The sequence below is a fragment of the Mytilus californianus genome, unplaced genomic scaffold (genome assembly GCF_021869535.1).
Source record: "Mytilus californianus isolate M0D057914Y unplaced genomic scaffold, xbMytCali1.0.p SCAF_18, whole genome shotgun sequence".
NCBI lineage: Eukaryota > Metazoa > Mollusca > Bivalvia > Mytilida > Mytilidae > Mytilus > Mytilus californianus.
Window position 1 is genome coordinate 5162875 of NW_026262666.1, and position 121896 is coordinate 5284770.

A 121896-nucleotide genomic window follows, 5' to 3' on the forward strand; every position below is an offset into this window, starting at 1 on the left:
GACCAGTATTTGGATTATTAACATTTGACGTACGAATATTTTGCGAAAACTTTGAAGATTCACGGCCAAGCCATTTTACTGATAATCCATTTCTTCGAAAGCCGTAGCTGAGAGTTCAGGACAGTCATCAAACTTCTGAAACCTAGAAAGTATTAAATCTTTCTTTAATAAAAACTTAGTCAAGTTGGACACTACAGACTGATCATGTTTTGGTGGCAGTGGTGGCTGAGTAACTTCAAAATCAGCTGCACATGGATTTAATGGGTTTTTTTTGTTGAATTTCTGGTTTGATATCTTCAGCCATCGATCGATCCAAATTATCGACTTCAAACCTCGGCAAATTCTTTGGTGTAGGATTCATGTTAAACTGGTTCCGAGGTGCCTAGCATGCGAACTGAAATTATCTTGTTCGGAATAACTTGTGGAACGTTGTTATTCTTGTCTTGAGTTTTGAGTTGTTCTACTTCTTTAAATTTATCGTTCACATATTTTTCTGTTAGTGTCATTTTCACTTTTTCTAACGGTTCTTTGTCTTCTTGTAACGACAACGATCTTTTATCGCTCCTGACCTCTGTGACAGCGGTCTCTGTCTGTGGTTTAAGCAGTGCTAAATCCGCATCATCTTTAGCTTGTTCACGATCCCTTAAAGCCTTAAGACTGTGTTTCTAATTCACTTCATCTTGCTTTTTGCTTAATTAATTTTGTTTTTTGTTCGGCATGTTGTAACTTTGTTCGCTGAACTTCTGCTTTTACACGTTTCTTAGCTATAACTGAGCTTGAAATTGACCCACTTTTACCACTATTGTTCGAACAGACAGACTGCACAGGAGCTACTGACATTGTTTCAGCAGCAGCTAATTTCAATGTCTTAATTTGTTGTATTGTACTGTTTATTATTTCAGTGCACTTTTTAAACGCCGTCTTAAAAGTGGATAATGTTTCATTACTGTCTCCATTATTTTTCCGTGTCAAAAACTGAACATAATTATTTGAGTTTTCATAATGTTTGTCATGGGACTTCAAAATGTTTTTCACTAGTTTGCGTACAGGTTTTAACTCCTTCGAGCAATCTGTAAATTCTTCTATTAAATTTTCAACAGTTATCCTCGACCCGTCAATTTGCTTAAGGTACTTTACCTTGTGTGATTCGTAAAGTTCTTGACCTTTCTCTGTCATCTTATGTTCATGTGTCGTCTTAGACGGAAGTGGTTGTGATTGTGCCATTTCATAAAATTGTTAGTAGGAACCACATGTCTGCATATTAATCTGTATTAAACTTTACAATCTTCTTACTGTTCTGCCTCAGCACATAGTATAACCATAAAACACAAACAGGTCTAGTCATTTATTCCGAAAACCATGAAATAATAATGAGTTTTACATATGTGTGCTGTCATATTGGTAAAAAGCTACAAAAAATAAACACAAAAACCTTCTAACTAATCATACACATGTGTGCAAAAATCATAAAATGATATGTCTTGGTATGTGAGATTACCTGAGTGCTCATTTATTCCTAATTTTTTTACAAGACACTCGTAGTAGTACGATTTACATACAAAGACAACATTATTTGAAGCTTTGTCCGCAGGAACAACAACATATTTATCATGAAGTGATGATAGACATTTCACAGCCTCTTTGTCTCTGAAAACGGACTTTGGTCGATCATTCACACTGTTTTTCACCTTATGAATGCGACGTTTTATCAGAGACCTGATTGTTTTGACACATTTTGACAAAGTGTCCAGTTCAACTTCTTCTCGTTTAGCCCATGCTCTGGCGTAGTCCTCAATGGAATCCATAATTATTTTGAAGTTATGGTTCCAATTGATGTGTTGGGGTTCTCTAAACTTAGGACCATGAGAAATCACCTTTCGGAGCAGTATTTTTTTCACCTTCTTCTATTCATTTTGCTCTTGACCTTATTTGAGCTCCTTTAGTTTATTCAAGGTATAATTGATCTAAATGGTCGGTTATATTATTTATCTGTGAAAGTAAATCAGAATTAGTATTGCTCTCACTTTGATCTAATTTAATATTAAGCTTATTAAGGTCTTCTTCATGAGTTTGAATTTTATATCTTTTTTGTTTTGCTAAACTGCTATCCCGAACTTCAGCTTTAAAGTTATCCCACAATATACCTAAATTTTTTGCAGTTTTTCCCTTTTTGTCATAATGTTTTACTAGTTTTTCTATATTACTTATTATTATCCTTTCCCTTTGTTTATTTTATTAAATTATTAACTATTTGTGATTTACAATCTTTACTTACAAGGAAGAAGTCAATTCTAGTTGCTTCTTACCCTAATTTTCTACGCCAAGTATATTTAATTTGTGTGGGGTTTTATCTCTTCATATATCTATAAATTTGAAACATTTTATGAGCGTTTTTAGCCCGTGAACTGGTTTGTCAAATTTTTTTTTTTTGTTCTTTTATTTTTTGTATCATTAATTGTTGGAATGTCTGCTCTGCCTCAGTGCATAGTATAATCATAAGCCACAAACAGGTATAATCATTTATTCCGAAAAACCATGAAATAATAATGAGTTCTACATATGCGTCCTGTGATATTGGTAAAAAGCTACAAAAAACAAACACAAAAACCTTAGCTAACTCATCATACTCATGACTGCAACAATCATAAAACTAACAGCTCAAATCCATGTATCAAAATGAATGTTCAATCAGATTAATCAAAAGTTATAGCACCAAATGGCTTTCCATACATTTGTAAAACAACACTGACAAAATTAACAATAATCATATTTCACTTTTGGTTGATATACAAATACACAAAATTTATCTTGATGTGAAAACATATTAACTTTCATCATACAATCATAAAAACCTATGAAATATAAACTTACATTGTGAGTCGGCGTAGTTTATGATACTTTTAAAGTATAAAAAATCTAACACTCAAAAAATTTCGGGGAAACGTATGAAAAATCGATAGTCCTTTTTAACAATAAAAAATCAACACTGGTAACAGTACAATGTCATTAAAATCTCCTCCTATTATAATGTGTCCTAAACTATGCTCTTGAGTCCAGTCTTTTACTTTTATAAAGAAAGCGTTTCTTTTCTTCTTCTTTTTTTTTTGCTATATTTGTTGCATATATGTTTATAAGAGAATAGACATTATCTCCTAATTCAACATTAATTAATAGATAACGTCCCTCCTGATCTTTATATTCATTTATAATATCATATCTTGTATGTTTTGAAAACGAAATAGCTACACCTCTTGACCCGCTTCTACCCCAAATATGAAAAATTTCTCTTGGATTTAAATCATTTATACTTTTGGTGAAATGCGTTTCTTGCATCATCAAAATTTGGCATTTTTGGTGTTTGCACCACTCAAATATTTTTTTTCTTTTTTCAGATTGCATAAACCATGAGTGTTTACAGAACATATGTGAAGTGGTTTAGTAGCCATTTGTTTGAAAAGGCTAGTTTATTTACTTTGTGATTACCTTTCTTTATTTGTTTGTTCTTTCCGATTATTTTATTTATTCTGGTACGGTACCTTTCATTAATTGTTAACTTCAATGTTAATATTGTGATCAATTAATACTGAAACAACTTTCTACTCGAATCATTCGATCAAAAGAACGTCTTTGTCCTAGTCGAGAAGAAATAATTCATGAAGGCTTGAACTTACATCGGTTTTGCGACGAATTTGCCCTTTCGATCTATTTGAGAGCTAAAAAGTTTAATGATGTAATTATTAATTCACGTAACTGACATTTCAGTGGTCCGTATTCAATGCAATTAAGTAACTATTATTTTTATATATCAGTTTGAGTATTGATTATCTATCATATCATATCATATCATATCTTGCATGGTTTAGTCTCATTCATTCTATGATAGTTAGGCATATTCAATTATATATATGTCTGCCTTGTTGTACTTTTTCATCAAGTTGTCATTTAAACCTTTTTTCTATGTATTATCACACAGGCAATACACGGGTTATATCCTCACATATCTGCGTAATTTATTAAGACGTGCATAGTTGTAAATTTATACCATCAGTAAATCTAAATGACTAGCAAAATTCATATGAGAAGCTGCAGTATCTAAACACTTTTCAATGTTTGTCAATTTGTTAAAAAAAAACAATATTGTCAGTATATTATTATTATGACAAACGAAATACTTGTCGATATTTCTTAATCTTAATACTAAAAAAGTTCTGCATTGTTGACCAGTAACATCTTTACTATTTCTATATTATTAGAATGACAAGCAATGCGCAATGGAGATGTTCCATCATCTATACACTTATTAATGTCCGCATTATTGTCGAGTAATATCTTTACTATATCTATACGATTATTCTGACAAGCAATATATAAAGGAGATGCTTCGTTATTATCACACTTATTAATGTCTGCCTTGTTGTCCAGTAATATCTTTACTATCTCTATATGATTGTTCTGACAAGCAAAATATAAAGGAGATGCTCCATCATCTGTACACTTATAAATGTCTGCCTTGTTGTCCAGTAATATCTTTACTATCTCTATATGATTGTTCTCACAAGCAACATGCAAAGGACATGCTCCATCATCCGTACACACATTAGTGTCTGCCTTGTTATGCAGTAATAGTTTAACTACTTTTATATGATTATTAAGACAAGCTCTATACAAAGGAGATTCTGTATTATCTGCATACTTATTAATATCGGCATTGTTATCCAGTAATATCTTAACTATCTCTATATTATTCAAATGACAAGCGACATACAGCGGAAAGGTTCCATCACAATTAGACTTATTAATGCATGCATTGTTGTCAAGTAATAACTCTACTATCTGTATATGATTATACTGACAAGCAATATATAAAGGAGATACTTCGTTTTCATCACACTTATTAATGTCTGCATTATTGTCCAGTAATACCTTTAAAATCTCGATATGATTATTCTGACAAGCAATATATAAAGGGGATGCATCATGATCTTCACACTTATCAATGTCTGCATTGTTGTAAAGTAAAACTTTTACTATCTCTGTATGTTTATTCCGACAAGCAACATGCAATGGGGATGCTCCATCTTCATCACACGTATTAAAGTCTGCTTTGTTGTCAAGTAATACTTTTACAATCTCCGTATTACCTAAGTAACAAGATATAAACAAAGGAGATGCTCCAACGTTTGTACACTTATTTATGTCTGCCATGTTATCCAGTAGTACATTTACAATCTCTAAATGATTTTCCTGACACGCTACATACAATGGAAAATTACCACCATCCTTACACTTATTAATGTCTGCCTTGTTGTCTAGTAATACCTTTACAATCTCTATATGATTATTCTGACAAGCAACAAACAAAGGAGATGATTCATCAGTCATACACTTATTAATGTCTGCATGTTTATCCAGTAACACCTTTACTATCTCTATATGGTTCCAGTAACAAGCAATATACAGAGGAGATTCTCCATTATCTCTACACTTATTAATGTCTACCTTGTTGTCCAGTAATATCTTTGCCATCTCTATAAGATTATTCTGACACGCAATATACAAAAGAGGGGCTCCTCTATCACACTGATTTATTTCTGCACCGTTTTCCAATAACAACTTTGCTATTTCTGTAAAATTATGGAAACAAGCAAAACTCAAAGGAAATCCCCCATTTATTCTAGAATTATTAATGTCTGGCTTGTAATCGAGTAATATCTTTACTAGCTCTATATAATTATACTGACAAGCAATGTCTAAAGGCGATTCTCCTCCAACTGCACACTTGTTAATGTCTGCTTCGTTTTCCAATAATAACTTAACTATTTCTGCAGAATTATTATGACATGCAGTATGCAAAGGAGTTACTTGAAAATGTTCCAAGTCTGAACATTTATTAACGTCTGCCTTGTTAGCCAGTAATACTTTAACTATGGCAGTATTGTTTGTTTGACAGGCAACTAACAACGGAAATGCTCCATCGGCTGCACAATCATTTACGTTTGCCTTGTTATGCAGTAATATCCTAACTATCTCTGACTGACCTGTTTGTGATGATACGATCAAAGGATTATGACCATAGACATTACACTTGTTAACATCAACATTATGATAAATACACCATTGTATCAATGGAATATCATTATATTGACTACATCGTGCCAGTACAGTGTCTTTGAATATAGCATCACATGTATGCGCTAATTTTCTCTGGAATGAAATATCAAGAGTTTTCAAGTAACGAAGGAATCTCTCTCTGAATTCTGATATTTTCATATTGATATTTTCAAAGACTAACGAAACTTCACCTTCAGACCAGTCTTCAATCATTCTTTGTATGTACAACTGATGATGATTAGGTGGTACACTTGTGACAAACTGATCTATATTATCTTTTCTTTCTAACAAAAATCTTTGTGAAATAACAAAGATGCCTGCATTCCTGATTATACACTCGATAATTGTTTTTCCAAAATAGAAAACTAAGAAGTCAAATATTTTATCATGTTTAGATTTGTATACACCATGCTCTCTCTTTATTAAAGAATGTTCTAGTGACTTCAGTTCTTCTAGTAGGACAAGTGGTGATGTTCCTCTGTCCAGTCTACACGCCTGACATGTGTTATCTATTTTTGTTTTTATGCTTGTATTAGTATGCTCTGTGAACCATTCTTCCTTCAATGTGTTGTCGAACATAACACACAAAGCCAAAGCACAATATTTTCCATAGTGTCCTTTCTTAAGCAATTTGTCAATCTCTCCTTCATAAACAGAAAATGGAGTCTGGAAGAAATCTTTAATATCTAATTCCGGATTATCCTTGTATAATTTACAGAGAAGTGGAAAGCAATCATATAACTCACAGTACTTGATAATCTCTGATGATTTTGTTTCCAGATATAATTCTGCAATTTTCATCCTCTCTTTTTGTGTTAAACACAAATCTTTTGATAGCAGGTCGCATACACATTCTCTAAAAATTGATAAAGTTTCAAATTTGCCATCCTGAAACACTTGTAATCGGCATGCCACAATAATTGACACGCTACATACAATGGAAAATTACCACCATCCTTACACTTATTAATGTCTGCCTTGTTGTCTAGTAATACCTTTACAATCTCTATATGATTATTCTGACAAGCAACAAACAAAGGAGATGATTCATCAGTCATACACTTATTAATGTCTGCATGTTTATCCAGTAACACCTTTACTATCTCTATATGGTTCCAGTAACAAGCAATATACAGAGGAGATTCTCCATTATCTCTACACTTATTAATGTCTACCTTGTTGTCCAGTAATATCTTTGCCATCTCTATAAGATTATTCTGACACGCAATATACAAAAGAGGGGCTCCTCTATCACACTGATTTATTTCTGCACCGTTTTCCAATAACAACTTTGCTATTTCTGTAAAATTATGGAAACAAGCAAAACTCAAAGGAAATCCCCCATTTATTCTAGAATTATTAATGTCTGGCTTGTAATCGAGTAATATCTTTACTAGCTCTATATAATTATACTGACAAGCAATGTCTAAAGGCGATTCTCCTCCAACTGCACACTTGTTAATGTCTGCTTCGTTTTCCAATAATAACTTAACTATTTCTGCAGAATTATTATGACATGCAGTATGCAAAGGAGTTACTTGAAAATGTTCCAAGTCTGAACATTTATTAACGTCTGCCTTGTTAGCCAGTAATACTTTAACTATGGCAGTATTGTTTGTTTGACAGGCAACTAACAACGGAAATGCTCCATCGGCTGCACAATCATTTACGTTTGCCTTGTTATGCAGTAATATCCTAACTATCTCTGACTGACCTGTTTGTGATGATACGATCAAAGGATTATGACCATAGACATTACACTTGTTAACATCAACATTATGATAAATACACCATTGTATCAATGGAATATCATTATATTGACTACATCGTGCCAGTACAGTGTCTTTGAATATAGCATCACATGTATGCGCTAATTTTCTCTGGAATGAAATATCAAGAGTTTTCAAGTAACGAAGGAATCTCTCTCTGAATTCTGATATTTTCATATTGATATTTTCAAAGACTAACGAAACTTCACCTTCAGACCAGTCTTCAATCATTCTTTGTATGTACAACTGATGATGATTAGGTGGTACACTTGTGACAAACTGATCTATATTATCTTTTCTTTCTAACAAAAATCTTTGTGAAATAACAAAGATGCCTGCATTCCTGATTATACACTCGATAATTGTTTTTCCAAAATAGAAAACTAAGAAGTCAAATATTTTATCATGTTTAGATTTGTATACACCATGCTCTCTCTTTATTAAAGAATGTTCTAGTGACTTCAGTTCTTCTAGTAGGACAAGTGGTGATGTTCCTCTGTCCAGTCTACACGCCTGACATGTGTTATCTATTTTTGTTTTTATGCTTGTATTAGTATGCTCTGTGAACCATTCTTCCTTCAATGTGTTGTCGAACATAACACACAAAGCCAAAGCACAATATTTTCCATAGTGTCCTTTCTTAAGCAATTTGTCAATCTCTCCTTCATAAACAGAAAATGGAGTCTGGAAGAAATCTTTAATATCTAATTCCGGATTATCCTTGTATAATTTACAGAGAAGTGGAAAGCAATCATATAACTCACAGTACTTGATAATCTCTGATGATTTTGTTTCCAGATATAATTCTGCAATTTTCATCCTCTCTTTTTGTGTTAAACACAAATCTTTTGATAGCAGGTCGCATACACATTCTCTAAAAATTGATAAAGTTTCAAATTTGCCATCCTGAAACACTTGTAATCGGCATGCCACAATAATTTTCATTAGTTTATTCTGAATGTTAAATTCGATTCGTTTCAGGACTGTTTCCCAATTGTTCAGGTCCGTCTGGTTGATGGAATAAGTTCCACAAAAATCATCAATGACAAATAAAGTTTTCACATTTGGATTGTAAAAGTTAACAATGTCATGTGGATTTGTTACTAGTAGTATATCATACCCTTCAGTTGCCATTTTTAATGCCACATGTTGAAGAATAGCTGTCTTCCCAACACCAGAACTAGCAGTAATAGTTACACAACTTTTATCCAAAATACAATCCAATATATGTTTAGCAGCTCTAGTCTCAACAAATTTATTTGTTTTCCATGATTTCAATGTCTGAATGAATTGCACTGAAATATATAAATATGATCAAGTACTTCTATGCCATTTTTAGCTTTAAATCAGTGGTTATATGGACTGGTGATTGTAGACTTACTAAACGGACAGAACCATGGCCAAAAGTTACATTCGATGATGTCACCATCGACGAATATTGGACAGGGTTACAAGCGGATTGTGGCAATTATTTTAGAATATCAAAATATCATGAACTGATAAAATCATTTCCAAAAGTTGAAGATGATCATATAATAATCTAAACTTTGCTAAAGTACCAATATTTAGCTTCCTTGCTGACAATTTTATTGTGAGATAATATTTTCATTTATGATACGTTTTATAAGATATACATGAAAAGCGGTCGTTATAAGGAATTAAAAAGTCTATATTGACTTTTATCGTAGAGTTGATCAGGTTGTGTATGGCTTTCCTTGGTGGATTAGTGGGTTGTTAAAAATGCATAACTTAACAGCAGGCAAACTAGAATTCTTCAAAAGAAAAAAAGAAGACATTAGTCATACTACTATTTGCCATGAAAATTTGGGCTTGCATGAAATCGTATTATGAGGCTGTACAATGTATACGACATAACCACCAACTGCAGACACCTGATTTCCTTTGTATTTTGCATCACAGACTGACCGCTTTCTTCATTACTCTGTCTGGTACATTATATAATTAATATGCAGGGTCAGATACAGTTACATCTCTGTTTTTTTATATATCTATTCTGAGGACTAGCAGCTCCAAACTCACAATAATTTATTTTGAACCCTAGATGTATCAATGTTCCATATCCTTGTCATCATCTTCGTTTCTCTTTTGTTGTAATACTTAGTCAATGTATAAATAAGAAGATGTGGTATAAGTGTAAATGGGACAACTATCAATCCAAGTCACAATGTGTAAAAAAAACAATTATAGGTCTTCAACATAGAGCAGGTTCATTTCATACTTGTTATTTCAATTGTACCTTTTATGATTGGTCAGAGGTTCATAACATAATGGCTCTTACCTTTTATGTTCCAAGGTACTGTTGTCCTGTCCAACGTTTTTGTCCGTAACACTTTACATTCTTCAAGCATGTTACGGCCACCTAGTCGTCCGACAGCCTGTTAACACAAATTGCAGCTTTATGTTACTCTAGTCGTATATGTTAATTCAAATAAATCTTTCACTCGTCAAGCATATGTTTTTCGATTTTTCAACCAATCAAAATCTTCAAACATAAAACTTTACAAAAGTATGCGCCCATTTGACTCATTGTCTTCCTCTCAAATGTCATATTGAGTGACCCGAACCAGTTAGCCAGAATCAAAACATAATTTACAAAAACGTTTTAAGATAAAAAAAAAAAAAAAAAGATTAAGAAGATGTTCTTATAATAATACACATTCGTATTGGGTTTGAAGCCGATGTGACCCATATACATGATAAACTATCTTAGATAAAAAAACAAAAAACTTAACTTGATGCAAAACAGACGAATGGACAACCCATGGATGGACAGATCAGACTTATTATGTTGAAGCTGAACATAGGTGTTTTTAATGTTATGACAACTTTTTCTTAATATCAAAAGATTCGATAGAAAATAGTGCTGAATAAGTTATCAAACAAATCAATTATTCATACCTCAACAATATCATCCCATTCTGTGCTGAAATTTGAATTGTCCATCTTCCCATCTTTATTGTGTGATAATTCGTTCCTATAGAGTCTTATCCTCGCCAAGTCAGCTGCTGTTTTAGTGTCTGTTTGTAACGGTAATTTATCGTAATGAATCAATTTAGTAAGACTTGTAAGTAATGTTACCATCAAAGTCACATCAAACTTGTTTGAAACTGGGTAATCTATAAATAAGTTTAGAAATTATTAGAAAACTAAGGTTCAAAATCCCGCAGGCAAAGATGACTTTATGAGGATTTGAATTTCCTTTCAGATTTCTTTCGTCATTTAAGCTCTTCGTGAATGTCAGGGCATCTAAAGTTCCTGGTGAAGTTAAATCAGAAAAGTTTTTCGAAGGCACCAAATTTATCAATGTAATTTTCTTCTTTCAACAGAATCAAATTAAACCAATCATATGGGCAAACTATTCCATTGACGGAGACATACTGAAATGTCCTGACAAGTCGTGTGGTTAATTGATTAAGTGCATCTGGACCAAAAAGTAAGAGACAAAATAGTTTCAACCGGACCGAAAGTTTTATGATTATACAGCAAACGAGAGGGATAAGTAGTTAAAAACAACACAGTATAGGTAATTTTCCATTGATTTTATTCGAGTTCGAATAAATTACCCCGGTTTTCCATGTTTGAAGTGAAAATGGTTGATTTTCTAATCTGACTTAGGAAATCTGATAACAGATTCTCACTTTATAATGAATATGTATATTGATTTGGAAGTTGATGTCACCACTATCTATTATTTACTAAAACTTTAACCTGCCTTTCAACAAATTGCAACCACATATGGAAGTCCCTTCTCGCAAATACAAGACAGCATCAGCCCCTCGTCTACCTCTTAAGCACGTTTTGGTTGAGCATACAAAATACTGCAACAATTTGATCATCATGTGTCATTACAGCCTACTGCCAGTAACTGTGATAATTCTTTTAGTACGGTATTAATTGTATAATATGATATTTTTTATTTATGAGGTTGTTTTCAAACCAAGTGTAGAGGTAATTTAATAAGAAATTTTATTTAAAATTATCTTACTGTATCATCTCTAATGAAGTGATCATTAATTTGAACGAATATGTACTAAACGACTCGTTCAAATGTCTTAAAAATTGTAATACTCATGACTGAATTCATGTTTAAAATCTTGAACTCTGGTAGACAGACATCTACGTTTTACAATCATTTTAAACGCGAAATATAGCTATTTGTTTGCCTATTTATCATCTCTTCCACCAAATATAATTGACCTATTGCTTATAGTATTTCAAAAATATATTGAAAATCAAAAATTTAACACTGACCAAAATGAATAATGAAACTGAGGCAAAGGTCTGATGAACCCTGCACGATAGATATGTTTACATTACGACGATTCTATACTTTAAATACTTTAAGCTTAATTGCTTATAGAATCTGAGAAACATACCTTATAAGTATACCATGAAAAGTTAACATTATCAAATGTTGAATTGTAAAAGAAACCTTACGATCATTCATACACCAAATATGTTTGACCTACACAAGTTTTAATGTTTTTATGGTCTTTTATCAGTTTATTTCCTGTTTTTTGTCCATATCATTGAAAACAATCACCGGACGCAATACTTGAATGCTCAGAATGGTTAAAACATTTGTCTCAACCGAATTTGTACTCTCTCATACAAAATATTCCAAATTGTTTTATTTTTTGCATTTTAACTCAAAGTCGAAATAAACTGACAACGGCTTGGCCAAAAAAGAAAAGGACCTTAAGACCAACAACATGAAAAAAAAACACAAATTAAAATTAGAGACTGAGCAACACGAACCTCACCAAAACAGGGGTTGAACTCATGTGCTTCGGAAGAGTAAGCAGATGCTTCTCCACATGTGGCATCGGTCGTGTTGCTCATATAAGTACAACTGCGATGATAAGTCTAATTGGGTAGTTTAAATTTGGGGAAAAGAGGACGGGATTGTTGTTAAAACAATTGGAACATATCCGTCATCATCTATGAAACAGATATTCCATAACGGTTAACCAACTCGAAGGCACGAATGCAACTTCACCACTTTGAACTCTTGGTTTAAATAGAGTCCTTGTGAGCAGCACCCCTCTATCAAGGAACTTTCCACTAAGAGATGTAAGGAGATCTAAGTTTGTTGGCTACTATTTTTTTAATTGCTTCAATAATTATTTTTTACGTTTGTCGTTTGGAGACCACCTACACTAAAATCGTGGTCCTAATATTAGTCTTTCTCAACTTTTCTGCACGACTATTCCAAAAGAAATCAAATAGTGTTAAATTTTCTTTACTTATACAATGTTATATCGGATATTATTCCTATTAAATCAAGATTTATATTATCAGAGTTGTCACAACAGTTAATTGATAGGTCACCATTGCCTATGTATCTATTAGTTTTCAAGATAATCGGCAAAAACACAAAAAATTAGTAAAAATCGTCATTAAATAGCAATAATTCCGATAATGAGTCGACTAAAGAATTCAGAATTTGACTTTTTTGTGGATCTTGCCTTCTTGATCATTTTTGATTTTAAGTTTCTATCTAGCTATTTTAGTTTTCAAAATATAAGGCAAGAACGCAAAAAATTGGTAAAAATCATCATTAAAGAGCTGTTGTTACGTCCGCCTACTAGCGCTCAAATGTAACGTCAATATCATTGACGTTCTTCTTTTGGTTTTCTCGATACATCCATCAAAATAGCAATAAGTGTTTCTTAAGTACATGATATTATACGTCTCATTAAAGTTTCTCTGTTTGTATTATACTTTTCAAATAATATGCAAAAATGAAAAAAAAACCAAGGTGTAAAATTCGTTATTAAGGGCAATAATTCCTATAAGAACCCATCTGACTGTTTTGACGTGAATGGACAAAAGGTCTCAATATTCTGATCTTTTCTACCCATGTCAGACTTTCTCTTTTTATAGCGGTTTTCAAAATAATAGACAAAACTTGCATTTTACCCCTATGTTCTATTTTAGTCATGTCGACCATCTTGGTTATCGAACACATTTTTAAACTGGCCAAGTAGTTTCAAAGGCCAATATTTTTGTAAACGTTAACGCGAGACGACGAAGGATGACGGACGGACGCCAAGTTACGAGAAAATCACACTTGGCCCTGTGAGCTAAAAAAAATGAATAAATACTTTAAAATAACACAAAAAAACAACACGAGATGTGTAAATTTTATCACAATATTACCAATGACATCGAGTATAATATTGTGGATTCATACTTTGTTCAACTCCATGTAAACCGAGAAAAGTTTAGCTCAATAAGAGACTTATATTATTTGATTCGTAAAAACTCAAGAATGGACGTTATAAAATGTGAAAACATTTGTTTCATTGACAAAGATAATAGTAAGGGCAACCTGTTAATCGGCCCAGGTAATGCCTTACCCCGGAATGGGAGGTTAATGAAATTGATTTATTTAAAATATATGCATTTTACCTGACATAAAAACGAAACGAATTTAAATGACCCAAGCCGAGTTTAAATAAATCTTTTGAATATAATCACAATGTATTAATAACAATAAATAAAAAGATTAAGACAATTATGATCAATCTAAAACAAATGAATGCAAAGCAGACGACCCTCGATCATCAGAAATCTGTCTGAACTTGTTTCGTTCCGCGAATGATTTCATAATTTATAGGACTGATATTTGTAAATATTTGTGTATTGATTTTATATGTGAATGTTTTGTGTCTGTGCTTGTGTGTTTAAATCTTATGAGTAACCAAAAAAATATGGAGATCGAATATACACTCATAAAGTGTCATATAAAAAAATGCACACTGTTCAAAATATCTGGTTTACACAAATCTACTGCCGTTTTTCATACATTTCAAATTTATAACGACACACTCGACCTCGAATGAGTCGAACCTCGGATAAGTCGAATACTTTTGTCTGGTCCCTTCGACTTCGACATAACGAGGTTCGACTGTTATTATTATATTCCAATATGATGATATTTTTAAACGACCGAAACCCGACAGTGGCGTGCTTTCACTGGTAGTATTTATCATGCCAATTTGCGAGGGTTTTTATCGGTATTTCTTTCCAAAATTTGTCTTGAATAAAGTTATTTCCATTCAATTAAATATTCTTTAATATTTGTAAAAATAGTATTCTCAAAATGACAAAAAAACACTCATGATTATCGTACGGGCACTCCACAGTAGTTATTAGACTCGACGTTACTGAGTACTCAATAACGTCGCCAAAAACATTCACAAATTTCTCATGAAAATCCAAACTGTCAAAGAAAAGAGCATGACCACTACCACATGATTATTGATTTTCTTTGCAACAGTAGATTCTTTTTTCATTTTTATTTTTCTATCATTTTTTGTTCTAAATCTCTAACCAATAAATTCGAAAATGCTTATAACGTTAAAAATATCTGCAAAATTTTATGATTTTCCCAATATATCCTTTGCATAATATGACTATCAAGCTTTTAATTTCAACAGATTATATCTCTCAAAAACGGTCACCCCGAAAAAAAACTCGTATTTACTTGCATAAATTTAAACTCATTGTGCATATGTAAATTTTAAAACTATTGAGTAGTGACACTCACTTCGACTAAAGACAAGTATTGTTGACATAAATCTTGTGTAATTCTTTTATAACTTACCATTACGTGGAAACAGAAGGTTCCACTGTGACTGGTTGATGATTCTTTTATTTTTGAGGTCATTCAGTTTGTTGGTTTCTTTCGTAATAGATGCATTCAAGCAGGATGGATGAAATTCCTTGTCAAACAAAACTCGTACTGCACGAGGGGAGATATCAAACAGCAACAAATTCATCCTGATATAATTGTCTTGTTCTTCACTAATTGTTGTAATGTATTTTTCACCACTATTCTGAACTGTTTTATCTTCTTCCATTATTCAAATGTACTAATTGTCCTGATAGATATAAAGTTATTTTTCATATCACATAGTATCTAATCTCAAATTAATGAAAATAACCTAGTCTTAGATCCTGCTGATACTTATATTTTGATTATTTTCATAAGTATCCTTAAATCATAATTAAGTTGACTTGAACTCGTTTAATCCTGCTACATTGTTTATGATTTTGTCCTTAGTTAAATGATTGGTTGCTGTCTTCCATAATCTGCATGTGTAGATATTGCAAACGTACGTTTACATTTTAGAAATGTTTGTCCATTTTAGTTACCATTAATGATTATGTTTGCCTACTTTGGTAATTTAGGTATTTATAGTAAGTAATTGTTATATTTGCCTTAGTGTAAATCTTATCTAGCTAATAATTATTTCCTATTTTCTCTCTATCTAATCAAGTAAATGGGTAGAAACACTTAATCAAGGACAGTTCAATATTGATTCAATAGACAGTCCGTCATGTAGATTATCTTGCATTTGTGTCGGCTGCTTACAAAGAGCAAAGGGTTTGACAAACTAAAAATTCAAATGAAATAGTTCATTAGATATAACTAACATAATGTTTAAACATTTTCTTGTCTGCGCATGTGCTTTATGTTTCCAGTCCCTTCAACACATAGAAATTTAAAAGTCTTATTGAATTTTGAAGGAATATTAAAATTTAAGCTTTTTGACGTGAAAAATAGATTGCTTACAGGTCAATTTTCAAACAAAACACAAATAGTTCCTATCTTGTAATTGTTAAACTCCAATATATTGAGATAATGGTGGGCTGTATTTGCGTCTTATCGAATATACTCCTTGCATGTTCTTTTGTGAATAAAATTCTGTGTCGTTCCATAAAGAAGAACTATTCAACTAATTTTCTATAAATGTATCAAAATTAATTTTTGAGTACTCGCCCTGAAATGAGGTATAAAACTGGTATGTGTCTCTTTACCTAAACTCAATTGTACACAAAGAAACTCCAATGAATTAAATATACTCAAAATAAACTCTAATTGCAGTTAAAAGCTTACTCGAGGGCACGTTTAATAAGGCATCAGTCAATATAACATGAACAGGTCCATATATATAACATATTGACCTCGTCAAAAGTCCATAATTGATAAATATTATTTTGTAATGTTTTTGATTCCCTTATATTGAATATGTTGATTTGTACAATGACCAGCTGCTTGTTAAAAGGCTGTGATTTGAATGTAAACCCTGTTACCTTGTACTAGAGAGACACCCAGATTGATTTATAATGTGCTTGTTCACAAGGTTACAGTGGACAGGAAGACATTTCACACTACCCTGATATATTTTTCAGTCTGAGCCACCAAGTCTTTCCTCGAATTCATAAAAGCCGGGTGCTCAACTGCAAAAACCAATTTTTAAGTTTTTTAAATGACCTGGCCACGATTAGAAGCTATAACCTCAAACACTAAGAGAAACACTCATCCTCGAAACCACCGAATATATCTTGAATCGATGTTTTATTTGTATTCCATTTATTTGTTAGTTTTGTTTCCTTAGATATCGCTACGTTCAAGAAGCAAACAAAATAAAAGCACATTTTTTGTTTTGCATTGAGTTCTTCCATGGTAAAATTTATAATTTATAAAGTTTATACATGCTTTAAATTTTTAAAGGAGTAAACAATCAACTTTTATCTTTTCTGTGGTTTTGCTTCCTTTAATTTATAACGTGTTGTTTTAATTTTTTACATAAAATGCATAACTTCTAAAATCTGTTCGTGGAATTTAATAGAACTCGACAGCAACAATTACAATAGATGTATCGAAATAATTTCATTGCAGGCAAATTAACTATTTCGACTTTAGTGTAAAATAACAAAGAAAGTATTAAACATTTTATTTTGTTGGAATGACCAAAACACTAAAACATCATAAAAATTAAAAAAAAATAGAGTTCTTTTCAGTATTTTTTAGTTGTGTAAAGAGACACACCAATAAAACTTTGGCAGTGGCTATTTTGCCGGCACCGGCAAAATAGAAAATATGCTATTTTGCCGGCTCTAGTTAAGCGGAAGCCAATTTTGCCAGTTAAAAACGATTTTGTTTACAGATATGCAATGCAAAGAACTGACTATTATTTCAAAAGGAAATATATTTAAAACATTGCTGATTTTGATGCTATGTGATTGATTTTGTTAGATAGCATATTGTTTTTATCAAATTTATATGCTATGAGATTTTTAACTTTTATTTTTTTTACAACACAGTTAAACAATCTGATAAGTTATTCTTATGTATACTTGTAGCATAAGACTGATCTTAAAACTACATATGTTTTGAAATGATTTCATTGCTTTAAATGGATGCTCAATATTTTTATTTCTATTTCTTTTTACAAATTCTTATTTTCTTTTTACAAATTCTTATTTTCTTTTTACAAATTCTTATTTTCTCTATACAAATTCTTATTTTAACTTTGACTCATCAATGTTTTTAAACCGTATTATATGTATCTCAAATATTGTTACTGATATCTTATTTAACTATATGAGTAATAATTTGATTCTTTTATGTTGACAATAAACATTTTCGTAGTACTTTTTAAAAGTAAATATCAAAATACACTCTTAACAAAGAACCGGCAAAATAAAAAAATCACTATATTGCCGACGCCAGCAATATAGCCATTGCTTTAGAAATTTGCTATTTTGCCGGCTTTAATTAAATTATTTGAATCACACCGGCAAAATAGCATATTTTCTATTTTGCCGATGCAGACAAAATAGCCACTGCCTAAAACTTTTCTATTTTGATCATGAGGTTGTCCCCCTTACAGCATGTATTTACATTTTTCTCTATTCAAAACTGTTAAATAATGTCAGAAATAAAACCATACTTTTGATTGTACTACCTGTCTGTTACTTAAGAGTTTAATGGTATCAACACTTACAATGTCTGGAGTAACTCTGTAATTAAAACTCGGTAATGAAATGGTCTCCCGTTGATATTTTAATCTTCATTGTTCGTTCACTGTAAATAAAGAGAAATAGATCATAAAAAAAAACTTATTTGGAGCCAGAGTTACTATTCAGTTAAAAAAAAAGAGGAATGAGTAAATCTTAAAATAGCATATCTATTCAAGAGGCAGTGTCAGTAAATATCAAGCATTGTCCTCCTTATGACCGGAAAGTGAAAAAAAATCTTTTAATGATTGGTAATTCATGTACATGTTAGTGAAGTTGTTTCCATTGAAACGGGTAATGAATATGTTGAAAAATAGGAATTGTTACAGTATCAAATTGTATTTTGATATAAAGTACAAATAATATGCTTATTGCTAAGACTGAATGAATGTAAAATAGTGTTCATATTGATTAATAGCCAACATTATTTGTTTATTTGTTGTTTATTATATAAAATGGTCCTTTTTAATTTGAAATTAAATTTTTCTTGTCTTCTGTGAGATGATAAAACTCAAAAACGCAACACAGTCATGGGCTTATTTGATATGTTCTCCAAAATTGATGATTTGGACTAATAAGTTCAAAAAAAATTGGTAGCTAGTTTCTAGAAAAGACATAATTTGATTCAGAACATAGTAAAAAAAGTGCAGGTTCTAAAGTAAATTATCTCCCCTGATGGAAATTTTTAATATGAGATAAACAAAATTCACATGAAGTTGACCTCAAAGCAGACGGGTTTTCGTTTCTCCATTTGAAGAAATATTTATGTAGAACAAGAGAACGATACATGACAGCAAACAATGCATAAAAGTGTCTATAAAATTCATATTTACACTGTCCCTCTGTGTATAACTATAACTGATAAAAACGTTTATCAAAAGATCGAAACTGATGATCATGTAATTCATGCTCATAATGATGGGGAAAACTTTCCCTTAGTGTAAGATTTGGATATCAGATTGTGGTTATCAGCAAACTATTTGTTAATTTTGGCAGATTTTGTAATCTCATTTACAAAGCAGCCCAAATAACATCGTACAATTAACTGATAACTTATGTCATATAAAAGAAGTAACTTTTGAAGAAGAAATAATGCATTTTATTTGAAAAGAGTATGTTATTAAAAAAAAATCGCAAAATAGTTATGATCATGTTTTGCTTCAACCAAGCTAAGACCAAGCCCACACTTTTTATTCAATGCAAAATTTCTCATATGGAGCAAAAGGACTGAAAATTACAGCCAGAGTTTACCATATTTGCTAAACATGTATACAATAGTACAATGTATATGAGGCAAATACTCTAAAATAGAATTGAGAAGAAAACGGGGAATGTGTCAACGAGACAACAACCCGACAAAAGAGCAGAACACAGCCCGAGGCCACCAATGGGTCTTCAACACTGTAAGAAAATCCCGCACCCGGAGGCGGGCTTCAGCTGGCCCCTAAATACATCATGCTTATTATAACGTTTTGTCTATACTGTTAATAAAATAACATGGCAGGATTATGTCAAGGAGACAGCAACCCAACAACTTGAATTACCAAAAACATTTAGAGGTCATATATATTCTTAAACAATAAAAAGGTTTTCATGTCATGTCTATGATACAAATAGGGGGGGTATTTTTTCTGGTCTGTCTGTTTATTAGTTTGTGTATGTATAAGTTTTTCCGTCCCATATCAGTTTTAAGTTTATTGGTTAAAGGAGTTCACCACCAAGTTGTGCATTGCGTAGTTCACATGTTTATTATAGTTTGAACTAAATGTTATAATTTGTACCAAATAAGAATGTTTACCCCAATATCCCTCTTATAGCACGTATAGTATAGTAGATGCTTGGGATGGTGTTCTATGGACACAGATTCCTTTTATATATGTTAAAATCTAAATTGTCCTTAGTTAAAATAAAAATGAGATTGTTATTGAACAAAACTATTGTAAATAACTGTTCTTAATATAAAGATAAAAAACTCAGATTGTTTTATCTAGGTAACAACTATAAAATAAGGAGATATGATATGATTGCCAATGAGACATGTCCAAATGAAATGAACCAGATTTAAGCAACTGGAAGTCACTTAATATGACCTTCAACAATAAGCAAAACCCAATACTGTATAGTCCGCTATAAAAGGCTGTGAGAACAAATGTAAAACAAATTTTACAAAAAAAGCTAACAGACCCATTTAAAGGTATTCAAAACCACATCTTATAAATATTATCTGTGAAATTTGTTATTTGAAATATACGAGCAAATGTATTTAGTGTAATGTTTTAATACATTTTTGTAATTTATTGAATTTTTCTTTAAATATGAGGTGTAATTCGTAATGAGCTAAGTGCAAGACTTTTTTTAATTAAATTATTTTTTGGGAGTTTCCCATAGTATTAACCAAACTTCCTTATAACGCATTTACATTATTGATACCTGTATGTGTATTTACAGGCGAGTCTCAATTCGTTTGCAGTTTCGTTACTTCAACAGTGCAGCATTGTGGTTTTATTGAATATTAAAAGACCTGGTCGAGTCGGGTTCTTCCCCTACCATGTTGTAAAGATCCACTGGACTCACATCTTCAAAAATATTCAATAAGTCGTAGAAGCGTTCACAGTGAAAGTTCATTACTGAAGATAAGATCTGGTCGTTTTGAAGAAGATGGTGATACGCTAATATTGGTCCTAAACACAGTTACTGGTAAATTTTATTTGAAGAATAACAATACTGTTCCCGAATTTTTTTAACTAGTAGTATATAATTATGTTACACTCAGAACCACTAATTCTTTTCCTCATCTGATATATATTTATTGTCCCCAAGCGTTGCGGGGATGCATATAAATTATGTGGGTCTGTGTGTCTGTTCGTCCGTCCGTCCAGTCTTGAAAGGGCTTTAACAATTCTTGCCATATTTTTATCAAATTTATCTCAAAGATTTATATCCGCATTGTCTTTTTAAAAAGAAAGTCATGTTCTTTGGAAATAATAATTATATTGGAATATGCATTGTAAATGCTGTGTCATATACAACTATTGCCAGATTTGTATCAAATTTATATCAAAAGTTTAAAATTAGCAATGTATCTGACAAATTTCAAAATCAGTGCCAATCAACATTTTTTAAAAGAGTTGTCCCAGGGAAATATTAACATTTCTCAAACATATTTATAAAAAGTTTTAAAGAACCAAAATGAATATATTTTTTTTATTATTGCCCTTAGACAGAAAAAAAATATGTGCAATGGCGGAGATATTGTAACTGTTATCTCATCAGTGATTGTCACAGTCTGTGTTCTGCATCTTGAGCCCTTGTCTATCAGAATAACCACTATTTTCCTGCAGTTGCAACTGCTGAAAATATCAATTACCACATTCCTAATAAGATTTGTGCAATAGATCACCTGTATTAGAATTGTAGGTGTGCTCGTTCATACATTTTTTTACTAGATACATGACATTAGGAAACTGTCAGAAAAATAAATACTATGCGGTATGTGCTTTGCTCATTGTTGAAGGCCGTACGGTGACCTATAGTTGTTAGTTTCTGGTTCATTTGGTCTCTTGTGAAGAGTTGTCTCATTGGCAATCATACCACATCTTCTTTTTTATATATCCATTGAAGATTAGGGGGAGCAATATTACATTACATTACTGTATTTTATTGAGTCTAAACATGATTTGTCCTTAGAAAAAAACAGTCAACCCACCCTAATATGAATATGATATGCTTAAAAACTATGATAACTATTGTTTTTCAATTCTTTTTTAAAGGTTTGCTCTTCTTATTGTTACATGTAAGAGGCCAAATAAGCTGTGTTCGATAGGATAAAAATGTACAAAAAGTAAGAGCAACTTGAAAGGAACGATCACGAAGGAGCAGTTTATTTTCCCTAAAGAAGTACCATCATGTTCTACTTGGAATTCGATCAGGTTTGCTTATCTTATTTTCTTCAAATTTCCAGCCCACCCGGATCAAATGTTCATGTGAGCTAATACCGATACTTGGATGTCTGGATCTTGTTATTTTGCCCGTGAACTTTTTGGAAAAATGTCTTTTTTGAAACCATATCATTGGAAGAATTTGAATGGAACTTATTCTGAAATATCCTTATGGTATCTTGTTTATAGCGTGCACTGTTTTCATTGACAAACATATCCACCATTGCTATATAAATGTGGAGAATCATCAGAAAAATCAATAGAAATAAATTAAAATTCTAACATGATCAAATGAAAAACAATTTTTATTTTATTTTAATATCTGACATTCATTTTTGATGTAGATGTCATTTCGGTCCTGATACAGACATAACTTTTGTTTTTAGAGAATGTGTCAAAAACAAATATAGGTTACAAATTTAACACTGTAATTAGATCTTTGAATATTGTTTTATTGGTATTAATATTGATTTTGTTATCAGTAAATTAAAAGCAAACAAAATATTATTGTTATATACATATGCACATTCATGGATCTACAATCTGTCGGTACCTGTATCTTGGCATTGCACAAGGTCATGTTTTCTCTGACTGTTTACGACGTCTTTACACTAAATCCACTTGATGTTGGATGTGTAATGATTGATAATTTAGTCTTAGATGCATAGTTTTTTTATTACTTGTTATTGGCTTTGAACTATCCGTCAGTAACTGCGAGTACTCTCAGATCTGTACTTAGTGTCTTTTTGTTGTTGGGATGTACAAGTATCCGGCCACGTGCACTCTGTGTTTTTGTTAGTTGTGTTTCTATTTGTATCCATCTGATGAGTTAAGAAATTTTCAACTGATTGTTATAGTTCGTTCTTATGTTGTACCGTTACACCACTGTCCCAGGTTAGGGGGAGGGTTGGGATCCCGCTAACATGTTTAATCCCGCCACATTCTGTATGTATGTGCCTGTCACAAGTCAGGAGCCTTTAATTCAGTGGTTGTCGTTTGTTGATGTGTTACATATTTGTTTTTCGTTCATTTTTTTGTACATAAATTAGTTTTCTCGTTTGAATTGTTCTACATTTGTCATTTCGGGGCCTTTTATAGGTGACTATGCGGTATGGGCTTTGCTCATTGTTGAAGGCCGTACGGTGACCTAAATTTGTTAATTTCTGTGTCATTTGGTCTTCTTTTTTATATAGACAAATGTATCTAGAGGACAACATACAATTTCATCAATATTCAAGTGAATAAACACTATGTCAGGCCATAAATTGTCCCGAGAATAAATTTGACACGAATCACCCAATTCTCCATAGAAGGAAAAACATAAAAGAAATGACAAGCAAAAACTACTGACAATGGTCCTAACTTCGGACATGCATATGGAAAAAGTGCATATCTAAAAAAGTATAAAAAAAAAACCTCAAACCATTCACTTTTTGTTATTATAATCCAAATAAGCCAAGGAGCAAGGAAGTAATTTACAGGCCCTGAGTTGTAAATCTGTCGCATGAGCATTCTATTTTTAAAAGAAATGTTATGATAAATGCTTTTTGGTTAAAATCTAAATTATTGACACGTTGACTTTCAATTTTACAATCATGTGTTCCAGATGCAGAAAAGAACTTGTGCAAAGAACGACAGACAAGTACAAAAGATTTGAACCACATGTAAGTAAAAACAAGGACAAGAATATTTGCTTATGTTCTATTCCAAACAAAAAAGAATGTTCTGTGCTTTTTTGTTCATAATCAGTACAGTAACTCATTATTCATGTGTGCAAGTAGAAATCACCCAAAAAATCTTGCCTTGCTTTTGATTGGAAGCAACATAAATATCAATTTATATTTATGAATTGATATTTATGTTGCAAGAGTCAATAGGTGTGCTTCTTCGTACATTTTTCTACTGGATAAGGTCATAATGGAACTTTTTTCAATTCTTGTACACAGAAAAATATACAATGGAACACTTACTGAAATACATTTATACCGTCTATGCAACTAATGATAGGTTCATTTAACTGATTATTGCAGTAGGGCTTTGAAATAAATTTTCAAATTTATAGCTGGCATATATTAAAGATTGGAAATCAAAATTTGGTTTAGGTTGTATTTCACCATGTAAAAAAACTGACTCTTGAAAAAGTGAGAGTGTAAAATGGTAAGGTCTATTTCAAGGGAGGGTGGATTGTTAGGCATTTTTTAATGGCCACCACCAATACAATTGCAGTTTACTTTGCATAAATAACCACACAATTGGAAATTCGTGACATGCCCCACCCATACACAAATATTTCAAGTGTCTTTCAACCCCAACCCCTTTGAGTTTGTCAACGTAGTGTGGAATGTCTCCCTCAAGATTATTATTTTGTTAACTAGCATGTTAAAAATCTAGTTAATGGTGTCAGTCTGGTACAAAACAGGGTTCATATCATATTATGTTAAAAGCCTGTTTTCGTCTTGACATGCATGAACTATTTGCCACTGGACATTAAACATTAATCCATCATCATCTTGATTTGTTTCTGACTATATTCTTAGTCAAATACAACATGTTTGCTGACAATCCAAATACTTTAAAGTTATATCTATTGTATTTTATAATAACAAAAAAAACTGTGGTAAGCAGGAATAGGAGATGAAATGTATTTTTGTACCAAATATAATTACAGGCAAAAAGATCAATTTCCTTACGAACAACAGACAAAGGTTTCTCTACCTTTTATTATGAGTACATTTGGTTTTTTCAATTTTCATTAATCCCTTAGGAAGGCATTACATCTTTAAAGGCATTATCATTATTATGGACTAAACAAGGTACAAATGTAATGTCGTTATATTTAGAATTAAATTATAAGGAATGACTATAATATTTTTTCAATCTATGAAAAAATAACATCAAAAAAATATTACAGTTATTCCTTATAATTTAATTCTGAATTCCATTATTCAGGAGTAAATCATGAAAAAACGTTGATGACGTTACGGTCGCATGACACAATTATGTCTATGAGCTGATAGACAAAAAAAATCAGACAAGCAGAAGACGTGTTACATCAAACATTAAATAATATTCCAGTATGTGTAATGTAGAATACTTCTAAACAGTAACTTGATAAAGGAGAATTATTCAGCTCTTTTATTACATACATTGTAAGCTGTGTTCTGTGTTAATATGTTTATTTATTTACGTCCTGTCTATCCACCAATTTTCTGCATAAGAAAACACATGTATCGAGTCAGGAACATGACAGTTGTTTTCCATTCGTTTGATGTGTTTGAACTTTTTTGGATATTGCCATTTGATAAGCGACTTTCCATTTTGGATTTTCCTTGGTGGTCGATAACTTTGTTATTTTACTTTTTGTAATGATTTGTATCAACACATGTGATTGGTATGTGATATTGTTTAGTTTACAATTATCTCCAAATGATGATGATAGAAGTTTTAACGACCTTGACAGCCCTCGCACGGTCGGATCTCCAAATAAAAAAAAATTGTTTGTTAAAATAATTACTTTAAAAATGATCGTTCACATAAGGTGTTACTGATATTTGTAATGTTGCATTTTGATCAGTTACTTAATATTGATTTTGGTACAGATACTTATATTTTTTAGTAAAACGTACTTTATTACTTATATATATATTAATACTGAAGCTAACTGCCTATATACATCCATATATGATGATAAGAGTTGTAGTTTGTAGAATGTATGCATTGTGTCTTATTGTTGCAGGGTATTTATTTGAGATTGCCTCATAAAACCATAGAACCGTACTCAAATGTATTTACCAAAATAAAGAATCTACACTTAGAAATGTCAAGTGCAACGGACTAAAACTAGAATAAAATAAAGGCTACGTTTCCATAAACCAAAGTCCGTTTTTATGCTTACTTCATGTTTGACATTATTTGTAAACATGAACAATATTTCTTTAAAATATGATTTTGAATAATTGCCTTTCGCTTTTTCTGTTTTCAAAACTTGAAACCGATAGATGTTTGTAAATAAGATATACTGGTATCTTTGTGAACTAAAAAGGGCAATGCAGTTGACCTATATTGAGGGTTGTTCATAACAAATGAAAGAAATGTCAGTTTTAAATTTTAAGGCCAAGCTTCCGCTATCTATAGATACATAAATAAACTGTGTTCCAGATCAAATCTTTTTTTGGATTTTTATAAGCATTCTTTTTATTTCGTTTCTGTAGATGTAGAAATTAACTAAGTAGGGTAAAATCTTTGAGATTTCCCTTGTTAGCTAACAGTTGTGTTGTTTTGCTTGATAAGGACAATAGAGATCTACTCAACCATATATGATTTATTAAACAGTGCTACTGAGTTGACAGTATCCAATGTCATACAGGTGCTAGTTAATTTTAACATCTTCTGCTGTGAAGAAAATATTGCCAATCAAAATCAATAAAAGATAACATTTTTCTGAGATACAAAATGCATTTAGCTTTTATATATCTAGTCGATGCTAGGCCATTAAAACTTTTCCAACTGCACAAGTTTGTCTGGTCTCAAGGTACTTTTTACGTGTATAACATTAATTATCTGTCCATTTGTTATGAAGAACTTTAAAGGTTTGAATATCTGAAAAACACTTTATTATATAAAAAAAAATATTTTAAATTTTGATAGTAACTACTAATATATATAAAATAAAAAGTGCTAGGACACTACAAACGTCAGCTACTGGTGATCTAATTAACCCTAAAGGTTCATCATAACAAATGGACAAAAAATGCCGTGTTCACACCTCAAAAACTACTTTGATTACAGTAAAGCATAACCAGTTGGTAAAGTTTTAAGGCCTAGCATCCACTTAAAATATTAAAATTAAATGCATTTTGTGTTTCAGAACGATCAAAACTTTTTTTCAAATTTTGATTGGCATTTTTATTTCGTTCTTGCAGAATGAGTTAAAACTAAATTAAGTTGGTTAAATTCTTTGAGATGATCCCCCTCGTATTAAACTGTATTGGTATTGTACTGATTGATGTTAACAACATGAACAATAGTAGGATCATATCTATCTTAAAAAGAATAGGTGTTTTAACAGTGGGACTGGGTGGATAGTATCAACAAAGTTCAGGTGCAAGTTTATTTTATGCATGTACCATCTTCTGCAGTGACGGAAAAATGCTTACCCAAATTCAAAAAAGATTTTATCTTTCTGAAACATAATATGGATCTTGTAGATACAAGACCTTAAATGTCCTAACTGCACTGGCTTGCCTGTACTCAGAGTAGATTTTGGGATTTAAAGGCAGTCATTTTTGTCATTTTGTCATGATGAACCATATAATTACACACGTTAAAGATAGTATTTTTTTGTAATTTTTAGAGAAACAAACATTGACAAGGATCCTCTCAAACTGTACTTACTTTTCTTGTATGTGTTCAAAAAAATTATCATCTGTGAAATTTAAATACAATGGAAATAACTTGAAATGAACAAACTAAATGTTTAAAACCGATGACCTGTGCTTTATAAAAGAGTATGAACATTAAATGAATAAATAACCGAATTACACCGTCAAGAATTATATGCAACGTATATTTACCATTTCTGACAACAACATTATACTTTCCATACAATCTTTACATTGTTTTGTTCTGTATTACTATAACTTTAAATATGAATACATAGTCTTTTTTGTTATTTAATGTTTACTTATTCAGGGTTATATCTCGTCTATATACCAGCTTTGATAAGTGTTTGGTATGACTAAAATTTTTCACTTCTTCGTACTATGAACAACATAGTTATTTATTTACTTTGTATAAGATATTTCCTTTCTCCATTTTAACGGTATACCTTACTACAAAATTATTTTCATTTACCTATATTTTTGTATTAGGCGGCTTTTTGTTCAAGGTTATTGTTGTTTTTTTTTTAAATTGTTTAATATCTCACAGCGGTATACTATTGTTACCTTTATTTTTTCACCCCTTATTTTATCGATTTTATATTTACATTGTACCATAGATCAAATTTATTCGTTCAGTGTATGTTCACTTGTGTTAATATGTCTTTTGATTGAGTTAAGTCATTTCAATTGATATTTTATAGTGTGTCTTTCTATGTTGTGATGTTATACTACTGTTTTAGATAAGGGTGAAGGTTGGTTCCTATTAAAACGTTTAAAACAGCTGCATTTGTTTGCACTTGTCCTAAGTCAGGTTTCTGACGTTCGATAGTTGTCGTTTGTTGATGTGGTTTATAAGTGTTTCTCGTTTCTCGTTTTTTTATATATAGATTAGACCGTTGGTTTTCCCGTTTTAATGGGTTTATACTAGTCATGTTGGGGCCCTTTATAGCTTGCTATTCGGTGTGAGCCAAGGCTCTGTGTTGAAGACCGTACTTTGACCTTTAATGGTTATACTTTTACAAATTGTGACTTGGATGGAGAGTTGTCTCATTGGCACTCATACAACATCTTCTTATATCTATTTATGTTAGTTCAGTGATTTAAAGGTACATTAAATCCAGTTTGTGAATAAATTAAACACTTAATTCTAAAGATGACCTATATCACATAGTGTCAAGGTTTATGTTTACAAAACATTTCTAGCCAGAGCTGATTTGATTTTACAATATTTATTCAGCTATAAAATATAGATTTAAAAAAGTTCAAATTTAGCTTAATATCAAGGTAAAAGTGATACTATTAAAATGATAAAACTTTCAATATATTACATTTGGATTAAGGCTACAATCTAATAATCGAATGACTTTATAAATGGGATTGGTCTTAAAACAAATGATAACAACAGCTGATCAATAATATCGGAGAAAATGCTGTCTATTATTAATTTCATCTGTCTGTTTTCTCAAATGTAAAATTTGGTATTGTACGAAGGAATAAATGGTTCAATCACTTATCATGAGATGAGTCATTTGTTAAAGATAGATATTTTGTTTGTTTTTTAGGGGGCGATTTTGATGGACATTTGTATGGTGTATAAATTAACTAAGTTGGTTAAAACCTTTGAGACGACCCCCTCATGTAACACTTTTTGAACTGTATTGATTAATGTGAACAATAGAATGACAATAGATATCTTCATAGCAATAGGTGACTGTAGTAGTGTGTCTGAATAGGTGGTATCAATAGAAATAAGGTGTTTGTTTATTTTCCCATCTTCTGCAGGTTTGTCTGTATTCAGAGTAATTTTACAAGGTGTAAATAGTATTTTTGCCCATTTGTTTAGATGGAACTTAGACTTACACTTTAAAAAGATAAAAAAAAGATTTTTTTTAAAGAGAAACAATAACTGAAAAGAGTTCTCATACTTATTTACTTTTCCTGTCTGTGTTCACTTTGAAAGACATTATTTATCAATGCATATCAATTTTACGTGTATCACACACACTAACTGTTTAACGAATGAAGGTTGAAATAAAACCATCCAGGTGAGCTTTATAAACGTGTATGAATTTAAAAGAACAAATATTCGAATTTCGCCGTCAAAAATTGTATGCCTTTTATATTAACCATTTCTCATACTACTGAAGACAGTCCATACAATCTTTACATTTTGTTTTCTGTATTATAATGACTTTAAATTTGAGTATGTCGTCTTTACGTTAATTCAAGGAATTAAAGGTGCATCATTTCAATAGATAAAGCACTTAATTCTAAAGATGACCTATATAACATTATGTCAAGATATTTTTTTTACAAAACAAATCTATCGTGAGCTGATGTTTTTTTTTAATATTTATTCAGCTATAAAATAATATTAAAAAATGGTTTCAATTTGGCTTTATATCATGGTAAAAGTGATATTATTAAAAAGATAAAACTTCCAATGTGGTAGATTTGGATTAAGGCTGCAGTCTAATAATCGAATGACTTTATAAAAGAGATTGTTTTTAAATAAATGATAATAAAATTCATATCGGAGAAAATACTGTCGGTTTTATTTTCAGTTATTTATCAGATACACAATTTGGTATTATACAAAGGAATAAATGGTTCAATCACTTGTCAAAACTATACCCTTCACATTTTAAACTTATATATATCTTTATTTTTTCGACAAACTATTTACAGTGAAAAGGTACAGAGAACACAACAGAATATAAGGAACAAATCAACATATATCAGAAAGATGTCAGCCCAGATCACACAACCCTTTATTAACATTTTTTATAAAGTAACAGAGTTTCGAAAGTATCGAATTTCTTTCACAGGTCATAAGATCTCCAAATTTAAGTGTATATGGACGTTTTGAAAACTTTTTCTTTGATTAATAAACTTCGAATGTTGGGAAACTTCAAACCAATCCTATTCATAGTATTTGAATATCTCCATTACTATTTAGTATCAAAACATTTCACTAATTTAACATTTTCCGTTTTTGAAATAAGCAAATGTTAACACAATACCAAGTTGCCAAATGTCTCTATTCTATGATGAATCAAGACATTTAGTTCGAAAAGATAATGTTGTTGCACCTTTTCCGACATTTGGAAAAAAGTAAAGTAACAAAAATACTGAACTCCAAGGGAAAGTCCCTAAATCAAATGGAAAAATCAAAAGCTCAAACACATCAAACGAATGGATAACAACTGTCATGTTCCTGACTTGGTACAGGCATTTTCTTATGTAGAAAATGGTGGATTAAACCTGGTTTTATAGCTGGCTAAACTTCTCACTTGTATGACAGTCGCATCAAATTTAATTATTTGACAACGATGTGTGAACAAAACAAACAGACATAATAGGAAAAAATGTCAAAAATAGGGGAACAGCAGTCAACATTAGGTTATAATCTGAATCACTATAAAAACAAACAAATATGTAACAAAGGTGCACAAAAAGGCATATAGACAAAGCACATTAGCAAAAATGAAAGACAAGAATACAAAAATTTACAATAGCACAATAACATAATGACGGGATTTATAAGTACAGAGCCACGTCATGTGTATCAAAGAAACACAAAAAGGCATATAGACAAAGCACATTAGAAAGACAAGAATGCAAAAATAATCATAGAACAATAACACAATGAAAGAGATTTGTCGTGTTTAACTACGGACTGAATACATTAAGTTCAAAAGATCAAATAGAAATTAATAAAACCAACAAATTTAAGTTTATAATGTTAAACTTCATGTCATATTATAATTTAAACAGCAAAAACAAGGCGGAATCCACCTTTCATTTTTATTTTTTCATTAAGGGCTCTTGAGAATATTTATAAAGAGTTTGCATGGAACAAATGTCTATACAAACTACAAAAATGTAATTCATCATTGTACTACTATATCAACTTCCGTTGGCTCGTCACTGATCGCACACTGAACATATACACTTAGATAATAATATTAAAGGTACCAATTAAAATACACCAGATGTGCATTCATTAAATCTGTTATATAATACATGTAACATAAACGGTACCAATTTTTCTGCACCAGATGCGCATTTCGACAATCAATCACTACTGTAACAACAGCCCATGAAAAGGCCGTGAAATGTCTGTGAAATATCACAGGGCCGTGAAAACCCCGTGAAAATACCCCGTGACTTTTGTAAAAAAAATATTTCTAAAGGCCGTGAAAAATATTTGATGTTAGAAAAAGACCGTGAAATTTCAATATCCCGTGAAAAGGCCGTGATAATTTGTCCTTTCATGCTTAATAAAAAATATCACGGCCTTTTCACTGGTTGTTGAAACCAGTGAAAAGGCCGTGATATTTTTTCATGTCAATTTTTTCTTATCCTAATTCAGATTTAAAACATGCCATGTGATTATTGTAATATGGTCTAATTATTTCCACTCACATTTTTCTAAATATCCTATAAATTTTTCATTATAAATATATGTCTGTTTAAATATTATTATATGCAAAACTACTGTACAGGACTGACTTTTAAATGGAACCATTCAATGTTATAATTAATGACTTTGTGCCAATAAATATTTTGTATTTAAAGAAAAGTATTTTGCTTCTCGTCTGTACATTATTATAAACAATGTAAACATTAATTTTAATTGGAACCGAAACATGTAAAACTAGAACTTCCCGGAATATCTGACCGTATCCGGATTCGTGTTTCTTTTAGAGTAATTGTAACATTTCCGCAAGGTTGCAATTGGACAGTAAGGGGAAAGAACTCATTAATCTAATGCAAACATGGCGGCGATCCGGGGAAGATCAAGTTTTGTGTTTACAAAAAGGTTGGTTATGCAGATCGTATGAAGAAGAATGACTTGTTACTTTGCCATAATTTATTTCAGATCATGATCTTTCGGTTTATCTATATGTCTATTATAATCACACGGTGCAAATATGTTAAATCCGACTGCAAAAAAGTTGTGCTATTGAAAAATGTTAAAATTGAAATCCCAAGGTAATGGGGATTTCAACTTTTTCAATTTTCTGGCGTATAAAAGATATACTTTCATATTTTTTAAGTTATAACTTAAAATATAATTGATATATCATTGTTACTTGATATTATATGTTGAAAAAGTAAGATCGGTAAACAAAATAACGAGTTTTCAGTTGCACATGTTGCATGTTGTTATTTTATTGATATGGTAATGCAACACAACGTCAATAATTGTTTACCACCCAGTACATGTCCAACTCTAGAAATAGTCCCTAATTCTGAAAAGGATGTTCAGAAGCAAAAAGTGATTTGCAATTTACAACCATAATGCAATAATTAGTGTTTAACATGCATGATGTACAAAACAATATACATGTTCAGCTTGTATGTTGAGTTATGCAGTGTGTCTGGTAGTTATCTGAAGGTATAATCCATAGCCAAGGTCAGCTGCCTTGGCTATCATATATGTGTCCATCTATCCCAAATTAATATGTACATGTAGGGCCTAGATGTCATTTAGTTGTGTCGTATGGTTGTTGTCTCAGCATACATTGATATATACCCTGGCTGTATCTTTTTTATTCACATTACCACAATAGAAAAGCTCATATATTACATGTATGAGCCCTTTATAGCTTGCTGTTCAGTGTGAGCCAATGCTCCGTGTTGAAGGCCGTACCTTGACATATAATGGTTTACTTTTATAAATTGTAACTTGGATGGAGAGTTGTCTCATTGGCACTCATACCACATCTTCCTATATCTATATATGGCAAAATTGCAATTAATTATTTAATAGAAATGCATTGTACATTCCTCTTCTTAGACAGTCTGCACCAAAATCTTTTCCAACTACTAGTCCGAAGGCAAATATTCAGACATTTTCCTTATGTGTCTAAACAAAGTTTTGCGAAAATGAACTAGTCCAAATAAAATTTTACTAGTCTGGGGCAATGAACTAGTGGCTAACAGTGCAGGCTGCTTCTACATTTACACATACATGTATATATAGTTTGTATATGTACAATGTACATGAACTGCCTCTAGTCCAAATAGTGAAACGGGTAAAAAGTCTGTATTCTATATATTAATTAACCATAAATGTTGCTCCATTGGTGGGGGGGGGGCAAAATCCATCTCTGTAAAATTTCTGATACCTTAAGCCGTTCATGTCTTCCTGTAGAATGTTTACAGTAGAAATGGCATGTTAAAAAGCTGACTAAGTGCTTCTGTCTAGCACAAAGCAGTGTTCATACTCACATTACATAATATGTAAAGTTTGCCATTGAATTTTACAGGGTTGGCAAATTATTATAAACCTGATTTTCTAAGGTTAGGCAATACCCCCAGAAGTTGGTATTTAATACATGTTGTACAGTGTAATGTGGTTGTTGTTTTCTTGACCCATGCTGAATGGGGGACATAGAATATTTTGTACCTTGCGTCCATCTGATGGTAGGTATACATTGTACATTTTTTGGTTTCAGAAGTTATTAAAATTATTATCAAAGTTTAATACCAGCAAGGTCTTGAAACTGTGCTGTCAAATTGTTTTTACAGGAGTTATGCTGCTTGTTAATAGATATTATAGGGAAAATTACATTGTTAGGGATTTTTTGACTACATTTTGTAAGATATTTAATACATAGAAGTATATAAGAACCCAACAAATTTTTCTTAATTAATATATAATTATCCTTGGACAGATAAAATATGTGCGTCAATGGAAACTATCTGTCAATATTGTCATGTTTTATTTAATTTCAATTTTACACAGAACAGTTCAAACATATTGTATTTTCATAATACCATTGCCATATATAAACAGTTTACACAGATAAACCTTGAGTTATTTTAAGAGGAGAAAAAAAATCAATTTCTTCAATTTCTCAAACAATTCCATATACTAAATGCACATAACAAGTATTGTACAGTCTTCACGCTTAACCACAAGTCCTACGGCATTGGCTTGTAAAATTGCTTCCAGACTTATAATATTCTTCTCTACAAGCCAACAGAATCCAACTAATTCTTTCGGGCTTGTGGATTCAAAAGTTAATCGTGAAGGCTGATTGTATAAAATAAGGATATATGTGGTATGATTGCCAATGAAACAACTATCCAACAGAGTTTAAATGACAGGATTAAAGCAACTATAAGTCAACAAATGGTCTTCAATAATGAGTAAAACCCATACCTTATACAAGACCCTGACATAACAGAATGGATCAAAGAACATTATTTGAACAAAAAACTTTTTTTCCAGTTCAAAGAATATTACTGGTAGTGTAATATTTCAATATTTTTTTTTTTATTTACAGATTGTTTGTTCACTGTTGGTCACTTAATGTTAGTGGGAAAAACTGATTGGATAAAGATATTAAACAGTCTTTATAGTATAGGTGAAATAGGTGAATTTTCACAGTAGTAAATTTGTTTGTTCTTTTTGAATAGGGGACATTTCAATAGTAAAATTAAATCGGTATTAATATTTTGCATTGTAATTGGCCACTGTACCATTTGTAGTTAAATTAAAATAAAGTTGTTATGTTTTGATTTTGATAAAACAGTTGACCTTTTACTGCTATAAACTGTTTTATTCTTTATTCCATCTCTCAATTTCAATTTTTGCAGGAGACTCATCTGATTGTGGAAGTTTGTGTAGTGGAAAGAAGGAGTTGCATACAGATGCTTTTTTGAATCATAAGAAATGACTGATATTAATTCATTTCTGCAGTTCCTCATTAGCTTCTTCACAAGTAATAAATTCTGTAAGGAGTTCTATATTCCAATTTAAAGACCTAACTATTTTTTCCATTTGAGTGTATGAAAGCAAATTAATTGAATTCATTCTGAATACTGAGCTTATATAGTTTTATGTACATGTATATGTGACTTTATCTTTATTTGACTTTTTATTTATAAGTTATTTAAACATTAATGATTTTATTCTTTGTATGAGAAGCTATAATCAATCGACTACATATTTTTTTCTCGCCTGCGATGAAAGTCCGGGAAAGTGAGACATGAGGGTTCCTTTTCTGGCGACGATGTCTCTGGCATCAACAATTGTTTTAAAAGTTGTCTGCTTAAGTTAGTAAGTTTGACAGGTATTACTTGTGATAGATCATTGATATATAATATAAAGTTGTATTACTATCAGTACATATCAGTTTGACAACTATTTTGAGGCCCTGTCCCTAGGATATGGTGCAGTGACTTGGATTTAATTAGAGATTTTAAATATTAATAGAAAAACAAAGGATATGGAGTATCCATCCATGACACAAAATCAGTACATGCACAGCAAAAAAACACACAAAAAGCAAAGGCACAGCGCTTTTATTGCTGTTCTTCATCTCAAAGTCACAGTGAGACCTCAACTCGGAGCAAAAACTCTCACTTCACTGCAAGTTTAAGACGGCCCCTAGCTCCGGCTTTAGCGGAATTTTTTGCAAAAATAATTTGGATAGACCACTCAATCAGGCTAAGTCGATAAAGAACATACTGGAAAGTAGTACATTGTACATATTTAAAACAAAAAAGTTTACTGCTTAAGTTAGTTAGATAGGATCTTATTCTGAGACACACATTACAATATATCCAAAAATAAAGTAATTGTCTGATACAGAAGTTTTATATGTTTTAAAGAATAATGCTTTTTGCCTTCTTTGTTTTTATTCCCTTTGAAAATATATCATTTTGTCAAGTTTTAAAAAAATCTGCATCAAGGCTTTGTAATATTGCAAATATTTGACCTGATAACAATTTAGACTGTTGGAATCATCATTGGCATCATAATGATATCAAGTTTGACCTGACACGAGGAAGGCAAGTGTCATAAACTTATGAAACAATAAAATTGAGAATGGAAATGGGGAATATGTCAAAGAGACAACAACCCGACCAAAGAGCAGACAATAACCGAAGGCCACCTATGAAACAAGTTTGTTTTGGATCAAGAAAATACTCAAATTAATACAATAAACAATGTAAACATTGACATATACACACATTAAAAATAGATGATTTATGAGAGAATCCTTTTTTTAAGCTAATTTGGCAAAATTGACTAATTGTGTCTTCATACTCAGTTCATTGTTTGTCGTCTGTAAACCTTTTAGCTCACATCCCCATAAAGCCACTGAACTACTGTATAAACTTTCTTGTTGTCCATTGTAAACTTTTTACCAAACTTGAGGTGAATGGTTCTTATGGTGTCTAGTATAAACTTTGTTGTTTTTTATTCTGGTCATTCTGTACACAGCAAACACTTTTGGATGAGTCTTTAATGAATTATTACCCTTAAATAGTGATTTAATCAATTTTTGCATTTTGGGCAAATTCAATAGTAGTTAAAAAGAGAAACTGTAACCAGCCAAAATGATCAGCAATATGCATGATTTACAAATAAGATATGAGTGCTGAATTAGAATCGGGACTATAATGTAAAAGAGTGGCCATTTTTGAAGATGCAAATAGATCCAAGTGAGTGACACAGACTATTGTCTAGTTAAAAGAGCTTCCCTGAAACTACTGAACCAATTCAAACCAAAGTGACATGATTGATGGTGCTTAGTGGTGTGTAAAATATTGCTTAAATATTCTATGTCAATAAAAGACGAGTTGAAACAAAATAAGATCAGCATTTTAGGCGCATTGAGCCTGTAGTTTACTGTTTTGCTGAGACTGATAACAGCTTCATATCAGGATCAGTGCTGAACTTATATACTTTGTTGTGTCTTTCTAACGAAGTTTTGTTTATCTTTAAAATGTCACAAAGAGTGGGTCATGAACTAAATTGACCACTGTCTCGAGTCACAGGGAGGACTGGGCACTAACAAACATTATTAACCCTGCCAGGTTCTGTATGCGTTTGTCCCATGTCATGGAGGATCAAATTGAGAATGGAAGCGGGGAATGTGTTAAAAGAGACAACAACCCGACCAAAGTGCAGAAAACAGCCCATAGCCACCAATGGGTCTTCAACACAGGTGCTGCTGTATTTCGGTGATTGTCGTTGGTTGCTGGCTTTCATATTTTATTTTCGTTTCTGATTCTGATAGTGTGTTTTCAAAACAAGAATCAAAAGAATTTGTAAAGATTTGGGGCGGTCCAGAATTGCTTGTACGATTTAATGCTAAACAATGATATATTATCCAATTAAAGGGGGCGTACGCATTCTATGCCCTCCACCTTAATCCATACATAATTGGATTGAGGTGAGGGGATGGGTAGACAAGTAGACCCGCCCACCCTTATGGGACTACATGTCTCTTGCATATAGACCGTGTGCCCCACTCCTGATGTTATTTAGTGGTTCTCCCTTTTTTTAAATCCTGGATCAGCACCGGATATGGTATATGAAACATTGGTTGAAGATGAAAACAGGGTAAAATATGATGTAAAGCAATGCATATACATTACTCTTCAAGAGTATTTTGAAAACACACATTGGAACTGGAGCAAATGCATGTAGGGCTGGCCTACATCTGTGGTAACTTCCCTTTTCGTCATCAATACAAATAAGTAGGATTATTTATCCAATGAAAGAAAAATAAATACCTATCGGATCGCTTGCCAACCCGTGTATTAAAAAAAGTAAGATATGAAATAACGTATTAAGGGAAATCATGAATTTATACAAAACATATTCATTCGTATATCTGCATATCCTAGCTTGAGTTTTGTGAAAGGATCACGTACCGAAGTACCACCTACCGAGAGTTCAAATTTTTAAATTCATAATGAGAAAAATTACAATCAGTTAAACTGACAAATTCTTTAATAATAGGAATAAACCATACAGGTAATGAAAACCGTGTGTTAAACTTCAAACACAATACCAATATCAAAGGTTACGGCTACAGCGATTATTAAAAAGAAATAGAAAGGGAGTCATAAAATTTAAATTGCATGAATTATAATATAATAGCCCAATCATTTATGACCTCGGAGTCAATACTTTCTATTTCTGTTTTCTGATATTTTCATTGCTTATTTTACTATTTCTTATATTTTATTTTCTATATACCGTTTTTACTATTAAATGCACCCCCCCCCCCCCCCAAAAAAAACATAAAGAAAAATGAAAATATCACCAAAAACCTTTAAAAAAAAGGATAATGCGCACGTTTCCTGACTAGTGTAAGGTAGAGAAAAAAACAACCGTACATAAAATCATAGCTGTATAAAAAAACATACATCTATGGTAAAATCCAGGATTTGTATAGTGAAATCAAATCCTTGGTAAAATGAAACAGTCAGTCATATACACCGCGGACCAAGTTTAAGATGTACAGGAAGTATTGCAGATTAACGACAAACTATCTGCTATTAATTCGATCACACACAAAAAAAAAAAACAGCAAAAAGCAGAAAAAACAAATTAATTAATAAAAAAAACACTGTCGGTTATGGTTATACTATCTACAACAGTATAATGGAGGAACGATGTGGCGCGTGGTTGTGATTAATACGCCGCCTAGATAAACAAAACTGTGTATTGACCTTTTAGTGATAGAAAAACAGAGTTCAAATATATAAATATTCATATGTTATAACTTATTGTCATACTTCCGTCAAAACTTTTAAACCAATAGCATGACACAAATTATTTTTCGAACAGCTCTGATATTTTCTCATAAATTATAGTCAAATCCAGAGAGGTTCGAACAAAATCTTCCAAGCATAGTATCATTGGTTTCCTTCCCCCTTAATTATATTCCCCTGAATTGGAAATGAAAGACGCCGAAGGTCGATTAATATTTACTCTATAGGTGCAAGACGAGTGACAGCAAGTTTGAGGTAAGTTAAGTTATTAATATTTTATTCTTTTATGCATCATATCACCAAAATGTTGATGACGTTTGTGAGCATTTCCATTGAAGTTGAACTGATTTTCACTGAATTTGCAGAAACCGCGCAAACATGCATGTGATATATTCACTTATATTTGAGTCTGTTGCACTTGATTCCTTTAATTATTTCGGTTAATGTTTTGTAAGACTTACCGGATCCTTTAAATACGATTACGGTTTTGTTTTGTTTATGTATTTGGGGAAAAAGGGGGGTCCTTTTTCCCAACACTGGCCACATAAGAAAAAATGACATTTATGTACAGTACACTACGTAGACATAGACATAGATAATTGGAAATGATTATAATAGCAATAAGTATCTCTGAAATGGAGTTCACTCTGATAATCAGAGGCATAACCCCCTTTGAATGTGTCGGGAGCTATTTAAGTATTTTCTGACTTGGCCGTCGGGACACAGAGTTCAAAAGGGATTAATCAGAGGCGTAGCAGGGAAGTATTTAATATTTGTACGGCAAAATGTCCTTTCTAGAAGGGTTTGTGCCATATCATAAGAATAATTGGTATGGCAATAAGGTGTTTAAAAAATAATTGGTATGGCGAATTTGCCTGCAGTAAAAGTTGCTGCGCCCCTGGCCTCCTGTAAAATAAATAGCTGTGACTCATTACGGCCACTTAATCTAGACAAGTTTGGCTTTAGCCATACATATTGTTACTTCAAAGAAACATTTAAATTTGATAGTCAGTCTTAAAAGTGTCTTTAGTCTATAAAAAAATCTTTAAAAAAATAATATAAGTTGACAATACAGAACTTCGTTAACTAATGATGCCATATATATTGGATAGGGGGCAGATTTTCTGGAAAATGGTATGAAAATATGGGAAAACCTATGCATGTTTCCAAGTGGCTGTTCTGTTTCAATGATGTTTTTTAGTATTTTTCATACCATTTTCACCTCCAGTATGAAAATCTGCCCCCTATTAATTTCAATATGGGGTCATTAACCGTGAAGTCCTGTATTGCATGGAATAATATTGTAGCTGTTTTAAGTACATGTATGTACATAAATGCCAAAAATTAATTTGAATATATAAATAGTTTTTTTTATATACATGTATAATATATGTAATGTTTCTTTATTTATTCTAGGAATGAAGAGCAAAAGGATATAGCAGTCTTTATATAAAATAGTTCAGGAATCCAGTTGGAAAGAAGAGCTTTTCAGTTAAAAGTATTTCCTGGGAATTAACAGGAACTTCTATAAATGTTTTTCTGGAATAGTTATTCAAAAGGGCAGTGAAGTGATGGATTACATTAGACAAATATTGCTGAAGTGGTAAAATCAGACCCAAGAGATGTACAAAATTTCTACAATACATGTTACAGCTGACTTTAGCTACTTAATCACATTGACATGTGTGTGCTTTTATGTTTTCTTTACATAATTACTACGGTTCTATTAAAATTAATTTTTTTATTCTTTGTCACAATTATTACTAAAAAAAATACAGCATTTTAATATGGTTTTTCATAGTCTCACTTGCATTGTACTTAAATAAGTTGTCTGTAGATGTTTACACTAGGATTTCAGGCATTTCACTTCACTTGATTGAAACAGCATTTAAATTTTTTGTTAAACTATGGCCTGAACATGCTGAAAAATACATTTAACATTTTACAGGAGTTGTCACAATCAGTGAATGGCTATTAATCACAGTAGTATATGTACTTTTCACAATAGGCACATAATTTATCACGACTTTTTCACGGTGTACATTTTTGTTTTTCACAGGGTTTCTACGGTCTCTTTACCCAAGTTTTCAGTTGGCACCTTTTCACGGCCTTTTCACGACAAATAAAGGCATATACTGTACTATGTCTACATTTCACGGTCTTTTCACGATGGGCACATAATGCATTATCACGACTTTTTCACGGTGTACATTTTTTTTTTCACAGGGTTTCTACGGTCTTTTCACCCAAGTCATGTGGCACCTCTTCACGGCCTTTTCACAAATTTTTCATAGCCTTTTCACGACAGTCATTCCACGGCATTGTCACGGATAAGTTTCACGGCCCACCGTAAATTAACCGTGACAAACACTGTAAAAATCACAAGCATATATATATAATGGTTTGTGGTTTTGTTTTGTTTTTAGTTGTGTATATTTTGGTTCATTCATATGTTACTAAGGATTTAATGTGTTTTAAAGTGTACAGATACTTTAAATATAATTTATCGGTCTCATCCGAGTGTTCCTAGACAGGAAGGAACTACGAAATGAGAAAAAAAAAACGCTCGTTAAATTTAAATTGTTTTCAACAGTACCATGCAATGTTTAAATCTCAAATTAAAATTGAATTTAAGAAGATAAAAATCTAGATAACAATTTATAACTGAAATTGCATGAGCCAGACAGGATTTATTGACAGGGAAAGTTAATTACTATCCGAAGTAAGGGATCTGTAATATTAGATTACATTAAAAATAAAATTGAGAACGGAAATGGTGAATGTGTCAAAGAGACAACAACCCGACCAAAGAGCAGAAAGCAGCCGAAGACCACCAATGACCCATTAAAGGGAGAAAATCCCGCACCCGGATATGTTTGCAAGGGTGGAAACAACACTAGGCTTCTTTGATCTCAAATCGATCGATATCCAACATTCAATCAACATTGCAGTAACCATATGTATATCACTTCTAAATTGTAAGCAATATGTGATCACCAAAACATAATGTTCAAGTTATTAAAATTTACATAGAAGCGATGAACTATTTCTGTAATTAACATTCAACTATTTCCAGCATGCATTAAATATACATCACTTTTAACCGCGACGATCCAGCTTAAACTTAAATAGTAGTAAATGAAAGTAAATATTCGTTCACGAGTTTACTTATTAGCTGCCTTTGACATAGTTAACGATATGACAGTACTTTGATTCTACTTCCTTTAGTACTCACATCCTGGGTTTTCCTTTTCTTCATTCCGATTGCTACTACGTGAACTTCTTTGGTAGTGAGTTATTCTTTTCAATTCCATTGCAAATATATAGAATACAGACACTTTTGTTGTGATTTATATATTTATTATTCTTATACGGGAAACCATTCTTTTTTTTAGGTCAGTTATATTCTTATCATAAGTCTTCAATAGATGTGCTTTAATTTTTTTCATCTTGGATTGAAAGATATGCAAGTGTTAGGAAAACGTATATTAAAGTCCAGTTAGGTTCCCATGAGTATGAAAGTGTTTATAGTTTAACTTTCAGTTGGTATTTGCAAGAAATATCAAATAATACATCTGTTAGAATCCTTATCGCCAGTTACTTGATTGAAGCACTTCACATTTATAGAAAGCTGTTTTCTATATTTACAAGTTTTTTTATTTATTTATTTACGTGCTCTTGTCTGTGATTGTAATGCGTTATTTTTTAATTTATGATTATCTCTATATATAATTAAAGTGTGTGAATTGATTACTTTAAATAATGATCGTTGACAAAAGGCGTTCTACTGATATTCGTTACATTGCTTGATCAGTTACCGGATAAAGACTTTTGTTCAGATACTTAGAATTTTGTAGTAAAACGTAAATTAATAATTATGGTATATTTCATACTAAAGTTAACTGCTTGGATAAATTATGTACTATTTTATTGATATATATCGTTCTCTTAAATAAACTTAATAACTGCCTTTCACTTTTTTCTTTTTTCAAAACCTAAATCCAATTGATATTTCTGTACATATGCGTCTGAACTAAATAGAGCAATGCAAGTGACTAAAATTTACAGATTTAGTTAACCTTTTTCTTCGGAAACACGCGAAAAACAATCTTGATATTCATATAAAGCCCTTTTGAAAGTGATATTATTCTTCAGCTATTTAAGAATAAATTTTATTGCACGCCAACTTTCTTATTTGACAAATTCAACGGGGCCGAATCGCGAAACCAAACTCCTAACTGTGTATTGCTACCTAATACCTACAGCGCTCGACTTTACATCTACAGCGAAATACCTTACATCTTGAGCGCTAGACTTTATTTCTCCAGCGCTTAGTACTTAACATCTTCAGCTCTTCAGCGCTAGACTTTACATCTCGTTTTCTATGCTTTAAAAACAGCCACTACTATTTAGTATCTGTATAAATAGACCAACAGGACTCGATCATACAAAACTAATGTCAAAACAAGAAACAAGCTATAATGACAAACCCTATACCGAGGGTTCATGCATTTTAGCAGTCGTATCCGATTGATTATAAACTAGGTGGAAGTTTTATTTAACAGAATTGCTCCGGAATATCACAACCGATACCAGACAACTTCAACCTGACATACTTTATTACATACGTGATAGGTTCATTTATATATTGAAATTATTTATTTGCAATGTACATATATTTCATTATTTATTATTTTCCATGTCCAGATAATTGTAGTTTAAAATATATGTAGTGTTGATTTATTACGAAAGTATGGACATAAACAGTAGATTAATACAGGTGATCAATACTTTATATACATGTTTTTATTATTGTGATGTCATATCGACTGTGTAGTTGTGATGTAAGTCTTGTGATGTCATTTCGTATATCTGTGTTATGTAGATCTGGTACAGGAGTTTCATTGGACGATTATGTCACAAGGGATTAATTCTATTTTTTGATTGGTTAGATTTGACCGAGGGAAATTATAAAATTTTGATATTGTTTGAGAGAAAGCACTGGATCATTTTGTCTTGTGTAACTTTCGGAAATTTATTATATTTCTGTGATTATTTATTAGGAAATGTTCATGTTGTCTCTAAGAATAAAGGTATTTATATTTGTATTAATAAATACACTTGATGTTCAAAAAGATTATAAAATTATACAATCAGATGTCCTGTACCATAGTAATGAAATTGTTAACAACATTACTTCATTTTAATATTAATATCTCATAATTTTAATATAATGTATTGAGTGATTTGGATGTTAAATTGCAAACTCTATGAAGTTTCCATACTTAATACTTGACAGTTGTATAAAGTCCCCCCTTTTCGTGTTACTTTTGTAATTTATAGTAACTGGTATTATATTTGTTTTGAATATAAAATAACTATACATCTAAGACATAGTGTGTATTATTTTATTGTCTTATTACGAAGGGTAGTGAGAATTTGTTCAAATATGTATTTTTCAGATTTAAATGTTGAAAGTTGAATCATTGTTACCTGTACGTGTGGTATTATAACCTAAGTCCCATAGACAGGTAATTAAAAGTTTTATGTTATAATGTAACCAATGATTGAATAATGATTGATCTTGATCGTGGTATTTAATCAGTGTTTTATAATGTTTACCTTCTTGAAACTTTCACAGTTTGATAAACGTATTAATATAGAAATACTATTAAATAATTGTTCGAATATTGTATACTGAATATTATAGCAATTTATTATAAAGAATAACCTTCTTTTTATACTTATGTATTTGTGATACTTTGCAATAGCACTTTTATTAATTTACTGTTAATTATCAGGGACTAGATGTACAATTGTCTTTTAATGCATAATGTGATATTATTGTTTAATACATGTGTTTATACATATTATATTGTTAATTGCAGGGTTATATTCTAACCACCTATTAAATATTTCCTGTACGCAAGGGTGTCTAGTTTTTGTGATAAGCCAGTGGCCACCCCTATTACAAGAAGATCTCAACATTGCTCCGGAATATCACAACCGATACCACACAATCTCAACCTGACATACTTTATTACATATTCAGCGTAATAAAGATAAATTCGTAAGAAATAGAAAAAAAAAAGGTTTATATTGGTTAAGAAGAACACTTATATACTGATATATACGTTACGTATTAATGAACTCATTGTCATTTTGTCAAAACCTCACTGAACTGGCCGCACTTACCTGCGGGAGAAGTCATTCCGATGTCATTTCAAATTACACTGGTCCGAGTAATGAAGGAGACAAGCTCTCATTTAATTATCTATGGCATGACATTCTCCTATTTAACAAAATATTTACAGATTGACAATAAATGTATGAAAAGTCGACCTACCCTATCTATATTTTTTTATATTTTGTACCAGAAAAGCTCAACAGGAGGTGCCAGTAAACTTTTTTCTCGCTCAACCATTTGGTTGAGATTTGATGGTTAACAAGGCGTGGGAAAACGCCTTAAAAAAAGTCAGGAATATGGCAGTTGTTTTTCACTTATTCTGGTAATTGATTTTATTTTGTCAGTTTTAATGGACTTCCTCTTTGTGAATTTGCCTTGGAGTTGGCATTTTTTGTTATACTTTTTAACATTTCCCATTCATTCAATAACATTCCTTGCTAGCTAAAGGGATCAACTTATTACTGTTAAAAGATTTTAAAAATCTGACGTGATTATAATTAACTTAAAAAGTGGTAGGGCAATCCGAGAACAAATGTACAAAAATGGCTGTGTTTACATCTCGAAAACATCTATGCGTACAGACAAACCTGCGCAGTTTTAAGTTTTAAAGCCTTGCATTCACCAGTTATTTACTAGTTGAATGCATATTTTGTTTCAAAAAAAAATTTCACCAAATGTAACAATTTTTGCACTGTATTGATTAATGTGAACAATAGAATGACAATTGATATGCTCATATCAATAGGTGATTGTAATAGTGTACCTGAATGGACGGTATCAAAAGAATTTCGGTGTTTGTTTATTTAACCATCTTCTGGGAACAAAATGCTAATCAAAATAAAAAAAAAAGATTTTATCTTTCTGAAACAAAACATGCATTTATATATCTAATGGATGCTAGACCTTGAAATTTTCCCAACTGCACTAGTTTGTCTGTATTTAGAGTAGTTTTCAAGGTGTAAACAGTCATTTTTCTCCATTTGTAATGCACCTTAGAATTACACTTTAAAAAACATTTTGTTAAGAGAAACACGCATTAAAAAGAGTTCTCAAACTGTACTTACTTTTCTTGTCTGTGTTCCATTTGTAATCCGTTATTATCCAATGCATACCAATTGCATTATAGTAGTATACGCACTAATTATCGAACGGGTGAAGGTTGTAAATTAAACCATCGAGGTGTTCTTTATAAACGAGTATGAACTTTAAATGAATAAATATTCGAATTACGACGTCAAAAGTTGTATGCCTTTCATATTAACCATTTTTTATAAATAAATTGTTCTTAGAAACATTACATTACATTGAAGACTTTCCATACACTCTTTAGGTTTTGTTTTATTTCTGTATTACAATGACTTTCAATATGTATATATCAACTTTTATGTACATTAAATCAAGATTTTGAATAAATCAATCTATTTTTAAAGTCGACCTATATAACATGTTGTCAAGGTTTATATCTATCCACAGTTCGTCTACATTTCACAATATCTATTCAGATATAAAGAATAGATGATAAAAGTATTTACAAATACAAAGATACATATCTTTTGCACGCTTTAATGCCTTTTTAGCACATAATACATACAAGTTTGCCAGTCACCATCATAAATTAATTGTGCGATACGATGTGTATGTGCCTCAACTTACTAGCGACATATTATCGTGGTCTTAGATCTTTAGATACCAGTATCGTCGTCTGGACTGTCACTTTTCCAAGTGTGTCCTATTTCCTGCTGTGATATTTTGATGGAATGTGGATTTGCATTGCAATGTATATCAATACACCGGATTTCCAATCTTTGAGTTATTACCTTGATTTGTTGAGATCGATTTACACAAAAAAAAAATAGTAAAAATTATTCGAATTAAATGTATCAATCTATTTCTTTAGTTTATTCTGAAGCTTTGACCCATAATCTAAAATGAAAGACCTAACGAATTACGACGTCAAATATAAATAAACTAATAAGAGATACCAGGTTTAAAATTTTGTACGCCAGAAGCGCGTTTTTCGTCTACATAAGACCCCAAATCAAAAAAATTAAAAAGGCAAAATAAAGTATGAAGTTGAAGAGCATTAAGGACCCAAAATTCTGAAAATTGGAATTAATGTTTGCAATTTCATGTGAAGAAATTATTGTACTTTATATAAACATTGCATTCTATAGAAAACCTTCTTTTTTTAAACAATCTTGACAACAGTTTTTTTTTGTATTATAAATTTTTTTAATATAAACATATCGTTGTGTGAAAGAACAATGAATTAAAGGTATATCTATTCAGATTTTCAAAAATAAATATAAACTTTTTTTTTCTAATTTATCTTAGTAATCAAGTTTCGTGGCCCTAATTGTGACACAGGGTATCTCAACATAAAAATATGGATACAGACGTCAGGATTGTTTTTTAAAACCAACACCAACTTATATATTGAGGGGTTGATGCCAAATAATCTCAGTGAAAATGAGATGTGTCCCAATAAACTGACCTAATCACAAGGTAATTAATTGTTGACGACGATAACTCAGCATCAAATTTTTAGGACATATAATTACGAAAAATGGACATTAAAGTTGACCCAGAAAATGCAAACAAATAAAACAAATAACAATAAAACAAAATAAGGTAAGAAATTCAAACATCTGCAAATCTGAAAAGGGAAGGTCCGGTAAGGGCTTATTTTGGCCTAAAATTTGAAGTACATCTAATGAAAGATTGTTGACATTTTTTAAACACTTCAATGTCGTCTTCAGTTGATTCAATTAGTTTATGTAAGAGATTTCAACTGATTTGGTCCTTCATGACGCTTTAATTCAAGCTTAAATATGAAAAATCTATCAAATATGCTACAAAACGACACTTTTCCGATGATTTTTGTCTAAAATGAAAGTGGCCACATTCATGTTCAGTCTCAACAACATATATTAAGACTGAACACAAGTGCAGCCACTTATATTGTAGACAAAAACCACTGCCTAAAAATAAGCACAAATGCTAAAATTGTGAAGATTTCAGTTAATTTTGCATGAATTAATGCATATGCATTATATTGTCAAAAACAGTCGATATTTATGTAACAAAAGTATTCTTCTTTCCAACAAAATGCTTAAAGTTTACACAATTTTAACAAATTTTTGTAAAATGCTCTATTTAGGGGCCAAAATGGGGTCGTAATGGGCCTACTCCTTTCCCATGTTCCTCGATTTTTTTACTACATACATTGCTTTAAATATGGCAAATGGCACAAACTATATGCCGTTAAAACATAACAACCAGAATATATTTTTTTTTAATTAGTGGTTATATCTTATTTATTTGGGAACACGTTTTTTTAGCATTTTTGTCGATTTTCCATGGGGTAGGAGTGTATATTTCAATTGTGAGAGGAATTATGAACAGCAAAGCTGAAAACCTGATAAGTAAGAAAGCAAATATCCTTGCCTTTCGTTTGATATCATACTTGAAAATGTATTAAACTCTTGCATATTGAAAGAAATTATCAAAAGTATGGTGATGTATTCCCAGTACCTTATATTGGCTATTTTTAGTTTAGCAGCCATATTGCATTTTTTTTCGTGGCTCAATCCATATCAAAAAATGTTATAACAATATGCAAAGTTTAATGCTTTTACCATGAAGTGATCAATTCTGCCTATAAACTGGACTTAGCTAATAGACTAAAAGTTTCTCTCTAATTCTTATTTTAATTGCTTTAAAAATATTTAAAATATATGTATCAATCAACTACAATAAAAAATATGTCTGATTTGAAACATTCAATATTCCAAAATTATATGTCATAAATATAAGTATTTAACAAAAATTCACCTGCAACAGAAAAATTAAATAGATCATTCATTTCTTAAAAATCATAATGGAGCCATAATACTTTTCCTGAAAGGAGGAAACATTTAATTTTTATAAATGAACAGTTCCAATGTCCTCCACGTTGCACATATTTTATCTATCTAAGGTACAAGGGCAATAACTAAAAAAGGCATACTTTTTGTTATTCAAATCTTTTATTAACATCTTATATATATATAATTAGAGAAATGAAGGCTTCAGAGCAAATGCAATGTGATTTCCATTATAATCACTATTTCATCAGAACTTGTTTTATTTTGCAAAGTCAAAGACATTGCTGATATAAACCAATGATATAAGTTTCAAAAAATTCTGGTAAGAATTGACCATTTGAGAGCACTCACAAGGCAATTTTCCATATAATCAATATTTCAACGGGCCATAAATCTTTTAAAAATAATTGATCAGCACTGATTTTTAGACTGTCAAAGACTATGATGATATAAATTTCATAAATACCTGGCAAGAATTAATCACATTAGAGTACTCATAAGGCAATTTTTCATATAATTAATATTTCCAAGGGGCATAACACTTTTATAAATTATTGATCAGCACTGTTTTTCGAACTCGTCAAAGACATTGCTAATATAAACCTATGATATAAATTTCATAAAAACCTTGCAAGAATTGAACAAATAAGACCACTAACGATAAAATTTTCTATATAATTAATGTATCCAAAGGGCATAACTCTTTTAAAAATAATTGATCAGCACTGATTTTCAAACTCGTCCAAGACTTTGATGATATAAACCTATAATATAAGTTTCATAAAAATCTGGCAAGAATTGTACACGTCAGAACGCTAACTAGACCGAATGTGACTCACAAATGTATGACAGACAGGTGGACAAATGGACGCACAGTATTTCTATGTCCCCCGCAACGCCTTGCACAGGGGACAATTAAAACTTGTACTTGTGGTTTGTATACAAGCCACTTGAATTTATAGTAAACCATTACTCGCAAAATGAAAATGCACAAAAAATAATAATAATAATAAATTAATGGCATATAATCAAATTTTAATTGCATTCAAAACGACAGGTTAATCACAAATCAAAGATTTAACCTTCTACAATTACGTCTGGAAAGGTAGGCAACATAGATCTTTGTTATTTTAGTTCTTTTAGAAAAGAGAGAGAGAAGATACCAAAGAGGCATTTGAAAAAAAACAATAAAAAAAGACAACAACATGTCCTAAAATAAGAACAAATAAAGAACAAACAACAATAACAAATTATACATTACATTGTTAACTAAATTCAATTCTTAGTTACATCCATTATATCTATACATTATATTTTTCCTATCCAAAAATAGCATTTCTAATGGACTTTTTATTAATCTATAATAGTTTCAAAATAATCGACAAAACACCCAAACATTGTCATTTAATCAGTTAGTTGGCGTGGTTAAAGTTCCACACAACAACTTAATGGTGGACGGACAGTCTTATCATTTAAATGTAATAACTCCTGTAAGTATTCATCAAATGATTTTGGTCATATTAGCACTACTTTAGAACTAATATTGCTGATAATTTTTTCCAGTTTTTTAGTTTCAAAGCTATCTATTACAGTTGTTTGACAAAATAATCAGTAACAAGCAAATTGGTAAACAAGAGTGCACACGCTGAAATGTCTCGCCTTCTTTACTAATCATTGATATTATGTTGATAGTCCTAAATATAAAGCTTTATTACAACAGTCACATAAACTTAACATTAACCAAGTAAACTAAACATTGACCAATGAACCATGAAAATGAGGTCAAGGTCAGATGACCCATGCTAGGCAGGCATGTACAGCTAACAATTCTTCCATACAACAAATAGAGTTGACCTATTGCTTATAGTTTAAGAAAAACAGACCAAAACACAAAAACTTAACACTGAGCAATGAACCTTGAAAATGAGGTCAAGGTCAAATAAAACCTGCGTGACTGCCAAATAGATCATAAAATATTTCCATACACCAAATATAGTTGAACTATTGCATACAGTATAAGAAAAACAGACCAAAACACAAAAACTTAACTATAACCACTGAACCATGAAAATGAGGTCAAGGTCAGATGACACCTGCCAGTTGGACATGTACACCTTACAGTCTTCCATACACCGAATATACTAGACCTATTGCTTATAGTATCTGAGATATGGACTTGACCACCAAAACTTAACCTTGTTCATTGATCCATGAAATGAGGTCGAGGTCAAGTGAAAACTGTCTGACGGGCATGAGGACCTTGCAAGGTACGCACATACCAAATATAGTTGAACTATTGCACATAGTATTAGAAAAAAAGACCAAAACTCAAAAACTTAACTTTGACCACTGAACCATGAAAATGAGGTCAAGGTCAGATGACACCTGCCCGCTAGACATGTACACCTGACAATCATTCCATACACCAAATATAGTAGACCTATGGCATACAGTATAAGAAAAACAGACCAAAACACAAAAACTTAACTATAACCACTGAACCATGAAAATGAGGTCAAGGTCAGATGACACCTTCCAGTTGGACATGTACACCTTACAGTCCTTCCATACACCGAATATACTAGACCTATTGCTTATAGTATCTGAGATATGGACTTGACCACCAAAACTTAACCTTGTTCATTGATCCATGAAATGAGGTCGAGGTCAAGTGAAAACTGTCTGACGGGCATGAGGACCTTGCAAGGTACGCACATACCAAATAAAGTTGAACTATTGCACATAGTATTAGAAAAAAAGACCAAAACTCAAAAACTTAACTTTGACCACTGAACCATGAAAATGAGGTCAAGGTCAAATGACACCTGCCCGCTAGACATGTACACCTTACAATCATTCCATACACCAAATATAGTAGACCTATGGCATACAGTATAAGAAAAACAGACCAAAACACAAAAACTTAACTATAACCACTGAACCATGAAAATGAGGTCAAGGTCAGATGACACCTGCCAGTTGGACATGTACACCTTACAGTCCTTCCATACACCGAATATACTAGACCTATTGCTTATAGTATCTGAGATATGGACTTGACCACCAAAACTTAACCTTGTTCACTGATCCATGAAATGAGGTCGAGGTCAAGTGAAAACTGTCTGACGGGCATGAGGACCTTGCAAGGTACGCACATACCAAATATAGTTATCCTATTACTTATAATAAGAGAGAATCTAACATTACAAAAAATCTTAACTTTTTTTTCAAGTAGTCACTGAACCATGAAAATGAGGTCAAGGACATTGGACATGTGACTGAAGGAAACTTCGTAACATGAGGCATCCATATACAAAGTATGAAGCATCCAGACCTTCCACCTTCTAAAATATAAAGCTTTTAAGAAGTTAGCTAACGCCGCCGCCGCCGCCGCCGCCGCCGCCGGATCACTATCCCTATGTCGAGCTTTCTGCGACAAAAGTCGCAGGCTCGACAAAAATCATCATTTAAAGGCAATAACTACTACAAGAAGTCATTCAATGGTTTTGGTCTAAAGAATTGTTTAGATTCTATATTGCTAATCACTTTTTAACTTTACAATTTTTTCCTAGGTATGACAATTTGTTATACAAAAGGAAAAAAAGTAGTCAACAATCATCAATTAAGGACAATAATTTCTAAGATAAGTCATCTGATAGTTTTGGTGAATTTAGAAAGTAAGACTATTTTCACATTCTGAACATTTCAGTCGCTCTCATTTTCTCGATCTAAAATGGTTATCAAGATACAAGACAATTCATGCATTCACCCTTGTTTTATTTTTTAACATGTTGATTGAAGGACAAGAATAAACAATAATGTGTCCACAGTACACAGATGCCCCACTCCCACAATCATTTTCTACATTCAGTGGACCGTGAAATTGGGGTCAAAACTCTAAATTGGCACTAAAATTAGAAAGATAATATCATAGGGAACATGTGTACTAAGTTTCAAATTGATTGGACTTCAACTTCATCAAAAGCTACCTTGACCAAAAACTTTAACCTGAAGCGGGACAGACGACAGAACGAACTGATGTACAGACCAAAAAACATAATGACCATAAATGAGGCATAAAAAACACATACATCGTACTAGATTCCTTAAAGATCATATAACCCAAGTCTGGTGAAATTGGTCTGACAACATGTTACAGAGGAAACGATTTTTTTTTTTTTTTAAGTTAAAAGACTACAGAGTCCAAGTGATCGCAGTAGCTCACTATAGAGCCAGGTGAGCAAAAAATAATCACTTTGTACAATATTCAAAAAAGAAAATAAAAGAGACCTAAATATTAAATTTTGACTAGTCATTCAAACAACTTTGGTCAAATCTTTAGACATTATCAAAATGTTAGTCATAATATGATGCTTACAAAAGTATCACAGCAAGTTATTGGATGAAACATCTATTAAAATAGGAAATCAAATAAATAAAAAAAAATGAACAATATAAACAACTATTAATTCAAGTAAAACAGAACTTAGAACAAAACAATACAATATTAGTACTTTAACAAATGGTTCACTTATATTTACATAATATCTGATATCCTTTTTGGTAAATACATATATACATGTCTTTAGTTAGCTGTTATTCTTATGAATACTAAAAAAAATCATTCTCTTTTAAGAACTAGTTTGTTACCAATATTCAGCATGTTCCTATTCTATACTATTCTATAGGAGTTGTAAAATGTATCAATTATTATCAATAGATGAAATATTTAGTAACATGACTATGTTTCCATGTGACACCCTGCCTTGCTTGCTTGCACTATTATCTGATTATGTGAAATCAGTGTTAGTGTTATTTGTCATATATATATTCACAGTTCACCTCACAATTAACAAGTGGACTAAGTTTCAAGCTTATATTTCCAAAGATTCTTGGTAAACTACCTTTACAAAACATTTATCCTGAGACTGTACTTATTTCTCACTATCACATTTCTGTGTTCAGTGAACTGTGTAATTGAGGTCAAAACCATAATATGACACATAATTTTAATAGTTCACAATATAATGAACATGTGTACTACGTTTCATTCTATTGAAGTATCAGAACCTGGAATGTTGTACAAGGTTTTAGTTTTCGATGTTTCATCTTGCATTCAGTTGATGTCAGATTCAATCTGTGATCAAATATTTTCCTTAGATCTGACAAAAAATTGGTTCTCCATTACTAACAGAAAATGTGTTAAAGGATTTATCAAACAGTCCTCCTTAACTCAAATGACTACGCCATTTCAGTATTATTTGAATAAAAGGGACATTTTAAGTAGTTATTCAAACAGTTCAAGATGTTCATAATCCAGAGTTTTTCGAAGAGACAACTTTACTTAAAAAACTATTTAGTACTAATGGATTTTTTGTTGGATATCAGACACTTTTGAATGCAATTGAATATGTTTTATATCACAGTAGGCCTTATCTTGAATAATTTAATATTAAAAAGGGGCTAAAATCTTTAAAATGGTCACTTGATTTACTCAAAAGTAAATTGACTTTTACCAAAATTTGAAAATACCGATTGAAGAATTACATCATACAGAAAAAAAAAAGAATGGTTTTTACAAACCCATGTACAATGTAGTAGTTTTCAATTATATTCTATGTATTTTTGAATTCATGCCTTTAAAACAGAAATGCATTTAAACTGAGATTTTTTATCACCTTTTTAAAACATATAAAGTAACAATACATTTTATATAGAACATCAGCAGATCATTTTTTTCAGATAAGGCTTATACTCTTTTAATATATATTCTACAGTAGAGAAGAAGGCATATATGGGAAGGTTATTGTGAAAGCTTTCCATTACTATTTGTTTACTAAATATGCTATTTCATAGCATTTATAAACTCTCTAAATTTGCTTTTTGATCAGTATGTACTATTTATTCTTATTCTTCCACAAGCAAATTCCATCTAGAACTGGTCTTTATTGTCAATCCCAAAATTATTTGCACTTCCTGTTCATGCAAAAGCATAACCTTGGTTACCACACTGTAAAGCTACCATCAGTCTGTTATGTAACTCAGTCTTTGATTTATATTCTGGTATTTTCAGCATGTTGATACTATAAAAACAATAAAGATTTTTCTTGTGCAATGTAGTTGTGTATTCTCTTATAACATAAAAGTAAAAAAATATATATATAAGATAAATGTGTGCGAAAGAATCCATCTCAAGGATGGCATGCAATGCCAAGAAAATACCTAAACATTTTTATGCTTTATTAGTGGAACATGATGCTATAATGCTTGAAGCAATGCCAACTGAAAGTAGGTTTTTTTTCTAATACATGTAGATTGTGTTATGGTTGGTGGTTTGATAAAATCAGTAAAACAGTCAACTTGTTCATTTACTCTGAGCCTGTTTTCTCTCAAACATTAAAGTGATAACATTATAGTTATAATTTTTTTCCAATGAATCTTAAATATCTGTTAATATTCCTTCTCCATAAGTAAACAGTTGAATGACCTTGGCTATAACTACCCTGTACAAGCCTAAGTGAATAAGAAGACTATTAGGCTGTTAGTTTTCTCATTTGAATTGTTTTACATTTGTGATTTCGGGGTCTTTTATAGCTGACTATGCGGTATGGGCTTTGCTCATTGTTGAAGGCCGTACGGTGAAGTACAGCTGTTAATTTCAGTGTCATTTGGTCTCTTGTGGAGAGTTGTCCCATTGGCAATCATACCATATCTTCTTTTTTATATATACAAAAGAGGAGTGAAATTTCTTACCAAGTACTAGCTGTAGGTAATGTATGTTCTTTATAAGGAACCATAGCAATGGTAAAATGTTGTGGCCCTCCTCCACCAACAAACTTACCAAGTACTAGCTGTAGGTAATGTATGTTCTTTATAAGGAACTATAGCTTTGGTAAAATGTTGTGGCCCTCCTCCACCAAATGCAACAAACTTACCAAGTACTAGCTGTAGATAATGTATGTTCTTTATAAGGAACCATAGCAATGGTAAAATGTTGTGGCCCTCCTCCACCAACAAACTTACCAAGTACTGGCTGTAGGTAATGTATGTGCTTTATAAGGAACTATAGCTATGGTAAAATGTTGTGGCCCTCCTTCACCTAAAAACTTACCAAGTACTGGCTGTAGGTAATGTATGTTCTTTTTAAGGAACTATAGCTATGGTAAAATGTTGTGGCCCTCCTCCACCTAAAAACTTACCAAGTACTAGCTGTAGGTAATGTATGTTCTTTTTAAGGAACTATAGCTATGGTAAAATGTTGTGGCCCTCCTTCACCAACAAACTTACCAAGTACTAGCTGTAGGTAATGTATGTTCTTTATAAGGAACTATAGCTATGGTAAAGTGTTGTGGACCTCCTCCACCAACAAACTTTGCAAAACCTCCAAACGGTACTCGGGAACTGTATTTAAAAATAAAATTGAATAATAATCTTTATTGTCTTAAAGCTTACAAGGAATGAACAAAATACAAATTATATAAAACATATACTGTAGATTCATTTATTTTCTTGGATTAAGAAAAACTTGTATGCTGGTGGATATCTATATTTCGTGGTTTTGTCGAAGTCTAGGTACAGGCTTATGTAGAATATGTAATTGGTTGAACACTTAATTTCGTGATTCACTAGAACTCACAAAATCCATGAAAATTGGTATACAACGAATAATAATGAATCCACAGTATACAACAAATGTTTGAACAATCAGTTCATCAAGAGTCTCTTGTCCTCTCCATTGACTATTTTAAAAAGGAACCTAGAGTTCGTACCTGTTAAAAACTGGTTGGATTTAGCAAATATTATAGATTGTAAGTGAAATTCAAAATTCTGTATTTTGAGAAACCATTTCTGAGAAGTAATTGTTTCTTATACAGTTCCTTCTTTTGCAATGAAAAAAGAAATAGAGCAAAAAATGCATAGTTTAAGAGTTCGAGGATAAACCCATGTAAATCAAACATGAGTTTTGGGTTAAGATATGGATCTTTATTTCATTTGTCAATAACTATTAATCATGTAGATATTATTGGCATCACTAATCACTTATATGTGTTATAGAATGTCTTATTCACTAATTCAAACAGCTAAGAAATATTGAACTGTGACCAAATAATTTTTAAGGTCATGATTGTGTATCAAAAAAAAAAATCTGTATTAAAAAAAAACAATCAATTTATCTTTTTTTTTATATAAATAAGGAGATGTGGTATAATTGCCAATGAGACAATTATCAACCAAAGTTTGAATGAAGTGTAAGCAGTTCTAAGGTTACATTACCTGCCAGTAGTAAACTGAAGCAGCAAAACTCTGTTCTCTTGACTGAAATCTTCAACAATTTCCCAAAACCACTAAAAGTATGAAATATTTATTTAATAAACTGTGATCACAGAGATATGTCTCGCCTTTTTGTAATTTTGATAATGCAAATGTTGAAAAGTCAATAGACCATGACTAAGGGAGGAAGCCAAATATTCTCCATGCAAATGAGATATGCCAATCCTTACACAACTGCATACCAATAATCGTTGACCTACCACTAGTGTTCTCCATAAACTGACCTAATCACAAACTAATACATGTAAACTAAGCAAAAGTTTCAAAGTCAATAGACCTTGACTTAGGGGGCAGGGCCAAATAATCTCCATGGAAATGAGATGTGCCAATGCTTGTACAACTGCATACAAAATATCATTGACCTACCAATTGTGGTTCACCATAAACTAGACCTAATCACAAACTAATACATTGTTGATGCCGACGCAGCCGACGCCGGAAACAGCATACTGATGTCTCGCTTTTTGACCCCGTCAAGGCGAGACAAAAATCAGTATTTATACAAATTTTTTATTTATATAAGGATGTAGGCCTAAAAAACTTTATCATCTAAAATCAGTAGCATCACATCAATTGTCTAAACAAAATATATTGTCTGTTTACCTTGACAATTTCTATTTTAATATCAGAGAAAGAATTAAAGCATTGTATCATTTAATTGACCACATAACCATAATTTTGTTTTAAATATATAATTTTACTAATTTTCTTTTTTAAGTGAACTACTTCAAATATACATAAACTGCTATGCTAAGCGCAGCTGGATATGACTGCAGATGTCCAACCCTGAACAGTTGGAGCAAAAGTAGACACAATATTCAAGCTTGATACAGGTCTGAATTTGGATTGTAATTAAATATTTGACACAATATTATAGGTTTCTGACACAGAATAAATGCAGTCAAAGAACTTGGAATTTGTTATATGATTTGAACTTATATTCAATTGAAGATTTCTTGCTTTTGTGCAATACACTATGCTGTTGCACAATATTGTGACCCCCATATTTTTTCGGAAAATTGACAATTTCTTAAATCTTGAGGGAAAATGAAGAAATTTTCTTTTTAATTTCATAAAATCTTGAGGAAAAAAAATCCCCCCCTCCCGAATTATTTTTTTTTACCCCATAATATTTTTTGGGGGGTTTAGGCAATTACCCCCAAACCTTCTACTTGTGCAATTGAACCTTGTGGTACAATTTCAGAGCAATCAAAATACTTATACACAAGTTATTGTCATGAAACTAGAAAAAATGCTTATTTTGGGCCCCTAATTCCTAAACGGTTGGGATCATCATCCCCAAAAACAATACCAACCTTTCTTTTGTGGTATTGAAACTTATGGTTAAATTTCATAGAGATCCATGCACTTAAACTAAAGTTATTATCCGGAAACCAAATGTGTCTTTAGACGACGACGACGCAGACGACTACATAGACATCATAGCATTATACGAACCAAAAAATTTGTTGTGGTCGTATAACTAGAGGCTCTCAAGAGCCTATGTCGCTCACCTGACTCTACTTTGGTTTTAGAAATCATGTAAAGATAGATAAAAATCATAACAGATACCCAAATAATGATTGAGGCCAAATTTTGATTAATATTGGTCCCGTTATTTAATAAAATATCCTGGTGGCCATCTTGAACAGTAAATCGGCAACAAAGTAGCAACACTTGGTCAGTGTTCATAAGGAACATTCATGCCATGTTTGGTTTCATTCCATTCAGTGGTACTCTAAAAGAAGACATTTGTATGTATTTCCCATAGGGTCCTATGTTAAACTAAGCCCCCCCCCCCCCCCTAGCTGCCATGTTGGATGATGGATCGCCTGCAAAGTAACAACACTTGGTCAGCAACTCATAAGGAACATTCATGCCATGTTTGGTTCAATTCCATTCAGTGGTTCTTTAAAAGAAGACAATTGTATGTATTTCCCATAGGGTCCTATGTTAAACTAAGTCCCCCGCTGTCGGCCATCTTGGATGATGGATCGGCTGCAAAGTAACAACACTTGGTCAACATCTCATAAGGAACATTCATGCCATGTTTGGTTCCATTCCATGTATTGGTTCTCTAAAAGAAGACATTTTTATGTATTTCCCAAAGGGTCCTATGTAAAACTAAGTCCCCTGCTGGCAGCCATCTTGGATGATGGATCGTCTACAAAGTAACAATTCTTGGTCAGCATCTCATAAGGAAGATTCATGCCATGTTTGGTTTCATTCCATTCAGTGGTTCTCTAAAAGAAGACATTTGTATGTATTTCCCATAGGTCCTTTGTTAAACTAAGTCCCCTGCTGTCGCCCATCTTGGATGATGGACCAACTGCAAAGTAACAACACTTGGTCAGCACCTCATAAGGAACATTCATGCCATGTTTGGTTTCATTCCATTCAGTGGTTCTCTAAAAGAAGACATTTGTATGTATTTCCCATAGGGTCCTATGTTAAACTAAGTCCCCCGCTGGCGGCCATCTTGGATGATGGACCGACTGCAAAGTAACAACACTTGGTCAGCATCTCATAAGGAACATTCATGCCATGTTTGGTTCCATTCCATTCAGTGGTTCTCTAAAAGAAGACATTTTTATGTATTTCCCATGGGGTCCTATGTTAAACTAAGTCCCCCGCTGGCGGCCATCTTGGATGATGGATCAGCTACAAAGTAACAACACTTGGTCAGCACCTCATAAGGAACATTCATGCCATGTTTGGTTTCATTCCATTCAGTGGTTCTCTAAAAGAAGACATTTGTATGTATTTCCCATAGGGTCCTATGTTAAACTAAGTCCCCCGCTGGCGGCCATCTTGGATGATGGACCGACTGCAAAGTAACAACACTTGGTCAGCATCTCATAAGGAACATTCATGCCATGTTTAGTTCCATTCCATTCAGTGGTTCTCTAAAAGAAGACATTTTTATGTATTTCCCATAGGGTCCTATGTTAAACTAAGTCCCCCGCTGGCGGCCATCTTGGATGATGGATCGGCTATAAAGTAACAATACTTGGTCAGCACCTCATAAGGAACATTCATGCCATGTTTGGTTTCATTCCATTCAGTGGTTCTCTAAAAGAAGACATTTGTATGTATTTCCCATAGGGTCCTATGTTAAACTAAGTCCCCCGCTGGCGGCCATCTTGGATGATGGACCGACTGCAAAGTAACAACACTTGGTCAGCATCTCATAAGGAACATTCATGCCATGTTTGGTTCCATTCCATTCAGTGGTTCTCTAAAAGAAGACATTTTTATGTATTTCCCATAGGGTCCTATGTTAAACTAAGTCCCCCGCTGGCAGCCATCTTGGATGATGGATCGGCTACAAAGTAACAACACTTGGTCAGCACATCATAAGGAACATTCATGCCATGTTTGGTTTCATTCCATTCAGTGGTTCTCTAAAAGAAGACATTTGTATGTATTTCCCATAGGGTCCTATGTTAAACTAAGTTCCCCGATGGCGGCCATCTTGGATGATGGACTGACTGCAAAGTAACAACACTTGGTCAGCATCTCATAAGGAACATTCATGCCATGTTTGGTCTTATTCCATTCAGTGGTTCTCTAAAAGAAGTCATTTGTATGCATTTCCCATAGGGTCCTATGTTAAACTAAGTCCCCCGCTGGCGGCCATCTTGGATGATGGATCGGCTACAAAGTAACAACACTTGGTGAGCACCTCATAAGGAACATTCATGCCATGTTTGGTTTCATTCCATTCAGTGGTTCTCTAAAAGAAGTCATTTGTATGCATTTCCCATAGGGTCCTATGTTAAACTAAGTCCCCCGCTGGCGGCCATCTTGGATGATGGATCGGCTACAAAGTAACAACACTTGGTCAGCACCTCATAAGGAACATTCATGCCATGTTTGGTTTCATTCCATTCAGTGGTTCTCTAGAAGAAGTTCAAAATGTAAAAAGTTAACGCCGACGACGGACGACGCCGGACGACGACGGACGACGGACGACGGACGCCAAGTGATGAGAAAAGCTCACTTGGCCCTTCGGGCCAGGTGAGCTAAAAATGTGTATTCCAAAGAGCACCTGATCATTTCACACTAACCTGGATAACAGGAGATTGTCTATCATAGCCATTGTATTCTGTATGTTTCTCCCAGTCACTGATATCTATCTCTGGAATACCAGACAACATTAACTCCTAAAATAGTACATAAAAATACAGGAAATCATCTTTTTTAAAATAGAATTTCGTTGCAATTGAAACCAAACTCATTTTTATTATTTTTGTTATAATAAAGCAATATTAAAAAATTATAAAGTACATCTCTTCGGTGACATACAATATATAAGAATACCTCTGTCACAAATTGACAATGATTTATTTACTGAAATGTATTAAATTAATTAATAGTTAGGACTAATTATCTCCCTTTAAAAGTTAGAAAGGTAAATAATTTATTGTATTTAATACTTTCCTAGTTAAATTGGCTGCGAGTAAATAACTGAAATTTTTTATCTACATCTGACTTGCAAGTCATATTAAAAAAAATATAACCTCAGTGTTGTAAATGTGTATGTCTCTAGCCTTTTTCTGTAATAACTGATACTAACCAATTCATACTCATCAAACATTTGTATCAGTGATTGTGGAATGTATTGATGGAAACCAGATAGAAAACTATTTATCTGTGGCTGTATGGCTCTTGTCATTCTTAATTCTGTTACTAACTGAGCATACTCTGTCTGAAATAGAAAATCACAATTCTGTATTAAAGAATTTTAAATTGAGTACCTGTTTAACTCTTGCAAATTGTACTAAACAAAAGGAATCACATCAATCTTGATCTAAATAAAACTCTCTACCTACTTGTTTGTGCTTTTGTCTGTGAGTGTATGACTCTAATCAAATTGTACTAAACAAAAGGAATCACATCAATCTTGATCTAAATAAAACTCTCTACCTACTTGTTTGTGCTTTTGTCTGTGAGTGTATGACTCTAATCAAATTGTACTAAACAAAAGGAATCACATCAATCTTGATCTAACTAAAACTCTCTACCTACTTGTTTGTGCTTTTGTCTGTGAGTGTTTAACTCTTGCAAATTGTACTAAACAAAAGGAATCACATCAATCTTGATCTAAATAAAACTCTCTACCTACTTGTTTGTGCTTTTGTCTGTGAGTGTATGACTCTAATCAAATTGTACTAAACAAAAGGAATCACATCAATCTTGATCTAAATAAAACTCTCTACCTACTTGTTTGTGCTTTTGTCTGTGAGTGTATGACTCTAATCAAATTGTACTAAATAAAAGGAATCACATCAATCTTGATCTAAATAAAACTCTCTACCTACTTGTTTGTGCTTTTGTCTGTGAGTGTATGACTCTAATCAAATTGTACTAAACAAAAGGAATCACATCAATCTTGATCTAAATAAAACTCTCTACCTACTTGTTTGTGCTTTTGTCTGTGTGTGTATGACTCTAATCAAAATAATTATTTTTATTTATGATAAATTTCTTTGAAAGACTAGAAGATCAATGATCAAGTTTATTACATTGGTTGAAATGAATTACATTGATTTCCCAGTGAAATGAAAACTGATAATTTCACATGTGAAATAAACGTGGTTATTTCACTCCTCTGACATCATACAACAATAAGCCTTGTCATGACGTTGGATCAAAACAAATTGTACACTTAAAAGGCTTGTATAGTCTGCAGTTTTATTCTCCAAAATTGAACCTGCCAGACAGAGGTGCGGACTATAAAGTACAATAAGCAAGAAATCAGAGAAAAAATTCAATTTCACGAGGTGGTTTGTTTACGTTCCGCCATGTTTGTTATTGAAATTGTATAGGGCGCTCCTATCATTTTTCAAACTAATAATTTTACCTAATCCATATTACTAAGTTATTTTTATTCAATATCAAATTAATACTGATTAATTTAACTAGAGGCTCTCAAGAGCCTGTGTCGCTCACCTGAATCTTCTTTGGTTTTGGAAATCATGTAAAAATAGATAAAGATCATAACAGATACGCAAATAATGATTGAGGCCAAATTTGGTTTAATATTGGCCCAGTAATTTAATAAAAAATTTGTGGCCATCTTGAACAGTAAATCAGCAAGAAAGTAGCAACACGTCATCAGCACCTCATAAGAAACATTTATGACATGTTTGGTTTCATTCCATTCAGTGGACTTCTCTTAAAGAAGACATTTGTATGTATTTTCCTTAGGGTCCAATGTTAAACTAAATCCCCCACTGGTGGCCATATTGGATGATGGATCAGCATCATAAGGAACAACACTTGGTCAGCACCTTGTAAGGAACATTTATGCCATGATTGGTTGCATTCCATTCAGTGGTTCTCTAAAAGAAGACATTTGTATGTATTTCTGGTAGGGTCCTATGTTAAACTAAGTCCATGCTGGTGGCCATCTTGGATGATGGATCAGCTTTAAAGTAACAACACTTGGTCAGCACCTCATAAGGAACATTCATCCCATGATTGGTTTTATTCCATTCAGTGGTTCTCTTAAAGAAGACATTTGTATGTATTTCCCATAGGGTCCTATGTTAAACTACGTCCCCCGCTGGCGGCCATCTTGGATGATGGATCAGCGTCAAAGTAACAACACTTGGTCAGCACCTCATAAGGAACATTCATGCCATGTTTGGTTCCATTCCATTCAGTGGTTCTCTAGAAGAAGTTCAAACTGTAAAAAGTTAACGACGATGAAGACAGACGACGACAGACGCCAAGTGATGAGAATAGCTAACATGGCCCTTCGGGCCAGGTGAGCTAAAAATTAAACGCTTCATTACAAATTTCTTGTTTCTTTTCGATGCATTGCTTAAAATAAACTGGTATCTGCTTGAATGAACCAATGCAAAAAAAGTAAAAAAGACAACCATAAACCAGCTTACGATGTGTAAACTACAAAACGTAATTGGTTATTATTCGTTCCGTTTCCGTGTTTCATACTGACAAATATGTTTTGTATTAGCTTAAGACCCGTCAAACATTAATGTGATAGATATATTAAACACTGTTTTACATAAGGATGGAACTGTTTTACTTTCAAAGTGGTATTACAGTGATATCTATTATGTACGGATTTCGACTCTCACCATTTTTTTTTTCTTCTTTTACATGTGCTACTCAAACTTCTCGTTTAAACATACACAAGTTATCTAAATTGTTTTTTGTGTGATTTAGACTTATTTTAACAATTGTGAAGTGTTCTAGAATCATTTATAAGCATTTTCAGACTCTGTTTGATGATGAAAAACATGTATATGCAGTTAGAGTGATATGACAATCTTTAAGTTTCATTTAAGTAAGGGATCATAGATTTATTCTTATGAGGAAGCTCCGAGCATGCTCGGAGGATGCTCAGAGCTTTTTCAGTAGGCTCTTCTCTGCAGTTTATGTGAAAATAATTATCATGATCCATTAAGATGTCAATCAAATCTACACCACTTCTATAATAAGGAAAGTAGAGCATTATAGAGGAAGCTCAATTAACACCTGTGTAAACATCTAATCTATTCAAATACATTTTGCCTGAAATTTTACAAAACTATAGAATAGATTAGAAATTCTTCAACAGTACTGTGTAATGCTTGGAAAGAAATCTCATGTCTCCACAAAAAGTGAAAGTCTTTAACAAAAAATATACAATTATTATATTTTTAAAATAATCATTTCTTTTTTTATAATAAAAAAAATTCTCAAATTTTATAATTAGATGATATGATTTAAATATAGTTTATATTATATAATATGCTACATAAAAGTTATCAAGACACAAACAACAGTCAGGGGGCGATACTAAACAAGTTATTTTTTTTAGTTACTTATATTAATAGGTATTTTTTGTTTTTTTAAATTATTTGATATAATCTCAATTGTTATTTTAAATGTCAAAAGTGGACTAAATGTAGTTTTTAAGAATTTTTATATCATTTCATTAAGTAAAATTAAGTATTTATCCAACTTGAGATGAGTATAGAGAGATTACTTCAAAAATAATGACAAAAATATTACTTTTATAAATTATTTTATACATCTTCGAAAAACTAAGCGAAAAACTAAGCACAATTATTTAAGGAACATATGTAATTGTTTTTGATAAATATTTCAAATTATAAATAACTTCAAATCTTAATTAAATCACAAGGTTCCATCCATTTATACTTGTTCATCTCTAAGATTTTGAAGGAAAATGTTATTTTAATAGCCCCAAGAGACCAATCTATGACCAAGAAGTGTGGCATCAGAAAGGCAATTAGTGTTTCAGGAGGATTTAAATAGTTTTATACTGCATGGGGAAAATAACCAGATGTGAAAATTTGTTAAAGCTTGTAAAAACTGTATGAATGGACACCTATAGAAATAATATTAACAGAAGTTACTTATTCATGATATATAAGTAATATTTGAAACAACCTTGTTTTCAATATAACTTGTATAGGTTATTTTGAAAATTACTAGTTTAAGTAATGCCCTTAACTAAACAATGGTATTTATTTTTTATAAAATAGCAAAGTTAGTTTTTTATATAAAATATTTTTGCAATTTTAGGGGACATGGCTACTAAAGCTTGTAAACAGAGAAAAAAAAAGGGGGATAGAATTTGGTTGGTTAATTCTGGTGATGTCTTCTTTCTTATATGCACTGAAAAATTATGTTGTTTTATTACTATAGTACAGGACAAGAAAAAACTTTACTCATGTCAAGTATTTCTTTATTTAAAACATAGATAAATTCTGCACATATTTTTGGAAAAATACCAATTAAACAAAAACTGATAGGGGGAAACAATTTTATATTAGATTTTCATTCAAGTACAGGTCAGGATAAAACTTCACTTCTTTATTTAAAATAAAACCAAATCTGCACAATTATATAAAATGACAATTAAAGTGAGACGTACTAGAGGGAAAACAATGGTGGTATTACCTCCTCAACCTTTCTTAGAGTAGCCATAATTTTTTTTATAAAAAACTAACTTTGCTATTTTATAAAAAAAAAAATTATCATTGTTTTAATAGTTAGGGGCATTACTTAAACAAGTAATTTTCAAAATTACTTATACAAGTTATATTGAAAACAAGGTTGTTTCAAATATTACTTATATATCATGAATAAGTAACTTCTGTTAATATTATTTCTATAGGTGTCCATTCATACAGGTTTTACAAGCTTTAACAAATTTTCACATCTGGTTATTTTCCCCATGCAGTATAAAACTATTTAAATCCTCCTGAAACACTAATTGCCTTTCTGATGCCACACTTCTTGGTCATAGATTGGTCTCTCGGGCTATTAAAATAACATTTTCCTTTAAAATCTCATAGTTTAACAAATATAAATGGATGGAAATTTGTGATTTAATTAAGACTTGAAGTTATTTATAATTTGAAATCTTTATCAAAAACATTTACATATGTTCCTTAAATACATGTAATTGTAAGTATGCTTAGTTTTTCGAAGATGTATAAAATAATTTATAAAAGTAATATTTTTGTCATTATTTTTAAAGTAATCTCTCTATACTCATCTCAAGTTGGATAAATACTTAATTTTACTTAATGAAATGATGAAAAAATTCTTAAAAACTACATTTAGTCCACTTTTGACATTTAAAATAACTATTGAGTTTATATCAAATAATTTAAAAAAACAAAAAATACCTATTAATATATATTAAGTAACTAAAAAAAATAACTTGTTTAGTATCGCCCCCTGACTGTTGTTTGTGTCTTGATAACTTTTATGTAGCATATTATATAATATAAACTATATTTAAATCATATCATCTAATTATAAGATTTGAGAATTTTTTTTATTATAAAAAAAGAAATGATTAATAAATATAATAATTGTATATTTTTTGTTAAATGACTTTCACTTTTTTGTGGAGACTTGAGATTTCTTTCCAAGCATTACACAGTACTGTTGAAGAATTTCTTATCTTTTCTATAATTTGTAAAATGTCATGCAAAATGTATTTGAATAGATCAGTTGTTTACACAGGTGTTAATTGAGCTTCCTCTATAATGCTCAACTTTCCTTATTATAGAAGTGGTGTAGATTTGATTGACATCTTAATGGATTATGATAATTATTTTCACATAAACTGCAGAGAAGAGCCTACTGAAAAAGCTCCAAGCATCCTCCGAGCATGCTCGGAGCTTCCTCATAAGAATAAATCTATGATCCCTAAGTCATACTTTATTATTCTTATTTAAAAGGATTTGACTTATTTTCCATGTTTTAATGCATTACCCTGTCAAAGACTCTCATTTTATTCAGTCAAATTGAATACTGCTAACTTTTTTATGTATATCAATCTGTATTATCCCCAATTAAAGTGATTTGACTTGCCTCAATGTTTTAATTCTTTATCTTGTACAACAGTCCTTTCACATATATAGTCATACCTTAATTATTATATAAAAGCATAGTAAAATATCAATGACTAAGTTTTTATTGTTAATCTATAATACCCTACTACCTCTCCACATTTAATTTTCAATCTGGTATATACCCGAAAAATTTCTTCACACTGATGTCACTACAAAAGGTTTTGTTTTCTCTCTATCATACCTTGTTTTCTTCTGTCACTGTTATATGACTTCCTCCTGGTTTTAATTCTACTTCCTGCATCACACCAAACACATCAGTCTCAACAGAAAATGTCAGATCCAATCCTAAATTGTCAATGTCATGGTCAAGTATCCACTGTAATATAAAGTCATCTTTGGTCAAAAGTCAACAACCTTTACCTGCTCCAGGATATTACACTGCTATTTGAAAATCTCAGTCGAATGTAACAAATGCCATTTCAAAACAATTGTGTGCCTTATTTTAAAGCACCTTTAAAAAGTTAACCCTATAAAAATCAACTCTTAATCTATTGATGCCGATTTTTGTTGTTGAAAACAAACTAATGTTTAAAAAAAGAACTCATCTGAATGCATATAATTTGTTAAGGATGTTCGCTACTCTTGTTTTTGAATTTCTGTCAGATATTTGGAATCCTCTAGTTTTATCCATGTTAGTGCCAATAAAAATTTTTGCCCGCTAGCCCTCACTTTTCTTTTCATAATTTTATCATATATTGTTTAAAAAGCCATTTTTGAAAATCTTATATAATCCTTGTTATTTTTTCCTAGTATTTGAAAGAAAAAAGGTGCCAATGTTATATACATGAAAAATCTAAAGAGAAACATTTCCCGCCAAATTTTCAATGGCTTATATCTCAAAAACAAGCACACGGACCCTTCATTTTTTTCTGTTTTTTTAGTTCCTTTGTGTATATACTACCAATTTATAACAGTCTTATAGAAAGTTTGTTATTTTGAAACAGAGTAGCAAACATCCTTAAGGTTATGAGTGTACACAGGGATTTTCAACTGAAATGGATGGGCATTTTTCAGCACAATTGTCTTCCTTAACAAAATAAAAAAGAAATACGAAATATTTTATTAAAGAAAGCTCAATTATAAACATAAGTCAATAATAGCATAGATACAACAAAGAATAACATTTAAACAATCTCACTAAAATTAATAATAAACAAAATATTGTGTGTTCCAAGGGGAGTAACTCTAGTATATATAGAAATAATTAATCACTGTAGATAACAAAGTCAAGATTAGAAATATTTTAGATGGTCATATTTTTAATAACAGATTTATCCTGAAAATATGAGTGTTTTGAAACCATTATAGAAGTTATCCATTATTACATAAGGAATATTCCATCATAGTATGTACATATGTTTCACTTTATAAATGAAATAGTAAAATTGTTGTAGTCTTCTGTATTCTCATAGAATTTAAAGTGCAAGTATATCTTGGTTCATACGCTAAAATAAGGGCAAAGTTATATTTAAAATCAGATATGCTGAGTGGAATAAATTTAGAACGGAATTTCAAAATTTAAACATTATAGAGACTGAATCATTTTTTCACTTATTCTTTTGATAAGTGTATTAAACGTTGCAAGAGAAAAAACAAAATTCCCATACTGTTCACTCTTTACTGATATGCTTATTTATTAGCAAATTTTGCAAGAAATAGAATATGGTATGTGTCAATTATAGCACATTCTTGAGGGGTCAAAGAGTCAGAAGATATATATGAATAAGACGTAATCACCTGCAGATTTTTAGCGTAGTCAGGATCAATAGATGCCACATCTGTATAATTCACTGGGATACCTACAAATTAAAGGTCATATTATATATATGTAATCATTTCTATTTCCCTTTGAATGCTATTAAAATATTCTGTCTTAAATAGTCAGATATCCTAGAGTTTCAATCTATTGTTATATCAAATTAGACAGTGCAAAAAATATTCAATGGTATGTGAACTTAGGATGCTTGCTTTGCATGATGCGTAATCACTGGATATAAGGTATCAAATTCTTTATGAGTAACACCATGGGTGTTGCATGTGGACCAAAAACTACTTACTCTTTTGGAGCACCTGAGATCAACCCTGCGTTTTTTTAAGGGGGGGTTTGTGTTGCTCAATCTTTAGTTTTCTATTTTTTGTTTTTTTAAATGCACTGTTGTTTGTCTTGTCATTGTTTTTTTGTTTTTGCCATGGCATTGTCAGTTTGTTTTTGACTTATGAGTTTGAATATCCCCCTCTTTTTAAAAAGCAAACTTAAGCAATAAAAAGTCTTCTATACCAAACTGTATTTGGAACAACTTTACAGAAATTTTGATTTTTAAAGCACTACAACTTTGTACTTGATTTGGTCTTCCAACTATTTTCATTCGAGCTTCACTGATGAGACTTATGTAGAATTCTCTGGCATTCAAAATTATAAGTCTGATATCTGTGATGAGTATTTACTTGCATTAAATCAAACTTACCTAGGATATGTTTATAAAATGATCTGGTAAAGTAAACATTGATTAACTGCTTGTGATAAAGACAAAGTCCTAAGATTTGTCCTGCAAATCTAAAGTAGTTAAGGTGGTCTGGATTTATGGCAGAGTTACTGTTTGGCTGGAATGTACTCCCTAAAAAGATATATTCCCATAAAAGGGTAAAAATGTACTCCTTAAAAAGATATTCTCGCAATAAAAGGATGAAAATGTAATTTTGTGCCAAAAAGTACATCTTGAATAAAGTTGTACATGATATATATTGCCAGTTATTAGAATAAACCATTATAATTCATAGAGTATCGTTTAAATAAAAAAAAAATTATTCCTGGTCCCACCAATGTTCCTTTTCAAGTGTACACTAGTCCAATTCCAACATTTTATTCTCCCAATAAAACTTGGGAAATGTATTTCTATACCAAGATCCAAATTTGGCGACAGTAGGTTTGGTGTTAAAAATTATTCCATCTTTGAAATTCTTGTGCTTCTTTCGCAACATTAGATTTATAGATCTGACATTTGATATTTCTGTAAACTTCAAAATTTATTGTCTCTATGACAATACATCTCCTCTTTTCCTCATAAATATTTTTTGAGTGTTCCTGTTGAAAGTAAATCAGATAAAATGCTTCGCTGAGCACAGCCTGATACGACCGCAGAGGTCGAACCCGGAACAGTTGGGGCAAATTTGGACACAATATTCAAGCTTGATACTGTTTGAATTTGGATTTTTATCAAATTTTTGACAATATATAGGTTTCTGACAAAAAATAAATGTGGTCAAATATCTTAAAAATCTATTGCACAATACTTTGCATTTGAAGATTTCTTCTTGAAACTTTACAAAAAATTTGAAATTTGAAAAATTTTGAAAAAAAAAATATGAACCCCTTAAATAAATTGGAAAAAAAATCCCCCCCATAAACTTTTTGAAACTCCCCATTGGAGCAATTATCGGGTATCCCCAAACTCAATCACAGCCTTCCCTTTGTAGAATGGAACCTTATAGTACAATTTAAAGAGATCCATACACTTAAACACAAGTTATTGTCTGGAAACTAGAAAAATGCTTGTTTTTGGCCCTTTTTTTGCCCCTGATTCCTGCATGTTTGGTACAATTACCCCCACAATTCAATCACAGCCTTCCCTTTGTGATGTGGAACTTTGTGTTATAATGTCAGAGAGATCCATACACTTACACACAAGTTATTGTCCAGAAACTACAAAAATGCTTGTTTTAGCCCCTTTTTGGCTCCTTATTCCTAAACTGTTGGTACCATAACCTCAAAATCAATCCCAACCTTCCTTTTGTGGTATTGAACCTTCTTGTAAAATTTCAGAGAGATCCATTCACTTAAACTAAAGTTATTGTCCGGAAACCAAATATGTCTTTGGACGACAACGCAGACGACGACATCATAGCATTATAAAAAAAAACAAAAATTTTTGTGGTCATATAAAAAAGATCTTTGGACATTTTAAATATATAAAGTGTTACTAGTATTTCAATCTTTTTTTTTCAAACCTTCTACCTACAACTTCCAACATCTAACATATTTTACATACCATCTGCTGACTGGGTAAACAAGGCATAATCTGGATTTAGGATTTCTTTAGATAAAACATCAAACCATTCTCTCACTACTCCCTGTCCCTACAATTAATCAAGTAAAATATGTTCAATCTCACATTTTTTTTTTGCATAGAAAACACTTTCATTAATGTATACATGACAGATAAACACATGAACTCGACACAACTACTGATAATAGAATTCCATTATTCCCTGGGGTCTCCTGAAAAAAGAAGTAATTTTTCCCTCTCCAAATAGATTAGGCCCTGTTACGGTCAAAGAAAAAAAGAAAGAGTACAGGAGAGCATTCACATTCATATATGAATTTGGTTCCTTACTTGGGAGAAGAAGAAGAGAGCAAATGTTCAAGTCTAATCCATAACAAATACCTTGCCTTCTTGATTTTGGATCTATGTGGGAAACAATTTACGAGGAATTGAATTAATGTTTGGATTTTCTTCTTCATTCATTTTCATTATGTCAAACAAGAATGTGTCCATAGTACATGAATGCCCCTCGCACTATCATTTTCAATGTTCAAAGGACCGTGAAATTGGGCTCAAAACTCTAATTTGGCATTAAAATTTGAAAGATCATATCATAGGGAACATGTGCACTAAGTTTCAAGTTGATTGGACTTCAACTTCATCAAAAACTATCTCTACCAAAAACTTAAAACTAAAGCGGGACAGACAGACGAACAGACGGATGGATGAACAAACTAACAAACAAACGCAAAAACCAAAAACATAATGCCCCTAGGTGGGGCATACAAATTAGCACACATAAGACTGAATTTCTTGAAAACATTGAATATATTTATTGCATTTAAAGATTTAAGATTTAACATTGAACAAGAATATATGTTTGTAATTTTAAAAGTTACCATAAGCATGATTACTCATCTGATGTAAATATTTATAAACAAATTTAATATCTACAAAATATTTAAAAGAGAAGTACAAAAGATGGATTACAAATTGTTGAAATAATATAAATACCATGCCCTCTTCACCATCAAACTTTAATGCTAGTCCTTTCTTCAATTTATCTGGATTTTCTTTAAGTACCCTGTCACAGCTACTATCAAATATTCTTTCTGTTCATAAAAAAAAAGGTAACCATGGGACCATGCGATTATTATGTTTTATACACAATTCTTACTTTCATTTATTTCAATAAATTTTGTATAAGAAACATGCATTTCCTCATCCTTTAGTTTCGTTCATTCAGAAATTTTGCACAATTTTTATTATTGCAAAAATTGTAAAAAGATAGGTTTAGCAAAAATAACTACTTAAATTCTAATAAAATTATTTGTATGCATCATTAATAAATCTTGCATTTCATTCCATTGTCCAAAAATTGCAATAATAAATGCAATAAAATGCAAGTTTATGTTCTGGTTTTTCATTAGGCTAAATAGAAGCACTTGAAATAAAATTCATTTTCCAATAAATTTAATATACACTACTGTAAACAAACTTATTTTCGCGGATACTTTATTTCGCGTTTCGCCCTTTCTAGTTCACTTCGCAGCAATTTTATTTTGCAATTTTTTAATTTACTTGATGTAGTTAAATAAGGTTAGATCCAAGTTATTCATATATGCGACGATTTAAATTCACATTATTTTTCTACTCGCGAAAGTCGCGAAAATTAGTTGGTTTACAGTATTTCAAAATCTTCATAAAGGAAATGGTTATAATCTTAATTTTCAGTAATAAACACACAATTCTTTTAACAATTATCATGTTCAGATACAGAGAAACCTAATAAAACATTGTAGATTGTTATGTTGTTTTTGAGTCTAAAGTCTGTTGTTCAGAGGTTGTTGTTTGTTGCTGTGGTTCAAAGTGTTTCTTCTTTCTCGTATTTTATATAGATTAGTTTTCCTATTTCAATTGTTTTAAGCTAGTTATTTTGGGGCCCTTTATAACTTGCTGTTTGGTGTGAGCCAAAGCTCTGTGTTGAAGGCTGTACTTTGACCTATAATTATTTTCTTTTTATAAATTTTTACTTGGATGGAGCGTTGTCTCATTGGCACTCAAACCACATCTTATTTATATTGAAGATAGAATAGATATATGTGTAGTACATGTAGTAAAATTTATAATTTTGACAATCATCTTAAATATGCAATTCTACTGCAATCCTATTGAAAGACATTTTACTTAATTTATTAATCAAACTTTGCTTTAAAATCAACATTACAATATTTAGCTATGTATCAGTTTATATCAGAAAATTTAGGAAAACCAGAAAAGGTTAATACAATATTTTTTTTACAAGTTATTAAAAGAATACCCTACCTCTATTTATAATGAGAATGTCCTGGTCAGTAGCTGGGATATGTAACACTTCACTTTGATTTTCATCATCAGATATATTCTGGTAAAACCATTCTCTTCTTTTAATAAAAGGCTGAGGAAAAAATGAGATTATTGTATTGTACAATTATTTACCACGTGACAGGAAGACTTATTGTTTTAGTTTGTTTCCATTCCACATATCTTATTAGGGTTTAAAAATCTCTAGAACATCTTGAAAACCAGATATATGTATATTTTTATAAAAAGTGAAAGTAGAAAGTTAAACATACACTACAGTGCTAAAAGTGAAGATAATTTAATGTTAGGTATGTCAATTGCGGGTTGGAAGTGACAACCTCAAAAGCCATTTTCTCTGTAAATAAGTTGGAGTTGTCTCTCTTTTTGCACAATATGAAAGTTATGAGGTTGGTCATTGACCTAATACTTCACCAGAAGTTTGGAATCGTCTGCTTTGTTTACATTTCGTATAGTTTTGAGAATGGCCCCAAAACATGAGGAACTGTCATTGTCGGAGACAATTACATGTACCAAGACGACATTGCCCTAGTTCATAGAGCCAATTCTATGAAAGTGTATATGGAACAAAATCACATTCATGGTATGGATGGCCAGTACAAAGTCCAAACCTTAATATTATTGAGAATATGTGGCGTAAAATTAAACTTGAACTTTAAAAACAGGCACATAATATCACCGCAATATGTAGCATATGGACAAATATACCCTTAGAATCTATAAGAAAACTTTATGAGTCGATCGCAAGACGTTTGAGGCAAGTAATAAGGGCAAAAGGAAACATCACAAAATATTAGGTGAGTTCATATCATTTTATTAGTAAAATTACAAAGGTTGGAATGTGACAGGTGGCCCGAGAACACAGTTATTTCTTTTAGACAACAAATTCAAATTGAAATAAATTGCTTCGCCGAGCGCAGCTGGATACGACCGCAGAGGTCCAACCCTGAACAGTTGGGGCAAAAATGGACACAATATTCTCACTTGATAGATACAGGTCTGAATTTGGATTATAATTATATATTTGACACATAATAGGTTTCTGACACAGAATAACTGTAAAAGAACTTGAATTGGTTATGTGATTTGAATTTATATTCATTTTTTTGCTTTTGTGCAATACACTATGCTGTTGTGAATTAACCCACTCCCCCCCCCCCCCAAAATTTTTTTAACCCCCCCTTTTTCCAAAAAAAAATTCTTTCCCTCAAGATATGGTCATAATCTCAATTCAAATTTCCAATGCAGTTTGCAACCATAATAACCCATTTAAATACATCATAAAAGTCTTAAAATAAAAAATGACATACATAAAAAAAATAAATTGATAAATTGACACATAATCACCTCAAGACAATACAACATTTCTTTATACCTAATTTAAAAGCAGTGTAAGGGAGGTAATTCAAAATGTTTAAAAATTCAAAAGGTGTTTGAATTACCTCCCTTACACTGCTTTTAAATTATGTTTTGTACTTAATTGTCCATTAACCAGGACACCCTTGTTTTTCCCCCTTTTTTGCCCCTAATTTCTAAACGGTATCAGCCATAACCTTTGTGGTATGGCAACTTGTGGTATAATTTCATAAGAGATCCATACACCATTCCACAAGTTATTGTCTGGAAACTAGAAAAATGCTTATTTGGGCCCCTTTTTGGCCCCTAATTCCTAAACTGTTGGGACCATAACCCCCAAAATCAATCCCAACCTTTCTTTTGAGGTCATAAACCTTGTGTTTAAATTTCATAGATTTCTATTTATTTATACACATGTACTAAAGTTATTGTATAAAAACCAAATGTCTTCGGACGACGATGACGACGACATGATACAATGTACCAATTTTTTGCGGTCGTATAAAAATTGTACCTGCTCTATCTAAAAGCATCAGTGTGGTGTACTACTATTGGGACAAAAAATATCAGAATTGTAGAAAAATCTACCAGTTCTAACTCAAAATATGGACAATTCTATGTTAAGGGAGTCAAAAATTCAGTTTGACAGCTTCAGACATACTAATTTTGACCTTTTTTAACTGGACCAAATCACTATTTAACATAAAGATTCAGCACCCAAGTTTTTTAAACATGTAATTTCATCCCTTTACTTAATATTTCTTGCATAAAATATCAAGAAATAAATTGGGAAGTGTATGAAAAAAATGTGCAAGTTATATACTGTTATATACACTAGGGACTATATTTGTAGACAACGTAAACCAAAGGACGATAACTGAGTCCTCAGACCAGGTACTTGACAACTGTATGTGGCAGCCATCTTGGAATTATCTTTACTTTTGGCACAAGTCTGTAGACCAGATAAATAAAGAAAATACACAGTTTGTTTATAAGTCAACTTGAGTTTGTCTTTGTTTTATATGATGCATTAATTTGTTCTACTGTTGAAACCTTTACTTTTCATTATTTCTTTCACCTCGAACAACACACATTGAAGTCAAATTCTACGTGCCAAGCTTAATTTGTACTTCATTACACTTCAGTGCTTAATTTCTGTATGTAAATTGTTAATTATGTTCCCTTAAAACCACTTATAGTTATAATATAATTCATACCTGCAATTTAATGATATGTATGAACTGAGACATCAATTCTGGACATTCCAATAAGAAATGGAAATGATCAAATATCACAGTGGTATTTCTGTAAATATATAAACTGGAACATCAATTCTGGACATTCCAATAAGAAAAAAGTAAAATAACAAAAGTTCTGAAGGGAATTTCAAATGGTAAAGTCCTTCTAAAATGGCAAAATCAAAAGCTCCAACACAATAAATGAACGGAAAACAACTGTCATATTCCTGACTTGGTGCAGGTATTTTTCCTATGTAGAAAATGGCGGGTTAAACTTGGATTTATAGCTAGTGAAACCTCTCACTTGTATGACAGTCACATAGAATTCCATTATATTGACAACAATGTGTGAACAACACAAGCAGACATAATTGAAATGATCAAACATCACAGTTGTATTTCTGTAAATATAAAATAAGCTGTATCAGATATAAATTGACCTTATGCAAATGAATATCAATACAACTGTTATCTTATTAAGGGTTGAAATTATCTCTATGCAAAGTCTGTAACTGTTTGAAATTGAGTTGATATACATGTAAGAACCCTACTCAACTGTACCTTGTATCATCAGCCCGGAATGTAAAGGAGAAAAAGGTTTTCAAAAATTAAGGTTCCACTCTATAACTAAAATATGACCTTGCTACACATATGCATTGGCATTTTACTATATTTTATTAGTAATAATACATTTCAAATATTAAATGAGGGCATCTGATGCATACGAATAATTTTTCAAGAATTATGAGCAAATATCCTGATCTTTCAGATAGCCAATTATATTAAGAGAGAGGTTGAAAGATACCAAAAGGCATTCAAACTCACAAGTCAAAAATAAACTGACAACCCTATGGCTAAAAAAGAAAAAGGCCAACCGAATAAAATGCTCCTCTGGGCGCAGCTTGATACGACCGCAGAGGTCAAACCCTGAACAGTTGGGGCAAGTATGGACACAACATTCAAGCTTGATACAGCTCTGAATTTGGATTGTGATTAAATATTTGACACAGCATAGGTTTCTGACACAGAATGAATGTGGTCTTAGAACTTAAAAATTTTTAATCTGCCTATTCAAACCATATCATTATTATTTGCTTTTATATCTAAATCAGAAATAACCAACTTAAAATGGAAAATTTTAAAGAAAAAAAAAAGGAAAAAAAGGAAAGAAAAAAAAAATGAAAAAAAAATCCCCCCCCCCCAATTTTTTTAACCCTCTTATGATTCATCACCCCCAAACTCAATCCCAGCCTTCCCTTTGTGGTATGGTACCTTGCAGTACAATTTCAGAGATATCCATACACTTGAACACAAGTTATTGTCTGGAAACTAGAAAAATGATTGTTTTTTGGCCCCAAATTCCTAAACATTTAAGGCAATTACCCCCAAACTCAAACCCAGCTTTCCCTTTGTGATATGGAACCTTATAGTACAATTTCATAAAGATCCATACACTTACACACAAGTTATTGTCCTGAAACTAGAAAAATGCTTGTTTTTTGCCCCTTTTTGGCCCCTAATTCCTAAAATTTTGAGGCAATTACCCCCAAACTCAATCCTAGCCTTCCCTTTGTGGCATGGTACCTTGCAGTACAATTTCAGAGAGATCCATACACTTGAACACAAGTTATTGTCTGGAAACTAGAAAAAATGCTTATTTTTGGTCCCTTTTTGGCCCCTTATTCCTAAACGTTTTGGGCAATTACCCCCAAACTCAATTCCAGCTTTTCCTTTGTGATATGGAACCTTGTAGTACAATTTCAGAAAGATCTATACACTTTCACACAAGTTATTGTCATGAAACTAGAAAAATGCTTGTTTTTTGCCCCTTTTTTGGCCCCCAATTCCTAAAATTTTGAGGCAATTACCCCCAAAATCAATCCCAGCATTCCCTTTGTGATATGGAACCTAGTGGTATAATGTCAAAGAGATCCATACACTAACACACAAGTAATTGTCTGGAATATACAAAAATGCTTATTTTTGGCCCCTTTTTGGCTCTTATTCCTTATCTGTTGGTACCATGACCTCCAAAATCAATCCCAACCTTCCTTTTGTGATATTGAACCTTATGGTAAAATTTCATAGAGATCCATTCACTTAAACTAAAGTTATTGTGCGAAAACCAATGTGTCTTCGGACGACGCAGACGACGCCAACGTCATACCAATATACGACCACAAAAATTTTTTGCGGTCGTATAAAAACAATAGCACACAAAAGTGACAAAACACAGCGTAGAAAACCAAAGACTGAGCAACAAGAACCCCAACAAAAACTAGGGGTGATCCGGAAGGGTAAGCAGCTCCTGCTCCACATGTGACACCCTTCATGTTGTTAATTTTAGTACAAACCCAGTAATAAGTTAAATAATTAGTAAAAATCCTTAATTTTACTGTTTAAATTAATAGCATGTGCTCCATCCATCTTTAAGTATGCAAGAAGTATTCTCATTATGTTAAAGGTATCTTAATGTAAAACAAAAAATATGTGAGTTTACCTCTGAACTAAAGCTTTGAGCACCTTATTATGTTTACAAAAAATATGTGAGTTTACCTCTGAACTAAAGCTTTGAGCACCTTATTATGTTTACAAACAAACTCTATGAATCTTGGAGATGTAATCCTAAAATTAAAATAAAAACATTATAAAACAAATCATAGCATTTTGAAGTAAACAAACAACAAAATGTCATGCATGAAGAAAAAAAATGTTCAACAAAATTTCGACTATAAAACATAATTTCTTCAACAAAAACTTAATAAACATACTTGCCAACAATACAGAAATTACAGTATCTCATTTTTTTCACTAATTTAGATTCAAGCATCACCGAATAGCCTTCTGTAGAGGAACGAAGTGTGTCTGGCATACACAATTTTAACTAATTCAAAACTGGTTTAATAGAGTGAAAATTTAACTTAGTCCCAAAGCTTCTCTTATTTCCTTTTTTCTTTTATTTTTATGTTATTGTTTATATCTTTGTTTGTGTGTTCTTGGTTGGATTGTTATTATACCACATCTCATTATTTTCATATATGTTTGGTCTTGAATAGAATACATAAAAAAAAACAATGGACAACACCAATCCTTTATATTTGACTTTTCCAAAGAATTAGATGTACATACTAATATAATAAGTAACTACACAATGTCCAAAAAGCCTGATTTGGCATGGACAAAAATTAGGGGAAGGTATATTCAGTTTTACTTGTGCACAAACCTTCCACATTTAATCAAGACCAAATCTCGGAAAAATTAACTTAAGTATAAAATGAAAATATATGCACACTCCAGCTGTCAACAGAATGTCTAAATATTATTAGTAAAATAAAAGGATATTTTAACAAAACGATGATAATTTCATCTTAATATTTTATATGTAAATGTTTGGATCTGATTGGGTATGATAAGAACATGTGGTATAAAAATTCTTACTCTGATTGGGTATGACAAGAACATGTAATATAAAATGTCTTACTCTGATTGGGAATGACAAGATCATTTTATACCTGTCAACCTATGAAAATGAAAATGCAGGTCATGACCTGCATTGAAGAATAAAATCTCAGGTCATAAGTGTACAAACTTTTTTCCAGCTGAATTTAAGTATTTAGGGGACATTTTTTTTATATTTGTTTTTATATCTTAAATCAAACAGTTTCCATAAACATGTTCCTATGGTTAAGTATTAACTAAAAATAATTTTAAAACTACTATTGTTGCAATGCACTTAAGATTTTGATAGATTAATGTTTCAAAAAAAGCCATAACCCCTTGTTCTTGATTATAATCTATTCTGACGTCACCAGTCATAAGACACTCAGTGTGCATCTCTCTGTACAGCTTTATTTATTATCTCCAGACTATTTGGTGTTAGAGTATAATAAAAAAAAGTTAAACATTTAAAGGAAGTAGAGATGAAAAAAATAATTTTCAACTATTCATTTTCTAATTGTACTAAGGTAGAAAAATAATGAAAAGTAATATTCTAATATGTGTTTGCATTCAATTTGTTTTAGATTTAATCTTTTTTACAAAAATAAACATAAATTTAAGGAGTATATTTTGAAAGGAGGGACGAAAGATACCAGAGGGACAGTCAAACTCATAGATCGAAAACAAACTGACAACGCCATGGCCAAAAATAAAAAGACAAACACACAAATAATAGTACAGATGACACAACATAGAAAACTAAAGACTTGGCAACACGAACCCCACCAAAAACTGGGGGTGATCTCAGGTGCTCCGGAAGGGTAAGCAGATCCTGCTCCACATGTGGCACCCGTCGTGTTGCTTATGTTATTACAAATCCTGTAAATAGTCTAATTCGGTAGGTCACATTCGTGAAAAGGGAAGGGTATTGTAGTTACGACATAAGGAACATATCCGATATCATCTGTGAAATGGTTATTCCATAACGGTCAACCAACTCGTGATGGCATCCGTAAAATTTACGAAGGAATGATTTCAACTTGAAAGGTGACAAAAAAGGGGAAGTAACTCAAATTTTTTGTGAAACAACTTGGAAATACATGAATTATGACCTAAAGCTAAGGTAATTGGTGTTAATTAACAGTGTGTTTGACACCAAAGCTGTCAAGTGAAGCCATGCACTGAAATGGGTCACTTAAATTGATTTTACACAGCTAGTTGAACTTCTTGTCCAGGAAGAATTACAAATTTGCCGGTATTTCAAAGGAAAATCACTTATGGAATCAGTCTGAAGGATTAAGAATCTGGATGAAAACAGGTCATTTTCGGAATTCCCGGGTTATTTAACCAGCCAGCGGGTATCCCAGGTGACAACTGCAGGATACAGGTCAGTTGACAGGTATGCATGTTATATAAAATGTCTTACTCTAATTGGGTATGACAAGAACATGTGATATAAAAAGTCTTACTCTGATTGGGTATGACAAGAACATGTGATATAAAATGTCTTACTCTGATTGGGTATGACAAGAACATGTGATATAAAATGTCTTACTCTGATTGGGTATGACAAAAACATGTGATATAAAATGTCTTACTCTGATTGGGTATGACAAAAACATGTGATATAAAATGTCTTACTCTAATTGGGTATGACAAGAACATGTGATATAAAATGCCTGAACAACACCACAGATCCTTGGTAATGTAGCACCAATGACATCCTGGTCCTCTAAACTCATATGTTTTAAAATTCCCTCTGATACTTGAAGTTTATCTTTACTACAGTGAACATCTGAGTACTGATTAGCTGCCTGTTGTTGTTGTGGAGATGCATTTGAAGAGTTAGTGGTATTCATTGTCTTTGGCTTTTCAACTGAATGAGATCCATTTTCATTTTCAACAAGATTTGCCATAGATTGTCTGGGACTTTTCTGATCAAATTCTACTTGTAGCAAATTAAGCCAGTCTTCCAGGAGCTGCCATAGACTTTCTGCTGGCTGAAATATTTTATCATTGAAAAAATCAAACTTGACATTTCAGATTTATAAAACATAGTACATTATACATATGAATGAATTCCAAAATTGTATTTGTGACATAGGAATGGCAATAAGATATAAAAGTATGGTTTCATGTAGACTTTATGAACTGTATAGCTACCCAAAAAGGTTTTGGAAATGAAAAAAGTATGGCCACTGTGTTTACTGAAAAAAGAAAATCTTCCTGTTATTAAAAATATCAAATCTAGGGGCTTTAAACATTTTTTATTTTCCCTTACCCATCCAAACTCAATTTGATATATCATTTGAGATGTTCTCATACTGAATATACATGGAATATTTTTATAAAAATAAGAAGATGTGGAATGATTGACAATGAGACAACTCTCCACAAGAGACCAAATGACACAGTATTTAACAACTATAAGTCACTGTATGACCTTCAACATTGAGTAAATCCCATACCACATAGTTGATTATATATTTCAGATTTCTTTAAGCGACAGTTATTCAGATCATGAATTATCAAATCTGATTTAACAAGACTGTAACATAGTTAAACATGATTTACAGCTAAAATCCCTGATCCCACAGAAAAAGCTGACCTTAGATTTAATTGGTTATTCATTGTGGGTTAAATAGCTCATTATATTATAAAGATTTTTCGTTCATTATTTTGTACTAAATCAGGCTGTTAGTTTTCTCATTTGAATTGTTTTACATTTGTCATTTCGGGCCTTTCATAGCTTACTATGCAATATGGGTTTTACTAATAGTTGAAGGCTGTATGGTGACCTATAGTTTTTAATGTGGAGAGTTGTCTCATTGGTAATGATACCACATCTTCTTATTTTCATGCTAAGTATATAATTATACAATCCTGGAATATGAAGGTCAATCAAGGAAAGAACTTCAGAACTTCAGAAATACAAAATTTATCAAGTGTTATTTTATGAAAGGTGTCAACCATCTGGAAAATGGTGTTAGCTTCTCTTTTTATTTCTAAAATTCCATTATATATGGAAAGGAAAGTACAATCTTCAATAAGAAAAACTTTCCATCAAAATTGTTTCCTCAGACGGAGTTTTCCTTTTTTAGATGTGTGATATCTATGGACTGTATTGAAAGGAATAAGTTGAGAAGGAATTATGAACACATTAAATTCTTTTTTTGTAAAAATCTGGTTCATTTATTTATGGCCCTAATATTAGATTGGTTCATATTGTTGGTTGTTTTTACTGATTTAGTTCACAAACTACCTTCACACTATATGAATTATAACTTAGTAGATGACAAAATTGTCAAGTCTTTGTGAAGGATAGTGATTTATACTTTGATGGACTTTCACCATTTCATTCTTCATGACCTTTCTATACTATTATCAACAGTTTTGCGTGCATTCATTACATGCATTGCTGAACTACAAACACAAATGTGAGATAATTATGATTTCTGAAAATGCAACATACAAATAAAGCTATCAAAATGTCACCCTTTATTTTTGCAAAAACTTTCTGATCGCAATTTTCACAATAAAAAAAAACATTGCAAAAGTTTCTAAATTAACAGTATATAATTTATCTATATTATCCATTGTCACAAAAAATTCCAGTGGTATAAATAATTTGATAACCTTGAATATCCTTATAGCTTTTGGTGAGACAGGAGTGACACCATTGACTACTGCTGACTGTATGGATGCTGTCATAGACTGATATACTGATGTGTAAAGTTTACATAGAACTCTGACACAGGTCAACAGTACTGAAACATGGACTTCAACATTACTGGATAAACTAAAAATAAGAATAAACATATTATAAATTGATAAATTAAAAGGATTCCTCCACTTGTAAATATGCTCCTGTCAACTTCCACATACAAATCCAGGATTCCAGTAGTTTGGACCTTTTGGTGATCATAAGCATTGTGTATAAATTTCACAACATTGGGTTAAGGCAAACTAATGTTCATGGCCTGAAACAACAGATTTAGCAATTTTTTCAATGTATAAAGGGTCATAACTCATGAATGGTAAAAGTGACCCCACCCAATTTCAAACTTGATCTGACTATTTTGTGGTCATATGCATTGTGAATATAACATGTATAAGTTTCATAACATTTAGGTTGAGGCAAACTAAATTCAGAGAACTGAAACGAAATATTCAGCAATATTTATGTTTATTAAGAGAAATAACTCATGAATGGTAAAAGTGATGTCATCCTATTTCGAACTTGATCTCTGTTTAGTGGTTACTTAATTACCATTGCACTACAGCGGGGGCATAAAAAGTCCCTTGTTTAAAGCCCAATTGCTTTCTGTGTTAGATCTGCAACTTGGACCTTTTTGGGGCTAAAAAAAAAATAAGAGTCCTGACGTGGGGGCATGTATATTTTACAGTAAAAGTGTAAGGGTTGGACATTTTTTATTACAAATTCTACCCATTAATTTCCTATTGTAAAAAGTGATTGGATGGATACAAGGCTATGCACCAATATATTTGATGTGGGATTTGTCAGTGAAAAATGGACATTGAACAATTCTCCTTAGCTAAGTCAGTCACTGAAATAGAGGTCACAACTAGCATCTGAAGAATGCATTGAGAATTTGTGATTCACACCCAAGATGTATCTGACCATACTTACTAATATAATTGATGTTTTATTTTATTCACTATCAATAACAAGAGGCTCTCAAGAGCCTGAAACGCTCACCTGTAATTTTTTGCTTCAATATTTCATCAATGATTATTTTTGCTTTTCAATATATATTAATGATTATGAGTGGCTTAATAATGACATTTAAATGTTCTTTGTATTTGTCATATAAATGCATGTTACCCATATGTTCCATTTTATCCATAGTGATTATGTTTCTTGATGTACAAGGAAATAAAACACAAAATGTATACATGTACTACATTCATTTGAGAAGATTTTTTAAAGTTAGAAAACAAACAACCTCTGTAAAATAGTCAATAAAGGGCAATAACTCCTTATCGGGTCAATTGACGATTTTGGTCATATAAACTCTTTTGTAGATCTTACTTTGCTGAACATTATTGTTCCTTACAGTATATCTATATCTATTATAATATTCAAGATAATAACAAATAAATGTGGATAGTGTCCACATGTGGACACAGATGATGCCCCCGCTTGCATATCATATAGTTATAAAGGGACATAACTGAAGAACAGTAAAAGTGACGATACCCAAATTTGAACTTGATCTGAGTTTTGTGGTAATAAGCATTGTGTGTAAGTCTCATAACATTTGGTTGAGGCTAACTTAAGTAGAGAACAGAAACTAAAAATTCAGCAATTTTTCTATTTGTAAACACGCATAACTCTAGAACGGTTGTGTATAAGTTTTACAACATTTGGTTGAGACAAACTAAAAAATTCAGCAATTTTTATGTTTATAAAGGGACATAACTCTAGAATGGTAAAAGTGTTGCCACCTAATTTCGTACTTAATCTGTATTATGTAGTAATAAGCATTGTGTATAAGTTTCATAACATTTGGTTGAGGCAAACTCAAGTTAGAGAACTGAAACAAAAAAATTGTACTTGATCCTTACTGAGTTTTGTGGTAATGAATATTGTGTATAGGTTTCATAATGTTTGGCTGGGGAAAACTTCAGTTACAGAATGGAAACTAAAAAATTTTGCAATCTTTCTATTTATAAAGGGGCATAACTCAATAATGGTTAAAGTGACACTACCCAAATTCAACTTGATCTGTGTTTTATCAGTGGAAGTCAAAATTAAACATTGCATTGTATAAAGCATTGATTGTAGTTGATTCAACTATAATCATGGTCAAAGGAAGATAACTCCAATTTTAAAAATATATTATATAAACTTGATATTTAGAAGAAATAAAAATTTTGCAATTTTTCCTTTTATAAAGGGGCATAACTCTAGATCGGTTAAAGTGACACCACCAAAATTCAAACTTGATCTGTGTTTTGTGGTAATAAGCATTGTGTATAAGTTTCATAACATTTGGTTGAGGCAAACTTAAGTTAGAGAACGGAAACTAAAAATTTTGCAATATTTCCTTTTATAAAGGGGCATAACTCTAGATCAGTTAAAGTGACGCCACCAAAATTCAAACTTGATCTGTGTTTTGTGGTAATAAGCATTGTGTATAAGTTTCATAACATTTGGTTGAGGCAAACTCAAGTAAGAGAACGGAAACCAATTTCGGGATGTACGGACGGACGTACGTACGTATGTACGTACGTACGTACGTACAGATGGACAAGGGTAAAACTTAATGCCCCCTCCGCTACGGCGGGGGCATAAAAACTGCAAAATTTCCTTAAAATTACTAATTTAGTGGCAGCATCCCAGCATTGGGTTGTTCGATTCATCTGAAAATTTAAGGGGCTGATAGACCAAACAAAATGAACATTTAAACCTCATGTCAGATTTGCTCTAAAAGCTTTAGTTTTTGAGATATAAGCCAAAAACTGCATTTGACCCCTATGTTCTATTTTTAACCATGGCGGCCATGTTTGTTAATAGATCAAAACTTCCGATACCATTTATAAACTAGATACCCTAAGTTACATTCAGTTAAAGTTTGAAGGTATTTGGCCCAGTAGTTTTGGAGGAGAAGATTTTTAGCTCACCTGGCCCAAAGGGCCAAGTGAGCTTTTCTCATCACTTGGCGTCCGTCGTCATCCGTCGTCGTCGTTAACTTTTTACATTTTGAACTTCTTCTAGAGAACCACTGAATGGAATGCAACTAAACATAGCATGAATGTTCCTTATGAGGTGCTGACCAAGTGTTGTTACTTTGAAGTCGATCCATCATCCAAGATGGCCGCCAGCGGGGGACTTAGTTTAACATAGGACCCTATGGGAAATACATACAAATGTCTTCTTTTAGAGAACCACTCAATGGAATGAAACCAAACATGGCATGAGTGTTCCTTATGAGGTGCTGACCAAGTGTTGTTACTTTGAAGCCGATCCATCATCCAAAATGGCCGCCATGGGGGACTTAGTTTAACATAGGACCCTATGGGAAATACATACAAATGTCTTCTTTTAGAGAACCACTGAATGGAATGAAACCAAACATGGCATGAATGTTCCTTATGAGGTGCTGACCAAGTGTTGTTACTTTGAAGTCGATCCATCATCCAAGATGGCTGCCAGCGGGGGACTTATTTTAACATTGGACCCTATGGGAAATACATACAAATGTCTTCTTTTAGAAAACCACTAAATGGAATGAAACCAAACATGGCATGAATGTTCCTTATGAGGTGCTGACCAAGTGTTGTTACTTTGAAGCCGATCCATCATCCAAGATGGCCGCCAGCGGGAGGACTTAGTTTAACATAGGACCCTATGGGAAATATTTACAAATGTCTTCTTTTTGAGAACCACTGAATGGAACGAAACCAAACATGGGATGAATGTTCCTTATGAGGTGCTGACCAAGTGTTGTTACTTTGAAACCAACCCATAATCCAAGATGGCCGCCTGCGGGGGACTTAGTTTAACATAGGACCCTATGGGAAATGTTTACAAATGTCTTCTTTTAGAGAACCACTGAATGGAATGAAACCAAACATGGCATGAATGTTCCTTATGACGTGCTGACCAAAAGTTGTTACTTTGAAGCCGATCCATCATCCAAGATGGCCGCCAGCAGGGGACTTAGTTTAACATAGGACCCTATGGGAAATACATACAAATGTCTTCTTTTAAAAAACCACTGAATGGAATGGAACCAAACATGGCATGAATGTTCCTTATGAAGTGCTAACCAAGTGTTGTTACTTTGAAGCCAATCCATCATCCAAGATGGCCACCAGCTGGGGCTGTGTTTAACAAAGGACCCTATGGACAATACATATAAATGTCTTCTTTTAGAGAACCACTATGAGGTGCTGACTAAGTGTTGTTACTTTGAAGCTGATCCTTCATCCACGATGGCCGCCAGCGGGAGGACTTCCTTTAACATAAGACCCTATTGGAAATACATAAAAATGCTTTTTCTAGAGGTGCACTGAATGGAATGAAACCAAACATGGCATAAATGTTTCTTATGAGGTGCTGATGAAGTGTTGCTACTTTGTTGCTGATTTACTGTTCAAGATGGCCACCAGGATTTTTTATTAAATTACAGGGCCAATATTAAATTAAATTTGGCCTCACTCATTATTAGGGTATCTGTTATGATTTTAATCTATTTTAACATGATTTCCAAAACCAAAGTAGAATCAGGTGAGCGACACAGGCTCTTGAGAGCCTCTAGTTTAAATAGTTTACAACGACAGATGATGACGGCGATGACAGAAGACGGACGACAAAGGACGCCAAGTGATGGCATAAGCTCACATGGGGCCCTTTGGGCCCTGTTGAGCTATAAAATGAATCCACAAACACATTTTTTGAGAGTTCTCTAGTGATGACTTTTGTACAAATCTTTTGTTAAAGCTATTAGGTTTACCAAGCAATGTGTTACTGTAATTTGAATTTTAAAATGACTGAGTGACGTTTTTTTGACATACTGGTCAACTCCACGGTAGAATCACGTTGACTTTGACATAACCAATTATATTTTACACGGTAATTACAAGCAAATAATATCTTTACAAGTAATGAATGTCGCATAACATGTACAGGAAATTACAAGTCAACTACATCTAGTCTGATTAATCATTTCACAGTCTTAATTAACAAACACAAAGTGCAAGTAAAGGTACGCCCTCTACGCCCCCCTCTGGATCCACTTTCTTATGAGGTAAGCTCTATTTCAGTTAATTTTTAAGACAACCCTTAATTAGGCTTACAATTTTAATTTTTTACCATAAATCAATTTATCTATTATTGTGCATCTTTTTTTTTTAATGTAAAACAGGAAATATTTTAGAATAAACTTATAATTTACATGTCTTTCCAAAACAAAGTATAAACTGACTAATGCTTATAAAGTGTCCTAGAATTATTACCTTTTGAATGCTTATAGTATCATGAGTATAACTGTAAGCTATTTTAGAACAAATTTGGAATTTACATGTCTTTCCAAAACAAAGTAACTAATGGCTTATGATGAAATTTCCTAGCTTTATTACTTTTTGAATACTTATAATAGAACTGTAAGCTATTTCAGAACAAATTCCTTTCATAAACAAAGTTAATTGCAAATGCTTTAATTTTCCAAGAATAATTACCTTTTAATACTTAAAGTATAAATGTAAGAATAAGTAACACATGCAAAGACATATCTGGTGAAAGACACTTCAGGTATTTTTCATTGCAAAAACATTTTTCAGATTTTTTAAAAATTTATTCAAGTTCAACATTGTATGACATTGTTAAAGTTGTGTATTCTTATTTCATTGTGTTAAATTGGCTTCATCTACTTAACTCTGCTTAGGCCTTTTAACTGCAAATAATAACACTTAATTCTCATTTCTATATAATACATTAACACTGTTATTTACATATAAATTTATGCTTTTAAAATAGTAAATAAATCTATATGTTAATGTACCGGTACATGTCCATCAACTTTTTTTATTAGAGTGTCACTGAGGCCAAAAAAAAATATATGTCTGTAAAAAATAGGGTAGGTAGGTCGGTATTTCTATTTTATTTTATTTTTTGTGACATGATTTTGAGTCATGCGGTTTCGTCTTGTCGTGGTCCGAGTTGATCATGGGCCGAGTTTACCCGTATTTTTTATGATTGGATTATTTCCCTTGGTTATTAGTTGGAAAAAAATGGCGGCAAAGTGTTTATTTCATCACACGAGTCACGAATTTCCTTAAAACAGCTATCATATTCACGATTGTGAACATTGGGATTGATCAGGCAATTGATTTATATAATTGGCAACACTAACTTCACTTTTGACATGAGTTCAGTTTATTTTTCACTTTACGATGGAAATAAAATGGCTTAGGGTCGAAGCTCAAAATAGGGTCGGTCGGGTAACTGTAAACAGACATATATTTTTTTTTGGCCTGATGAGTCTTTTGTAGATAAAACATGTCTCTGGCGAATAAAACTTTAATCCTGGTATCTATGATGAGTTTATTTATGGTTTTGATATTTATATATATATATATATATATATATATATAAAAGCAGGAAATATTTTAGAACAAACTGGTATTGTACATTTTTTTCTAACAGGATGTCACAGTTTTAGAGTTTTACTTCCCTTGAATTATAAAAAAATATTTCAGATAACTTTTCAGACAAAAAATTATATTTGCTAATGTACATCATTGTATGACATTAAATTTCATTGAAATTTTATAAGATCTCATTTCTTTTCAGCAAAACCTATCAAATGATAACTGAAATTGGTTGTGCTCACAAAGTGTATAGATAAGTTAATGTAAAGTAAGAAGACAGACTGATAGGTATGTTAATCCACAAAATAATAGCATAGCAATGTCAAATTGTCCAGTTATATGTATTTTCCTGGAAATAGAAATACTTTTCAAACAAATTATATTCAATGCCACTGATTTATCTGTCAGATCAAAATTTTGGTTATAAATTATCCTGAATCTACATCAATAAATACCCTTTCATATTTTCGAAGGGGTCAAAGTAAAACAAATGCTTGGAAATCATAGGAAATTTCGTATTATAATACATGCAATGCCTTTTTATTAACTGTAAACCATACAATTGACAATAGTATACAAAACACAACCTAGAAACTAAAGAGTGAGCAATATGAACACCCCCCCCCCCCCCCACCAAAAAAAAATGGATTGCTCTCAGGTGCTCTGGAGAGGTAAGCAGATCCTGCTCAACAATGTTGCTGATGGCTTCAAAATTGTAATATGCATAACAGTAATAGGAATATCAAAGCAAATGTTATTGGTTGAATTTTATGATAATGGATCACCTGAATTCATCCTCAGTTTTTGGTACAGAACATGTAACTCAATCTTAAACACTCAGATAGCATTTTTGTTGACTGTTATTTGTATATTTTTATTTATCAATTTTGGTCATGGTGTTGTCTGTTTTTCTCACACTATTTCATTGCGCCTTTGTATTACATTTGTCTTTTTATACAATGTAAAAATAAGTCAAACTAACCTCAGAAGATTATGTCCTATGTTTGATAATTCTTCAGCTAATGCTACCAATATTCTATCTGCCATTTCATTATTCTTTTTGCACAGAAATTTCAGCACCTTCAAATACTTAAAATATAAAAAAGAAAGTTTTTATCTAAATTTCAGGGTTTCTGATCTGTAATTATGATACTGATTGCCGATTGTGATATTTTTACTGTGTATGAATTAAATTGCATGGCCAGTGATGTGCGCATAGCAAAAAATCAAATCACAAAAATACTGAACTCAGAGGAAAATTCAAAACGGAAAGTCCTTAATCAAATGGCAAAATCAAAAGCTCAAACACATCAAACGAATGAATAACAACTGTCATATTCCTGACTTGGTACAGGCATTTTCTTATGTAGAAAATAGTGGATTAAACCTGGTTTTTAAGCTAGCTAAACCTCTCACTTGTATGACAGTCACATCAAATTCCATTACATTGACAACAGTGTGTGAACAAAACAAACACAATAGGTAAAAGTGTCACAAATACAAGAGACGATTTCTGTATCATTTGGTCTCTTTTGGAGAGTTGTTTCATTGGCAATCATACCACATCTTCTTATTTTTTATATGTACAGATTTTATCATTTCAATTACCATAGATTCTTTGAGATCTTCTTTCCTGACCATCTGAATCAATTGTTCAAATAATTTTGGAAAATGTGTCAGTAAATTGTCACAGGTTTCACAGTATCCTCCCTGTAATAGAAAAAATAGAAACAATTTTATCGGTACATTCTTTTGGAAATAATGTTGCTATACAATAATGTAAAATGCATGACATTTTATGTAGTTTACATTCTGAATTTTAACTTTGTATTTAAATTCTAAGTATGCAATTAAGTGAGTGCATTATTGTAGTAAATTAGGCAATTTTTTTTAATATACATGAACTCAAGTCTTGCAACTCTAGGCTACAACTTGAAATTCTAAAATAATTCAAAAAGATGCTCAGAACAGTCAGATAACATTATGAAAAATGAGTAAAACATATAATTGTCCAAAGTTTGAAATAAATTGTGGACATTAAAAAATCAGCATGTGATTTACCCCTGTTCACCTCTTAAATTAATCAAAGGTCCTTTCAAAGACGATGATTGAATGTTGATGCTTAATGCCCAAACTGCACCAAAATATTATCTTAAGAACATGCAAGGGACAACATGAAATGAATATGAAAATAGCAGGGGTTGCGATGGGACTCAAAAGGAAATAGAATTTTAACTTCAACAACAAATATTCTGTTGATTTGGCTTCTGGTAAGCAAAACCCTATGATAGAGATTGTTTTGACCTCAAATAGCATGTTTAGGGAACATCTAAAAGTAATTATAATGTTTCAGATTTTGTAAGATCAAACTGTATTTTAATAGATATAGGAAGATGTGGTATGAGTGCCAATGAGACAACTCTCCATCCAAGTTACAATTTATAAAAGTAAACCATTATAGGTCAAGGTACGGCCTTCAACACGGAGCATTGGCTCACACCGAACAGCAAGCTATAAAGGGCCCCAAAAAATTACTAGTGTAAAACCATTCAAACGGAAAAACCAACGGTCTAATCTATATAAAAATGAGAACCGAGAAACACGTATGAACTAAATAAACAGACGACAACAACTGTAATCATTTAACCGTTATTAATCATACTAAAAAAAAATATTATCAGGAACTAAATCAACAGTATCCTAAAATATCATACGCATTCCCTTGCTCAAATTCAAACTGAACTACCCTTGAACTTGCAAACATTAGATTACTAAGTTACATGTTAGGGTGTTTTAAGTTGAGTATAGTGTTTTCATGTTGAGTATTTTTCTTCTTAGTAATCATTGATTTACTAATCATCCACCTGGTGGCAATATATGTGAAGTTAAAGGTCTGTTTGTTAATTATTCCTTATTCCTTATTTGATATTCTATCTCTATCTGGCCACTAGTCCCTTAATTGTCATAAATTTTTAAACTGTTTTTATGGGTTATATTTCAGCAATCTTCCATCAATGTAACAGTAACAGGCACAGTGCATTCTATTGAAAATGTGCTATCTTTTTTGTAATAGCCTAAATAGGTAGTGTTGTGCACCGCACAGAACATTATAATACAGAATAAACATGGAATTTTTTAAACATTTCAAACACAATAATTCCAAGTTGAAATAATAGCCTGTTCAGAATAAAATTATCATTTTACAAACATGATTACTCCAGAAAGGTTTTTAAATCAAAGAGCTGAAAGCTCTGGGGAAAAATGACGCCACTGTCTCTAATATTGGAATATTTTTTATGCAAGTCTTGATTTTCACATAATTAGTTAAACACTGAAACATGTCTCGTAAGCATATAATTGATATTCCTATGTGTGTGTGTGAAGTGAAGATGACATCTGGCTGTTTTTTTGTACATATAAATAGGTCAAGACTATTTGAATGATCTACAATATCCAATGACTACTGGCTGTTCGTTTGTACTTATAAATAGGTCAAGACTATTTGAATGTTCTACAATATCCAATGACTGCTGGCTGTTCTTTTGTACTAATAAATAGGTCAAGACTACCTGAATTATCTACAATATTCTAAGTAATGTGATTTTTTTCTTGCAATTACATTTTTCTAAATCAAGAATACATTTACAGACTATCCTATTATTTGTAGAATTGCTTATAAACAAAATGATTATGAAGAGCCTGTAGTAAGCAAGCTCTTATACCCCACATACACATTAAATAAGTTACTAGTGACCTAGTTATTTCTGTTACTTGAAGCAAGTTCTATTTCTGTAGATTTAGACAATAGTATAATATTGTTTTACTAGTTTAATTTCACCTTGAAGATTAGACAAATAGGGATATTCCTTCCATTTTTTATTTCATGTCAGTCAGGTGGCTTTATATGAAACTTGAAACCACTTCTCTGCCATATTGTTATTTTATAATTACTCTGCCCTTGACCCATATAATTGATATTGATTCTTTAACCATATTATATCATAGTCATACATCATGAGGTAGTATTTGATTTTGCACTCCCACACCATCTTTCAGGTCAAATGTCTGTCTCCATTTGAGTTAATGACATTGAACCATCATGGTATTAAACACAATTTCAATAGTGATAATGCTGTTCTCGTGGGTCACCATATATTCAACTTGGGTAGCATTCCAGTTATTGAAATTTGTGTCAGTTTAGAACAATGATCTAGACCTTTAGGAATGGATCTTATAATTAAATATGGAGCCATAGTATGGTACTTAACCCTACACGGTAACAAACATAAATAAGCTTGAAAGGATACAATGTCAAGCGTCAAGATTTATCACCAGAGATTACAAGTCAAGAGAGGACAGATGTGTTTCCAAAATGCTTGCCCAACTGGAACTACAAGATCTCCAGACAAGACGAACACGCCAGAAGTTAATATTCATGTACAAAGTGGTTGAGGGGCTGATTCCCGCTGTTGAACCAGACAAATTCCTCAAAAAAGCACGTCCAAAGAGAACCATAACTGCCAAGAAATTCGAAGAATACCACGCAACAAATATTGTGGAAAAGCAAGTGAAGAATAACTCTAAGTGTTTTGACATTCCACCAAGTAAAGAATTCTAGTCAAATCGGCATCTAGTTAAATGGGTGCCGATTTGACCAGATCAGTGCCGATTTAACTAGGTGCCAAATTGACTTTTTCTATGGGTGCCGATTCATACGCACCGCGTGGGTATAACCGTATTACTAATTTCCGATTCTTAAAAACTTCGTAAATCTTGATAAAGACCATTATCTATCCAATGGATATCAAGATGATTCCGATTATTACTTTTTTAATGATTGTAAAGTTGAAATGGCAAGAAAGGTTGACATTATTTAGGAGAACTATTTTGTCTAGCGATTGCTGATCATTGGAGTGTGAAAAGTCCAAAACCACACTGCATGGGTTTAACCGTATTACTAATTTCCGATTCTTTAAAAGTTCATAAATCTTGATCATTGAAAGACCATTATCTATCTAATGGATATCAAGATGATTCCGATTATTACTTTTTTAATGATTTTAAAGTTCATATGGCAAAACGTTTGACATTATTTAGGAGAACTATTTTGTCTAGCGATTGCTGATCATTGGAATGTGAAAAGTCCAGAACCATAACAAAACGGATCTATTTATAAATACCCATTTGTTTACGATTGTAAGACATGTACATATATATAAAAGCGAAAGCTGTAATACATTTGAAAAATATAACAAAGGGATAGCTCAAAATACCATTTAATAACAATTAATATATGGACAGGTCAAGATGTTTTTTTTCTGTATATAAATAAAGTATGTACACTCAGGTTCCCGGGTGACTACTACACTTTGTTCGAGTGTAGCGTAATACAAGCAGATTCAAGTTAGTATGTAAAATAGTAAATACGAAACCGAGTGTGGAAGGCGGGTCGGAAGAAATATAATCAACTTCCGTAAGTTCTGGTCAATGGTAAAGGAAACATGATGCTGATAGCGTCATTTTCCAAAAAAAAAAAAAACAGACTGACGATAACTTGTCGATGTTTAGTCAGTGCAAAGAACATGCAAGGGATAATATAAATGAGTATGCAACTAACAGAGTTTGGGATTGGACATCTAAATTGAGAAAGACAAGTGAAATAAAAAATAAACTGACAACACCATGACTTAAAAAGAAAAAGACCAACAGACACACAATAGCTCACAAAACATGGAAATATGGTCTTTGAGCATATATATGTGTTGCCCTAGTGGACCCTTTCTTCATGAATAATACTATTATTCTTAGATTCACGATTATGATTGTTTTATCTTCCTACTTAATATTTTTGGGATAAAAGGAAGTTGATTCTATCAGATTTTGTAATTCCAAACTGTGTTTAAGAATTGATTTTCCTATAACACTCACTGGTCATTCTTCAACAAATTGCAAGTAGAGCTAAAGGCAGGTATTTTCAACTATTCCATATATTTTCCTTGTTTCAGTAAATTTGTCAAATCCGTATGAAATTTGAAACAATTGACAAAATTTCTGTCACAAGGAAAATTAATGCCTATGAAATTATATATAGACACAACAGGAAGATGTTCTTGAACAATATTTTAATAGAAAGGGATATCATATTTTCCAAAATTCAAAATAAAACAATTATGATTATTTCCTGCTAACATAATTCATAACGAAACCTTTTTTTTTTAATTTTCCGTTGATAAGATTAGAAATGATTAAGCTGAAACTAAGGTTTCAACTTCATGAGGTAAAGTTGACCTAAGATGGATTTGGCTATTATTTTAGGTTCTCATTGGTCAAAAGCAGATCAACTGTTTTGGAACTTATACATCCTTGGCTTTCAAATAATCAGCATTGAGCATTCCTGATGAAATATAATCCAGTGAAAGGGCTTCGGACGCATAAAATTTATTAAGTGTTGTTTCATTTTTTTTTGTCTCGCTGTGTAAATACAATATAAACTTTCCACCAGATGAAAACTATGAATGTAATGAAGATTTTCATATTTCAGTGTTAATGGATAATCAGTTTTGTATTAAGAAAGGTTAAAAAATTGTGCTAATCAATCTTATCATTATGACATAAAAAATATATGTACACTGAGCAAATGAAATTCACTTCCAATGTATGCTGGAAACCCTTTAACAGTATACATTGATACCTTTTCATATAATTGTTCTTTATTCTTCTTTTATGGATACCAAAGTAAAAAGATGTTATATCTGTTAAAAATTCATTTTGTTCAATTATTTACTTCATTGTTCCCCCTTTATCTAACTCAAAAAGAAAACATTTCATTATTTTTTTAAACAGTATTAAGAATCAATTGTGATCAATTTTTGTCAGTGTAATATTTGACAACAATGAGAATTTATGTATTATATATTTACTATTTTATGTACATGATAATAAAATCCTTAGAAATACCCATGTTTGTATTATTTTCAACCAAGAAATTTCAAATATCAAACCTCTTGCAAAACAACAAATTATGAAACAGCTGCTAACTTCACATATATCTGATTGAAATGTATCGTATACAAAAAAAAGGCTGTTGTGTTCAAATTTTACTGTCATTTAAGACAGGAACATGTATTATTATTCAAAAGTGTATCACTGCTCTCCTCTAATGTATATTTTTTTTTCTTATAGAAACATACATATGTACATTCCATAAAGTGTGAAAATGGCAACAGATAAAAGTGAATCATTACATCTTTACAAATTCTTGTGTCAGAAGATTGGATCTGAACAGGTTGTGAGACTGAGGCGGCTAACTTCCACAATTGTTGACATAGGAAATGAATCAATATTTAATGTAAAACAAATCTGTAGTGGAAGCAAAGGTGAAGGACTTAAATTAAAAGGCAGTGACTTGGATATAATGTTTATTTATAGTCCTATAAAAGTTTATGAATCAGTTAGAGATATTCCTCTAATTAATATGTCTTATCCTGTTGTTATGGATACAGAGGATGTATCTCCATGTTTCACAAAGCTACGTCTTATCTTCAATGATCCAAATATATACTGTAAAGAAATACAAAACACAGTGCAGATTGATAGTTTTGGTAATTATTTTCTTTCCAGTAAATTATTTAAAATGCAATTTCTTGAAGCACGACTTAAAATACATGGGCCATGTTTATCTGACCTTAATGATGTAGTTGACCTTGCATTGGCTCTTCAATGTAATCAATGGATATCTCCGGCACAACCTTGGATAACTAGATCACGTAGAACATGGCCTTTACCAGATATCATTTCCAAAATAACCTCCTGCGGTGTTTTGTTTGTTCCAGTTGGGTATAAAGGGTCAGTAAATGAGGAGGTAGAGTGGCGAATATCATTTTCAATTGCAGAAAAATTTCTCATATTTTCGTTCAACCATACACAATTATTATGCTATGCTTTGTTAAAGATTGTACTCAAAGAAATAGTAGAAAAGCAGGAAGATTTGAAAGGTTTACTGTGCTCATATTTCTTAAAAACAATGATGTTTTGGATTTTGGAGGAATCACATACCTCCACCTGGAGACCTGACACCATCATTTCATGTTTCAAGGCATGTTTACAAAGACTTATTTATTGTATACAATATTCAACTTTATTACATTATTTCATTCCTGATAATAATTTATTCTATTTACGATTCAATTCTTTGAGCAAACATAAATTGATCAGCATCCTAGATACTTTATATCAGCAACAGCAAGGATTTCATTGGTTTGCATTATCAGAGACTTTGTCCGATTATCCCAGACTAACTAATCATTCATCGATGGAAGAACATCTCATGCAAATCATAGGAATAGTTAAAAAACCTATTTTTGGAAGTGAATTTAAAATTCTACTATGTCATATGCTACATTATTCCAGAACTGATTTATCTGTAGGTTTATTTACTACTTTTTTTGCAAATGCATTAAAGGATTTTCCAGAGACACAACAAAAAAATTACAAATTAAACAACAAACTCCAATACTATAAGTACAAATATGACCTCAGTCATCTGTTGATAGGTGTACAATCAGACGCAGTATCTGGATGGATGAAATTAGCATCATATTTTTATGTTCAGAAAAACTATATAACAGCTTTACTTCTAACAGATTATTCTTTGTGGAAGTGCACAGATGAAAAAATAGATATTTCATTAGTACATAACATGTTTCATGAAGCAAAAATATATTGGAATCCGAATCAGGAATATGTGTTGAAACTAACAAAGCATTGGAAACTTTACACAGTACTTAAAATGCTGGTTGCTCAGTGCATTACATTTACTATTGAGTCACCAATCATTCCACCAGAACTACAAATGGAGGTAGCAAATATTCCTGCAGAATTTCCTTCAAACCAATTTGCACATTTCCTTCATTTCCTGTGTTACTTTCATTTACATGATCTTACATCTTGTACATATGCTTTACATGAACTAGAACAATCAAGTTTAGAATGCAATCTTATTGGTACTAGAATATCAGCCATGACATTTCTTGGCATAGCTTATCAGATGATAGGTGAGACCAGCTTAGCAAGACAACAGTTCTACTTAGCTGACCACATTAGACAGACAGGAACACTACTATTACATGTGTAATTAATAATCCTGCTTTTAAATGATTTCAGAATCGAGAAATTGAATAAAATAAAATGCTCCACAGGGCGCAGCTTGATACGACCACAGAGGTCGAACCCTGAACAGTTGGGGCAAGTATGGACACAACATTCAAGCTTGATACAGCTCTGAATTTGGATTGTGATTAAATATTTGACACAGCATAGGTTTCTGACACAGAATGAATGTGGTCTAAGAACTTAAAAATTTTAAATTGGACATTCACCTATTATGGTCCAATATCCAAAATCTAAATACATGGTTAGATTCAGCATATCAAAGAACCCCAAGAATTCAATTTTTGATGAAATCAAACAAAGTTTAATTTTGGACCCCGATTTGAACCAACTTGAAAACTGGGCCCATAATCAAAAATCTAAATACATGTTTAGATTCAGCATATCAAAGAACCCTAAAAATTCAATTTTTGTTAAAATCAAACTAAGTTTAATTTTGGACCCTTTGGACCTTAATGTAGACCAATTTGAAAACGGAACCAAAAATTAAGAATCTAAATACACGGTTAGATTCGGCATATCAAAGAACCCAAATAATACAATTTTTGATGAAATCAAACAAAGTTAAATTTTGGACCCTTTTGACCTCAATGTGGACAAAGTTGATAACGGGGCCCAAAAATCAAAAATCTAAATACATGGTTAGATTCAGCATATCAAAGAACCCCATATATTCAATTTTTGTTGAAATCAAACAAAGTTTAATTTTGGACCCCGATTTGGACCAACTTGAAAACTGGGCCCATAATCAAAAATCTAAATACATGTTTAGATTCAGCATATCAAAGAACCCTAAAAATTCAATTTTTGTTAAAATCAAACTAAGTTTAATTTTGGACCCTTTGGACCTTAATGTAGACCAATTTGAAAACGGAACCAAAAATTAAGAATCTAAATACACGGTTAGATTCGGCATATCAAAGAACCCCAATAATTCAATTTTTGATGAAATCAAACAAAGTTAAATTTTGGACCCTTTGGACCTCAATGTGGACCAATTTAAAAACGGGGCCCAAAATCCAAAAACTTAATACACGGTTAGATTCAGCATATTAAAGAACCCCAAGAATTCAAGAATAAAACCCCATTGAAATTGATCAAGAAATAAGCAATTTATACGAAGTATCTTCTTTTGCACAATACTGTGCAATTGAATATTTCTTGCTATTGTGCAATACTGTACAATTGACAATTTCTTGCTATTGCGCAATATTGTGCTATTGGATATTTCTTGCTATTGCGCAATACTGTGCAATTGAAGATTTCTTGCTATTGCGCAATACTGTGCAATTGAAGATTTCTTGCTATTGTGCAATACTGTGCAATTGAAAATTTCTTGCTATTGCACAATACTTATTAGATAATAATTTACACATCCTGTTTGGTGTGTATCTCCTACCATATCATTATTATTTGCTTTTAAATATTAATCAGAAATAACCAACTTAAAATGGAAAATTTTAAAAGAAAAAAAAAAAATCCCCCCCCCAAATTTTTTGAACCCCCTTATGATTCATCACCCCCAAACTCAATCCCAGCCTTCCCTTTGTGGTATGGTACCTTGCAGTACAATTTCAGAGAAATCCATACACTTGAACACAAGTTATTGTCTGGAAACTAGAAAAATGCTTATTTTTGGCCCCTTTTTGGCCCCCAATTCCTAAACGTTTCGGGCAATTACCCCCAAACTCAATTCCAGCTTTCCCTTTGTGATATGGAACCTTGTAGTACAATTTCAGAAATATCCAAACACTTACACACAAGTTATTGTCATGAAACTAGAAAAATGCTTGTTTTTTGCCCCTTTTTTGGCCCCTAATTCCTAAAATTTTGAGGCAATTACCCCCAAAATCAATTACAGCCTTTCCTTTGTGATATGGAACCCTGTGGTACAATGTCAGAGAGATCCATACACTTACACACAAGTTATTGTCTGGAATATACAAAAATGCTTATTTTTGGCCCCTTTTTGGCCCCTAATTCCTTAACTTTTGGTACCATAACCCCCAAAATCAATCCCAACCTTCCTTTCGTGGTATTGAACCTTATGGTAAAATTTCATGGAGATCCATTCACTTAAACTAAAGTTAGAGTGCGAAAACCAATGTGTCTTCGGACGACGCCGGACGACGACGCCGGACGACGACGACGACGACGACGACGCCAACGTCATACCAATATATGACCAAAAAATTTTTAATTTTTGCGGTCGTATAAAAATTACCAAATCCAACACAATTTTTTAAATCACAGAAACAAGTTGTTTTATTTCAGAAAGTGTTTATAGCATTTTCTTATATTTTTCCCGCAAATTTGTTTTTTTTATTGGTAAAGGGGGCTTGCGGGTATAAATCTTTTTTTTTTTAAATATAGGATTTCGCTATATTTTTCATAACCTTTTAAAAAATTCAAAATAAAAATATGGGGTCACCATTCATTTGAGCTCACAATCTGCCTTCGAAAGAAGCATAAATTTTTGTAAAGGTACTTTTTTTCTGTTGAACTAATAGGAGGAATAAAGGTAATATCAAAATAAAAAAAGAACTAAATTACAGAAATCGCTCAAATTTTTTTAATAATTTAGTTTGAGTACAGCTTATTTGAAAAAAATAATAAAAACTATAGGTCACCGATGAGTTAAAAAAAATATTTCAATTTTAATGCCAAAAAATGGCATTTTTGCACCAAAGGGAGATAATTTGGAGCTTTTTCAATGATATATTCATTTTAAAAGTCATCTGGGGCCAAAACGAATTGATCTTTTTTGAATGATTTTTGTACCATATGATAAAGTAACAACTAATAAAGTAATAAATAAAATTTGTAATGAAAAAAAAAATGTTTAATTTTTTTCTGAAATTTTTGTACCCTCGAGCCTCCTTAAATGACATGGGCTCCTTTTAAATAAAACAACAACTATATACATTGTACATGCAGAAATTATCTAATGTAGTTTTCACAAGATCTAGAAAATCGTATATTACACTTATATTCATTAATAAAATTTTGTTTATTTCTTGTCTTAATCTAAGTACTAGTGTAGCAATACATATCATAAAAGGGATAACCAGAATTATAATGAGATTGCTCTCCATGAATGTCACAACTCTAAAATAAATGTGGATAGTGTCCACATGTGGACACAGATGATGCCCCCGCTTGCACATCATATAGTTATAAAGGGACATAACTGAAGAACGGTAAAAGTGATGCTACCCAAATTTGAACTTGATCTGAGTTTTGTGGTAATTAGCATTGTGTGTAAGTCTCATAACATTTGGTCGAGGCTAACTAAAGTAGAGAACAGAAACTAAAAATTCAGCAATTTTTCTATTTCTAAACACGCATATCTGGTTGTGTATAAGTTTTATAACATTTGGTTGAGACGAACTAAAGTTAGAGAATGGAAACAAATTCAGCAATTTTTATGTTTATGAAGGGACATAACTCAAGAATGGTAAAAGGGTCGCCACCAAATTTCGTACTTAATCTGAATTATGTAGTAATAAGCATTGTGTATAAGTTTCATAACATTTGATTGAGGCAAACTTAAGATAGAAAACGGAAACAAAATTAATTTATCAGTAGGAAGTAAAATTGAATATTGCATTGTATAAAGCTTTGGTTGTAGTTGATTCAACTACCATTATGAACAAAGAAAGATAACTCCAATTTTCAAAGAAGACTTTTCTACATAAGAAAATGCCTGTACCAAGTCAGGAATATGACAGTTGTTATCCATTCGTTTGATGTGTTTGAACTTTTGATTTTGCCATTTGATTGGGACTTTCCTTTTTGAATTTTCCTCGGAGTTCAGTATTTTTGTGATTTTACTTTTTAAAATATTTTTAAAAATGAAGGGTAAAAATTGCTTTAATTTATCAGTGGAAGGAAAAATTAAATATTGCATTGTATAAAGCATTGATTGCAGTTGATTCAACTATAATCATGGACAAAGGAAGATAACTCCAATTTTAAAATTGACTTGATATTTAGAAGAAAAAAAAGAAATATTTAACAATTTTTTCATTTGTAAAGGCATAACTCTAGAACAGTAAAAGTGACAGCACCAAAATTCAAACTTGATCTGTATATTGTGGTAATAAGCATTGTGTATAAGTTTCATAACATTTGGTTGAGGCAAACTTAAGTTAGAGAAAGGAAATTTTTCCATTTGTAAAGGAGCATAACTCTAGAACTGTAAAAGTGACGCCACCAAAATTCAAACTTGATCTGTATTTAGTGCTAATAAGCATTGTGTATAAGTTTTTTATAACATTTGGTTGAGGCAAACTAAAGTTAGAGAACAGAAACCAACTTTGGGACGTACGGACTGAAGGACGGACAGACGTACAGACGGACAAGGGTAAAACTTAATGCCCCTCCGCTACGGAGGGGGCATATAAAACTTGTCCAAGATATTGCTGATATAAACCTATAATGTAAGTTTTGTAATAAACTGTTATCACAGAGATATGTCTCGTTTTTTTGTAATTTCGATAATGCAAATGTTGAAATTAAAATAGCAACACTTTCACATGTAAGTTTTGCAAATAATCAAAGTCAATAAACCATGACTGAAGGTAAATGGCTAAACAATCTCCTGCATACCAAATACCATTGACTTATCATAAGTAGTTCTCTTTAAACAAACCTAAACACAAACTAATACATGTAAACTAAGCAAAATTTCAAAGTCAATTAACCATAACTGAGGGGGCGGGGTCAAATAATCTCCATGGTAATGAGATGTGCCAATGCTAATATAACTGCATTCCAAATATCATTGACCTACCATTCGTGGTTCCCAATAAACTGACTTAATCAGAAATTAATACATGAAAACTAAGCAAAAGTTTCAAAGTCAATAGACCATGACTGAGGGGGCGGGGCCAAATAATCTCTAGAGAAATGAGACATGCCAATGCTTATACAACTGCATACCAATTATCATTAACTTACCACTAGTGGTTCCCCATAACCTGGCCTAATCACAAACTAATACATGAAAACTAAGCAAAAATTTCAAAGTCAATAGACCATGACTGAGGGGGTGGGGTCAAATAATCTCCATGGAAATGAGATATGCCAATGCTTATACAACTGCATACCAACTATCATTAACTTACCACTAGTGGTTCCCCATAAACTGACCTAATCACAAACTAATACATGAAAACTAAGCATAAATTTCAAAGTCAATAGACCATAACTGAGGGGGCAGGGCCAAATAATCTCCATGGTAATGAGATGTGCCAATACTAATACAACTGCATACCAAATATCTTCGACTTACCACTAGTGGTTCACCATTGTTCACCATAAACTAGACCTAATCACAAACTAATACATTGGTGACGACGCCGACGACGCCGGAAACAGCATACCTATGTCTCGCTTATTGACTCCGTCAAGCGAGAATCTGGCAAGAATTGTACCCGTGAAATTTAGGTTGAGGTCAGATAAAACTTGTCAGTCAGAAATGTTCACCTTACAACTATTCCATATACCAACTACAAATGACCTAATGTTTATAGTATCTGTGTGGGACTCGACCATGTGTGTTAATCAATTGGAAAAAAATAATACATGGATCAAGAAGTATTTTCTTGTTTTTGTCTGGTAGACATCAGTTCATCCCTAACAATACATACCTCTATACAAAAATCCAGTGGTGTTTTATTATTTTTATCTGGTAGAAATACTGCTCCTCTTTGTAATAATATTGTAGCTGTATCATGCTGACCATGACTGAAAAAATATAGTATTCAAATTACTGTGGATTCATTTATTTTCTTAGGTTACTTTAAGAGAAAATTGTATTTTTAGTGATATTTGATATGTTTTACCAAAGTCTGCATCCGAGCATAAGGCAAATTTGTACTTTGTTGAACATTTAAATTCCTGGTTCACCTATACCCAAAAAATATCGAAAATTAAGTATCCAATGAATTATAATGAATTTACAGTATATTCTTCATGTTTTTATTTTCTCAAATAAAGGACAAAGGGAGTTAATAGTGTTTATTTGTTCTAAAACATGAACAATTTTTATGATGAGTTATTTGTTATGAAAATTTTCGAAAATTTTCGAAAAATGAAGTGGCAATTGGTGCAAATGCAAAAGTGTCTGTATACACAAACTAGCAAACTAATAAACAGTTTTACCTGCAGGCAAAATGTAAAGGCATCCATCCATAATGATTTGGTCTGTTGATTTCTGCTCCATGGTCAAGTAAACATACAACTGTCTGTCAAAAAAAATTATCTGTTAGCATTACAATTTAACAAAGTAGCAAACATACTTCCTTTATAGTAACCTTAACCTTTGATAACTGTTCATGTAAATGGTATTTTTTTTATGTTATTGTAGGATTAGAAAGCTATTGTTCTCAGTTAGAGGCCTCGTTATATATTCAGATGAAGAAAAGCAATTAAACAACTGTTCCTTTCCTTTTGCTTTTATTCAAATTTCATGTAGGGATTTTCTGTCAGCAATTAATATACCATATTCCTTCTTTACTATGACAGTAATATATTTCTGTACTATATTATGAATTCTTAAATATTCTAAGTATATGTTATCAAAATAGTGATTAAACAAATTTCATAAATAACAAATTTGCTTATGGGGATATAATCATCAATGACAAAAAAGGTTAAAAAAAAAAATTTATGCTAGGTCAAAAATCAATGCCACAACCCACACAAAACATCAAGAATGCATACAATGTCATGATAAGCATACCCTTATCTGTAATTTAAAATGTCCGAAAAAACAGGAAGTGAGTTTCTGACAGATCCAGAAAGCGCCCACATGTTACAACTCATGACTGCAAAGCTGTTGACCAAATACAAAGTCATTCTGTTCAGTAGTACCTGAGAAATAGGTGACAAAAAGGTTCATTCCACAATAACATACTGAATATTTAAACTATCGGCAAACAAGAAGCAAGTATGTGACAGATTTGAAAAGATCTCACACATTACAACTTGTCATGCTCAAGATGCTGACCAAGTTTGAAGTCATTCTGTTTATTACCACACGAGAAATGTGTGACTAAGTTCTATCAACTTCTTGAAGAATTCAAAGTATTGGAAAACTGGAAGCAGGTGTCTGACAAATCAAGAAAGCAATAACACGTTACAGCTCATCACTGTAAAGCTGCTAACCATACATAAAGTCATTCTTTTCAGTTATAAATGAGAAATATGTGGTAAAATATTTTAAGTTCAATCCACATACTAAATTATTTAGGTATAAGCAAACAGGAATTAGGTGTCTGACATATCTGAAAATATTGGACAGACATAACAACCTATCACATTGATGCAGCTGACAAAATTTGAAGTCATTATGTTCAGTATCACCTGAGAAAAGTGTGATGTGATACTTGTTGGAAAGACTGACAAATGGATTCAAAACCAACCAACACACATGTTAAATGCGATAAAGCCTCCACTCCTAGAGTAGAGGTATAACAATGCTACACCTAGTCAGTCAGTACACCTTCGAGTCCAAGTCTTAAGATTATCAATCAATCACATGTCACAAACTCTTTGGGTGCAATCAACAGTTTTTTTCTATGACTTCATATTTTAAGGGACCATGTCTAAGTGACCCTTAGTGGTGGAATGGTTAATAAAGATACTTGTATAAAACTAGATATCACTGGAATCAGAATTGTCTTTAGTTTATATTGAAATAAAAATATAGTGTACTTTTAGTATAGTAAAAAAGTTCTATCCAGAGAAAATGGGGAAAAAGTTGCCTAATCTGAACATAAAAAACCTGAAATCAGCTGATGTGCATACCCATGTAAACATGATACAGGCACATTTTCCATAATCAAAACTGTATGAAATTCATAGGTTTTTACCTGGCCTTTAATAAAAATCATGTTTCAGGGTACGGTTTCCTGCTTCGAAAAGAGCTACAGTGGCTGCAAATAAGTTTTCAATTTTCACTGCCAAAACAACAGGATGTTTACAGTGTTGTCTCCCCTCAAAACATGTATATTTAATCTAATTTTTAAAATTATTTTAATCATTTAACCTGTTTAAATTGAAAGCTAATTAACTATTTTATACAATCAAATACAAAAAACATGATACTTTTTCACCAATTATATGAATAAAAAGGGATTTCCCTCCATGGTTATTTTTAGTCTGGGAATAACCCCTAGTTTTTTATACGAAACTGTTTATAGCACCCTTTATGAGAAACTAGTGAAGCACCCTATTGTACAATCACACTTGCTCATACTAGCTCACATTTTCTCAGATTCTAATGACATAAGAATTTTCCTTATATTTTCTTATCTTAATATACTTTTTATTTATAATTACACTTGCTGTCATCCTGAATATAAATGAAAAATAAGCTCATGGACAAAAAATGTCAACCAGTCCATTCAAAACACTCCTAATGAAATATAGATTTTTTATGATACATACGTAAGCAATGTTACTTACAGATTTGTGACCATTCTGACAGGCAACATGTAAAGCTGTTTGTCCTTGAGCATCCTGTAAAGGGAAATGATAACTTTACATGAATGTTTCACAAGAATCATACTTTCGATTGGCTGACAACAATCAATAATAATTCCAAAATTAGTTTCTATTTCCCAATAAAATTTGCTTCCCCCTGAACTGCACAACAATGCATAGGGGGAGGGATTGTGCTTGATTTTCATGTGATGAAGACATAATTTTTTAATCAGTTTAATTGAGGTCTGGAGCTGGCATGTCAGTAACTGCTAGCAGTCCTTTGTTAATTTATGTATCATTGTCATTTTGCTTAGTTTCTTTTGTTACCTATTCTGATATCGGACTCAGACTTCTTTTAAACTGAGTTTTTTCTGCTCATATTGCTGTGTTTTTATTTATTTTACATTGGCTACAGGTATAGGGGGAGGGTTAAGATCTCACAAAACATGTTTAACCCCGCAAACATTTTTTCTGACCTTTTTCAGTCTTGTATGTTTTTTTTAATTTTAAGTCATTTATAGATGTTATATGGTTTGGAGTTAGTATGACATCCATTTTCACTGAACTAATACGCATTTTTGTTAAGGAGCCAGCTGAAGCTGGTCTCAATGTGCTGGATTTTCTCACTGTGTTGAAGACCCATTGGTGGCCTTCGACTGTTTTCTGCTCTTTGGTCAGGTTTGTTGTCCCTTTAACACATTCCCCATATCAATTTTCAATTTTATAGGGAGAAAAAAATTAAATTTAGAACTGTAAGAATTAAATGCTTTTTTCTTGTGATTTTATACATGTTATATAGGGTTGTAAAAGCTTGATACAAAATGTGCTTTCTTCAACAATTAAGAAATAGTTCATGGGGGCTTGAATATATCGTGATTTTACCACGGGTTGGCCCTTTATGACAAATATTTTACCCTGAGCGATAGCGAGGGGTAAAATATCGGCATAAAGGGACAACCCGTGGTAAAATCACAATATATTCAAGCCCCCATGAATTATTTCGATTCTAATAGGACAAATACTGCAATTGTTATGGATCGAAGCGCTCTAGATGAAGGCATTATTTGCCGTTCCCATATAAAAAACGCACTATTAAATTGACGTAAAAGACCGGAGCAAACTGAATAAATGACATGCTTAAACTATTTACAATAACATATTTAGATAGGTTTGGATGAATCTAAATGATAATTGTACTTATATGTCTTATATGTATACAAAAATTGCTTATATAACACATTTTTGCATCGTTTGTTTACGTTTCCTTGTTGTGATGATTTTCAGTTTCACAAGCGTGTATTTTCCCGTAAAATGCTTATATTCTTACGTCATCGTTCTATGACGTCGGGTAGCTCATTCATAAAAAAACATATGACGCGGGAGTACGATTGGAACAGCCCAAACAATATATTCATATTTTACCACGGGTGTGTACTCAAAGCGTTTGAAGAACATCATGTTAGAATTCTCCATAAATAACCATCCTTCTAAAATAGCAGAATTGTATAGATGGAAAATGACACCAGACAAAAAAAAAAAGAACAAAATAAGTGGAACTGTGACCAATACTCATTTATAATACCCCCGCTTTATGTATTTGGTAAACAGGAAGTTAAAGAAGAATGAATCTGAAATTGCTTTACATGTTAAAGCATGTTCACATGAAGCCTGATTACAAATTTCAGGAAGCTTTTTTGTAGTTCCATAGAAAAATACAACAAAAAATTCTTATATGTTGAGAATATGTTAGAATAATGTATAAATATTTGGTAAACATTGAATTGATGAGCGATGAATGTGAAATCCTGTCACATGTTATAGCATGCTGACAGGAGGCCAGATTACAAATTTCAGGAAGCTATTTATTTGTAGAAAATTCTCACCTCAACATCCACATCTTGTGTGTACATAAACAAATCGTGTAACAATTCTGTCCTTCCATTCACTGCCAACCAATGAATCTACAGGTTAAAAAAACAAATGTGTATCTTGTAAACAAATTATGTCACAATTTTTCCTTCTTCACAAACAACATAACAGGAGCTATATATGGAGCAGGATACATAACCTGCAGAAGTGTCTTCAACTGTTGTTTTTGTTGAGGTTCGTTTGATTCAATCCTTCATTTTCTGTGTAAAGTCAAACCTGTATATGAAGACTTACGTCTGGACAAGAAAATGCTAAACATATATTAAGAGGTGACCTTTAAATTGAGGTTCATATGCAAAGGGACGAGAAGACAGGTTTTTGCTTAATAGGGGTGACCTGTATAGCAGGTTTGACTTTAGTTTGTATTGTTTTGGGGGACTGTTGTTTGTCTTGTCATTTTTTCCTTTCAGCCATGGTGTTGTCTGTTTTTCTTTGAAGGCCTTGGTTTTATTTCTTACTTTTTTTCCCTTTTTTACATCACTGCTAAATTGACTTAAGTAAACTGCAAATTTTATTCATGACCTAAAGCATTACAGTTTCCTTAATCGATGTTGTCAATTTAACAGTTTTTAATTTTTTTTTAATCTGACAACCCTGCATACCATCTGGTATCCACTTAAGCATTTGTTAAGGGAACTCTATCAGCACAAATTTTAGGAGGCATTGGTTTAGCAGTTCTTTAATTATTTTTACATCAGTACATTTGATTTTTACAAGCAAGCAGCCTGGATTGGGATAGAAAAAACTTTGTTCAAATGGTTAATATCTAATAATATTTATCTAGTGTTTCATATTAAAGTATCAACTAGATAAATGTTAAACAATTATTCCTGTAGTCCATAGGTCATGTTCATCCATTTTACTTGTCTTTTCTTTTGGACGATTTGATTTTTTTATGGATATTTTACTGTTTATTTTCTAATTTTTGTGCTATTTTCACATTTCTTGATCGGTGTGAGAAAATATTTCTCCTCACTAGTGAAATATCTGTTCTCTGCAAATGATTGGTCGAAATTTAATTATGATGTCAAATTTCCTTATTTTTCTTCTGAATTTCCTATTGTGACGTCATGAAAAAAGGCGACCATGCCTAATGACGTCACATATAAAAAACACATCGTTCTGCAAATCTTTGAAAAGGAAGGACAAAAATCATTAGAGAAACAGATTCCACCACTATAACTAGTGTATTATGAGATTTCTCCACTCAACAGTTAAATTCTAATTATTCAAAAAATTAAAATTTAACTGTCTCGAGTGAAGAAATATCATATAACACACTAATTGCAGTGGTGGGATCTATATTTTTCTCTTAAATTTTTTAACTTTTGTTCATATATTACCTTAAAACACTATGTATGTACCTCATCTGCTCAAGCTTACGGTCCATACAAAGACATGTAGATTTCCCCTTATTCACCTGTTCATCTTGTTAGATTTTCAAGATTTTTATAAAAAGGTGGACCAAATGTAAGAATTGCAATCATACTTTCTTTTTTAAATGTCAAAAGTTAATAATTCTAATAACTAAATTACCCTTAGTGAAAAGAAACACTATAGTTAACAACTTACTGTGGTCAAGCCTTCATTATTTCTGATGTTCACATCTGCTTTATATTCCAGCAACTTATTGATACACTTTCTTTGGCTGAAAAATCAATAAAGTGTTTATTTGTCTATTTGTATAATGATGATTGATTGATTGATTGTTGGTTGCTGAGAATCCAGTGGCAAATATTTCATGCATGTTCAGGATGATGTATAGTGATGATATTGTAAGGGTGTTTAATATTCAATGGCAACTATTACATAAACATGTTAAAGTGATATGAATATGATCCCTGCTCTGTATTAGACTGACAGGCTAATTAATTCTAATGTGCTTGTTCACAAGATAACAGTCTGTAGGAAGACATGTAACCCTAACAGGACAACATTATTCTCTGACTCTGAGCAAACCAGTCTTTGCTCTTCCTACTAAATGCTGAATCTTTAGAGGAGAAGCAGTAAACACTATTTTTTCAGTCTTTGGTTTGACCTGGTCATGGATAGAACACAGGACACACAGATTAACATAAGACCACCAATGAAGTATTGTCTACTGTGGATTCATATTCTTGGGTGCTAATTTTAATGGATTGAGTAGAACTTGCATTTTTGTGGATATTTAATTTCGTGGTTTTCCCAAAGTCTGCATACAACCTTATAGAAAATGTGTAATTCATTGAACATTTAAATTTGTGGTTCACCTGTACCCACTAAATCCATGAAAATTGGTATCCAACAAATAATAATGAATCCACAAAATTTGAATAGACATAATTAACCATAATTGTTTTACATAAAAATATATTGGTAATACTTGCTGCAATTAAATTTAGAGTTACTTCCCTTTGTTTTATTCTCTTTTTTATCTTTCTTAGAATAATGTTTATTTAAAGAATATGTTTTACTGTAATCATGGTAATGGTGTAAAGACTTTTTAAGTGATTGTAATCATCAAAAATATTGGTCACTTGATGTAGTAACGGTCAAGCGATTGTTCACTATTGTTTACTATATAAAACACAAGTGTGTGTTTTTACAAAGCACTGTTTTAAGTACTTTTACAGGTATATCAGTGATATTGTTGTCTTTTTTCAAAAATACCTCTACCGTTTTTTTTTGGGAAAAATGCATAATTTTTATTGAAATTGGGAAATTGGTTTATTTTTTTTTTAAAACAAATCTCTGATTTTTGCTAAACTTGACTGTCTTTTTTGTAGTTTTATCACGTATATTTTGATTGTCAGACATTTTCAACCTGAAAGGTACTTTTTGGGGAGGGAAAGAGACGGAAACAATGATGATACTTAATGCATTGAAAACCACATGTTACAAACACTGTGATGATTCTGATCAGAAACCTGGATCTCAAAAGTGCTTTCATAATATCAAAACAATAACATCACTACGAAATTTACATTCATTACTATCATTGCCATCACTTTTGGGAAAAATGTAAAACTTATTGGGAGGAATTTTAAGCCATTTTTTTTAGTAATTGGGAATTTTCTCTAGGGGAAAAAGCTGAATTTCGGATGTAATTTGAGGCAAACAATATCACTGTATATGTAGCTCTTGAAATTCCTGATAAGCATGATTAAGTAATTATGAATAAATTTTGATTTGATTATTGTTTGTGCTGGTAAATATTTTATATATTAAAATGAATTAATATGTATTTCCTCTTTTGTAGATATATTTTGATTGTGTTCATGCTTTATATAACTGGATTGGTAGTGCATGCCGGTGTTTTGTGTAGTGACATTAGTTTGAAGAATATTTATTGTAACAAATATATTAAAGGCTGCTACACCTGTATACACACTTATCCTATTGATGTGTTGTTTTCTTTGTTAAATAATTTATATTTGTTTGAGTTTGGCGAATTATAATATAAAATTTTCAAAAGTGAAACAAGATTAAATTTTGATAATGATTATCCTTGAAACAGGCCTGCAGCTGAATTGGACAAAAGCTAATTTAAACTAAATTTTGAAAATAAATTCCCTTTGGAATAAAATATCTTTGGTTTCATGAATTATACTTTATTATAAAGTAAGGACACGGATATAAGAAGATTAAGCATCTTCTATGTGTTTAAAATACCAACCCATTTCTAGCAGCTAGGTGTAATGGAGTACACCCTGACATATCTTGAAAGTTTACATTGGCTCCTTTCTTCAACAAAATATTAAGACACTCATAACTCCCACAACTAAAAAATAAAAAGAATTGAATAAATTTGTACACAACCTACAGAAAACATTTCAAAAGAGCAATGTATCAATATCACTTATCTCTAAAGAGGTGTGACGAAACAAAAGATAATCTAAAAGGTCTTTGAACTTTCATTTTATTAAACACTAAAATTCTCTCTATCATGTTGGATTTTTGTGCTTTGTTTAGTTTCTATCCATTTAAAATATTTAGAGTACCAATATGACACAACACTTCATGAGACTGCAATTTTATCAAAATACTGGTCCACATATCAGGACAATTCATACACAGAAATTAAGTTCTGAAGTACAAAACTTAGCACATTGAATTTAAAGTCACAATGTGTGTTGCTCTGAGTGAGAGAAATAATGTAGATTTATTAAATAAGTTTGAGTTACTTCCCTTTGTCTCATTCTCAAGTTTATTTTTCTGAACACTTTATTAACTTACTTAGCAGCAATATGTAAGAGATTTCTGTTTGGTCTACCATGGGCATAATTCACATCAAACTTTGGTCCTGACAATAAATCTGACACAGACCTGCAATAGAAATAAATAACCAATTTTTAAGCATTAATAATGACACGTTACCAAATTTAATAAAGGACTATTCCAAAATTGAAATAAGAAACCAAAGCTTTGTTTAACTTTACCCAAAAATGCATTTATTTATTATTTCCCTTTAATTTGCCATGTCATCATTGAACTTCAAATACACACATCCAAAATCAGATATTATTTGATGTAAATGCTGTGTGACATTACCCCCACCCTTACTAATTCATTTCTTCAGCTTCCTCATAGTACTCAGTGACAGTGCTGACAGACTAAACATAAGATGAACAACATATCAATACATGGGCAAGTTAAAAATAAGTCAGTAAAGTACAAAAATATTTTCATATTCATATCATATAGACATTATCATGTTCTCATCCTGATAATATGCATCTAATATTTGCTACTGGACATGAAACACTAATTCATTATCTTCCTCATCATTATAAAACTTTTGTTACAATAGTTTAATCATCCACAGAGTGACAACTCTGTTAAATATACATGGTAGAAACAGGTAACAACTTTTTCAGTGACATTAACATGTTAAGGCCTAATAAAATCATATTTGTTTCCAATAACTCTACCTACCATAATTTTTAATGCCTACCCTTAAGATTTTTAAGTCATTTTTTTAGAAACACTTTTAAAGTCAGACTGTTCCCCTGTGAATTCATTTATATGTTAGTGGTAACACAGGTATTATCATATTAGACCCAAATAGGAGAAAAGTTCCTCATTTCATTTGGATAGATTTGTTACAAGTTTCACTGTCAAAATACTACAACATTTCCTTTTTAAATCTGTTAGTTATATAAAATCATTTACTCTGCTAAAAAGGGTTGCTTTCATTTCATTGTTTGATGTAGTCAAAAGTTTGATTTTATCAGGTTTAATAGATTTACTCCTCTTTGAATTTACCCTGTTGTTTTTTTGTTACTACTTTTTATTCAAAGATATGAAAAATCACTATTCAATGTATTCATAACGACATCATCTATCTATCATGTCTATGGATTCAATATAATTCATGAGATACCGATTTCATGGATTTCATTGGTTCAGTTGAACCATGATTTTAAATGTTCAACAGAGCGTTCTATAGGCTTTTATGCAGACTTTGGCAAAACCTTGAAACTAAATATACACGAAAATACAATTTTTGGCAATCTACGAAAAATTGCTACCCACAAATATAAATGAACCCAGCATGTGTATTGATGAAGTAACTAGCAAGCATACTTATGAATGAAAAATAGGTAAAATTCAAACCTGTACTGGTTCCCAATGATCATAGACATCAACATGTAATATGCAGAGGATTTGTCTGGAAAAAAGAGAGAAACATGTTTAAAAGAAGTTTGTCTGTAAAAACGTAATATGTATAGGACCAAGAAATTTGGTATTAACAAAAAAGGTAGTAAAATATACTACGATGAAAAGTGCCTTTAATATTCACAGTAAAATTACAGGTTTTTACTGAAAATAAATGGGAAATGTGTCCATGGGACACAGATGATGCCCCTACTTGCATATAAAGTTATAAAGGGACATAACTTAATAAGAACAGTAAAAGTGACACTACCCAAATTTGTACTTGATCTGAGTTTTGTTGTAATAAGCATTGTGTATAAGTTTCATAACATTTGCTTAAGGCAAACTAAAGTTAGAGAACGGAAACAAAAAATTCAGCAATTTTTCCATTTGTAAAGGGGCATAACTCTAGAATGGAAACCAATTTTGGGACGTACGTACGAAAAGATATACAGATGGACAAGGGTAAAACTGAATGCCCCCTCCGCTACGGCGGGGGCATAAAAATCAATGGGGAATGTGTCCATGGGACACAGATGATGCCCCCCGCTTGCATATCATATAACGTTATAAAGGGACATAACTGAAGAACGCTAAAAGTGACGCTACTCAAATTTGTACTCGATCTGAGTTTTGTGGTTATAAGTATTGTGTATAATTAAGTTTCATAACATTTGGTTGAGGCAAGATTAAGTTAGAGAACGGAAACGAAAAATTCAGCAATTTTTCCATTTGTAAAGGGGCATAACTGAAGAACAGTAAAAGTGACACCACCAAAATTCAAACTTGATCTGTATTTTGTGGTAATAAGCATTGTGTATATGTTTCATAACATTTGGTTGAGGCAAACTAAAGTTAGAGAACGGAAACCAACTTTGGGACGTACAGATGTATGTATATACGGACGGACGTACAGACGGACAAGGGTAAAACTCAATGCCCCTTCCACGACGGCAGGGGCATAAATCTTCTATGGCTCAATGACCTACTGAATCAGACTATTTACCGGATTTGTAATAACATGAGCAACACAACGGGTGCCACATGTGGAGCAGGATCTGCTTACCCTTCCAGAGCACCTGAGATCATCCCCAGTTTTTGGTGGGGTTCCTGTTGCTTAGTCTTTAGTTTTCTATGTTGTGTCTTGTGTACTATTATTTGTCTGTTTGTCTTTTTATTTTTTAGCCATGGCATTGTCAGTTTATTTTCGATCTATGAGTTTGACTGTCCCTCTGGTATCTTTTGCCCCCCTTGGTTAGAGTGCTGCCTTTAGATCCCGAGATTGAGAGTTCGAATCCTATTAGTACCATGCATCCATGGATTTTCACAACATTCGTGCTGCGAGTATCTACTACTGGTACACACAAGTGCCTGGTAGTTTGATATGGTCATAAGCTTAGGTTTTACCAGCTAGTTCATTGGATAACAGTAACATGTCTGGGTGACATGCAGGGAACTGGCCAGAGGGTTTCTGGGTGAAAGACTCTGGGTTGTACAGTACTCACTAGTGGACCTGTGAGCTGCTCGGATGGATGGTACGCAGCCCGAAATAGAAAAGGGAGAAGAGTGTTGAAGACCTAGAGATATAAAGGTAGCCTAACTGGTTGAGTTGGGGAAAATCTTCCTTGGCTCAATTGGTTAGAGCTCTGCCTTTAGATCCTGAGATTGAGGGTTCGAATCCTGCTGGTACCATCAAGGATTTGTATAGTTAGACTTACTATACAAATCCTTGGTACCATCCTCATCCTGCCTCCTGGCATCCATCTGTCCATGGATTTTCACAACAAAAACATATTAATTTTAAATTTTAAGAGCCAAACTCCTGTCATTTTTCTTTTGAGGTAATACATTGTGTATTTCTGTCTTCAAACTAACCATACAATTTACAAAATAAGGGTGTCTTTTCTACATTTGCTCTACTTCCTCACGTTTTGTCATTCGTTGTGAAATAACTTATGAATGAAATGACAAAATCATTGTTCAAGACAAAATATTTCGTTACCATCGGGAAGTTCAACAGTTCTTGCACTTCTCAAAGACTTTGCCAAGTCCTTCAGAAATTCCATTTTAACAGGATTAGTTAAAAAGTGTCAAAACATTATCAGAAGTAAAAATAGCTTCTGCTATGATTTCGAAATCTGAAATTTTGTAAAACGAATTTCACATGTCAAATAACAATAGATTTACACAAATAAATATTTACGGCGGCATATTCACAATAATTTTAACTATTAAGTAGCATCACATGATTTGAATACTATAAAGCAGAACTATACACTGAAAATAATAAATTTATTTTGAAAATCGTTTTGTCAAATAAGGAATAAAGATTCAGTTACTTCCCTTTGGTTGCTGTGGAAAAATCCAATGCGAATGCCGCGATAGTTAAATGTTATATCTTTATGAGACATCTAACATATTTATTATTTAAAAGCACAGCCAGATTGTCCAAAAAATCATGTAATACATAATCATTATCTTCAATGCTGTCAAGATCAATAAAGCAACAGAATAAAGTCAGAAAGGTGTGCTCGATTTATAGTTTTCTCATCTTTTATCAGTTTATACTACGTGTATATCTTAATATAGAGAAAAAAATAAAAACCTTTTCGTGTATAGACATACACTGATAAAGTGCATTACCATAAGAATTCGTCAATTGTGATATTTCGCTATATATTTCATATAAAATATTAAGGTTTTTCTTAAAAAAAGTTATTGTGTAGTCATTTGGTATAGGGTCCGTTACTGCGTTAGCTCCCAATACATATTGCACCCTACACGTTCTTTCCCCCGCACGTTTACCCCCTGGGTCCATTTGCACCCAATTTTTTTTCAAATACCGGATGCATTATTAGATGTTTTTAAGATGTATTTATATCAAAATATTTATAAATTAATTATTTATGAAATATTTTTATTAATGATTTGTAGATTAATTATTATATGTTGAATATGTATGATTACTGTTGATTGGTATTTACAAAGCTAAATTTGATATTATTGTTCTGTGTTTGAAAATTGTGATTGTGATTTTTATAGTTCGTTCTTATGTTGTACTGTTACACCACTGTCCCAGGTTAGGGGGAGGGTTGGGATCCCGCTAACATGTTTAACCCCGCCACATTCTGTATGTATGTGCCTGTCCCAAATCAGGAGCCTGTGATTCAGTGGTTGTCGTTTGTTTATGTGTTACATATTTGTTTTTCATTTATTTTTTGTACATAAATTAGGCCGTTAGTTTTCTCGTTTGAATTGTTTTACATTGTCATTTCGGGACCTTTTATAGCTGACTGTGCGGTATTAAAGATTGCATATTTTGGCGTTAATATTGATTCACTTATAGGGTCTTTGCATCGGAACTAAACACATTTATTTAAAAACCAGTTGTTGGCATGACACGGGTTATGTTCTTCTCATATATGTTATGATGGTATGATACTAAACCCCTAACGGGAAGGATTGTGCTTGATATTCATATGAAGAAGACATAATCTTTCAATCAGTTTAATTGAAGTCTGGAGCTGGCATGTCAGTTAACTGCTAGTAGTCTGTTGTTATTTATGTATTATTGTCATTTTGTTTATTTTCTTTGGTTACATCCTCTGACATCAGACTCGGACTTCTCTTGAACTGAATTTTAATGTGCGTATTGTTATGCGTTTACTTTTCTACATTGGCTAGAGGTATAGGGGGAGGGTTGAGATCTCATAAACATGTTTAACCCCGCCGCATTTTTGCGCCTGTCCCAAGTCAGGAGCCTCTAGCCTTTGTTAGTCTTGTATTATTTTTAATTTTAGTTTCTTGTGTACAATTTGGAGTTTAGTATGGCGTTCATTATCACTGAACTAGTATATATATTTGTTTAGGGGCCAGCTGAAGGACGCCTCCGGGTGCGGGAATTTCTCGCTGCATTGAAGACCTGTTGGTGACCTTCTGCTGTTGTGTGTTCTATGGTCGGGTTGTTGTCTCTTTGACACATTCCCCATTTCCATTCTCAATTTTATTTGCTCATTGTTGAAGGCCGTACAGTGACCTATAGTTGTTAATTTCTGTGTCATTTGGTCTCTTGTGGAGAGTTGTCTCATTGGCAATCATACCACATCTTCTTTTTTATAGTTATAACTAGCTTTGATGTAAATTCTGAATGGAGTTAGCTTAAAGGGGTATTAGCTACAAGTTCTATATACAAAAAAATAAAATACAATTTTTTTTTTGTTCAATCATTAATGATAGTGAAATACTAATTTTCTTTTAGCAGCCATAAAATTTAGTTCAATTTTGTCAAAATAGGATAAATAACATTGCTGATGAATTATTCACTTGCAAGTGAATAGTTCGACCTCTTTGAATCTGTATTCATGTGACCTTTAATTTAACCCCTTAGCTGGAGATTGGTAATGCATGTATTCAGCTATTAACATGATTAAAAAGAAAAGAATGTCAACAGTGAAAGTGAAACAAGGATGAATCAATTGGTTGACTGATTCGATCCACACAAAAAAATCTTTCTAACACAGGTAAAAACTATGATAAACATACTTTTTAACCTACACTATGAAGTTAAACAGACCTAGAACAATCCAATTGCATGTGGTAGCTATCAGTTTGTGTTTATATCGGGTTATATGACTGTCAGCAGTCTTCAAGTTCAGAGGTCATCTCGATGGTTAATTAGATGACGTCTAGACAAAAATACACACTAAATGTTGATACATATAGTATTATCGAGTTCATGTATTGCTAATTGTTTATTTTAGACTTTTTGTCATTTTTATACGACCGCAAAAAAATTTTTGTGGTCGTATATTGGTATGACGTTGGCGTCGTCGTCGTCCGGCGTCGTCGTCGACGTCGTCCTGCGTCATCCGAAGACACATTGGTTTTCGCACTCTAACTTTAGTTAAAGTGAATAGATCTTTATGAAATTTTACCACAAGGTTCAATACCACAAAAGGAAGGTTGGGATTGATTTTGGGGGTTATGGTAATAACAGTAAAGGAATTAGGGGCCAAAAAGGGGCCAAAAATAAGCATTTTTGTAACTTCCAGACATAACTTGTGTGTTAGTGTATGGATCTCTCTGACATTGTACCACAAGGTTCCATATCACTAAAGGAATGCTGGGATTGATTTTGGGGGTAATTGCCTCCAAATTTTAGGAATTAGGGGCCAAAAAAGGGGCAAAAAACAAGCATTTTTCTAGTTTCATGACAATAACTTGTGTGTAAGTGTATGGATCTTTTTGAAATTGTACTACAAGGTTCCATATCACAAAGGGAAAGCTGGGTTTGAGTTTGGGGGTAATTGCCCTAAACGTTTAGGAATTTGGGGCCAAAAAGGGGCCAAAAAACACATTTTTTTCTAGTTTCCAGACAATAACTTGTGTTCAAGTGTATGGATCTCTCTGAAATTGTACTGCAAGGTACCATACCACAAAGGGAAGGCTGGGATTGAGTTTGGGGGTGATGAATCATAATGGGGGTTCAAAAAATTTTGGGGGGGGATTTATTTTTTTTTCCTTTTTTTTATTTTTTTCCTTTTTTGTTTCTTTTAAAATTTTCCATTTTAAGTTGGTTATTTCTGATTTATATTTAAAATCAAATAATAATGATATGGTAGGAGATACACACCAAACAGGATGTGTAAATTATTATATAATAAGTATTGTGCAATAGCAAGAAATTTTCAATTGCACAGTATTGCACAATAGCAAGAAATCTTCAATTGCACAGTATTGCGCAATAGCAAGAAA

At 32.0% G+C, this 121896-nt stretch overlaps 2 protein-coding genes across 5 annotated transcripts; both read right to left on the reverse strand.

Moving 5' to 3' along the window:
* Nucleotides 1-4197: 4197 nt before the first annotated feature.
* Nucleotides 4198-8111, reverse strand: LOC127726790 (ankyrin-1-like). Its single transcript, XM_052234246.1, has 3 exons — nt 7826-8111; nt 7061-7609; nt 4198-5822 (listed from the first exon to the last, which is right to left on the reverse strand). The coding sequence occupies exons 1-3, from the start codon at nt 8109-8111 to the stop codon at nt 4198-4200; spliced, it is 2460 nt and encodes an 819-aa protein (XP_052090206.1).
* A 42523-nt stretch (nt 8112-50634) lies between these two features.
* LOC127726598 (E3 ubiquitin-protein ligase HACE1-like) lies at nt 50635-118272 on the reverse strand. Of its 4 annotated transcripts, XM_052234013.1 has the most exons (26): nt 118145-118272; nt 116101-116155; nt 114721-114810; nt 114161-114265; nt 112078-112153; nt 110460-110537; nt 108559-108612; nt 106252-106334; nt 105738-105834; nt 92524-92625; nt 91898-92004; nt 84433-84595; nt 82438-82796; nt 79915-79983; nt 77338-77425; nt 74729-74840; nt 73418-73515; nt 72410-72497; nt 70829-70978; nt 70101-70162; nt 68545-68679; nt 62531-62662; nt 62022-62117; nt 57895-57965; nt 56908-57021; nt 53533-55703 (listed from the first exon to the last, which is right to left on the reverse strand). In XM_052234013.1, exons 1-26 carry the CDS (start codon nt 118206-118208, stop codon nt 55601-55603), a joined length of 2751 nt encoding a protein of 916 aa, XP_052089973.1. In that variant the 5' UTR covers nt 118209-118272; the 3' UTR covers nt 53533-55600. The 4 variants fall into 4 exon arrangements, 3 of the variants coding, with proteins under 3 accessions (XP_052089973.1, XP_052089971.1, XP_052089972.1); XR_007993605.1 differs by lacking the exons at nt 112078-112153; nt 114161-114265; nt 114721-114810; nt 116101-116155; nt 118145-118272 and adding an exon at nt 50635-51734 and having other exon boundaries at nt 52174-55703; nt 110460-110531; XM_052234011.1 differs by lacking the exons at nt 112078-112153; nt 114161-114265; nt 114721-114810; nt 116101-116155; nt 118145-118272 and having other exon boundaries at nt 70829-70974; nt 72406-72497; nt 110460-110531.
* Between the last annotated feature and the right edge of the window lie 3624 nt (nt 118273-121896).

Coding starts and splice junctions, on each gene's coding strand:
- LOC127726790 (XM_052234246.1), bottom strand. CDS start 8,111: ATGATTGAAGACTGGTCTGAAGGTGAAGTTTCGTTAGTCTTTGAAAAT. Junction 7,610..7,825: donor GATCGTATCATCACAAACAG/GTCAGTCAGAGA, acceptor ATAATTCTGCAG/AAATAGTTAAGTTATTATTG. Junction 5,823..7,060: donor TAATAAGTGTAAGGATGGTG/GTAATTTTCCAT, acceptor ATAATTCTGCAG/AAATAGTTAAGTTATTATTG.
- LOC127726598 (XM_052234013.1), bottom strand. CDS start 118,208: ATGGAATTTCTGAAGGACTTGGCAAAGTCTTTGAGAAGTGCAAGAACT. Junction 114,266..114,720: donor CTCTTACATATTGCTGCTAA/GTAAGTTAATAA, acceptor TTTATTTTTTAG/TTGTGGGAGTTATGAGTGTC. Junction 57,022..57,894: donor CTTCAGTTTACTACTGGCAG/GTAATGTAACCT, acceptor TTTTAAATACAG/TTCCCGAGTACCGTTTGGAG.